A 127,255-nucleotide genomic window follows, 5' to 3' on the forward strand; every position below is an offset into this window, starting at 1 on the left:
AAAGGACACGTAAGCATGCAACTTTGATGAGGGCCTCAAACAACAGTTTTCAAAGCTACAACGCATCCTAAGGCATGAATTTTAACCTTTGAATCTCTTTCACGTTGCCTTTTTAGATGTCTAACCAGCTCTCCGTTTTGAAGCAGGGCCTCTTATACACTGTTTTTATATTTAGCAGCTTATAAATTATAGATTGAAAGAATATTTTCACATCTTTTGCTCAATGGATGGGATTTTGCCTCCAGACAAAGATGAGCTAGCCGTTTCCTCATGTCCATGGGCTATTTGCCCCGTGGCTGCAGCTTGATATTTATGACCTTCATAACCTGCAGCAGCTCAGCTGGAGCCAAATCAAAGGAAAACCGCAGCCAGTCATTAGCAGCAGGCAGCTACAGCTTTGGTGCTTTGTCGGTCCTTTGTGTTCATTGCCTCGGTGCTCAGCAAGAAAACCAAAGTGCACTGTTTATTTGAAATCCACTGACATTTCTGACAGTATTTTTGAACAATATTATAGTCAATTTCCACAGAATCCCAATTTAAAACTTGCAGTTTATTGGTTTGGAAGGCAAACTGTAATGATTCATGTTTCTGCGATAAAAATAAGTTAATTAAACAGTTACCCACAGGACTGGTTATTTAACTCAAGGAAAAACCACTCTGATGAACCCAATGAACAGCTTTCATTTTCCAGTGGTAGACTTTATATAACACAGAGAGGGAACACCCAGTCACAGCCTGAAAAACAGCCTTGATTTGTTACATTGTTGAATTTCATTGCTGGGTGGATCTTCTTCAAAACTGCCTGTGTTTCTATTTGTCTCTCAGATAGTTTCTGCATTAGTGAAAAAAAACTATTTGTCAAGGCTCATGTGGATTTGTGGAACTCCCTTTCGTGCCTCCGTTTCTGTTGATGAAGCTGCTCATGAAACCTGTTGGAATAGTGCCCGTTGATCCTTGCTCTTCAATTTCAAGACATATTTTTCTACTTTCTCAGTGTCATGGCATGTTTCCTGGCAGAATAAGAAGATAAAGCACGTTCCCCTAAGAAGCTGTTCTCTAGTGTTTGCTCGGAGCAGCCTTTAGGAAGCCAAATGCTTTTAAACATATATATATATATTTTTTTATTATTTGGCTTTTATGGATAGCAATGTGTACAACATTATTCACTTTTATCGCAGTGCTGAGCACATGCAATAATCCAAATTACAGTTTCCTGTCCTGTTCAAATATAGCTGTTTCTTTCTCCTCACTTTTCTCTCATGTGATGAGCAGACCAGTGTAGCAGAGTCCATTATTAGCTGCTATACATGCTGGCTTTCTGCCAGGCCTCTCTGGTAAGCCACTCAAAGAGGCCAGCAGCAGCCAAAGCCTCAAGCGTTCCCATGCCAAACAAAGATATGTCAGTAAAGTCAATATTAGCCTTTTATGCTGCCAACCAGCAGCAGGAAAAAAATGAATAAAAGAAGGGGAAAAAATGTCTGAAAGGATATCTAGAGGCTGAATGAAAACACAGGGATTGTGGAAACGTCAGTGAAGTGCTCTTAAAGGTCTGTGTGCCTACAGGAGGTCCTGACCCATCACGCTCCTGCTCTCACTTCCGTCCGTTCCCTGTGTGAGGTTAATTGGACAGTGGGACAACACTCTGTCAGGATGTGTATGTGTGTGTGTGTGAGTCCATAGAGCCATTCACATAGCCCTCTTCTTTTCTAATGGAACGTAAAGCAATTTCCCCTGATAATGGTGCTTGGCTGTTACAATCCAAGCTGAAGACTCAGAAATCCATGTTGTTACACTGACAAGGATCATTGTTGATGAAGTGTATCTGGAGACTTATTATCATACATTTCGTGTAATTACTTTGGACTTTCCCTCTCAGCTGAATGTACAGAGAGAGACAGCGGTAGGGTTTCATTACGTTTACTTACTTGCTCTATGAAACATTAAGACCTAAGGATTTGAGAAAGGATCTGTCTGTTCTTTGCCCTGTGTGACTGTTAAATATGATCTTTCATACAAAAGAGGTATTGATCTCAATGAGATTAACTGACTAAAGATAGGATTAATAAACTGTGGTGAATCTGGAGAGAAAGGCTTGAATGTTTTACTTTGCAACCTGGCATTAAGTGTCAGTGACTGAAAGGGATGAGCATTAGGTACATCAGAAAGATCCTGACATTAAGTGAAATTATCAGTGTTAGATGAGTCATAAGTAAAAAGTACACTAATATTAGAAGAGATAAATATATTATCACCTACTTAAGTTGGTGACTTTGAGAGGCTTATTGGATTTTACCTTTAGTTTTCTGGCTTCTGCATATGGATACGTTTATTTTTGCTTATGTACAGTACTGTGGAAAAGCCTTTGAACCAACTCTTCTTTATAACCAGATGCTCTTGCCATTTTTTTAAAAAGTGGTCTTGAGCAATAGGTGTCCAACACTGGCTGCAACACTCATTTTCAGTCCAGTGTTTGTACCTTTAGGATTTAAAGGAATGTTTTCACTAACCTATGAATCATGCAAGAAAAAAAAACAGGCACCTAATTCAAAGGATGAACCAGTGTTGTCTACACATAACAGACAACTTTAAATTAAATCTTTGTTACAAACAGTCTTTCATAAAAGCATATAATTTGTTCTCATTTCTTTAGTTGAATCTATGAAAAATGCCAAAGATAACACATTGCTATAAAATAGCATTTTTCCACCAACAAGGTGATTTCCAAAGAGCTGTTAGCTGTACTTGGCATATATACATATGATGTATCCTTCAACAATTTTAAGAAACTGGACAAGTAAAGTAAAAAAAAGACCCAAGAAGTCAGGTCTAAAAAAAAGTAACTACAGTAGATAGTTACTTTGTGAAAGCCATGACTTTCAGAAAAAGAAAAAAAAATCCAGCAAAAACCTGAAACAGGACCTGAAAGATGTATCTGGCCCTTCAACTGACCCATCTCCAGTGGCTGTCAAGATGCTGTCTTAAAAAAGAGAAGGAAGGAAAAAAGGCTGAGGTATGCCAAACTACACAAGAACTGAACTGAAAATCAGTGGCAACAGGTCTTACCGAGAGATCAATTCAAATGTGAAATTTTCTGTTCAAATCATTGTCACTATGTTTGGAGGAGGAGCAGGAGACCGGTGCCACAACGAGCGTCTACAGCCATCTGTAAAACATGATGGAAATTGTCAAAATTAATGGAATTTGGAACCAAGAAAAGTATCATCAGATTTTGATCCACCATGATATACCATCTGGAAAGACTCTGATTGGCAACAGCTTAATTTACAGCATTACAGACACACTGCCAGGGTAGTAAAAGCACATCTGGGTAGAAAAAGCACACAATGAAACATTATCAGTCATGGATCGGCCTCCCTAGAGCCCGGATCGAAATGTTCTCAAAACAGCTTGAACAGCAGCCAACATCCAAAGATGAGTTTTGGAATGTCCATCAAGAAGGCTGGAGAACTTTCCCCAAAGACTACGGAGAGAATTCACAAGAAAGCTTGCCTAAGAGTTGGCAGTGGAGACAGTGGTTATAGTTGGTTATATTAGTCATAGTTTTTATAGTTTTATGTTGAGGTAATTATACTGATTTCTAGGCCCAGTTCAAACCACTTCAGATCCACACTATGTTTTAATGTGTTATATTTTTTTAATGTATAAATTGTTCCCAAATATTACAAAATAAAATCTTGAAGTCTTAAAATTTACTCCGCTTCCTTTTTGGTTTAAAAACTTTTTTATATTTTTTGCTCTTTTTTCCACCACTAAAGTAGTAAAATTCACAAATGATTGTTTTAGGCAGTTTGACATAGTTCACTTACTGCTCTCCTCCCTGGAGAGCCATCCTAGTCAAAATCCTGTCAGGAGAGCATTTGACCTGAACGACAGGAAGAGAAAATGTCACAGACAGTTAGCGTCTGCGTCCACGTAAGATGTGAACAAGTGGTTGAACTTGTACACACACACATAACTGCATATATATATATATATTCACTCTTTTTTCTTACCTTTCCCTGTGCTGCAGTTGAAATCCCTAAATTGCTCCTCGCTGAGAAAAAAGGATTTGGGCGAATTTGTCTAAACTGCTTGGCTCTTTAGCACGCTCCACAGTGGGTCCAGCAGCTGTTCAAGGCACCAGATGGGGTCAGAATCCATCCTCCCACTTAAATCATGCGATAGTGATGGTTCTCAAATATTTTTCGCAATAAGCTTATTTTGTCCAAAGGAAATGGACGCTCAGTGCCAAAGAGTTTTCTCCACAGCTGAGTCATGCTTAGCAGCTGATGTTCCTTTTAACATTTAATCTGTTTTCAACAGAGGAGAAAATAGTCACAATTCACAGTTTAGGCAGAATATGGATACAAAAACAAGTTGCTTTATGAAGAACTGGAGGACAAGTTGGCACACTAAATTCAGGACCGTGTACCTTTTTAGAAGAAGAAAGGAATGCTCATATAGTATAGGACTGATCTTGGAAAGCATTTTTATTAGAAGTGGATTTACAGTTTTCATAAACCAAACCCCTGCACTCTGCAGGCACACACTGAGGGAAAATATTAAACTTGGCAGTGTTTTGTTGCATCCAGACTTCAAATATGAAAGATTAAATCAGGTGGATTACATTTTTTTATGAAGTCAGGGGGTGATCTTTGCTTAGATTAACCTCTCTGTGGGCTACTGATATTAAATCACCAAAAAAATTCTTTATAAATGTGTTTTCATTCTCCTATAACCCCATGCTATTATTTTTAAAAAAATATGCTCCCACTTCTGGTCTTTTGAAGTGACAAGTCCAGCATGAAGCACTAAATTACGACTCATGGAAGATTGCATTTCTCCCTAGAGGGGGTTTTCACAGGCAATTACTGTTTTATGCTTGCCACTAGTGCTAGGAAGTGTGCTGTGGTCAGGGCACACATGCCAAGGTCATGTCAAAGAATACAAACCATGACGTATGCCGGGTGATGCTGTTTAAATAAAATCCTGTGCACACCCCTCATTTCTGTTTTTCTTTTTTTTTTCCCAAGGAGCCAGACTTTTTGGTCATTTTTAAAGTGGTCTTGAGCTTCTAATATTGGCTGCTTTTTCACTATTTTCAGTCCGGTCTTTGTACCTGACCATTTTCAAATGAATGTTTTTGTTTGTTAAGCCACTTAACACTGACCTATGAATCATTCAAGCATAAAAAGGCACCAAACTCAAGGGAACCAGTGTTATGTCTACAATAACAGACTTATTATTAGCAAAGAGCCAATTTTAAATTGTATCTTTAGGCACTTTGTTACAATAGCCTGTTGCACAAACACATAATTTGAAGGCCAAAGACATAGTTTAAAATGGTCTCAGTGGAAGGGTGGCTGTCAAGAAGTCAGTCTTACTGAAAGGAAAAAGGGAGAAAAGGCTGAGGTATGCCAAAATGCACAACAACTGGACTGAGAATCTGTGGCAACAGGTCTTATGTAGTGATTAATCCTTTTGTTTGAATCTTTGTTATTATATAACAGGATGTGAGAAGACATGTATGACAGTGAGTGTCTACAGCCGTCTGCAAAATCACTGCTGTGATTTTCAGCCATTCATTTTGGGGCTCTTGTCAAAATGGATGAAATTTTGAATGCAGAAGAATACCATCAGCATTTCCACCACTTAATACCAACTGGAAATCATCTGATTAGTAACAGTTTTGCTTTTCAGCATTACAACGATCCCAAACACACTGCACTGATGCAATAAGAGCATACCTGGACAGAAAAACACACAATGGAACACCGCCAGCCATGGATAGGCGTCCCCAGAGCACAGACTTCAAAATTACTGAAGCAGTGTGAGATCATCTTGACAGAAAATAGAACAAAAGATCCAAAAAGTTGATTTATCACTTGGATGGGTGATGAAATGCTATGTCCAGATGAACAGAATGAACTTTTTGGGATTTCCTTACCTGGTTGACTCAGAATACATCAAGACAAGAGCTTTGAAAGGAGAACTATTCCTGGAGACAGCTTAAAGAAATGAGAAGACTTCGAGGGTGGGGTGCCCTCTGCCTCTCGGCCTGGGGCTCGGTCACTCTGGCACAGCTGGCTGCCGGCGGAGCTCACGGGCACGTCACTGCAACCCCCCCTGGCTTCTGCTCAGCGGCTGCTGAGCGACCCCTCATCTGGGACTCTCCTCAGCTCTTTCTGGGATAGTGGTGCAGCTGCCCCTCTGTTGGTCTTCCTTGGTCTCTTGTGTTCTGGGGGCCTCTGGATGTCTGGAGTTTTGATCTCCTCCATACCTGCTTCATGCCCTGGAGGACGGGGCTGTGGCCCCCCCACACCCTCTAGCAGATCATTACATGAAGGAACCTTTTAAAAACAAGCGCGTCCATGCTCACAGGTGTACACACGGGTGCTCACACACACAAACTACACCCTTTTTGGCTCCTACCTCAAAGCACACTGTGCACTGTCGATATTACGTGCTGCACAATAATGTTTAATATTTAGTATTTACTGTTATATTCCCATATATCATCGTGATGTTGTTTATTGTATTCCTCTCTTTTTCTTCTGCTTGTTTTCTTTTTTCTTTCTCAACAGGTGATCCAGGTGATTGATATATGTATTTTTTTGTCTGCTTATTTACAGTAGTTGGTTTTTGTTTTTTTGCCCTTTATCCCTGTCCCTCTTCTCCACTGTTTTTTCCCCCTCTTCCTTTCTCCCTTTTCTTTTCCTCATCCATAATTCTGATGGCAAAAGAACCAAACGGGACAGGCAAATAAAAAAAAAAAGAAATGAGAAGAAACCTGCCTAAGAGAGCTCAGGCTGTGTTGCAGAATGAAGTTGGTCTTACCAAATATTGACTTTGAAGCTTGTTAGAATTACTCAAGCTGTTTTTGTCTGATATACTGTTTTTCTAATGTACCTTTGCCCACATGTCACATATAGCATCCTTGTAACGTGTCTAAACTTAAGATACATACACAAAAGAAGGAAACAAAGTTGATCAGGAGCATTAACCTAGCCGAGGGAGGTAGCGCCCACCCCACCCTTCCCTTTCCACTTATGGACCCCGACCACGATGACATAAAGCCAAGGAAGGGAGAGGCTAAAAAGATATGTTCCACACTGTCCTTCTGACCATCACAAAAAGGGTAATTCCTGTTTGTTTGTTCAGGCTTTTAGAGTTCAACTCCTAGCGAGAAGAAGGAGGAAGGTTACAATCAAGATGATACATAAAAGGTTTGGAGTTGCACCAAGTTCTTAATAATCAACAACAGAACAGGAAAAACGATAAAACACTGAGCAGCATGGTCACCATTTGTGTTCCTGGTTTTAATTGTGGAGGGTTAAGGGTCACAAACCCAGCTTATGCGTAAACATGCATATGTGCTGCTGAATGTGCATGTGCATACGATATCTGGAAGAGTACTTAAAACACAAACAGAGGGACTTTTTTTTCTTTTATGAACACACCATCCCTCCTGCAGATGATTAATTGTTATAGGATAGGCTGTCTCTATTATGTTGTGTTACCAGTATGATGGCATTAGCTGAGGTTGCCTCTGATTTGCTACTGTATATAATTAATTCTGGTACATGATTTACCTCAGAAGACTGTTAAGCTCTTTAAACACGTTCAGACATGCTCGGGAACACACACTGCTGGGTGCCAGTTAATTAGCAACCTCAACACCAGAGTCCTAATCTGCAGGGACGTATCGTTATTACTGCTGCCAATGAAGCCGCATGCCAACTTACTGAAAAAGTGTTGACACCTTGAATGCCGATGTGAGGCAAGTTTACTGGGAAAAACAAAGAACATTAATTCCTGTAACTGTCCAACCATGAAATTTCTTAAAATGGCAACTATAAATATGACGGACACACACTGACTCACTAGACCAGGGAATGGAATTGATTAGTCTTCAGCTTTTATCCACATCAGCTCCTAATTGTCCTGATGTGCTGCTGAAAAGACATTTTTTAACAGTCCTCACAGGCAAGTGAGATGCAGGAACGCATATAACAAGGGAACTTTCATCCACTAGCTCGTTGAGATCACTCACCATGAAGAAGTAGAAAATATAGAGGAGGCCACAGACGGGCATTTGAGGATTTTCAGTCATCCAAATAGACTGAAATAAATTGTGCTTTGAAGTGTGTGGAGAGGTCCACCCTCTCACTTTAGTGTTAAGTAGGTAAGATGAGATGGCGTGGTATTATAAGCAAACAAACATGGCTCATGGCTTCATTCATGCTTTGTAGATGACTACAATGTATCTTAAAAACTTGACAATATGACAACATGAACATTGTATGTGTTGGGAAAATAATATTATTTCTCAAAATACTTATTGAGAAATTGCATTATATGTAGTGCATAATCACTGATATGCATGTGATAATATGTGACATTATGCGGCTGATACAAAGCTGATTTTTCAATTTTTTTTGTTTTGTTTTTAAGAATACGTCAAGAATGAACAAGTACAGCTTGAAAACATCCGACAAATGACTGCAAGTCACATTCCTCAGCAGTCCCTCCTCCTCTTAACCATAAAAAGGTGTGTGTCCCCAGTAAACAGAGGCTTATGGTTGGCTGAAAGTATGTGCATGGTGTTAAAGCTGTTTAAAAGTAAGAATGCTTTTCTTTCATTTTGTGTTTTGGTCAGCTGCAGGAAAAAGAATGACTGCCTCTTCAACCTAAAACACAAATTCATCAACTGGGCTTGCCGGCAGTGGTTTGACCTTGAGTGTGACCCAAGTAGAAAGAGACTTTTCAAGCACTCCTAAATTTAAATTTTTTCTAAATCACTTAACGAGCTGCAGTGAATCACCTCTCTCATCAGAACGGCTCGAGAGAGTGAGACACTTTGCACAGAGAAAAACTGTGAAGGACTGTTGTATGAGCCGACCAATAAAACGCCTCTTTCAACAACTGCACCAGCCTATTATATGGTTTTCAAACCTCAAAGCTTCATTTTTGTGATGCCTTCTTCAGTTTCTTGAGGCCCCCAGCTTCTCTGCGGCACAAACGTATCCTGCCTGAGCCCTTCTTAGAATCTGTGTGTATCATGACCGCATGTCAATCAGGATAAGCCATGCCTCTAGTATTTCCATTACTGCAGTGGTAATGCAAAAACTTGGCCAGAACTCCTAAATGTCAAATTCTGTTGAGCCTATCTGGGTATAACAGCGCAACTCTTGTGGCTTCCAGAGTGCTGCAGAGAGGCTCAGCTCAGCTTTCTGCTCGTTATAAATCACAGCAGCTTATTCAGTCATCTGGAAAAATATTCAAACTATTTTAGGGGACTGCATCCAGAACGGTGAAAGCGACAAACAAATCACACAATAGGGAGCTAAAAGTTAACTGAGATGAATTATAACTCATTTAAGCTTCTATACCAACTTGTGCCAACTAACCATGAATGGGGGCATACCAAATGTGATGTAACATGTAAACACGTGTGTCAGGTTTTTAGGAGACATACATGTATTTGGGTTTTTTTTGTTTTTTGTTTTTTGTTTTTTTGGGGGGGGGGGGGGGGGGGGGGAATTGTTTCATTTACTTGGAAGCCAGCCTTTTTCAGTAATACTCAATCAAACTTTTCTTCACAGACAGACTTATATTAATGCCTTCAAACTAGCGATTGAGTCACGCTAACATATATTTATGACAGAGAGAGGTCATAAGAATAAACTTGTTAAATCTAAGAGAGATTCAACCATAAAGCAATGGTCAATTGCAGAGAAAAAGACAGGAGCAGAAAGCATGCTAAACAATTAGAATTCAGAAAGGTTACAAACAACTTAACAATTTCAGGCCTTTTTACACTATTTACTGCATCCAATTACTTTTTACAGCAGCATCCAATTACTTAAAGCGACTGAGGCAGCTGCAGATCGGGAGGTAGAGTAGGCCGTCTACTAATTGGAAGGCCGTTGGTTTGATCCTTGGCTCCCCTAGTCTGCGTGTTTAAGTATCCTTAGGCGAGATACTGAACCTCGAGTTGCCACCAATGCATCTATGCGAGTCTGTGTGAATGTTAGGCAAAGCACTTAGGCATAGAAAAAGTGTTTGTATTGCATATGTGTGAGGAATGAGTGAATGAGGCTTGCAGTCAGAAAGCAATTTGAGTGTGCAAATCGAGTAGAACAGAGTAGAACAGTGCAGCCCATTTACTATTTTGTGTTTGCATAATTATCTGTTGTGATGTCTCAGGAAATGGATTTGCCTTGTTCTAAAACTATACCAAACCCCCCCCCCAAAAAAAAAAAAAAAAAAGATTTGCTAGAAATTGTTGCACCTACTTATTACATTGTGGGGGAAATAACTATTATAGTTTTGTTTTGTTTTTCAACCATTTTTTTCTTCTTCTTTTTTTAAGAGGCTTTGTGATCTTTCTTTTTCCCGATCAGCCTTCTGCTGTTCAGATAAAAACCACTAATAGATGTAGGAGCTCGTTGCTATGAGCTCTGCGCCATCTAGTGTCCAAATGCACACATTGTCTTATCCTGAAGGCGGAAGTGTGACAACAAAACGTGAGAGAAAGTTATCAAACTACCCACTGACACTTAGAGCAAAACAGGAAAGTTTTTGAAAAAAGTTAAGATGTTAAAAAATACGTCTTTATTCATTCATAATTTTAGTACTTTATTAAAATTGGATAGTTGCCTTTAGCTTGTTTAAGCATAAAAATGCAATAATACATACTTTGAAGATATATATCGACGGGAAGAATATCACAAATGAAAAGACATATGTCTTAAAGACAGTCACACGTTTATCTAACTTCTTCTTAGCATAAAACACAGACTTGCATGATGTCCTAAATATCTTCGAAGCTTGTCTATGCTGCCTAGCTACATATTTCTCCACGACACGACGCCAGACGTTTCGCTCTCCGTTCTTGGATTTTATTTTGAAAGTCATCAGCGGAAGTTGAGCTTTACGGTACGGCGAGCTTGTCCTGTTAGGTGTCAGGCTGCACGCAGAGAAATACAGCATTAGCAGCATGGCTTACAGTGCGAAGATCGGTCCGTCCATCCTTAGCAGCGACCTGTCCTGTTTGGGCAGCGAGTGTGTGAGGATGATGGAGTGTGGGGCGGATTACCTGCATCTGGACGTCATGGATGGGTCAGTTGGTTAGCATATAGTTTACCTGTTGTGCTAGCTGCTAGCAAGCCAATTTCAAGCTCAGTACTTGAGAGCCAAAGTTGGCTAACATCAACAACCTAGCTTGTCAAAAGTTAAGCCGGGCAGGCGATATTTTTGTAACTGGTTTAAATGGAAGGCTAAAACCTTTTGGGTGCTAAACTATTACAAGACTGTCTTTAAAGTGTTATTGCCTTATACTTCTCCGTGGTAGTTTTGACATTTTTAGCTTTCTCCACACTTACGCAAGACGTCAGTGTAAGCTTTTTATGCAAGATGAAGAGCACAACAGTTGCAATCTAAAAGTTTCTCTTTGTTTCCTCTTTAAGGCACTTTGTACCCAACATCACGTTTGGCCATCCCATGGTGGAGTGTTTGAGGAAGTCAGTAGGCCAAGACCCGTTCTTTGGTGAGACTTAATGATAAAACAATCACTGTTATTGTATTGTTGTGCCGCACAGTATTGGGACAGTGTGAATGTTGCAGATATGCACATGATGGTGTCTCGGCCTGAGCAATGGGTCAAGCCTATGGCCGCAGCAGGAGCCAATCAGTACACCTTCCACTTAGAGGCCACCACCAACCCTGGAAACCTCATTAAAGAGATTAGAGAGAGTGGCATGAAGGTGAGGAAAAGACCCCAAAAGAAGAGACAGACTTGCTTTACTTATTCACTGCCTTGACGATAAAGACATCTGCATAATTATAGTGTAATTGTATAATTGTAGTGATAGGGAATTATAAAACCCCGGCATTTGTTATAAACATGTGAGTGTTAAAGTGACCCTCGCTCACTTGTATTACAGGTGGGTTTGGCTATTAAGCCTGGTACTACTGTTGAAGAGCTGGCTCCCTGGGCTAACCAGATCGACATGGCTCTGGTAATGACTGTTGAACCTGGTTTTGGGGGACAAAAGTTTATGGAAGACATGATGCCCAAGGTAAGGACTAAGCAAAGATGGAAGAATGACCTTTCTGAAAAAAAAAAAGAGTATTACACATAACCACAACAGAACAAATTGGATTTATCATACTTACTGAATTTACAATTTAGCACAGTGCAGTTTCTATACTCTTCATTAGCATATGAGGTGTGAGGTCATTGTTTGTCTTATTTGAGAAGTTTAAGAAAGGAAATTAAAGGAATATGCATTAAAAAATCAATGTGCGTTTCTCTGTACACTACACCTAAAATTATCCAAATAAAAATGCATAGTAAATGGTCATAGCATTAAAGACTGCACAGGAGACTGTATAATCATGGTAAAAAGAAAGCATGCACTCATAGTGCTTCCACATGAATTAAGAGGGTACGTAGCAGCCAGGAGCGGCTAATTAAACACACTTCATTAACTGACCATCAGTAAGTGTGAAATGATAAAACAATCAAAAAGTAAAAGTGGACGTTTTGTTAATTTGTTGGTCTGGAGGATTCAGGTGTGTGTTAATTCTCTAGGAGGAAGGATAACAGCATGATCTTACAGAAACGATTATTGCTATCCATCAATCTGGGAAGGGTTATAAGGTCATTTCCAAACAATTTGAAGTCTGTTATTCTACAGGGAGAAAGTTTGCTCATAGAAGGCAAACATTGAAGGCACTTGTCAATTTTCCATTAGTTGATGTCCCAGCAGATTTATCCCAAGGTTATTGGGTGCAATCCTCAAAGAAATTGCAAAAATCCCAAAAGCTACATCTCAGACTCTACAGGCCTCTGTGAGAAAGTTCATGACAGTAAAATTAGAAGATTGAACAAGAATGGGTTGTTTGAACGGGTTGCCAGGAGAAAGCCTCTTCTCTCTAGAGAGAACATGACAGCCCAGCTCATCTTTGCAAAGTTGCATCTGAGCAAACCACAAGACTTCTGGACCAGTGTCCTTTTGACAGATGAGACGAATGTGGAGATGTCTGGCCAAAGTGCACAGAGCCACATTTGGTGAAAGCCAAACGCATATCAGCACAAACAGCTCATACTGACTATCAGCACTGTGACAGAGGGGTGATAATTTGGACTTGTTTTGCAGCCACTGAGTCGACTATTAACTCCTCTGTATATCAAAGTATTCTAGTCAAATGTGACGGCATCTATCTGACAGTTACAGCTTGGCCCAAACTGGGTCATGTAACAGGACAATAATCCGAAACACAATAGCAAATCTGCAACAGAATGGCTGAAAAAAGAAAATAATCAAGGTGTTGCAATGGCCTAGTCAAAGTCCAGACTTCATACTGATTGAAATGCTGCAGTGGGCTCTTTAAAAGAGCTGCACATAAATTACCCACAAACCTCAAGAAATTGAAGCAACATTGTAAAGAAAAATGGGCCAAAAGTCCTTCAACACTGTAAGAGACGATAAAATCATGCAGTCAACTTCAAGTTATTGCTGCTAGAGGTGCTTCTAAAAACTACTGAATCATTGTCACACGCTGCTTCTAAATTTTGGCTTTGTTTTTTATTAAATGAATAATGACACAGTATAATATGCAGTGTAATATTGCTCACCTGAGCTTGTATTAAAATAATTATAAGCAAGGATCAGATCTTTTTTTTTTTTTAATGTCCTGGTATGTAAACACTTAGAACTGCTAGTGTATTTTACCATGACTATTCTTTGTAGCCAGCCTGCTGTGGGCAATGCTGGTTTTCCACAAGCATAGCCCACAGCAGGCTGATACAAAATATTGCATTGCACACTTAGAAAAAAGCAGTGCAATGGGTTCAGGTATATGTGAAGTATGTGGTGTATGAGTGCTGCCGGGCCTTTGTAGTGACCACGTACAGATGCTTTTCAGATGAATCTGTGTGTTCCATTTTGAGGAGGACCTCTTGTGTGGGTGAAAATTTGGTGTAAAAAGCAAAACACTGATCCAAGGCACACTCTGTATGATTTGTGCAGACTGTTGGTTGTTGACAGTTCTGAAAAGATTATTCAGTCATTATTGAAGCAGATATTTACCACAATATAGTGGTTTTGTTTGGCCTGCAGTCTTGTTGAAGGGGGGTGCATGTGATTAAACCGGCATTATTGTGTGCCTTTGCTCTCCTACTAATCTGTGAAAATTGTATTTGGCACATTTTGAGTTCTTTTCTGTGTATGTGTGACCCAGGTAAGCTGGCTGCGGAGTCAGTTCCCATCATTAGATATTGAAGTAGACGGAGGGGTCGGTCCTGACTCTATTCACAAGTGTGCAGAGGTAAACGACGCATACACGACAGGCTAATCAAATAACCGTCTAAAATCAAAATGTATATGCTTTTAGGTTTTCTTACATTTTGTTTGCTCCCATTTGCTCTAGGCAGGGGCTAACATGATTGTGTCAGGCAGTGCTGTGATTGGCAGTGATGACCCTCGTTCTGTCATCGCCCTCCTGCGCACCGTGGTGGCCGAAGCAATCCAGAAACGCTCGCTGGACCGCTGAGATGTTCTATTTATGGTCCTCACAGCGACACTCTACCTACCTGTCCCAGCAACACCACCACAGCAGCCAGCAGAAAGGAATCAATATGGACATTTCTGGATTAGAGGTTGAGGGTCCAAGTCTGAACAGGGGGCTTCAGTGGAGGGTGTGTGTTGACAGCCAAATCCAAATCACTTTGATGGAGTGAACTTGCGTCGTGCCTCCTAAAACTTGAACTTCATCCTTTTTGCCACAGTCTCCTGAATAGTTAACTCAAAACGAGTCTCACCTCAGCATAGGAACATCTATTTCAGGACTGGAGCCAATGCTACTCTGAGAAACTCTGTAAACATTCCTGAGTATTGTTTTGATTTACACTGTGTTCTCCCTATGAATCACAGAAATAAAATGGCCCAGATATCATGGTTCATACATCACAAAATCCAATTTTGACTCGTTCATTGTTGTTGAAATCACAAGCTATTTACTGTTATACTGAGTAGAAGTATTGTACACCATTCAATCAAACCATGAAATTTGATTTTGCAGATTAAAAAAGTTAAAAGTGAAAGGAAGTGTGTGTGTTCTTTGCAGTTTGACCATAAATGTGTATTATACATTATGTACTTATATCATTGGGTACACTGCTTAACAACACAAATGCCTAGTTAGCCAATTACATTGTATTAACTCAAGCATTTAGGCATAAAGAACTAGAATCGGTGAAGAAGAGTGATTTAAGTGACTTTGAACACGGTGTGGTGGCTGGTGTTAGAGTGGCTGGTCTGATTTTTTTTTTTTTTTTTTTTTTTTCCCAGAAACTGCCGATCTACTGGAATTTTCCCACACAACCAACTCTAGGGTTTTCAGGGTCCAAAAATATCCAGTGAGCAGCAGTTATCTGGGTGTGTTTGTGTCAGAGGTTGGAGGAGAATGAATGGCTAGACTCATTCAGATTAGAAGTCTACATTTAACAGCACACTACAACCAAAGTAGTTTTTCAATGCACAACACGTCCGGCCTCAAAGTAGACAAACTATAACAATAGAAAGCCGTACTGGGTGGTGGTGCCTCAATGAGACAGAACTGTAAGGTGCTCCTTAAACATTAATCTTGCAGCAATAATCTTGAATTCAAACCCCATTTTACATTAGTGGAGCTGATGAACAGCAGGTGAACATATTTCAGTTCTCGGGAATGAGTATCACAGAGAACCTGTCACTGCCGGCACACACCTGCCTGGATAAGGACGCTGAGGAGTGACTGTACTTCTTAAGAAAACTGAATTTTCATGTCAAGTTCTTGTTAACTTTTACTCAGGAGCAGTGGAGAGCAACTTAACTAGAAGCATCACAAAATGCTTTGATTTTCACCAGCATCCATCTGTTGAGCCTCACTGTTAACAGTGAGGTATCTGCATACAGCTCAAAGGATACTAAAAAAAAAATTACCCACCACAGCCTGTTTACCCTGCTGCCATCTGGCAAAACGAGGAGGGATCCAATGCTGTACCACCAGACTCCGGAGCAGTTTGTTTCCTCGGGCAATTTAGTTATTATTCTTTGTTAGTGCAATACATTTACAAAATTTGAATTTGTCATAAAACCTTGTGTTATATGTCGACAATTAAATCTTACATTTCACTGCAGCAGCCTGCTCGATCTCTTCTACTATTGATATTAAGTCTGTTTTTATTAATCCTCACTCAGGTTTTCAGTGTTAGACTTCTGCTTGTCACTGGGTATATTTTCCACAGCTCTTTTAACTCACGTGGAAGGAGATTAATGGCTCCTTCACAGAGAAAATCTAGAGTACATGATCCAAGCTGCGTGACTGGCTTCCACTGATTTTTTTTCCCCCCTCTCCCATTTGTACACAAGATGGCGAGTTTGGACAAAAACCTTTTTGATTAAATAGTCAGGGGTATATTTATTCATTTGTAAACACGAACAAATATTTTACAAGCCTCCAGATTAAAAACTCTGCGCTGTAATCTATGGTGTGTTCAGGCTTACTAGTGTGAACAGCAACGCTACAAATTCAGCAGATAATTGGACACAGAGTGATTGCTGTGAATAAGAGGAGCCGTCTGTCTCTCTGCATATTGACAACACTGCTTTAACCTTTGACTGCTTTTCAAAGACTTTTATTGCTCTGTCAGTTTCAATCATTACACTGAAAAAAGGGGGCTGTTATTTTTCAATTGATTACTGTCTCGCAGTGGTGCCAGTGTCTGATTTGTTTGAACAAGGAGAAATGCAAGTTTACGAGCAGGATGTGTTTCCAGGAATCGATACGTAGCATTGTATTTGTTGAATCACCAGAACCAGAACCTTGTTTTTCCCGCACACCCAGAAAGACCAGAGATATATCTGTGGTTTCTCTCATCTCTTTATCTGCTGAAAGAATCCCTCCTTGTCAATGAGAATCACCCATGACATACTTCAAACTGCAAGCAGCTCACTCTTAATAATGCAGCATATATCTTGGAGGCAATTCACAGAGCTGCTGAAATATTGATGCCTAAAAATCTGTATTTTTATTTTAAAATCACAGATAACGGCAGATAATGTCATCATCTTTGCTTACAGGGTCGATGCACACGTGTATATAGAGGTTTGCATACTGTGCGAGTGTGTTACAGTTGAGTTTGTGTATTATATGTGTGTTTGCGCATTATTGGGTGAATCTACTGTGACCGATTTCTGTTCTAATAGAGGATGACAGCCGTTTTGTATGCCTGTGTTGCTGCCACTTGGAAATGAGAGACAATTCAATGTGAGTGAGTCGGCAGCACCTACACATGCTCCACACTACTTAAGCCATGTCGTAGTGTCATTATTAGTTAATTGACAGTTGCTGTTTCACTCTCCACACTATCTACATGCCATTTGTTGATTTGTTACAAAGTTTTAAAAGCAGAGAGCGAGAAATGTCGGCAGCAGCAGTGGGAACAAGGACAGAACCGGTTCGCGGGGGTTAGAGGATGCTCAAAGAGGGACATATGCACACACCTCACATACTGGCCCTTAACTTATAGATCAAAGTCAGCCATGACAACAACATCCAGAGGTACTGTTATTTGTGGTTAAAGGCCATAATAGATGTGGGAATGACTGGAGCACAGAAAAGAATGGTCCCAGATCAATCAGCCCTTGGCTTGTCCTAGTCACATGTAAAGTACCTATGCCTTTCACAGCATGCTACTGGCCTTGTGCAAAATAAAACAATGGACACACACACCACACACTGGGAATGGCTGAGAGCAGGTGTTGAAAGTCCACAAAACGATTTTACACTAAAAAAATGATTCAGACAGCCGTCATGCGGAGTGTGACAAAGTGGGTGAGAAGACCATTTGTCTACATTCTTAGTTAACATTCTTGTTTTGATTTAACCATATTTCACATGTAATCTGCAATAGGCAAACATCTACTATCCCGGGTTTGTTTATGTTCTGCACTTTTACAGATTATATAATATAACATCTTGGTTTAAATCAATTCATGCAAGTTTGTTAAGTTAACATGTTATTTATTTCAACTGTTAATTTGTATTGTTTGAACTTACCTTTACCTACCTGTCTTCCAGAAGCAAAAGGAGGAAGTGTAGTTCTACTTCCTGCTTTATACCTTCTGGGTTCATCTGAGGTCACAGGAAGAGACCAAGGGCAGGAGGGGAAGAATTCTTATAATTTAATAAAGTTGATTTTAAAGGGTTTATAAAGAAATAGATTTAATGTTGTGATATGTATTGATTACACCAGAGTTTATGTTGCCAGTCAAGAGGAGTAGTAGAGGATGAATATAATCATGTTCATCTCACCTACCTACTGAATGGAATAGTCCAGAGGAGAAAGTGTTTGATTAAGGGGACTATTTAAGCAGACGAACTCAGGTGTTTCAGAAGAAGGGTTCAGGTCAGTGTAGCTGTGTGCAGTTTGACCTTAATTTCCGTTGATTTAAGTTCAGTTATGTTTATTTGAATTGAGTTAATTATAGAGTTGAGTTTCTTATTTGTTTCTTTGTAAATATTCTTGGGCCACAGAATGGTGAATAAATCACTTGCTACACTGGACAGCATCAGTCTCCTGCACTTCTTTGACCGCTTAAGTCGAGTCCTACCACACGGAGCTTTTGATCTTCAGAGAGCTGAATGTCTCAATGCCTGGCAGAGGTGTTTGCAGACTTCAACAGAGTACCACAGGGTGTACAACCAAACAGTGAAGGTGGTCAGATCAGCAAACAGCATGTCCCTCCAGAACCTGTCTCGATAGACTGCAGTTCACACATTACCACAACAGGGTTTTGCTTTAACACCTGGTTTGAGTACGAGTATCTACATCTACATCTGGAAATTTTACCCCAGGGTCTCAGACATTCTGATACCGGTATCTCTTACCATATGCATGATCACGAGAGATGAAAAACAAGATAGGAAAGCCTACTACATGCTGTCAAATACTCAACTGGCTCATCCAAAGATGCCGTTTGAAGTAGCTAGCTTGTCACAGGGGAATATGTTTTTTATGTTTCTGTATTTTCCTCTCCTACTCTTCTCTCTGCTGCCATTTATTTTGTTCCATCTATTCCCCGCAGCACCATCTTTGCCTCTTCACTCTTTCCTCCTTTTCTGGGATTATTGTATAGCAGAATTATATCTTTCTGCTCCTCCAGTCTTCTTCAGCACTAAAGGCACATTAGTGAACTCGCTTTGCCCGCTCCTGCTCATTCATAATTACTTGGCATCCCACAGGAGAACAAGATGCACATCACTGATTAGCTTGCTGTTTACCAACTTTACTTATGCATAAAGGGCTCATCTGATTGAATGTGCATCATTATATTAACAATTAAAAACATCTTGCCTAAGATAAATTTACAAAAGATCTTTTTTGCTTCAGCTCTCAGCAAGGTGGGCTACTTTGTAGAATATACTGTTAATGTATAATGGATAGTAATGGAGGTATGGGTTGCCCTCGTTGCCTCTCAGCTCCTGCTATAGGGCCTACTGATGTGTGAAATAATGCATTTTCTGGAAGGTGACAATTAGCTTGCATATAGCTCTTTTTTTTTTTTATAACTATATGTAAGGCCTATGGTCTTAGCTGCCTGGTCTCAGGGTACTACTAGATAGACTGCCATGAAATATTATAATTAGACCCTAGAGAACAAACCCTAGAGACCTAAATGACAATTTCACAGATTTTTGCACTTCCCTGATGTTAACATTAGTGGGGACTGGTGAAAACTGGAGAGGAGGAAAACAAACTTATGCTATTTTACACTAGCTGGGAACTTACTCTATTTCTGCATTTTAACATTCAACAAAAGATTAAGTTAGATTAAGTCTTTTAGATTTCATTACAACTGTTATTTATTGAGTTCTTGATGGGAATGCTTGATGTGTTGCCATCTGTATATGTAGCGTCTGAGTCTGCAATGCATTTTTCCAAATGTCCAGTAGGAGGCGAGTCTTGTGCTTGGTTGGCTAAATTGATCTATAACCTCAGAAAACATTTTAATAATAACTTCTTCTTCTTTTTTTAGCTTGTGAAATATAACATATTGCTCAGTTCTACATTAAATGACCCCATTAGCTTGCATTGTCCTTCTCTTATTCAGTCAGTCTACCTCTTACTCATCACATTCAGTTTAAAAATGGCGGTGTATGTCCATCTTTTTATATGCACTGTCCAAAAGGGTCACATGAAAATTTTGGGCTGTTTTCTAAAGCCCCTCCATAACAGTCTCAGCTGTGACAGTAGAAGCCAGCAAATGATGACATAGCACACAGTACATTATGCCAAAAATGCATCAGCTCTGCTACAACAAGCTAACTGCTCAGTTGGTTAATGCAAGTTGCAAGCTAACACTAAAAAAAGAAAAAAAAAGAAGAAGAGAGGAATAAAAATGAAAAAGGAAATGACTCCACTGAAATTTCTAATTTGCAAGCAAAATTTGTTTGCAAGTCAGAAATCATGACCCTATAATTCTAAATGTATTTTGCTTCTATGTCTCTACAAACATTCATTGCACTCACAGAGTGTAGTACAGAAAATCAGTAACATACTGTCATATCAATAATGTATTGTGGCTGTTGATTGGTTAGGGAGGATGTTTTCTGGTGGTGCACTGTTGTGCATGTCTTGGCATGCATTAAATTAATGCAGGATCTCCCTTCAGAAGGACAACACAAGCTCCTTCTTGCATACTTGCAGTATATGCAGAAAAGTGCTGAGACACCTACACATTACATCTACAGGAGCTGCTTGGCTATGGAAATCCATGCCATGAAGCTCTAGGGCACAATTTCTGTGCTGATATTAATGCCTGGAGGTCTGGAGTTCTGCAGTTATTGAGTAAGCGGAGTGTTGGCGACTTTTATAGACTATGCCCCTCAGCATGATGTCAGCTTTATCTGCCACATCCTGACTGGATTGCTGTGGTTCCTGAACACTTTCACTTTGCAATAAAACCACTTAACAGTTGATTGCGAGATATCTAGGAAAATATATAGACCTTATTGCAATGATGCCATTTTACTACAACTACAGCCACTGAACTTACATGAGATCTTTAGAGCTACACATTCTTTCACAACTGTTGTAAAGCCGAACTGCCTGGCCTGGTTTATTATATACCCCCATGGCAACAGGACTAAAAACATCAACGATTAAGAGGTGTGGTCCAGTACCTTTGTATATTCAATGTACACACACTCATGCACACAATGCAGGCTGTCGTTTCCCCTCCTGCCTTCCTTGCAGGGGTTAAAACAAACATTTTAATCAAAATTGCAATGGATTATGTCTAAAGAGCAGGAAAAATCTATAAATTATACTGAAATTTGGGTAATAGTTTATTTCAAGCAATTACTCTTTCATGTTTTGATCTCCTTCATGCCTCTAGAAAACAGACGAGGAGAAATCTCCTCTGCCTCTATTTAGCAGCCTCCTCTGGCTGACACAGTTTTTATTTTAAACGAAATGATTTTAAAGCTGATCAAATTTGTGCAATACATGCTCCCGCCAACCTCAGCGCACTTGATTTAGGCGCTTTTCATGGTGTAAATGCGACACTAAATGTGTATATAGCAAAGCTTCACCTTTATTTTTGTTGTATGTTACCACCGCTGTACTTCCAGCATCATAAAATGGGTAGCATTAGTCTTTTTAAAAACTCTCTGAGCGCTACCTTCACCCCTGCTCTTCCCGCTCACTAAAGCTTCGTTCTAAAATACATCTAGCAAACAAACCTTCTCATAGTCAAAAGTCCTGTGTGCTTTGAAAAGCTCAAGAGATTAAGTGGACTTTCTTCATTTTTTTTTCTTCACAAAAACCAAATATTTTGCAAGGCAATTAGATCCATCAAGCTTTAAAAGCTCATCTTAATTAGGTCTGCATCTGAATCTCCCGGCTTCCTCTGAGAATTGAGAGACTAAATGCTGGGGTCCCAAGCGAATGTTGCAGCAACCTTAGCACCAGTTTACTTCATCTTAGCCGAACCAGTGGAAGTACACTCATTTTGTGTGTATCAGTTATGAATAAGATGAGAATATTTCAGTGTGTGTTTGAATGTTTTATATCTATAATGAATGATGTGGGGCCATCAGGGTTTTTGTTGTTGGTTTGTCAGTAGAGGTGTCTTCTGGAGTACATAATTTGCCTGTAAGTGTCCATGATAATCTCTTGACCTTTACCCCCCCCAACGGACAACCTTTACAAACACGTTTTGAATGGAGCTATTGATTCTTTTCTCAAGCAGCTTTTATACAGATCACAGATTAAAGACTGCTGCTGAGGCATCAATAGCAAATTACAGTGCAATTTTCAAGAGTACAGGTGGCACAACTGTTTTCTACTTTTACCGCCTCTTGTCCATCATCCACGCTAATGTCTCGAGAAGTAAATGTGCAGATTAACATTTCATGCCCGTTCTTTCTGATTCAGCCTTACATCACCGAGTGAGTCATACTACACAAAGCAATGTGGTATCATACAACAGTGAGTGCAACAAGCTGTACACAGTCCTCATCTACCAATCACCCTTTACAGGGTGTTAATTTTGTAGCTCTGCCTCCCCAATGTCTCTTCTCTAAGAACCAAACAACCTGTCTGTAGCAGATACTAAGCTCCGTGATTAAGCTAACATGTTTTTGCACACAGGCGAATATTCCCTGCAGAAATTCACACATGATCTGTATCCATCTTCAAACATTTTTATCCCCGTCCTTGTTTGTTATGCATCCAAGCTCACCATAGTGCAAGCAGAAGAGAAAATGTCCTTTCTTTGCATTTTCTCCAGCACTTTCTCTCTTCTATTGGTAATAAATCATAATATATTTGCCCGACTACTGCCCTGCTGCTCTGGATCGTTAAGTACTGTCTGCCCAAGTGTGCCCTTAGGTGTCTAGATTCTCTGCAAGAACTATGGATTTGTGATTATTGGTAACTTGTATGCAAAACACATCTTTCCTCATAGAGGGAATGCTTGAGAAAGTGGAGACAGACAGCACAGAAATCTTTAAGGAACTGGGACAGGGAAATAGTGCTCAAAGGGGGACAATTGGTGTTTTGCATCCTGTGAGGTTGCGACACAGTTTGCCAGAAAAAAAACACACACACAAAAAAACACCCAACAACCAACAATGTGTTAACAGTGTGTGCTAGCTATCTACATCAACAGATCTTTAACGGTGGCCTCCCTTTCAGGCAAGTTGAGAATCTGCATGAATAACAAAACCAGATGAAAACCAAACCACAATTTCTTTCCCTCACCCTTTCTTTTTCTGTGGCCATGCTTTATGGAGATAATTTCAGAATTTGTTCTTGGCATCACTGGGTATTCCTTTGCATTATAACAGGTAAATATGAATTTGGGAGAAAAACAAATGGCATAGACTGACTGAAGACAGTTTACTGCTGCAGTGTTTGATGGAGTGATGGTAAAAGATTGAGAAATTCCACCTGTGTTGGAGTTATGTAACTGCAGAAGTGTTTGTTTTTTTTTTAAGTTGCTGGTTAATTTGCGTGAGGATCTCCAAGATCCACCTTACAGTTATGATACAAGTTTTGTAATTTTTTTCTCCATACACCACCGCAACATGTTTTTACTATAAATGTGATTGGAGTGCCAAGTTTCAGCTTTAATTCAAGAGGTTTAACAAAAGTATTCAATCCTTTTGAAGCCTAGAACCCATGGACATCACCCAATGCCATGTTTGGTCCTTTGTTTGATCTAGCAAAGATGCTTTGCTAGATCTTTACTGCATCCACTTTTGGATAGCTGCTCATCTTTCTGCCTTTAGTTCTGTCTTCAGTAACTGAAAGTCATCCTCTGATGGGTTTAGATCAGGTGACTGATTTGGCCATTGAAGAACATCACATAAACTCTTGGGTTGTTATGCAGCATGCTTTAGGTCATTATCCCTTTAGACTGTGAAGCACTTTTTAAATCAGCTTTGCAGCTGAATATGAGCAAAGAGCTGTAAACTTCAGAGTTAATCCCATCACTTTCACTGGTATTGGCAGTCATACATGCCCAGGCCATCACATTGCTTCCACCATGTTTGAGATAATGTGGATTCAGACTATGAGCAGTTTGTCTCCTCCACCCTTTTCTCTTCTCATCATTCTGGTACAAGTTAATCTTTTAGTCAGTGGTTTGCACATTGTTGTAAAATCTGTATTTCCATTCAGCAAAGCATCTCTTGACTGTAGATTTTGACAACAGTGTTAGATTTGTTTTTTTCCTCATCCTCCACTTATATTTACATCTTGTTGGACCTCATACCTTGTATATATTATAATTTAAAAACGATTGTCAATTGTTCACTTTCTTTTGAGCATCTGACAATCGAGGACTTTGTATAAAACTGGCTGTTAATGCTGTGCGTTTGATAAATCAATTGATATAAAGCTGAAAGTCTGCACTTCAATCACATTAATTGAATGTTTGGTTAAAATTCACTGTAATGGTATACAGAGGTGAACCTACAAAAAAAAAAAAAGGGTCCAAAAACATATCGATCTACATACATACTTTAACATGATGATTAAATTCCTTTTATGCACAAACTCAAATGAATAAATAAACATTCATAAAATGAACACAGAACATACAGAATACAGTAACTGTTGCCCAGCAAAGGACAAAAATCTTACACTAACTGAACAAAAACCATGCCTCCTATAGTGCTAGTATCATTTAAAGAAAATGTAGATGTTTTGCAAGGGTGTAGAAAGCAGCTCAGCAAGTCGTGACTGTTGTGAAAAGAACTGATAGATATATCGGTTTAATGACGCATCTCCAAACTCTGCAAAATGTATATGGTTGGAAGCAAAACAGGAAGAGGCAATCAATGTATTTTTATTGCAATAAACTGACAATAGCTAAGTGTCTCTTCAATGGTCACAATGGTAACTATTCGATAGAATAACATAAGGAAAAATAAATTAACCATGGTCATATAAAAATACATCAGTGAAAATAAAGCATCACTGGTTCAACTGAACACATCAACACACACTGTTTTACACCTAAATCCGGAACCAGCACACAGCCAGAACATGCAGCCCTCAAAACACAGCTACAAGACTGTCAGAATGTGTGGAGAGATCTTGGGAGGTATGGGTGATATTATTACCACAGAAACACTAGAGACTGAGTGTACAGCGCTATTGACGGTAGTGAGCAATGTGACATGAAAAACCACAACCGCATCCTCCACTTCCTGGCTAAAGTCTAGAAAGATACAATTAATGTTGCATGAATTAAGTCTCAGATTGTGGGATTTACACATTAAAGCCGAAGCAGCTGTTCTGTGGGCACCATTTACCCATCCAGCATCCCTGGAAATGTCTGAGATTCATAAAAGGCAATCACTCAACCAACAAATGAGTTCATGTAGACTTTTTGTTTTTTTCCTTCCCAGCTTTCGATTTAGCGCTGACGATAGCGCAAGCCCATAAGAAGTGGAAACCATTTTTGTCAAACCACACCAGTTATTTATGTCACTGACTTCCTTCCTGTTGTGAGGTTTTTTTTTTTTAAATCTTGTCAAGAGATGTAGTTGTAAACAAACACAAAAATAATAAGGCAATATTTTGACCACCGAGGTCTTTGTTAGGCAAGCGCATGTGAGAGAACACTTAGAAAATTAGGACCATTGAGAAATCATAATGCAAAAAAGGGGAAGTCATTTGCTATGTATACAAAACAGGCCAGTTTTATGCATGTAGAATTTGCTTAGTTTCAAAAATCAAAATGTTGCCTCATTATATTGCTGGCCTTTGAGCTGGTACTACTTGTCTCGTTTCCACTGTGTGGCACTTTTTTCTCCCCCGAGCACCTTGCACCTGACCCGGGATAGGATATGATCCGCAAAAATGTGTTTATCCAATCATGTTGGCATATGCATAATAACAGATGGATGGCTAGTTGATGCTCCAGGTTCTGTTATGACACTGATCAGGTTAGTTGTAGCTGTATTTGCTGCACATGCATCACATTTCTAACTCCCAGCCTCACTCAGATTAAAATGGTATTGTCTACTTGAAAAGGATCATTTGGAGAAAATAAAAAAAAACTAGGAAGCTGTGTAGCTCGTGTCACAGTATAGGAAACATACTTGTAGCTTCTTTTTTGTTGTTTTTTTTCTTGACATAAATATGTTTAATGAAATGCTGCATAAAAGCAAAGCATTAAAAAGACGAATAGGAGCAATAAATATCAAACACAGTCTCCACAACACCCATTCTTGAAATGATCTATTTCACAGGCTCAAAGGGCATGTAGAATTGGCAGTCAGATATCGTAAATGATGACTGGGGCCGGGGCTTCGTATTCACTCTTGGGTCAGGAAGTTTGGGGTGGGGCGGGGGCGGGGGAGGGGCTGGGCTGGGCTCTGTCACACGAACACAATTCACAGAGTTCGAAGTTTACAAAACATCAAATTTCCTCCTGCAATATTGTCATGCAATATACACGTTGACACGACTGAGACGACAATAATGTCACGTTTCTCAAGAGTTCTCATGTCCAGTCTGGCAGTGAATGGGGGTTAGGCCCACATTGGATAGAGGATTTCACACCTCCCCTGGCACTCCAGAGAAGGCAACAGAGGTTTTCAACCCTTCTCCCTTGCGTCAGGGGAGCTGAAGCGGATGCCTTCAGCCAGAATCCTTGATTAGAAGACATGTTAAACAGTTCCGCTGTCTTTGACCAAACATCCTACCTAAGGTGTTACATCACACTTCACTAAATAAATGCGACTCAAGCAAAAAAAAAAAAAAAAAATTGAATAAGCATTTACGTGAATCTATTTTTGTGACTTGCCTGGTCAACTATTGTATATTTAAAGCCACAGTAAATTTCATTATAGTTATAGATATACAGTGTTTTGACACTGACCGAACTTGACAACCTGGTATGAAATGCGCAGGACAAATCTAGCATTTCTACTTCTACCACATTGTCAACACACAGGCTATTGACATATGTGCTTGGTGCAGTTGCCTGGCAACACAAGCAGAAGCAGTTTTTTTCTTTTTTGAAATTCAAAGCAAAAAAGAAAATCTTACAAAGCTATGCAAAACAGTATAAAACAATAAATAGAAAAAAAACAACAACCTTAGAATAATCACAAAAGTCAAACATTTGTCATCATAAACTGGTCTTCTGATGTGCAGATAATGTGTTTAGTGGTTTATGATACATCTACACATTTTTAATCTTCAGTGTGGCGCTATACAAATCCCTTAAAAAAAATATGCATCTGATATCTTTTAAAGATGTAGGACTTCGTGGTCGTACGGGGGAATTCAAAGAAATGTGCAAGAATTCAATTTCAATCAAGAATGTGGAAATTCAACCAGGACAACTCAACTGATTCAACATAAGTAAATTTTTTTCTTTTGTTTTTGCCAACAAGTCCCATAAATCCACAGCAGGAGGTAAGAAGACGTATTTACAATCTGCCTTTGAAACCCCCCCCCCCCACCCTCTTTAAAATTTCAAAGAGTAGCTGTTGAGGAAATAAGGAGGACTTGGCACTGAGAAAAAATCACTTGTGTTAAAGTACATATATCCTCAGCAGGAGGGAGCTGTTCATTTATTTTCCATAATTTCCCCATCTCCCACTCTTTCGCTTGCAGTTTCTTTTCTGGGAGAAGAAGAGTGGGACAGTCTCCCACTAAGGCCAGAGTGTCTGGCAGTGTTTAAGTGGCACACCAGGACCTGTTTCTGTCTGCCAAGCTAAACTCATTGTGAAGGCAGGTGGGCCAACACACATACACACATCCTCACTTAGGACACAGACTTGTGTGTCCTAGCCTTTGTCTCTATGCAGCCTGGCAACCAAGTCGGCAGCTACGAAGTCAGTGGGCGCAAAGCATCACTATGGCAACCAGCATAGTGGGCAAGGCTGTAGCTGCTCCTGGATCAGTGCTGAGACTTTTTTTTTGGCATACTCTTAATGCCAGAGTTGATTATAGAGTTCCTTCTCTTAAATGTTCTTCCTAAATTGGCCCGTGATCTCATGTGCACAGTTTTTTTCCCTCCCCGCACTCTTTTGAAAAATAGACGAATATTCAGAGTAATAAAGATGCAACTAAGAAATTAAGATTCACAAAAAAAAGACAAAACAAAAAGAAAATGAGAGAGCCTCATGATACTTCCTTTCCCATACTTTGCACGTGCACAGTTAATTGTGCTTACACACTAGACACAACCTCATCCACACACACACACACTTTTTTAACATAAAACAGACAGCCACCAGGGTGTGAATTTTCAAACTGATCAACTGATTGACTAATTCAACACAGCAGTGAACGACAGTAAGGTCTGAAGGTGGAGTCCAGATCTGCTCCCTGGCATAGTGTAGGCTAAATCCACGATTTAAGCGAGGCAGTCGGGCAGGACCCTTGCTTAGTCGACCGAGCCGGGGTGCAGGCTGAGAGCTGGCGGGTCCAGGCAGGTGGGAGAGTAACTGAGGTGAGGTTCTTTAATCCACAGTAAGGGAGCACCGTTCTTGCCTTCTTGGCTCTTGCTGTTGTTGCGGCTCTTGTAGCGGACTAGCAGCAGGGCGATGAGGAGGATGCCAAAAATGGGGAAGGGATAAAAAAAGACAAAGTAGAAGAGGGAGCTATTGGAGCACACCACTGACTGGACAGTGGACACTGTTGGCAGAAAATAAACACGTTAGTTGTTTTATTCTTTCAAAAGTTTCTCATTTATGTGTCAAAATATCACCATTTACTGATATATATACATACATATTATATTTCTTTCTTCCACCTGAGAAGCTGCTGTATCAGCATATGTAAGCTGCTATGATGTCACATGAATGAATATGTGGTTATGTGAGAATAAGTGGGGGGGAAAAGAAATTGAAAACTACACCTCTCAGAATTTGTGTAAAACAATAATTAACAGGATTTCTGGCTTTTAAAAATAGTTTTACCAAGTTTTGGCAAAAACAGAAGGAACTTAGATTTTTCCTAGATAAGCTCAGTGCCTTTTTGATCAGCGTGTATATATCTGGAAGTAAGGAAAATGATGTGGCCCTCTGTAATGGAGAAAAACAAAATGACCTTAATGACTGTAAATAGAGAACATTCAGAGTTTTTCTCTTTTCTGTCTGTAGTCATAAACTTTTAGAAGTTCACCTGGCGTCACTGCAGCACATTTGAATAGGCTAGAATTTACTGAATAAAAGATGTATATAACCAGATTGTACTCGTTAGAAATGAGATTACGCAAGCATTTTTACACAATGAAACCAGGGGAACCAACGAACAGGACAATGTGAGTCAGACTTCAGAGGGTTAATAATAAACATAGCTGAGTACTGATAAATACAGAGTGCAGGTCTCTTACAGCTTGCACTTTTTGCACTTCTAAATCATCTTCTCTTATTTATTGAGCCTTGTAATTTGATTTATTTTACTGCTTTAAATACCAGCACAGCTTTTGACACTGTAAATGACTCAGCTTCAGTGCTAAACAGTAAGCGGCCATGTCTGGCTCTCATTTTTACTTGTTAATTGCAACTGAGGAAGCCAGATCCCACAAGATAGAAATTACGAGAAAAAAAAAGTAACTAAGAGCTGCATAACTTGCTTATTATTAGTTTCCGTTTGCCTGCACCAAAACACATATTAGGAGATATTAGGACTGCACAGTGTGACAATACATACGATAAGCCTAGATTTCCAAATAAGCAGTAGCTAATTGGTAATAAATTACCAGTATGCTGTTAGAAGGCAGCCATTGATAAAAGTATAGCTTTATGCAATCTTCAGTGTCACGACAGATCAAAAGATTCTGTCTTTTACGAGCTTACCTTGTTGTAATACATTGACAATAGTGTACCCAGAATTGTTGGTGGCCAGGCGGTACCATACGTTGCGGGGGTTGAGCAGCCACTCTTCAACGTGGCAGTAGTATCGGCCCCCGTCTGTTGGCCGGGCCCCTTGAATGGTCAGGCTGTACTGATCAGAGGCCATCCTCTCAAACTGCAAGCGAGAATTTGGCCCGGGTTCCTCTATGGGGCTGCAGTTTCCATTTCCAAAAACGGCATCATGTCCAATGGAGAACACGCACTCCCGGTCTCCTTCTTCTTCCCCTGGCTGATCCTCATTGTTGTCGTTTTTAGGGCGCTCTACATACCAGGACACGGAGAAGCGGGAGTTTCGGGATGACTGTGAGGGAATGCTGCAGCCTAGTCGGATTGGACCGGACTCTTCCACAGTCATGTTTGACTCCAGTTCTTCAACCTGCAAGCGAACCTCTGCAGGGGTCCGGAAAATAAACAGAAATTGAAGACCCTGAAGCTCTCCAAGAAATTTCTAATAATTTCAGCTTAGTTCAAGTTCAAATACAAAACAAACAAATCAGTTAATTAGTAGGTTACCATGCTGCTATTCTGAAGATCTTCAGAATAGCAGCATATTAATATTATATTATTATTTCCCCATACAAAAAACGCTTCTGTGATGATGATTTTCTTTTTTCTTTGCTGTCAGTTTGGCATTCGGTAGCTGTATTTCAGTGTTTTACTGATAAAATCATGAAGAGATGTTCTTTTTAAATGAATCAAAATAAATGCCAGTCATTGCTCTAATTTGAACAAGTCCAAAGAAATTAATACTACAAAACAGCAAATGATTCTGAAAATGGGACACTAAACTTCCCAAATGCACAAACAAAAAGGAAAAAATAAATAAATCTCAGAGCGCTGCCCAGAGCTATCACTAGTCTTTCAGCTTCCCAGCAGGGTTGGATCCTACCCCAAGGCTACTGTGTCTGGTGTGCGGTTATACTACAGTCCTTCAGGGGTGATACTATGACCCAGTTCCACTGCAGTTTTAAAAAAAATGACAGTACAGACTTGGCATGCCTGGACTCATCTCACACACAGTTTGGAACGGTCTCCTTGTTAAAGTATAATGAGAAGCAGAAAGCACAGCAGGAAAGCAGGGGGAAAAAAAGGAGAGTTCTGGCACACGTCTCCCCTCATCTTTTTTCTCGGCAGGCAGATTTTTGGATGACTTCCTGGGTGAATGTTTTAACACCTTAATGAACGTCTACGAAGTTTATACCGCATTTTATATTTAGCTTATGAAGATGTTTACATGTCCATAAAAGTTGAAATCTATAGGGTCATGAATAATAAAAGTTACAGTCCATGTTGCATGATGAGTTTCCACATATATTGTGTTAACTCTCTGAAGCATGAAAGGGACGAGTTAGTCTCCCCAAAACAAGCCTTGTATACGATGCGCATATTTCAAAATATTTTCATTTGCGTGAGTAGCTGAGTGCTTCAGCTATGCACTGGTAGACCAGATTCAACTTAAAAACATAGTACTGTAAGCACTTCTTACTCTACGGGCTAATCACCAGGTGTTTTCATCCTCACATTCTAGTTGGACAGATGCCTGATCAATGATATAAATTCTGCATTGTAAACAGCACACCTGGCAGATGAATACTGCTCCCCAAGTGCCTGAAAAGTCACCTTCAGCAGGACTGTTCAGTTATTATTGGCATTTATGGGGTTAGACAAAGAATCTCTTTGTATATGAAGAGTAGGAGGGTTTAGGTAAATGAGAAAAGGGAGAGGAAGTTAGTCAAGTTAGGGAGAGGAAAAAGATACAAGTGGGAGAGTTCCTAAAATAACTGTAATGAGGTGGGATGTCAGAGTGTAGGTGGCAGTTGGAACATCATAGCTTTAAGCTCAAGTTTTTGAATTCTGGACAAGAGGATTAGGGTTTTCCATCAGCTGGCATGACTTCAATCCATCTTTTTCCACCTGAGCTCTGGCTGGGGCAGGTGTAAGGTCATTGGAGTGAGACATAGCATGTCATAGAGGGAGGAAAGCAAGTTGGAGGAAGGATTGAGTTAACAATGGTTAAGTGGTTTAAAGGATCACAAAATGTAGGGCTTAAGTGGCAGCTGCTACCTCTCTGCAGTGGGAATAAACATGGATTTGGTTAAAGGGAAAAGCACTGCTTGCTCACCTGGTTTTCTGACCAGAACCTGCGTGAACCCCGAGGAATCCCGGGAGAGTCGATACCAGACTCCATCTGGGTCACTCAGCCACTCCTCCACCAAGCAGTAGTACGTGCCAGAATCGCTGCTTTCAGCCCTGTTCAGCGTCAGCACATACAGACGGGGTGACAACCTCTCAGCCTGCACACGCCGTCTCAGTCTCTCCTCATCTGCGTAGGCGCCATATTCGAAGGCCCCGGAACGTTCGATCCTCAGCAGCAGCTCGTCAGCCTCCGACCCGGTCGCTCGTCTCACGTACCACATCACGGTATGCTGGGAGTCCTGGTTGGTCTGGGAGGTGATGGAGCAATTGATCCTGACACGGCTGTCTTCCAGGTACACCTGAGACTGGTTGTTCTTTTGCACTCTCAGCTTACTCTCTGCAAGGAATGAAGGGAGATGGGGGGAAAAGGGAGAAAAGGAAAAGGAGCAGACAGTCATTTCTATGGGTATAGGAAAATGTGAGCGCTGGTGACAGGTACACAATGCAATTTCTGTTTTGTGACAGACGACATGTTGCTAGGTTTATTTCTGGTGGCACCAGGGGAGGAAAAGATAGTGATGTGTGGGTGGGTGCAGCGGTTGATGAAGAAAGAGAGAAAGAAGGGAACAGGAAGGAGAGGGAAATGTCAAGAAAACCAAAGCTGCAGGGATGGGAGGTCTGCTGGTATCAAAGTAAAAATGTATGATAAGATGCAGAACAGGAGAAGAGACAAGGGTGAATGGTAGTGGGGTGGATTGCAAAGTAGGGCTACGTTATTAAGTAAGATATAAGACAAAAGCAGTTGGGGGGGGGGGGGGGGGGGGGGGGGGCGTCTTGTCAGTCTGCCAGAAAGTAAACGAAGTAGGAATCCATTTATAAAGTCAAGCAAGGAGGGAAGAGAGCAGATAGGAGAGGAAGGAGACGACAGCGAGGTGTGACTGGGATGTCAGGAAGGAACTGAGGCTGCCCTGAGTGCTGTGACAGGATTGGTTACAGTGACATTGGTTGTGCGATAGGATTAGTTGCAGGTACATCAGGTGTGACCGCAACCAGAGTCCCACTGTCAAATGCCTGGGGGGAGAGGGATTAGTTGAGCAAAGTATGTAGAAAACCACAAAAATGCATGTAGACATAAACATCCTTGTGTTGTCATACATTCTATGACAACACAAGGACAGAAATTGTGTGTTTTCATACATCTTATGTCCACCTGCACCTCATAATTCTCCGTTCCTGTCGTGAAAAGCACATTTTTTCATGATGTAAGAGCTTCTGTAATTTACATGAGACGTGAAAATACTTGTTATAATGCAGTGAAGATCTGTCTTCAACAATCATAACAACAGGGGTACTTACAAGCAATCAAATATTCATACATTAAGCCAAACAGGTCTGCATAGTTTTGCATTTATAGTTTATTTTTTAGCGGTTTTTCCCAGTGGAATTGGCACACCACCTCTATAACTAGTTTTAACCATCTTGCCTGCACAACAACAATTTGACTGGTAGAACTCGTGTGCAGGGAAACAGATTCCATACATGTGAGCAGCTATAGACATGCATCTTGAGGAAATGCCATCTTTCTTCACACCAGAATGAGTGTAAAACACATTTTGAGGTATCAGCTAGCATTATCTAAAGGACATGGGTGATTTCTGGATGGATTAAAACAGCAGTTTTAAAAAACTGCCTGTTGTAATGCATCTATAGATGCAGTTTTTATTGTAATTAATAACATAAAGATTAAACAGACACAAAAAACCCCCAAAATTGATACTTAGATATCATATACTTGAGATCACAAATAGCACCATAGATCTCAAACCTACAGTTTTGGCAATGCTGCAATGCATCTGTTCCACTGAACATCAAAAACTGTCGAGTACCTAAAGCTGGCATAAAATGCTGGATGACAGCCATATTCTTTTTCCACTTGTCCTCCATCCGACCATTTCCGAACCGTTTTTATATTTTGAGATGGAAGCACAGTTCGACATTTCCCCCCAAAGTTAAAAGAAAGATTTTATTGAAAAATTTATTTTCAAAGGAAAATTTGGGTATTGATGCTTTGAGAGTCAGGCATATCTGTAAAAAAAACCCCAAAACTGTAAATAAAAACAGATATGATGTGCAATATGCAGTGCATTTGTATTAATTCGATGTTAATGAGTTGTCATGTACATTTTGTTTCCTGTTTGATAACTTGAACTATATCTGACCTCCTTTTAAAGCTTCCCAATTCCTTTTTATGTTTCTCCTTTGTAAAACAACCTTCTGTATCCCCAAATTCATGCACCCTTCTAGCTCACGCTAGGCTTTGCTATGACTGACTGAATGATTGACTGCCTAGGGTCATAGCCATCTGCCTAGAGAGGCTCATCCTTATCCACAGATTGGCACGCATGCTAAAATGAGAGCCGTTTGTAATATTTCAAAGCTGCCGCGTACATTCAGTATGCGTGTGTTTAGCTGCATTCAAAAGACGCCTGTCTACAAGACATTGTGAGACCACCATGTTGCGTAAGAGTAAAGCTAGCACCTTAAATTAGTCATCATCATTGCCCCTTTACCTCTGTACCCACTAGACTTGGGAGGAAGCCCGACAATGTCCCTATCCGGAATTGCGGTAGAGCCCTGTGGAATCCTGGCAATCCTTTTTTCTTTTTCTTTTTTTTTCAGGAGAATTACTTCCGAACCTCCTGAAGTGGAACCATGCAGGATTGGATTGGCACAGGACAAAGCGATTCTCTGCCATTTCCATTCTGAAGTTTGAATCGGCAGCCAGGAGAAAAACTGGGGGCTGAAAGCCTTTTTTCGTACATCAGTGTTTACAGATATGCCGTTTAAAAATCTAAAATAGGCTAATTATTTGAGAGCTATTAAGTAGCATCATGAGCTATTACAAGTTATTATTGCTCAGTCAAGCATACACTGAAGGGACAAAAAAAAACAAAAAGAAAAAGAAGTAGAAGAAAAAGAAAATCTGAGAACAATGAGCACAGAAGCAGAAAGAAAAATTAAAGGAAAGAAAATGCATCTTTTCATATGCCAAAACATCTTAAAAGTCTCCGCTCCCTGCAGAATCCTCATGCTGTGAAAGCGACTTCACAGATCAGCCTGTCAAATCCTGACACGTGTCCATTCCCACAGAGAGCGAAGTTCCTTCTGTCAGCTACACTATAGCCATTCCTACCAAGAGTGCATGTGCTGACGCAAGCAGCAGACGAGCTAAAAATTCAGGATGATGTGCGTACAGTGTGCAGTGCTTTTTTATGTGCAGCACTGATGGGGGAAGATTCATTATGTTGTGGGAAGAAAACCAGCACAGGGAGACAGTTCAAGCGTTGATTGTTAACAAGGATGCTTATCATCTATGTGCATTCCCTAAACAGCAAGAGTAGTTCTGCATTCTTGTGTGTCAGCAAGGCTGTCGATACCTTTTTTAACTGTCATCACACGTTTTTGGCTACAGCGTTTCTTTAATAAGCCTCAAGGGTTCATCCACGAAGTAAGACAAATCCGTAATTGGAAACACTTGTTCTCACTGCTCCGCATTAGTTCACGTGCCAGTCAAGTTGTTAGTCGGGTGTGAACAGCAACGCACGGAATTCTTTATGTAGTAACACTTGAATTCTCTTCTTTAAACTCACGGAATAAACATAACAATTTTTCATTTAACCTTGAGCATTAACGTTGACAGCATCTTGCACTGTTCACCTGCCGTTTCCAGGGCAACGCTTTCTTCATGATCAACAAGGGTGGCCAGGATATATTTAAGAATGTCAGTGAGCTCATCCTCAAATAAAAAAACAAAAACAAAAAACACACAACTCAGTTAAACCTTACATCAGCATCCAGGACTGAATAACGTTTAATCAAAAAGTCTGATTTTTGCTCCACAGAAAGCCTGAAATGAATTTTACTTGATGAAATGGAGATGTAATGAGAGACAGAGCACGGCTCAGTCCACAATTGTCTCGGCTCTACTGGAAATACTGTGTTTCAGCAGTTTGCTGGGCATGTACAGTCATTACAGTACACACAAATCCACACAGTGGAGTCACACTAATTGGCTCACTGAACCCTCATCTCATCCCTTCTCCATGTGTGTGGATATTGTCTGGTTTAATAGCTACAGGAAAGTGCAGAGTTGAGACAAAACTGTCTTTATTCCATTTAGTCATCAGTGGAGGCAAGTACATAAAGGCTACAAACAACAGCCCAGTTTTGATGCAAAAAAAAAAAAAAAAAGGGGGGGGGGGATAGCAAAGTGCACTGCAAATCCCAAAAGCAGCACTGCACAATTGTTGTTTATGAAGCATAGCAGATGAAAACAAGTTTGAGTCCAGGGGGAGGAGAAGTGTACAGCTAAGGATGCTACTGTGGCACATCAGAGCATACCAACCACAGCTCACACAAGCACACGCTCATAACAAAATTTTAGGATAACTTCAAAGGATCTACAAAACTGCCCGGCCGAGCGCTCAGAAGAGGAGAATACAGCTAGAGATGGTAAATCAAAGAAAAAAAGTTATCCTTTTTTCTTTGTCAAGGGAGAAAATTGCAGTTCATTTTCCTTTTTTTTTTCTTCTTGCGTGTGTGTTTTGTGCCGTCGCCGCTTTAGGTGAAGTCTTTTAATACATTGAGTTTCAGGTTAAAAAAAAATCTGATTCAACCCTCTCGTCGTGTGCCTTCATCACAGTCTTTGTATTGATCAGTCATAACCTCTTTGCCCTACAGTCATTTATGCCAGTCTCTCTAATCACCTGATGCTTGCATGAATATTCAACAGACTAACCTGTAGATACATTAATTTTAATGAGGCATACAGTAAATGAAGTGTGAACGCCAGAGGTGCTGCTGGGTCTCTGCCTAAGACTTTGGCTTCTTTTTTTTTTAAAAATAGTCTAATGATTACTTAATGACCACTGAGCTGACAAGCTTTCTACTAGGCCACAATATAATGCCTCCACTTTAAAGGGAGAAAAAGTGGGCAAGAGACAGGGAGAAAGAGGCACACACAAGAGGAATGAATAAAAGCAAAAAAAAAAAAAAAAAAAAAAAAAAGGCGAACATAGAGAGGGATGAGATTTTTTTCTTAAAGAAGACAGGATGAGAGAAAAATGGAAAAGTTAAGGGATAAATCATCAGCTGAACAGATATTCACAAGACAAGTGAAAGTGAGGGTGCAGAGGGAGGAAGAGAGCCTGGAAAAGATGAGAGAGATGTAAAAGACAGAAAGTGAGAACATGCTCCTGGGGGGATTTTGAAAAGCAGCAGGCAGCCTCTTCAGCTCCACTCCAGAGGACTTATAGTCTTAATGGCTGCCTGCTCCGCCTTTAGCATTAGCCTTAGCACAGCCTGGGGCTTATCCACAGCCAGGACACCAAGCATGTCAGGACTGAAGGCTTTAGACACACCCCAATCCTCTGCAGGACAGCACGCTTTGGCCTGATGCTACTTGCCAACCCCTGCCACTTTACACACAACATACAATGCTACAGATGCCAGCTTGTCTGGACCTCTGTGAGCGGGGGCATAGATAAGAGTGTCAGAAACAACGAGGGAGAGGCTTCACCCGACTGACAATTGGCTTCTCTTCTGAACTAGGAGGCTAATGTCTATGCTAACGACCATGATGTATCTATGATCCCATTGTGTCAAAGGGATAGCACCACTTCTCAATTCTACTCCACAACTCCCCTTGAATAATTTCATTAAGACTGGGCCTATTATAGGGATATCTGCACATAAGGACAGCCTTGAACACATCCGCATACAGGGCAAACCCATGCAATATATATTCATAGCTAGTTGTAAAACACAATGTCAAACCAAATTCATTTCCTATTTCCTGCCAGCCTGTCTGAAAGACTGACTGTTGTAAGCAGGCTGGAGAGCAGGAACAGGATGCACAAGAGGTGTGCATCCTCTTGGGGTCAGGGCAACGTTCGGGACATTAATGACCCAGAAAAACTTTGCACAAAGGGGAGAGCACAAGATGTATCAGACTGAGCCATGTGTCTTCATGCTTGCCTGTGTGTGTGTTTGAAAGGGGTCTGCCGATGAGCATAAAACACATTATGCACATTAAACCACAGAACAGTGGCCATTCTGTTAGTGCAGGATGGAGGAGGGCGAGAGCGGGTGTGTATTCAGGAGGCAGCACTGCAGGGCCGTTTTCTGCTCGCTCCTACTATTAGCTGCTGATTTACATGGGGAGCAGCAGCACTGTATCTAGCTCTGAGTTACGACTTCAATTACAGCAGCAGCAGGACACACACACACACACACATACACACACGGGTGCTTATGAGAGATGGAGAGACACAACACAGAGAATCTCATCGTGTCGGCAGATAGGGCCGAACAAGGAAACGAGCCGGAGATTGGATTGGGTTTGACAGAAAAATGTGCCGTTGTGAGTGCACGAGAGAGAACGTGAGGATTCGCTCGCGTGAAAAAGAAGAAGACGCGATCGGAGGGAACCTGACCTTGAATGTCTGAAACAGACGTGATTAATCAAAAAACCTTTTTGGGAAATTATTTTCCGTTTCACCACACCCCTCAAAGTCTCTTAATTTATCACACATCACGACCTTGCGCATTTATGCGCGTGTGTGCAGACAAACGGCCCATGACTGCACGTTGAACATTTGCATATGCAAAGAACACATTTGATGAGGCAGGTGATGTGTTTCAGAAATGGATGCAGCAGCCCCGTACACAGAGCTCTGCCTCAGGTGAGCTTGTGGCAATCCCAAACTACATCCATCGCAGGCCAACAAAAAAAAAAAAAAGGGAAAAAAGAAAGGGGCACAAAAAAGATTTAGAACCCTGTCACCAGCAATGACACTGTGGTAAAGCCTCTATTGTGCAAAAAACAAGCAGAGCTTCCATATCCTTATTATACAGGAGATACTAACAATGATGAAGAAGCTATCTGAAGAATTATGAGGAGGAGGGAAGAAGGGAATTATAAAATACTGAAAATCACAAGACTGAGGCAGAAGCTGGGGGCGTTTGCAGGAAAACATGCAGCTAAGTGAGAGTAAAGGGGAAAGAGGACATTAGATACTTATGGGAAGAGTGAGAACACAATATAGAAAGAAAAGGAAGACATGAGGGTGACAGGCCAGGCCCTAAGACAGACAGCTCCCATCTATTCCCTGATACGCAGCAATCTCCAGTCACTGCAGTGAAGGCAGCATTATCAATAAAAGCCTGGGAGGCAACTACTTCAGTGGCATGAAAGGAGGGCGCACGCGGCATCTCCAACTGCTGGCCCACAAGGCGGGACATGACGGTATGAGGAATATATTCTCTAACTCAAAGCGCAACCACAAGGGAGCAAAACAAGAGAGGAGGCTAGGAACAAGCAAAAATAAAAAAGGAATCCATTCCTGCACTGCGATGTTTGATCATGTGAGCGAAAGGTAGCCAGGGAAACGCATGTGTGGGAGATTAGATGAGGAGAAACTCTAAGTGGGACACCCCACCCCATCATCACCATCATCATTCTAACTCAGCCAATAACCAGGCGGCCTTAATATCCCGCTCCTCATACCAGACACGCACGCACGCGCGCGCACAGAAGTGCACACGCACACACTACAGTGATGAGAAAAATGTATTGATCTCCCCAAATTATCATTAATCTAAATTCTCGTTCCATTAGGGAAGATTCAGCATAATTAGTTTTGTGTTTTCTGCGTACGAGTGTGTGTGTGTGTGTGTAGTCTGCGTTATGAGTAGATGATATTAGATTGTGTTAGAGAGACTGAGGCTTCCCCGGTGATCTGCCATGCTGAACATGTGTTTGCCATTATTGCGTTTCAGAAAGATACAAAGAGAAAACTCAATCAGGTGAAATCTAATATCACTACCACTGTACGTGAAGCTGTATAGCCACGGCGTGTTTATGTTATTTCCGTTTGTTGGCGACTATACTCTGCTGTGGGATCTAATACGGAATCATGTTCCATCATAAGATAATTACACTTTTGGTCAGGGAGACAACCCCCCTCCAAATGTGTGTACACACGCACACATAGACACTGTGCTCTTGTATAGGATGATGATGGTTGTGCTCCTATGTGAGCGATGGTTTTCTCCATGTAGGCTATGGTGGATAATTCAAGCCAAACTGCTGCACAGAGTTGCCTCTCACAATGAACATAATAACTGTATGCGTGTGCAGATATGGTGGTGAACTTGTCTGATATGACTCATGGGACAGGCATCGTACTGTTAATGAAATCTGGAAAATGTAGGCTTGGACTGGGCTACAGACACCCCACTAGTTTGACGGTGTATAACGCTGACCAGCCTACTCCTCAGAGGGTTTGGTCCGGCTTTCATCGACTTCCAACATTTTTATTTTCTTCTGTTGATCAAGGGCAAACAAGTTTTAAGTCCCTGCTTTTGAAGTTCAGCGATATTTTAATGAAGAGCGCCATTTCACATATACAAACCTCCCTATGCTTGGCACACATGTACCTTTCTTCTGAATTAAACATAGCGGTATAACAGACCATCAGAAAGCTGAGAGAAACTGTTTTTCTGTTGGGTGATTCTTTATACATTGGTAAGACACTAAAAAAAAAATATATATATATATATAAATATGTTATTATTATTATTATTATTATTATTTGAATGTAGTGGTACATCAAAGTAGGTCAAAGGTCAAAGTAGCCACATTTCAAGGTTTCTTAACAGTACATTTTTAACAAGCTGGTCAACCTGTCAGATATTAACATGAAAGCTTGCAGAAGCTGACCATAAGGTGTGCGGCATGCCCATATGCAGTATGTATGTACGCTGCCAAAGCAGCTCATACATATTGAAAAAGTACCTCTGGAAGCATGGTTTAAAGTCTCTCAATTATGTATCTGGTCAGATGCTGTGTTTGCTCACACCTCATTACACACACTCTCCTTTAACCCACTTCTGTGGGAGAGGAACAGTAAATGCCAGCCGCTCATTTAGCCAGGAGTGGTTAACATTTAGGGAAACAGTGAGGAAAAACAGATGGTGAGGAGAGGCGTGAGGCAGAAAGAGACGTCCTACATTTTGACAAATGAATCATCGGCCTAAATGCAGGTCACAACCAAAAAAAGAAATGTAGAAGAAGAAGAAGATAGAAAACCCCATAAGAGGCAGTGGACACGAACACGGCATGACCATGACTGAAATAAGCTTTGGCAACCAATGAGATAAAGGAAATCAGTCGCTCGCCCTCCCCTGTGTGACAGTGCCCTCATGCACAGAATGACTGCATCGTTACGGTTACTGATTGGATTGAAGTCGATAACTGATCACATCGTCATGGTAACTAATGGTATTACCAAGCTAACCGATCACTTTGTCTTAGAGACAGACACTGCTGGAAAAGAGAGTGGAAGGAGGAGACCCCTGATTGCTATGAAATGTCTGTCTCTGTGTGTTTGTGTCCTTTTACATTTTTCTGGTTATGGATAAACAAAGTAAACTGCGCACGGGCAGGAGGTAAATGAGCATTCAGGATGATAAGTTGATTTCCAAATACTTTTTGAAGGGGCCGGAGATGCAGCGCGGTCTGCATGAGCGGTTAAGGTCAGAGCAGAATCAGTCACGCAAGTAAAGCACCGTCTCTGCACTGTAGTGCTTCTATAGGTTTGTTTAATACATGTTTGCATTATGTATTGCTCCATTCTAGATAATAAAACTGAACTCTTATTGCTCGTATTTCTTTCTTACATGTTTTAGTCCCATCTGCACTCATCTGGAGGTGCATGTGTGGGTTACACTGAGGACCGCAGCGGGAGAGACATTAAGTCTGAGTTGAGTTTGAGAGCAGGAAGAGAGGTGATGTTCAGCTGGGTCATCTTGACCTTGGATCAAGTACGAAAGCTGAGTCAGTGTATTGTACTGACTGACAAGAAGATGTACTGATGAAAATATGATTTTGCTGAAATTCTACTGGGCGTGGGACACTTGGTCAAAACGACCAAATTGACATTCACCATAAGATGCTTTGCTAAAGAAAGTTTCATCTGTTGCAGTATGACTTTCTGCAACAGCATCTGAATTAACAGCACCACGGAATGAAAGACTATTCATACTATACGTGCAACGACATTCATCTGGCCGACTTGAAAAGTGCTGTTGATCATCACAAAGTGCCTCTGAACTCAATACAGCATCTCACTTATCCCCACCTGAACAGGTGCCTGCAGGCACGCATTGTTCACGGTCACATGTAGAACCTGCTGATATTATTTTAACACTTGAAAGCCTACTTGTCATCCCACCCACACATCTCGCTGACATTCTTCCTGCTAAATCCAACAAATCGGATCCCCTGTTGTACAGCAGGTACAACAACGCTTAGTTGGACTGCTTTAAATCCTACGAAAATAGTGGGTTATTTTATCAGCAGGATGAGCTTTTTTCCAGGGGTAAATTCACCTGAATAAATGAAGTATCGTACTGTTAAGGTACATCAGACTGGGCTAAATTGGGCCAAAGCGGGTTTGTGCTTCTTTGTGGGGATTTTTTGTTTGCATTCGGCCACTAATTGGGCTGTGTCTGAATGGGTTCTGTGCGTGCATGTGAGTGTGCCTGTGAAGCACAGAAGGCCAATGAGGGCGGAATAGACAGTTTAATGCCTCCGCTGAGGAAAAGGGTTCAAGGACAGATCGCTCACTCCCTTTATCACACTTTCTCTCTCGCTCCGTCTCTGTCCTTTGCTACTTTCTCTCCTCCCTCCTTCACTCAGTTTTCTCTTCCTGTGGGATATTTAGCAATCCATTCACTGCGCTCCATTAGGAGGCTCCACCCTGCCCTGCATACTCAGTCACACACACTCACACACACACACACACACACACACACACACACACACACACACACACACCCCCACAGAAACGCCAATTAGTGGCTAAACCACAGACTAAGAGCAATTAGAGCAGGTAGAAATCCTCTAAGCTCTGGTGCCTTCACCCTATTTGAAAGTGTATAAGTCTGTGTGTGACTGTATGTTTGAATCTGTGTTTATCCCCGTTTGTGTGCTGGTCTGTGTCCACTCCAATTAGATGTGTGTCAACCTGGCAACACAGTCTTGCAGCTTTACCTGGCTGTAGGACACTGATGCCAAGTGGGTTGGAAGTGCGATTGGCCACTCTGCTCCAGCTGTTGTCGTAGTTCCTCCTCCACAGGACTGCAGTGCAACGATATTTGCCCGCCTCACGGCGCCCGGCCCGGGTCACAGACAGCCAGAAATTGGTGTGGGAGTGGGAGCGGTCCACGGTGGTGCGGGTGCCCAATCCCAGCAGTTGCTCCCCCCACTGCAGCGTGCCTTCGCGCGTGAAAGTCACCAGTTCTTTGAACTCTCCTTCAGCCTCGCCATCGATTTCTGTTCCAGCTGGCTTAAAGTGCCAGGTGACGGAAGTGGGGACGCGTGGGTTATGGCGGGGCTTGACCAGGCACAGGAGATCAAAGGAGTCTCCGAAGGTTATGGATGGTGTGCGCGATGAGGCCGACACCGAGAAGGAGGACTCTAGATGATGGAAGAAGAGGGGAAAGAAAGTTAGGCTGGCACACAGTCAAATGGGCTTTTTATCTGACTAATGATAAATCTTTACATAATAAAGTTTAAAAAGTAATCACATTCTGGAAAGAGTTTTTGTTTCAGCATAGGTACCAGGAGGAAGAAAGTCCACTGCTGAATAAGACCATACTTATCTAAGAGTTCACAGGTAAAGCATTTCTCAGTCTCCAAGTATTCTCCAGCATCATTACAGGTGTCAAAAGACAGCTGTGTGTGCGCGTGAGTGTGAATTTGTAAGCTTGACTGTGAGAGAGCGCCTCAAAATTAACGGTGATGCAACAAAGAAAACCCAGGGGGGAGATTTCCTCTAAGCGCCGATGTTCGATCTACGCTCAACTGCTTGCCAAGTCTAAACTATCCTCATTAAGCTAAAAACAATCTCCCAACTCCTTATATTACTGCCAACAGACACCTACACTGGAAAACAAGAGTGATCAGAGAGGGAGAGAGAAAAGAGATGGGCTGGGTGAAACAAATAAACAATAATAATAATAAAAAAAAAACAATCCCTTTTCTCTCTGGCCCTGCTGCACCTATTTCAGGGCACTCATTGAATGTGACTGATTGCACTTGAAAATGAGAAAGATGGTCATACACAGATACAACACCAACAACAACAAAAAAAAGCGTGAGGTGGAATGAAAACATGTTGATGAAGTCTGACTTTTGCCAGATCGGATAATTCGTTTCCTTGAGACTTTGCGCATTCTCCATTATGTTCTTGTCGACAGCATCGTTGCTTTCTCTCCGTCCCTCACCCTCTCCTGTCCTCTGACAGTCATCATCCTCAGCGTCCTTCAGGATGTAATCAATGGCTTTCTGTCCAGACTTGGCTACAGCTGGGACAGCCGCCTGGGGCCATAATTCTCTAACAGACAATAACTCTCCCCTCTCACTCCATCTCTCATCGCCTGGCAACCCTCTTCCATTTTCCCCTCACAGTCTGTCTGCCTCAGTGACAGAAAAGAGGATTTCACGCTGATCCATTTTTTTCCCCATACAACTCTCTTTTTGTGTGTGAATAAACATTGTGTTTCTTTCCATTACCGTACAAAGTGTGCTTGATTGTTTGGAACACCGTGTGTGTGAATATGTACCCTCCACTGTCATTTGTCTGCTTATGTGTGCCACCTGAAACACCATAAGGGCCCCTAATGCCAGTCAACTAAATAAGTCCCAGAGGACATCCACTTGCTATTCTCAGTAGGTCTTGTCAGGAAGCAAAGGGAATTGTGAATAAGGATGATATAGAATACGGTATGGGCACAGTGGCCGCATGAAATTTCACCCACCACACTGTCAGTCACTGCTTTTACAAGCAGTAATCAATCCTGTGTTTGGCCTTTTAAGCTCAGGAACAGAAGTGTAAGATTTTCTTTTTCTTTTTAAATCAAATGCTCCATTCACATGGTAGGTTTAGGTCCAATAAACATGCTTTTGGAAGCTAAAGTGAGGAAAAACACAGGCCAAAACAAATCAGACATAACACATGTATTGACCGTCATGCTATCATGCCTATTTAGAAAGCCAAGCATGGAGGAGAAGAGGGTTGTCGAGAAGTGCAACTGAAGAAAGATGAACATCTTTGGACTTCCTTTTTTCGGATTTGCATAATATGTCCCTTGTTCCTCAAACAAATGTTTCTGTTGTTGCCCAAACTTAAGAAATGGCCACTTAAAAACTAGAGATGGCACGATACCACTTTTTTATGTCCGATACCGATACCGATATCATAAATTTGGATATCTGCCGATACCGATATGAATCCGATATAGTGTTTTTTAATCAACAAAACTGTTTTTTAAAATATCTTGCTGCATTTTGCAAGTCTGCAAGTTCATACTCAAGTTTAAAACAACAACTACACTAAAGCTATTCTGTTATACCTGTATACAAAAAAAATATTTCATAGTTCAGCAATACTGATCAATCTAATAAACTTAGACCTACACCATCCTCCCTATTCTGGTATTTTAAAGAGTACTTAGCGTAAATATTAAGCAACCTAACTAATAGGGTTCCAACTCCCAGCAACAACAAAAATAAATAAATAAAAAATAGGGAACCACCCCTCACGCTCCACCTCATGATGCTTAATCGACGTAATCAACCTTAATTTGATGCAGTGTGGAAAAAAAATGCACAGAAATCAATTCTTTTTCAAGAAATATTAAATAGATTCAACATCTTTCTTCAACAAAATTGCAGACTGCACAGATGGTACCTTCCCAAAGTAAAAAGTACTATAGCTTACTAGGGTATATATATTAGACTTAATAGTCACTATATACAGTAATTGACTTCTATTCATTTTACATCAAATTAAAACTTTGGGTGTCAGATAATTATTTATTAAAAGCTCGACATTTTAAATGAGAATAAGAAAGAAAAGTATGTCTTTGTGCCCCCTTTTCCCAGTTAATGCCCTATCGGCCCCCCTGGCTAAACTTTGCTAGATCCGCCCCTGCACAGTTACCAGCGTCAGCTACGTAGAAAAAGATCCTGGTGTAGAAAGTAATATTAAATGAATTCTAACAACAGCTTATCAAGCTTAAACGTTCTGCTGTTGTTCAGCCGCTGGTTTCCTCTTTCTGGTGCAAAGTGGACCAAAAACAAACAAGAGACACGGACTCGCGACAGAAAAGCCGATCAGCTGATCATTTAAGCAGTTTCACGATTGAAGTAGCAGCCGGAGAGCGAGAGGCAGTCGCTCGTTAAGCTTAACGTGGGAATGCTTTACAAACATTCAGAGATGGACTTACACACTTGCTTTACTTCTCTCGGGGATAACTTTGTCGGAGATGAAATGCCAGGTTGCTAGCGAAGCTCCAAATGCTATCCAGACCACCGACAGGTCCCGCATGCCACAGCCGCTCTATCACGTGACGCATACTGCTCCGACTGCTAACGTTCTGAGGTGAGTTACGGCGTGTTGCAAGTTTTGTGAGGTGCTTTCGTGATATTTAATGGATCGGATTACATTTTTTATTTTTCTCCGATATCCGATCCAGTAATTTAGGTCAGTATCGGACCGATACCGATACGTAATATCGGATCGGTCCATCTCTATTAAAAACTGACATCTCCTCTCTGCAGCACCACTGTCTGCTGCTGTAGGGAGCTAATCCGTTAGTTGTGTGTCTATGTGTGTGTGCATGCTGCACCCGGTGCTCCTGCCCTGCCAGCGCCTCACTGCTCTGCTCCAGTGGCTTCCTCCGCCTGTACTGAGGATGTTCAGCTTAAGTCAGCAATGACAGAGGAGACCCACAGACTGTGAAACACATTTCCACTGCATTTCCATTCTAATAATTCTGGCTAATCCAAGTGTGTGTGTGCGCACGTGTGGGTCTATCATGGGTGTCATGGAAGCACTGCTCTTGACATGAGGCAGGTGGTGTGAGAGTGTGTGTCATAATAGCTCTAGCCCCTAAGCAGTACATGAATAAAACATGCTTTATTCTACCATGTGGACTCCATGTTTTTCCTGAGCCATTTGTCAGTCTTTAGCAAATCACAAAACCCATGTGTGTCCCTTTGATTCTGTGTACAGACATGCTGGAATTGTCAGGGCATTTACATGCCTCACTGACTTGTAGATATTAGAATACAGATCAGATTAGGATGACATTGCTCACCGACAGTTGTGACATTGACCATCTTGGTGTCGGATCTTTCTTCACTCTTCTCCCAGTTTAGCTCAGATTCAGAGCCGGTGTGAAGCCACTCAGTGGCTGAGCAGCGGTACAGGCCCCTGTCCCCAGGTAAGGCGTTGTGTATGGAAAGAGAGAATGTGTCAGCTCGCACCTTCTCCACGCGTATCTCCCCATAACTGGCACGCTCTCTGTAGCTGGGGCTATGCCATATTGTGCCGTCCCGATCAATGGAAGCCACTTCCTTGGTCAGTGAAGCTGTTTTGCTGTCTGTCCACTGCCAGACAACAGACACGGGGCCCGTGGTAGCGTGGACTGTGCAGGTCAGCTGGATCACGTCACCCTCTAGGACCACTGAGGAGTTACTGGACAAGAACACTGTGATGTTGCTCTCTGAGTGGGAAGAGAAAATACAGAGATAGACAGTGAGTTGGTTGTGATGCAGAGAGAAAGCTGACTGAGAAAATATCCACACGCCCATTTACATAAATAATAATACTAATAAGCTGGAGGGGGAGGCTGGGGAGAAGAAGTCTGCGCTTCTCTGCTTGGGCTGCTGCCCCTGTGACCTGCCCCCAATAAGCAAAATATAATGGATGCGATGGATGGATTACTAAATTCAGAACTCTGCAAAAGTCTATCCAGCATGGCTCGCAGTGTTTTTCAATAAGTTCATGTCTTAACAGACTTAAAATGTGACATCTTCAGGTCTCTAACTGTGGTTTTTTAAACTGTGGGCTGTCACAGGGCCATTCTGACGAAAGAGCTGCACTTCTGTCACATCAGACCAGAGAAAAGTTTTCTTCAGCCTTTTCATCAGAGTCTGTTTGTCAGGTCAAATTCCAAGTGGGCTCTAATACATCGAGTCACAACAGTTTATCTGCCTACTTAATGTTGTGTAGCTCCCCCACTGTGTTGCTAAAGGTGCTTCATATTGAGGCCATTAATGTTAAGGCTCAAAGTTTGTTCATCTTATTACAAAGCAGAATGTCATTAACTTCACTGATCAGTGGTACTATTGTTGTGGCTGATCAGCATCCTTTAACTCATGAGTGGCCTTTGAACAACAAGGACTGTCAAGGTCAGTCATAGAGGGGCTACATCCAAATCATGGTAAATATTTTATTGAAGAAAACAGACTTAAAGTGATTTTTTTTATTATAATTATTTCTATTATGGTGAATTATTCATACAGAAATACAAACTCTAACTCTCCTACAATAGCTTAGAATTAAGAAGACTTATGTCTAACAAACAAACGAGAAAAGGAGAAAAAAAAATGAAAGAATGTATCAGTAGAATTTATTTTTGATGTATTTTTCTCAATATGCACTTTTTTTCTGAGTCATTTCCAGTAAAAATGTTTTCTTGCAGACTATTAAAACTGTTTTGTCCATGATGGAAATCTAAAATTATTCTGATTTCATTAACACCAACAAACGAAACAACATTTTAATGATCAATCTGTTGAAAGATAAAAAAAAAGAAAAAAAGAAGCATATATATTTAACCACACTTTGCTGTGATGCAAAACAGCTTAAGCCAGATGCCTGGTCATTGTTTTTCTCTTCAAACTGCAAGTTTAGTGTTTGGTTCAGGTTCGGTGCTGTGAATATTTTCAGGACGGATTGAACGTGTGCACAAGTAACGAGACTCCTGTTTGGTGTTCGTCTTTATCACAGAGGAAAGTTGCCAAATGCAGTTAAGTGCTGCCAAACATGCAGAGCATTGGAGCAGCTTGTGTGAGTGTGTGTGTGTGTGCTTATAGGTGCTCTTTCACAGTCAACTGCAAATGGATTGCTGAGAAGTTCAAACTTGATTTTCTGGGCTTCAAAGTCAGAAAACTCGCTCTGAGAGCGCAGTTGTGTTTGCTCAGTTTTTCAACAAAAAGTGCAACGGGCAATGCAGCGCTACAGATCTGCTCCATCATCGATTGACAGCAAGTGACTCGGGTTTCCTTCTAACATCTGTGTTTCCCACAGGGCCAGATTGGCTTTAAAAGCTCTTGCATGTTTCATCATCACATGGCCCTACCCCTGAAGCTGCCCCTACCACAGTGAACTGGTATTTCGCACCAAAATTCAAACTCACAGAGCCATTTTTCATCCACGAGCTCTTTGGCATCTTTCCCTTTGCTTTCCATAAACTCAACTTGAAACATCTTTCCAGCACTTTCCCTTCATTTAACCATGACGCTTCTGTGTGATAGGGCATGCCTTCATGTACACACATCATCTCTTAAACCGTTGGTTCATGTAATGATAAATGTTGGTGTTACCGGGCTAATTCCACGTTCCACTTTCAGGGTTTTACCACACAACACTTACTGGTGTATAAGGCAGTTATAAACTGTGACTTCACCAGTGCGTCTTCTCCCACACAGCTGTCCACTAAGCCACTCTTTTCACCACATATCGCAGGCGGTCCATCTGTTGTCATTCCTTTGGCGCTCCCCCAAAGCAGCTTCATTTAAGTTACGCACTTCGATTACTTCTTCAAATATGTCTTTTCCCTTAGTTGTGCCATTGCATTGATTTAATTCCCAACAGTTCCCCTGGAGTCAGCTCGACGCGTGAAGCTCGAGAGCTGGGCAGTATCAACCATGTCACAGGAAGGGAATTTGCAGCGAAGTCTTCTCCTTTTTCCATCAGCTGTTTTTGCAGATTGGTGGCAACCTCACAAAGACAATCGGTAACAGTATTCCGAGTACTTAAAATGCTTACTTTTTGTCTGGGATTGCACACTTTAAATATGCACCACTTTAAAAATTCCTCCTCACTTTGTCACCAGGCTGATTTGGCCATTGCTTCTGCCACAATAAAACTGGCTTTAACAACAGCCTCTCTTTGAAATGTTGCTTCTGTGAACACAGTCTGCCATGACACCAAACTTCTTTTCATCTCTTCTGCCTTCTGAAGATTCTGCTGTTTGTCCTGGCGTTTTGTTTCATAGTGTCATCTTGTGCTATATTCTTCAATTATGGTCACATCGGCTCCGCACACAAGACAAAGAGGTTTACCCTTTCATGTTAGCGATCAGTTACTCTGCCTCCCACTTCTCTTGAAAGCCGCCGGGCCCTTTTGATCTTTTTTTTGTTTTGTTTTGTTTTGTTTTTAATTTCGACTGGAAAAGACTGGTTGATCATGAGGCTAACAAGTATATCAAATCAAGACGTGTGAGGGGTAGCTGGCACTAGTTTCAATTGACACGCTAATGCGCCAGCCATTCCAGTGCAATCAAACCAACTTGGTGTATACATACTTCTGTTTTGTAAAGCACTTTGTGAGTTTTATTCTTGAAAAGTGCTATATAGTAAACCTTACTTACTTACATACCAACTGATAAGATTTTTAAGACTGATACCAAAACCAAGACTTATATTTGTAGATTTAAAAAACGGATTTCCCCAATATTTTTATTTTTATTTTTAGACTTTTAAATGCACAGAAAGCTTTTTGAAAGAGAAAATGATCAGAGCTGTGAAACCAAACTTAAAAAATTGTGTGTAAATGATCAGTCTTCATTCTGGAAAAATTAATATAAATAAATAAATGTAAATAAAATTAAATAGTTTTACTTCACATTTGTGCAAGGATTGAACCACACATTTGTGAGTCTTCATAAATTACTGTACACATTTGTAAATCGTTACACTTATGGATCATAGCATATGCATTTTTAGGCATATTTCTCTCCATAGATTTTACTCCCATGCCAGAATTTTACTGCAATCTCTACACTTGTGTAAAGTAGAGGTTTTTCAAAACATTTTCATCTTTTTTCCACTAGTGCAGCGCTGGGTCCAAACCTGGAACCAGTTCCATACTGAAAAAAACAGACTGGGGCTGGTCATTGTTTTTAGTGGGAACGTAGCCTGTGGTTTCTGTCTGCTATATTTTTCCTTGTATGAAAATTACTGTATAATTTATGTTTAGTTCCCAATCCTGATAAAATATTGGCTGCTTATAAAACACAGATCAATGCTATGACTGCACCAGCACAGTCACCGTGCTCATAGAAAACTAGATGATGGAAAATAATGACGTGTAAGTGTCGATTAGGGCAAAATGTCCACGATATCAATTAAAGATGAAATACACAAAAAGCCCCCCAAAAAGAAAACAAGAGAAAAAAAAAAAAGGAAAAGTGATCGGATCTAGATACTATATTTGATACGGATTTTAGGACACAGGAACTCATCCAAAAGCGTAACTCCTTCTCAAACTGAATCCAAGAGATAGCTAGAATAACTCTGTCTGTGTCAAACAATTCAGAGAGCAGAGGTGGCCATGGGCAATAAATCAAATTGCTGAGCTTTTCCCTGGAGTGCAACACTGTAAAAGTGCTGTGTGCGTCTGTTTGCATGCTTATGAGTGTGTATGGAAGCATGTGTCAGGGTAAGATAGTGCAGTTTTGTAACTGGCCCCAGGCACATCAGAGTGACAGCCACAGTAGACACACTGATAAGTTTTGTGTGTGTGTGTGGGTTGAGATTCTCTTCCTGAACCTTGTGAAGCTTGTTCACCAAGTCCTTAATACGCACAGGAAAGAAGGTTCAGATCACAGGGCTCAGTGGCACTTCAGAGGAGAAGGATAAAAGTCTTTACTGACTCTTCTGCTCTGTTTTTCTGCTTTATCTAGACTCCTATCACTTCAGCATCCATCAAACATCACGGAGCTCTGGTTGACCCATAAGCTCTCCTCCCCTCTGCGGAGCTAGTGCTGCTGTCTCGTGGGGGGTGCGGCTTAAGAATTCTCACATTTTTTTTTCCTTCCCTTAGGCCAAGCTCTGCTGCCTCCCTCTCAGCTCACCGGCCCTCCTAATAAGCATGAGTCCTCTGTGAATATGAAATGAATTCAATTCTTATTTCTATCAGATTCACATTAAAAAAGGGAAAATGCTTCATCCTTTACTTTTGTCTTTCATTTGAACAGCTCATAGTTTTCTTACACAGCTAAGAATAGACTGTAACATGTAGATATATCTGCCTGCCTACCCTTAAAAATCTCTTGGTCTAGTCAACGTTCCTTTCCCTGTTATTTAATTTTTTCAATTTTTACCCACCGGCTCCTTCTCCTTTGTGCTGAACAGAATGCATTTTTCTCTCCAATCCCAAAGAGCCCCAACTCTCTTTCCCTACCTTATCACCTGTCCCTTCCATCTTTATGATAGAGATTCAGTCTGGCAAGTGAGCTCTCCCTCCCTCTCTCAGTGCAAAGGTAAACTCCATCCATCAACATTCATTTGTCATGAGTGTTTACCCCTGTTTTTCCTTCGCTGTAACCTCTGCCTGCCGCTAAATCATCAACTATAAACCCCTGTCGCAACCCATTAACAGCTTCCCCCCCCAATTCCACAAATTAAAGTGATGAAGCACATCTTCAAACTTTGTGTCTGTGCCTGAATGTAAGAGAAAGGAGGCATAAGGAAAGTCTGCATACGACACACACGCTCCCCGAACACTACTGCTGTGTTTCATGAAAGTTCTCCACCAATAACCATGCCCATTATCTTGTGTAAACCCTATAAACATCCTTTATATGGCATTAGGGCCTTTTGTTGGAAAAACAAACCTTCCATACAGAGATATTCCCAAGAGACTGCTGCAGGCTCTGGGCCATTGTTTTGGGGTGATTTAACAGGGGCTGCAGAACGGTCAGAATAAGGTAGCATCGGCTGCTTGAGCAGAGATACTACTTTGTGGCCATTATGTTTTATTATGCTGGTATCAGTTGGCTGGCTCCATGCACTGTTCTAGTCCTCAGAGGCATGGTAGCACAGAGAGACAAGGGAAGGCAGCATCAGACACAGATGCTATGAGTGTGTAGAAGAAAAAACACCAGAAGTGATTTGGGAACAAGGTTTTAAAGGTTTAACTGTATATTTGTATCAATCAGCTGCAAGGCTGACATCACCCCATTGGCTAGCCCTGCTTAACCCAGCTGAGGAGGTTTGCCCCAGCAGAACACATTAATTTAGCCTAGGGAGCCACCCTGGAGAGCTAGATGCCATTCTCTGCTTCTTTTCTTTCTCCACACTTTCATTTCATGGCTGTTAGCTCAGCCTCCTTCACTCAGGACTCTTCTGCTCTCCATTATCCTACTATAGTGTTACCCACCCTCCCCATCTCCCCCACTAAGCCAAGGAAATGGGAAGGACCATAATGCTGCATTACCAATCCTTAGCAATCCACTCAAACAGAAAATAAATCAGGAATAAGAGTAGCATTATCCCATTCCCTCTTACTCACAGCTAACAATAGAACCTCTGCAGCTATCCGTTATAGCCACCCTTAGAAGGACAGGACACGGGGGTGGGGTGGCAGAGAAACGCAGCAGAGGATCACAGCACGATATTACATGTGGACTAAGTGAAGATAAAACAGCCATTATCAAAATGTCATCATTCTTAGTGAACTTGACAACTAAGGACAGGACGGCCACACAACTGGCTTCAGTGAACAGATTATTACTCACTCAGTGCCTGGACTGTGATCTGGACATTGCGGGATCTCTTGCTGCGGTCGATGAAGTCACCCGTGGGCGTCTTCTCCCGCTCTGTTACGCGGCAGATATACTTGCCGGCATCTTCAGGGCGCAAGTGCTGCAGCTTGAGCAGGTGCACGTTGACGCTCTCTTTGCGCACAGTCATTTGACCGGCGGCCTCCCGGGCGACATAATCGGGGCCCAGATTAGGCACGGCACTGGGGCCCACCACGGCCACCGGTGAGCTGCTGAAGACCCACGACACAGAGAAGAAACGCTCGGGGACATTCTGCGCCTCAATGGTGCAGCGAAGCTCCAGCGGCTCACCGGCCGTGAAGGACCGTCGCTCCGTGCTCACCTGGATGCTGAAATCCCGGTCTGAAAGAAAGGAAAACAAATGAAAACAACAAGGTTAAAGGCTAATAAATGCACGGAGATTTCAATTAAAGCTGCTCGAAACCGAAGCGCACAGTGCTGCTTCATTTTCTTGGTAAGCTGAACATGCATTACCCAAGAGAAAGGGGTTAAGAAGACTGAGCAGTGGGTGGTAGAGGTGGGGTTTGATGTATTCAGGAAAGCCATGGGGCAATAACATGGCATCAGCTCGTGCAGAGAAAAAGAATATAAATTAGAGATGGTTGAGGTCACTCGGTGGGATAGTGGCATAACAGACAGGCCTGCTCTCTCCTCTCTAGTTTTCACCTCTGCAATTAGGAAAAAAAACCCACTTCTAATTAAAATTCTCGTTAGCTGTTTGAAACAGTCAGGCACGCTTTTGCTTTCCTGCATGATCTAAAACCACAGAGCAGAATAAACACTGGTAGGGCCCCCTACCTGGCCAAATCATGCTTGTTGTCTCTGCATGTGCAATTGCATTTGTGTCTGTTTGTTATATTAATGTTCAGATCCTGAGTTCTGTACGTATCGGAGACAGCTGCAAAACATCTCAGTGAGTTGGTAGCCCCAAGCAGTAATTACAAAGACTTTAAAGTGAATCGTGTGGAAAAGGTCAAAGCCTGCCCCTAGTATGGAGCTAGTTACGCAGAGATAATTATGATGAGAGGTAAGAGAATATTGTTGACACATACAAAACATAAATGTGTATAAATCTGCCTTCTGCCATGTGTTGCTGGCAACAAATTCCAAATATATTATTAAATACATATTAGGAAACTCTAAGCATTCATTACTGGGATTATTTTTTTTAATTTAATACAGTATAGATCTGGTAGAAGATCATCTTAAAGAGCCAACACATATTCATGTTGGGGTGTAATTTAAAAAAAAAGAAAAAAAAAAAAGAAGTAAATGCTAAGCACAAGCAGCCAAAGTGAGGAGGAGAGGAGGAAGGAAAAAAACCTGCAGTGATGAGCAATGTTTGCAGAAAAATAAGAGGGTATGTGAAAGAAGGGAACAAGGGAGGAGATGAGTGGAAAGACCAAAAAAGATAGGTATGGTGGGAAAAAAAAAGGGGGGGGGGAGTGAAAGGTACATTAAGATTCTGTCTGTTGCTCATCTCTCTGATGCCGGCAGTGGGTGATTAGCTAGTGATGGGGCTGTCTTGAGATCCACTCCATCTTTTATAATAGGAGTCTAATGGAGAAGCTGCTCCCTCTCCTTTCTAAATTTCCCTGGCTCTCTGTCAAATATGCACTTGGACAGGTGGAACGTCACATACACCAGTTCAGCCTTAAGGCGTGCAAGTGGCTCCTTCGTCATGCAATAAGCACGTGGAAAGAAAACCAAAATGAATTTACGCATTACACTGAAGTTTGAGCAGTTACATTCATAGCTCGCACAACGCAACTGCTTTATTCTCTTTGTCACGCAACAACCCTGCATCCATTATATATTATAGGGAAGACAGAGAGTAACAAAGGATGTTTAGAGATGAGCTCTTTGTGCCCTTTGTCTCCTCACTAAAGTAGCAGGAGCTCATCTGACAAACCTGCTTTACATCGGAGTTCTCACTCTCCTTCTCATCCACGCACGACTATCTGGGGCACCATCAAGTCGCATTGGTCCAGAGCGGATCTGATGCTTAATGGAGAAAAGCAAAATGACTCCTCTTTGAAGTGATTTACTGGCATGAGACATTCGCCACTGCGTGCTTTCTTGGTAACTGAGCTAATGTCAAAGCAGTTTATCACCCATCTCTTTGGCCCTTTCTTGGAAGCATACAAAGGGATACTTTATGTATGTGGAACGCAGGACAATGAATGTGATGGGCTCGAGTCGGGTGAGAAGCTATAAGGACATGTAATGAGATATTAAGCTGCCTTTTTTTCTCATCTTTTTGGTCTAGAGGTTGGCTGCCTATTAAATAATTATCATATGAGCCCACTCAACACATTCTTTGTTTCCACACACTTGCACATCACGCAAACCTTGTTATTGCTACCCCCGCAGTACCTCCCTAAGATGGAAACTCCCATAATGCTTTCCGCTTTCCATAGGTCTCTTCCTTTACATTTGGCAGAAGCATTAAAAGAAAGCTGTCTCTCTCATAGCAATGCATTCTAGCCCAATCAACACCGGACAAACTGTTGGCAGGAAGTGGCTGAAAAACACATTCTGCCTTCTGAACCATGGGCCACATGTTGCTGGGGAAGCTGCTTATGTGGAAGCCATAGGTCTCCTGTGTCAAACACCCACGCTATTTGGAGCTGGTTACATTTTTCTTGGATGTGCTTGTAATGTTGCCCATCAAACAGACACAAATACAAAAGTAGGGAATCTGCGGAGGTTTAGTTAAGCCCTTTTTAGAAAGCTAATGAGCTTAGCCGGAGATACTGATCAGCAATCAGTGAAACCCGGCCCACATGCATGAGTGTGTGCCACTCAAGAGGACAGAGGGGACTGACACTAACCAATATCTATACCCTGCCCACCACCCCTCCTTTTCTTTCCCACAGAATACGATCCCTTTGGCCTATCTCTGAGGCGCAGAGAGAAAGGGAATTAGGGTTCACAAGGTTAGTGGTTCAAACCCCAGTTCCTCATGTCGGTGTTTCTAAAGCCTCTGTTCCACTAGTACCAACTCTGCCAGGCTCACCTCTGTTTTAGGGTGTTCCATTGGATGATAGTACCTGGTAACAGGTACCTTTTTTAATATCCACTTGGCTGGGGTTCCAAACGACCTGTGTCGAGCCCACCAACGTTGCGGTGGTACTCACTTGTAATGGAAAATGACTGAAACAGAGTAGAGTTGAGCCGAGTAGAAGCTAATGGAGAAGAAGTATAACGGTCTTGTTGGACGGCAGCTTTATCCACTGATAAATGGTTCAGTGAGAGAGCTGAATGATAGTTGCACTGTGTATGCAAAGGTAATTTTTTTTTTTTTAAAGCAGTCCATTTACAATTCACTCACCAGTGGGCTGAATACGGAGCTGAGTCTTGTCGCTCTGCTTGCGGGTCATAGCAAACCAGCTTCCATCTGGGTCCTGAATCCACTCAGCAGCCTGGCAGTAGAGCAGCCCCTGGTCGACTGGCTGCAGCTTGTGAATGGTCAGCCTGTAGGCTGTAGCGCCAGTTTTATCCAGCCTGAGGTCCCCCGCTGCCATTCTCTGCCGATACGGCCCCCCAGAGCGCAAAACGAAGTCTCTTGACAATGTGACTAACTCCTGAGGTGGGGCGGTTGGGTCCTCTGGGGACCTTAAGTACCAGCCTACTGACAAGTGAGTGTGCTGCACTGTGGTCCGAGACACCTCGCAGGTAAGCTGTAGCGTGTCGCCTTCCACTTTGGACAAAGTCTGGGCCGGAGCTGTTACTGTCAAAGAGTCAGCAATAACTGAAAAACAAATAGAAGAACAGGGGCAATTATTACTTAGCGTGTATAATGGTAATTATTCTGTAATTACTCAGTTTTAGAATAGCATCATCTGCTTCCTTAAATAATATATGAACCCTTTACCTCTGTGAAAAAAAAAAGACCTTAAAGAATAGAAAGCTGATTAAAAAGGAAAACCAAATACACCCAAAAAAGCATTTTGGGGGGTTTTCAGCTATTATACATGTGATAAAGTCCATTCCACTGTTAGCTATTAATTTTATGCACTGTGAGAAAAGGTGTAAATGCAGCCTTGCTTTTTTCCCTGAGGTGACTGCCCTCCATTTCCTCTTCCATATATGACTTTCACATGTTACTGTGTGGTGATGGTATTTTCTCCATCTCACACAGACAGAATCCTCCAGAGACCCCTCTGGCACTTCTTTCAGACCGATTATATCCCATATGGCTGGCTACAGAAAACATAATAAAATGTAATCTTACAGTGTCTCACTAAACTTTTGGAACATTTGGATCACGCATAGTAAATATACAAAACAGCAAGACCGAAATTTACTGTAATAAATTCAGCCCAACCCCTTCTATCTACAATACAACTGAGAATAAAAAGGATGGGATCCAAGCCAGATGGTTGAGAACAGAAGAGATCAGAGAGAGGGGGGGTGCAAGGAAGCAGAAGATACATCAAAATGTGATAATTTCAGAAAGGAAGATGGAGTGACTCTACACACTGACAGAAATAAACATGTATAGCCTTTAAAAGGGAACCTGAAATAGCTAAAGAGGTATTTTTAGATAGGTACCAGAGCAAAACTTTATGTATGTGTGTCAGGAAGACTGAAATAGAGACAGCATTAGATCTGAGCTTCCAAAACTAAATCCATTACAGACGAGCAAAAACACCAAAAGGCAATAAGGTCAGTCATAGGGGGTGGGGGCGGATCATGCTAGAAATAAAGGTTACTGGACAAAATTTAATTGGGTAAATAATTCACACAGAGGATTCTGCGCTTTGCCATGCAGGGACTGTGACCACTTCTTAAAAGCCAGAAAATTGAAGTGCATTGTGTTTGGCTATTCACGCTCCTAAGGGAATGTCACTGTGAAGATTACAATTCAGCATGTTTGAGTCTGCCTCTGCGCAGTAACTTGCTGCGTCTAAGTGTAGATGCGTGGGAAAGAAAAGCTTTACTCTTGCATTATTTTGAATGTATGCAAGTAGAGGCCACTGTGGTGATGTCTGTCATTTGCTTTTAAAAAAGAAAGAGATATCAGAGGGACAAAAGTGCATAGAACCAAAGAGGATTTTGAGAGAGACTCAATATATGGTTATCCAGAGTTTAACAAAGCACTCAAAGAAAAAGAAAACAATGAGATAGTAATGGCACAAAAATACGGAAAGTAATCAGGTGGGCCACAATCTGATAAGACACTGCCTCCTGAAAATGGATTAAGTAAAGATGTATAAAATGTCCAGACGAGAATAAACAGTTTCTGCATTTTTGTGTCTTACAAAAACACAGACAAGGTCTGATTCAAGGTAATTTGGAAGTTCACTAGAGGTCATATTGAGTGCTCGAAAAACCACCTAGCAGCAAGGGATGCAAATGGGAGCCTTGGGCAGGAATAAAGCTATCCTGCTGATGTATTTGTTTGTTTCTTGCAATAATACAATAACTGACATGGGAATCTTACTGAGCCTGGATTAGTGTTTATATTCAAATACTTTATTTGTAACAGTTTCAGAAACAGAGCAATTAGTGGTAATGATGGTAACTGCTGGGAAATAATTGTTAAATATTATCAGTTATGAACTTCCGCAGAATCACTCTGGTGTGATCTTATGGGACTCTTCTAAAATTTGTGTTGTTTGAATGATGGATTCTCAAAGATGAAATTAAAATATAAATTAGTAGCTGATTATACATTTTGGAGTTGGTTAGTTAATTTGGACATCAGTTTCATAATCCAGTGCAAGTTACTCCTGTAATATTAATAATATCTAATAATATTAATAATATATAATATCTCTTCTTTGCTCTGTGGTGTTTTCAATACACAAAAGTTCTGCACTTCAAACACTGGTTGTAGCAAAGTCCTCTCACTCTGACACTCCTGTCAACAATGAGTGAACAGCAACCTCACACACAACACACCTACGCTACAACCTGGCATTGCCATAGCAACTCTCCCACATGGTGCTGAGGGCCTGTGAGAACAGTCATTAGTTACTATAACAACCGCACCCACCAACACAATCCTGAAATCGACTTGCATTCTTTCTGTAGACACACTAATGGACGGTGAAAGCAGTTAGCTGCTTCCTCCTGTCGGATGGCCCGTTTATTGTGGGCATATTTAATATTTTTGACCTCATCTCAAGGCATCTGAGCCAATCGGAGCCCTACACCAGATATGTCGGGAGGACAGAACAAATCAGATAACACCAGCCAATCTCAGCCTTTCCAGCAGTCGGGCTGAAGTTGTACACCGGGATCATCCAATAGTACCACTGACCTCAATCTGCAAAGGATTAGGAACAGCGTGAGATGGCATTCTCTGGCATACATGCAAAAAACAAAACAAAAATAAATAAATAGAAAAACGTGCATGCACACATACTTCTGAGGACTTATTTTACCTGTTCGGTCCTTAACTGCAAACATTACAAGAGCCTTTAGAAATGAATCTAAGGACATTCTGTGTTTTTTTCTTGAAGATCACACAGCTCAGAAGCAGAATTTGTGGTAGCCGAAGCCCAGCGCTTGGGCAAATAACTCGTTTTATTGAAGAAAAATATTGACTTCTTTTCACTTCAGAAGTTAAAGGCCTCAGTTGTTGTCTGAGCTGTTATAACATCAATACCCACACTTTTGGACCAGGCAAAGTATTTTCATCACAATGAACACAGGCACTGCAGTTCATTTAAGGGTGTCTAGTTTAGTTTTGTGATATTGTCTTTATTTTATTGATTTTTTTAAATGTTTTGCCAACAATAAAATAGTACAGTCTCAGCTTTTGGGATAAATAACAGTATTTCTTAAAAAATGAAATAAAATACACATTAATATACATATACATACAAATACACACTACTATATCACCAGAAATTATTCAAATGTTTCCTTAAAAAAGAAAGAAAAGACTTAATAATAACAAAAATTACCATGTCACATTGTCCATGATAATACCAGCATGATGTTTTGTGTGATAAAGAAAAAAAAAAGAACGCGTTTTCTTCATGATATCAACAATATCAATGTTCCCTTGCGTGCACAGCACCAACAAAAATCCAGCCATGTCTGAGAATGAACTTCAACAACCTCCAGCAAAGCACAAAACTTTGAACAAACTTTCATACAAACAGGAAAACTGTTCCTGAATGTGGAAACAGCAAACTGAAAGCAAAAATACACTGCCGAATACAACTAGGCTATGAAGGCACCCAAGCAAAAGATACTAGCAGCAGGTGATGTGCGACCCTGAAATTAAACAAATGACGAGTATTTCTGGAGCACTCGATAGTTATGGATGGATGGAAATTGCAGATGTGGTTGCATTGCACAAAAAGCCACGTTAGAAAACACTTTTTAATTTCAAATTTATTATGTGACAATATTGTACAGCGACCTGCTACCGGCACCTTGTGGCAATAGTTTCACACTTCGAAATAGGCAGTGTGTTGTCAATGGCAGTAAAATGCACATAATTTTCTTTGCACTTACACAAGCCTATGCCGGTAAACTGCAATCACCAATAAAACAAGCTTTTTCCCCCTGTATCTCTACAAATATCACTATTACAAGTTTCCCTGAACTGCTGTGGTATAATTTTGATTATGTTGTCCACCCCTATCATTTATATACTCCAGTACTTGATCGGGGATTTTCTACCATAAATTGCTTGGTAAATGGACTGGTTCTTATATAGCACTTTTAAACTCAATGTACTTTACACAACATTCATGCAAGCACTTTTTCTGTGTCTAAGTGTTTTCTAGCTTTCTATCTAACATTGACACACACATTCAAACCCAATGTATTGGGAGCAACTCGGGGTTCAGCATCTCGCCCAAGGATACTTTAGCATGCAGACTGGAGCAGCCAGCCTACTAACCTACCGATTAGTGGAACCTGTTCTACCTCCTGAACCACATCCACCAATTTTGGCATCAAAGGAGAGTGGCACCGTTGAGGTTTCCCAGGCTGCTTTGCAGCCTTCAACTCTTCTGCAGTGTTAGGTGTTGGCAGCGCTCCATAGATTCACATGGGGTCAGGCAAGTGGGCTACCCCAATCAAGCACAGTAATAGTAAAAGTAATAACATGGTCAGCAAAAGATTTGGTAGCAGTTCTGGCACTGTGGGGAAGTGCTAGGTCCTGCTGGAAAAAGGAAATTGCTATCTCCATGAAGTTTGTCAGGAGATGGAAGTATGATGTGCTCTAAAATTTCCAGGTAGATGGTGCATTGACTTTGGACCAACATCTGCAGGTGACCTCAAATCATTACAGATTGTGGAGAGACTTCACACTGAACTTCAAACAGACAGTATACTGTGCCTCTCCCTGCTTTCACCAGACTTTGGGACCTAGATTTGTAAAAGAAATGCTAAATTTACTTTCATCTAAGAGGACTTTGACCACTGAGCAACAGTCCAGTTCTATTTCTCCTTAGCCTGGATAAGATGCTTCTGATGTTATCTCTAGTTCAGGAGTGGCTTGATATAGAAATGTGACTCATGAGCTGCTGTGTTTCAAATAGGATTAATACAAACCAGAGGTGTGGACTCGAGTCACATGACTTGGACTCGAGTCAGACTCGAGTCATTAATTTTATGACTTTAGACTTGACTTGAAAAAATGTTGTAAGACTTGTGACTTGACTTGGACTTTTACACCAATGACTTGGGACTTGAATTGGACTTGAACCGGTTTACTTGAAAAGACTTGATATTTTACCCCAAATATAAAATTTAACATGCATATTATATAGAGATTGAAAATGTGACATCATTCACGGGTAGAACCGCAAAGGATTCTGGGAACTCGTGGCAAGCGGTACTAGCGCACGCAGGCTTTCAATTAAAATCAGTTATACAGCGATAAAAAGAAACACAAAAATGTCAAGAAGCTGTTGTATTATTAACTGCAATAGCCGGTCGCATGACAGCCACGAGAAGCTGACGGGTAAAGAGATCGGTTGTTATCGGATTACGTCGTTGAAGAGAAATTGTTCGAGCCGTGTTTCCGAAGTAACAAAGAGGTGATGGATGGACTGGATTGCAGCCATTCAAAGACCAAATATAACGTCCCAGAACCCTCCAGCTCACATGTTAGTCTGCTCCAAGCATTTACACGAAGGTCAGTGTTTTTTAGTAGTTAATGCGTCATTTTTCTTAACATAATTGGTGATATAGGTTACAAGCAAGTCTGGCGCTGAACAGAAATTGTCGCGCTATGCTCCTTTATTTATTGTGCATAAATAGTAAATTATCCTGACACAATATTGCGTTTCGCTTCTGTTATTATGGTACATTGACAAAAACATATACTTTTATTCACAGTTTAAAACAGGTTTTTTGTATCACTAATTGCCCAGTACAATTACAGCATACAGTATTATTGTCACTGCTACATTTCTGTGATGCTACCAGAAATTATTTCCACTACTAATTAATTACCGTTGAGCTCAAAGGTCCTATTAATAAACTGTTAACGAATGTGTATTTATGATGACGATTTGTGAGACTGGTAAACTTATGATACGTACGATGGTCTTTCGTTCTACACGGTGCATTTCAAGGTCCTGTACCCATCCGTCGGTAAACTGTACCTGGGCTTGTTGCAGTGACCTGAAGTTACTAAACTTCATGAGTGTATGCACTCACTCCAAGAACCGTATGATTATAAATATGCATATAAATATGCTAAGATGAGATAGCTGACTTCATCTAACTAGCAAATGTTGTCCAGGCTACGTTGGTGATACAGTTTTTTTTAATGTGTATGATATTTTTGTCATGCGATTTTAACATGCAGCTTATCTCAGAACTGTCGGTGAAAATTATTCTTGGAGCTAGGTTTAATTGAGCTGCATTTTAAAGAGGTGCAATTTCACAATTTGTGTATATTTTCTAAGTTCACTATTTTGTCATGTGTTGAGAAAAACACAGATTTTAAAATTACATGGTCTAATATTTACATTTAGCATAACTGCAACATTATTTTTTCTTTTTTTTTTTTAAAGACTCGAAAGGACTTGAAATTCAAAGTTTCAGACTTGTGACTTGACTCGGACTTTTACACCAGTGACTTGAGACTCGACTCTGACTTGCCTGACATTACTTGAGACTTGACTTGAGACTTGCAAAACAATGACTTGGTCCCACCTCTGATACAAACACATGTAACACTCACATACTAAAATTTGAAATTTAAATGTTTATAAATATTATAAATAAGAAAATATCTTTTCAGATATTCATAAACTTTAAGAATTTCTCTTTTAACCCCGGTAAAACTACCAGAGATACAAGGCTGACATTGATGAGAGTGACTCATTTCAATTCATTATTAACATCAAAACATCAAAAATCACATTCAGTCATTTCTCAGCTGCAAAACACTCTGCATGTGTTCCCTGCAAATCAGCCTTTATTATCATAGGATGAATAAACATTTCAGTGGTTTGTGAAGGATTTCAGATACCCCCCACCCTCTGCAAAACATTGACAGAGACTGGATTTCCAAAAAATGCATTTTTCACCAGTGAATCAGGTAATCTTACATTTTGAGATGAAGGTTTTCATGTGTGGATGGTTTGCATTTCTTATCCTTTTTCTTTTTTGACTGGCAGCGAAGCTGTCAATCCTCGATAAATCTTTAAAACTACGCTCTTCCTGCTTTACCTCATCTGCAATTTTTACTTTCATCTCCCTCCATTCCAGATCTTTTCCTACTCTTTCAGCTCTCTGATGTGAGTGACGGTTGTCATCCCCCAAGCTAGCCTTTTAAGTCCAGTCACATAGAGATAGAAGTGGGGGGTGACATGGGGACACACCACCATGGGGAAAAGGATTTCACAAAGATGACACATGGAAAAATAGATGATAATTTATTAAGCCTGATCTTTACATTTTAGGATGGGTTTGGAAGTAACAGGACCAGAAAAGATATCTCACCGAAAGAAAGCACCAACGGCAAATCAAACAGCAGTGTTGTGCATTTGTTGTTGTTGTTCTTTTTCCCTATATATTAGAGTTGTTGTGGATTGCAAAGATCCAACCATTCAGCACTCCATGCTGGAAGATACAGAAAAATCTTCAGTCCTCACAAAAGCAGGCCTGCTTTCTATTCAGCAAATAAAATAACTCCTGCAAACACGCACAAAGATATCATTTTTAAATCATGGGTGCCAGTGTGCGACATCTTCAGCTTTTCTTTGAGGCATTGTACAGAGTCATAAACGTTACAGAAACATGTTTGCATGATAAAATCTGGGTGGGAAAGTGAAGCGGTAGTACTTGTCCCACCCACATCATCATCATCAGTGTTGTGCTCCTAATCCCAATGCCTTAAGTGTAGCTGGAAGATCAAACTGTGGTTCTAATGAACAGTTTCCGTTCAGGATTGAATTACTGGCTAGTAATAAGGCCTGACTCACTGTTGTCATTACAGATTGCAAATAGTTGAGAAGACCAGCTGGTCACCCAGAGGTTGAGGGTTTTGGTTACAAGGTTATTGCCCAGGTCACCCGCTGCGCGGCAACCTGTCTCAGTCCGACTGACTGACTACAATCAGCCTAAAACAGATAATTGCCATCTAATTTATGAATGCAGACACACTGCCAACATGTTGCAATCAGTCGAGTCAGTCTGTGCCAATGAGCGCAACTGGTCTGCTCAATCCAATAACGAAACACCCAAATGTCAGTTATTAAGGTTTGTGGCAGGCAATTTACTGTAAATTGAACTAAATGTAACACCAAACAGCATGTCTTATTTTGCGGCCAATGCGTGTGTGATAGTTGCTGCTAAAAGTGTGTATTTACTTGGAATGAGAGGGGGAGATATTATCAGAAAGAGTGCGTAACTGGCACAGTTGGATAGCTCAAAGCTGTGAGTTGTGCCCCGTCATTCTTTACTCAGTGCTCACCTCTGAGCATTTAGAGCTGAACTGCACGTTCTGCTCCACAGGAATATTGGTGTTTTATTGAAACATATCAGAACTGAGCTGAACTCCACAGAGCATTGACGAGAGACAGGAAGAGAATCCCAATGCAAGACAGAAACAAGAATACATCCTGTTTTCTTCTTTAAAGATAGTCAAGCGAGTTCCAGTGTTTTAGGCTCTTAGTCATATTTCTACACAGAGATCAGCACACAGTGAAAACATCTCACTCTCTCTCGCGCGCTGTCTGTCTTTTACTTCCTTCGATAGGCGCTTTTACATAACATGTGTCTGTCAAAATGCATTTATTAGCTGGATTGTGTTAGTGCGATTAGATTAGTCTCGGCACAATGTTCCCAGCATCACACTTTCCTTTTCAGACACTGAGTCAAATGCAGCAATACAAATATTTCAACATGCCGGAATCAAATCTCCTATCTTACTGATATTTGACCAATTTTGCCTTTACCATCTGTGTTTAATTTGAAATAATATCTAAATGCAACACACAATGTGTTGTCAGTTTAAAGAATTAATAAGTATAACACTAAAGTAGATTTCTAAGAAAACAGTTTGATTTTTTTATGCTTTCCTGCAGCACAGCACATTATTTTTTTGTTTATTTTGTAAACAAACAAAACATGTTTTACAGCATCATGGACCACACGTTCCTGCTTTAAATGATGGTGAGATTAGGGTTGACCTTCTAACTCAAGAGTGTGGCTGTTCCTTTTTATCAGCCTATCGCAGTAGCTGCAGCATGCTGCCAAGCCAACAGTTTATTCTTTTGTTAGTGCAAAACTGGCCCAATCTCGGAGTTGTGCCCTATGTGTGGATTTTGTGCAGTCCGCCGGTGTGAGTTCCCACAGACTCCACTATAAATCTGATGTAACTAGCAACAGACGGCAACAGATTTGCAATTCATCACAGTACATTATCACAAACAGATTGCATGCAATTACCAACTTGACCCCATTCATTTGAAAACTGGTTGTAGACCGACTCCGTCTTATTGCTCTTCTGTTGCCATCTTATTGCCCCAAAGACGGTTTGAAGACGGCAACTGACTACACGTGGTCTGATATCTGCTCGTCACCTTTGAATTAACCTTTTCAAAAGTAGGGAGATTGTAAGGTGATTGCACACAGTCGCAATCATTTTGGTTGTGCTGTGGACACAAATCATCATTTTCCCTAGCATGACTACAGCTAAGCTGAAACTAATTATATAAACACACACCAAAATATATAAATAAATAAATAAATAAATAAATGAAACAAACAAACCCCAAAAGCAAACAAAGTGTGATCATACATACCTTTGGCACTATATTGTATGTCAATCACAAGTGTACTGCAAGACGTAGCACTAGAGATATTTAGACACAGCTGAAATGGTTACCACTTATCAGTGGTTAAAAGCTTTAAGAGAGAGAGTGAGTGTGTGAGTGGATGTGTGTGCGTGCATGTGTTGCTGCAAAGCAAATGGCCATTTGGCAAAGCCAGTAGGGTAATTATTGTTAATTACTCTCTGAAACTAAGAGTACTGCTGAGAGGAAAACAAAGCAAGTGGGCGAGCCGCCGCTCCACTTCATGCAAGTCCAACCTCCTTGCTGAACAGACGTCACTTGCTGACCCAGTATGCCTGCTTGTGTTGCAGGCATACCGGGTCAGGAAGTTGGAAAAAGAGATTTAAATACAGAAGCTGTGCCTACACCTGTCTTTCGTATTCCTATTACCCAACATCCTGCCCATTCACATCCTCCACTCCTTTGTTATTTTCTGTGGAGCTGTCGATGAGTCAGAATGAGGGATGAAGAGGTTCAACTAAGAAAATGGGAGAGAGTAGATAAGAGAGTAAAGTGGGAGGAAAAAGAAAGACAGCAAGATGAAGACAAAGAAGAAAATCGAGCAAAAAAGCAAAGACAAACAAAGGGACAATGCTCTTTTGCTTGATACAGCCAACCACATGGATCAGCATCAATGCTTTGTTATTTCACAGCAAGAAGTAAAAAAATAAGCAAACAAAAAACAGGATAAATAAATTATTGTGTTTGTAGCCTATATTTAAGTAGTATCAATGCACCATTCAAGTGCACCAAAAACAAAACAAAATTTAAAACAAACAAACAAACAAACAAACAAAAACACATCGAGTGCACTCTCTCGGGAGTCTAGAAAAAATAATCAAGGAAGTTCATGAAACACTGCACAACTAGCAAACTCTGGTGAACTCAGGCCTACATATAGTCCCCAAGAGCCTGCACTGATAGTAAGGACACGATACAGAACAAAACAAGGAAGCAAGGGCAGAGAACGGATCAGGACTGGAAGGGAAAAAGAGACACACAAGAGCCCTTTTTATCCAAGAGGAGGGGGAGCATGTGGAAAAAAGAAAGAAGAAGAAGACAGGAGTCAAAGCCTGTCATTTTGGGATCTGGGTCCACAGCAGGGGGCACATCCATAATACAACATAAGCTTCTGATCAGATGAGAGCTGTACCTAATTGAATCTTAGATATGGAGCAAGCTCCTTCCACCCATTCTGTTTTCTGTTTTTGCATATTCATATGTTATACAACACAGGCCTACAACATCTTGTCCAAGGAAACTATTATGTTTCTGTGCTATACTTTTTTTGTTCCATGAATTTTTTAAAGAACATTGTTTTACTAGTTTTTGTTCCATGTAAAATATTAATTTAATAGTTTTCTGGAAATATATTTCCTGTTCTGTTACTAGCATGGTTTGTTTTTGGTTTTCAGGTCATGTGGTGGCAACAGCTTAGAAAACCATCCAGTAGCAAAAGGTGTGTTGGCAAATTTAAGGGAAAAACTGAACGAACAAGGGCTTTGCAAACTTTCCTAACCCAACAAAATTCCTTTATAAAAAAGTCATTCTAAAAAAATATCTGTTTTAAAGTCTTTCAGAACTCCTTTGCATCATCAGCATCAACATAAATTCAGGCATACGGATTAATGAGACTGGATTCCATATGTAAGGGTTAGAATTAGGGATTAGGGATGTGCTCAAGCTGTTACTACCCTGTCTTGAAGATGGAAGCGCAATGACTAGCTGCTTGATCTTTTCCACAATTGTCTCCTATTAAAAAAAGTGATACTTTTCTGCTAAATCAATAATTGTTTTTTAAAAAAAGAAAAAAGTAATTTGGGTCATCTATTAAGTGTTCTGCTGGTGATTTTGGAAATCATTTCTACCTTAATAAGATTTAAAGATTTGTGTCCTGTGACAGCTGTGACTGACAGGCTCATCTGCAGCTCACACAGGCTTCTCAACTAAATTTTGGGAGTTTCGGTTTAAGGAAACAGAAACGTGCAGTACTGACTGTTTACGTCACCCTAATGCAACTTATTATCTGTCATGATTGCGGCTGTGTGCAGGCTGGATGAGGACCCAATCACAAAGTCACGGAGGCAGGAATGAACTCAAAATTCACAGCTTTATTGCTGGAGAGCAAAACCATACAAACTAAACTGGGAAACTATAACGTAATACACAGAGAAACACACAGCCATGAATGAAGGAGAACGCGACACAGAACTGAGGGAGATGCGGACATAAATACACAGAGGGTTAACGAGGGAAGTGGGAGCACACGGGGAGACAGCTGACACAGATAATCATAATGAGACAGGGCAGGAGTGAACACAACATGACGCATACTGACGAGAGACTGTCAAAGTAAAACAGGAAGTACACAGAGGTTCAGACAGGAGGAGAGAGAGCACGGACATAACGGGCTGGGGAAAACATGGGGAAACGAGGGCTCACAAATACACACAGGGGTACACAGGGGGTAATCAAATAAGAAACATCTTAACTAGGGATGGGTACCGGGATACCGGCAGTGCAAAGGAGGTAAGTCCTCAAATCTGATGAAACACCTGGCGACATATAGCATTTTGTTAAAAGCCGAGAAATGCGTCGTATTTGATAGCTTGCTGCGAGACCTCACATCGTGCATATCTACTGCGGGTGTGGTGCCTGTTATCTGACCCGGAGTTAGCAACATCCGCAAAAAACCCGAGGAGGCGAGTCCTGGCCCCTAGCCCTGCCAGTGTAGCAGAAATGATGACGGATGATGATGGCAGCAACAGCTGTTCTTCTCTGGGCGAGTAGCTTAATGTTGTTCATGTGTAATTTACGTTGAGTAGGCTAACTGCGTTATTACATTAATGCATGTAAGGTGAACTAGCAAACACAGTTGTAGTTACATGCGGCTTTCTTCTTGTTTGATGGCAGGTACTCCCTTCATCCTGGCCAAAAAAGCTAAAATGACCAAAGAAAAAGTGGAAAACAGCTAAACATGAGAGGTTTTTGGACAAAGTTTGTTTTTTCCATTGATTAAGCGCTGCTTCCAGCCAAGAGTGATGCCATAAATCCCCTATAGCTGCAGAAAAGGCTAACATTGTTATCTTTTTTACAAAAAAAACAAAAACAGCTGAACATGAGAGGTTTTTGGACCAATTTTTTGTTCTCCATTCTTTAAGCACCGGTTTGAGCACCAGTTTGAGCACAGTTTAAGCACCGGCACCGTTTCAAAAGTACCAGTTTGGTACTGGTATCGGATAAAACCTAAACAATACCCATCCCTAACCTTAACATAACAACCTAGAAACCAAGGCATAAATGAAGAACAAAACCCAAAACACACGAAAACTAAGAATGCTGGGCCAACATGGCCCAGGATCATGACATTATCAGTAAACAGCAGAGAGAGCACCTAGAGGGTGTCCATATTGTTGCTGGGGACTTTAATAAGGTAGGTTTGAAATCTGTTAAGTGTCCTACCAGGGAGACAGGACACTGGACCATGTGTAGAGCAACATCAAGCAGGCCTACACAGTAACAACCCTCCCCCATCTAGGACAATCTGACCGTCTCTCTTTGCTCCTCATCCTTGACTACATCCCCCTTAGGAAACAAACTCCTCCAAGCACCCAGGTCATTAAAACACAGCCTGATGATGCAGGAAGACCTACATGAGGATGTACAGTGTTCAACACTATAATCCCAGACATTATCACCACCAAACTGGACCACATTCAGACCCCCCCATATTTAGCTGCTCCTGGATCAGACTTCCTAACCAACTGGCCTCAGGCTACGTCCACACTAGCCCGGATAGATTTGAAAACGCGTCCACACTAGCGTTTTTAGTCGTTTTCACAGAGTTGTGCGTTCACATTGAAACAACCGAAAACGCTTACATTCCATTCCTGCGCATGCACAAAAGCGAGTGAGAATTAAAGAATTTGAAGAAAAGCTATCTGGAGCATGTATAGACTGATATTAATCTTTTTTTAGGGCTGTCAAAATTGAGAGCAATCAAAACAACTGCTGTATAATGCACTCCGCTATCTATGTTTAATTGGTCACATGACTGCATCACATGACTAAAATGCGTCATCGTTTTAGAAAGTCTGCGTTTTTCAGCGTCCACACTGCGACGGGACAGCTCAGTTTCGAAATATGCGTTTTCGAGAGCGTTTTCAATACGCTGCGTTCGTTTTTCCTTGAGGAAAACGCCTTCTCAGTGTGGACAGGAGGCCAAAGCGGAGAGAAAACGATGCGTTCTCTAACAAAAACGCATTAGTGTGGACGTAGCCTCAATCAGTCCGACTTGGCCCCCGCCGTCACACAGCACCGGATCCCAGCAGGGTTGCCTTCTCAGCCCTCTACTTTACACCCTGTACACATATGACTGTACACCAACCCACCCAACAAACGTCATCATCAAGCACGCCAATGACACCACCGTGGTTGGGCTCATCAGGCTCAGAAAATAACCTGAAGCGGAACATCCTTAAAACAAAAGAACTCATAACGGACTTTAGGAGACACAGACGGGTCTACTCTTCTCTCTTTATATATGGAGAACAAGTGGAATCTGTCTTCACCTTCAGGTTCCTGGGCACCCACATCTCCAGTGATCTCACTAACGCCCTGGTAAAGAAGGCCCAGCGGTAGCCACACATCCTGAGGAAGTTGCTGCTTGCCTTCTACAGCTCCTCAGTGGAGAGCGTACTGTCCTACTGCCTGTGTGCAGCTTTCCTGTTCTCAGGAAGTCTGAACACCACATTTGTAAATCAAATAGTTGATAAACCTAAAGTCAGAGACATGTAAATGTTTTTTTTAATAAAATGAACGTGTGTGTGTGTGTGTGTGTGTGTGTGTGTGTGTGTGTGTGTGTGTGTGTGTGTGTGTGTGTGTGTGTGTGTGTGTGTGTGTGTGTGTATGTGTATATATATATGTTTTCCAATACAATATAATATATAAAGTATAATTTCAATGAAACAGAAAACATGATGTTTTTCATAGTGTTTACAACCACATAAGTGTATCAACATCATCTCTGGGCTCATATTGTAAGCACGCACAGAATTTCTGAATCATCAAAGTGCTGTTTAAAAAGAAATGTATCAAACTTCTGTTAACTATCATTATATCCTCTGCAGATGAACGCATTGCATGTTCTGAGCTGAGTGTGCAGAAATAATATAATTCATATATTGTAATGAATACATTAACCATTGTTTATTATCACAGCTGACAAATTGCAGCCCTGTAGTGTAAAAAAACTCATTTAGAAAAATTATTAAAGCAGACAACAAATTAGTGCCTGATTTGAAAAGCAAATTATCGACTATGAGTGGAATATCTCACACTATCTTGACCAATCAAAGAGGCCTCTGCACTGCGCTATTATATCACACCAAATCCAATCTTCTAAAAATGTGAAGAGAGATGAAATAGAAATCAGGGGGGTGAGCTGAGAGGGGTAAGAGGATATGAGAGATCTTACAGATGCTGTTATGAGATTTTCAGTGAGGAGTCGGTGCTCTACCGCTATTGGAACATCACTCTGGGTGGGTGTTTGAGCGTCAATGTGTGCCATACGCTGTAACACAAAGGTCACGGTGACCGAAAGGAAAAAGGCCTCTTCGTTTAATAAAGGGGTCTCTCAAGCATTCCTTTGTCTCTCTCTCCGCCATGCATGTCTGGGCTCTGTCCCATTTTTCTCCTCACTCAAGTTTCATTCTAGCCACACACCAACACCTTCACTATAAACCCTTACTCCCTTATGCCCTCTCCACCACACGATCTGGTGAGTTTCCTTTGTTAGACAAGTTGCTTGTCAGCACCTAATTATCACTTATTTTCCTTCTTTTTTTAGTTGACTTTCTCCTCCAGCTCATCTTTTTTTTTTTCAAAACAGGAAGGCATCTCGATCCCACTTTAATCTATTCTTTTTTTTTTTTTACATCACATAATTATCAATTCTTTTTTTAAATTCTTGTGTATTCTAAACTAGTTAATGAGTGGCATCCTGTCCATATGACACTGTGCAAAAAGAAATCAGACATGGAGAAACAGAGCGAATCCCCTGCCTTTTTCCTTTCAGCTCATTATACCTAAAGGTGGAAGGGACAGGCACATCAAAGATGGGCGGTCTCTCACACTCTCTCTCACTCTCCACTTTCTCTCTCTCTTACAAACTCACCTAAACACACCGAACGTCAAGCCTGAGGGAACAGCTGCTCTCTGACACACATAGATGGGGATAAGTGACTGAGGTATTTCCCTCTGTGTGCCCAAACATTTCCTCCAGAGCTGTGACTTAGCGGTGATGGGTCACTGAATCATGCACAGCGCTAACGGACATGATGCTTATCAACATTAAAATTTAGAAAAAAATAATATCAAAATCGAGTACTTCATACCATGAGTTGCTTTCCAAAAGCATGAATCTCCTGCCATCTGTGCAACAACCACAGGGGTTCTGATAGAATTTGCAGTACAAACGTCCACGGTCGCTTGTGAGTTGTAGTCTTCCCTTCTTGTAATAACCCTCTACCTACACCTCTGCCCCACCTGCTGCCTCCACATTGCTCCTCGAGTTGAGCTTCCATTACATGACTAATAGAGGTGTCAGGACATACACACCTTGAAAAAGTTAAGAGCAGCAATTCAGTGTATGAATGTTAACAGAGACAAATCAGGAGGAGGGTTATGCAACAGCTATGGCTAAAATGGAACAAATGTTATCTGCTTTTGTTAAAATAGATCACTTTTTAACTATGAGCCTCTTGCAATATTGTTGGTTAAACAGCATGTGTGTACATAAAAGTTGAGAAATAGCATTTGAGAAATAGCAGTGATACACTAATTAGCTTTGTGCGAATGATGCTCATACTAGTTATCAATGTGAAGGCGTGTGTGGTAAATCAGAAGTTTTATCTTGATCTTAAAGTCCAAATTCACACTGCAGTTGAAGACGGCAGCAGTGAATGTAAACAGTTGTCCAATAAAACTGCCGAACTCGTAATGTGTAATACCACTGCTGTGGTGTGTGTCTAAATAAGGGCAGAAATAAGAAGGTTCTATTTGTGAATGTGCTGCAGAAAAGTTTAGTGCCTGTGAGGGCTGGAAGACTCCAGTTTACTACTACGACTACTAAAACAGCATCCCTCCCAGCTCCAATTTCTAAAGTAACAGGAACCACAGACAGTAGAAGAAAAACATCATCCACTGGTTTCTGAAGTCCCACTCTGAAACCTCTGTCAGTGCAGTACACAGAAAAACCAGATGTGAGGTGGAGGAGCGGGTTTCGCTGTAAAACTGCTTGCTCGTAGGTTTTTATCAGTTAAATTGTTGGCCAATATGCGCATGAATATTATAACAGATAAGGCACCTTTTTAAGGCAGTATGCCCAGAATAAAAAAATCTGTTATCAATTTTCATTGCTATAACCTAAGAATGAGTAAACAGAATCAGAATCAGAAAACAGGCCAATAAACTCAGCAGGAAATTGTTTACAGAGGTCAAGTCAGGAAGCTGTTTTCCCATAGACATCGGAAGTCTTTTTGCAGCCACAGCTATTTCCACCCGAAGGCTTTCAGATAGACTGCAGGTTTAAGACACTTACAGACTGGTTTTTTTGGGGTTTTTTTTGACTGGCTGGAAGCTGCATCCATGTTTTACGCTGTCTAAGAAAGGAACACAGCACTGGTAGTCTGGTGAAAGCTGCGGTATTTAAAAGATTTCTCAAAGATTTTCAACTGAGCTGGAAATATAACCACAATATAAAGTATGAATAACAATATAAATAATAATCAGAATTATGGAGTTAAACTTACAATCCAGCAATGATCAAGTGATTATGCCTGGGGTAAAAAGATTTTTTTTTTAAAAATGTCTTCAATTTGATCTTTTTAATGAACTGAAACTGTGGCCTTAAAAAAATCCAAGCACCCCAACCCAACAGTGAACCCTCTTTCAAAGACACTTAGATCTTTTCCTCAGAACCAAGAAGGCATGCTCGGGATTATTATACGTGCCGCAGAGCATGAATTAATGTTAACTGCTTAATTGTACCATGTGGGCTCCTGTGTGGAATCATCTGTGTTCATTGTCTTTCTCTGCTCATTTATTTAATTTCTTTCTTCAGTTTTGTCTGGTATAAATTCACCGGTGTATCTCGCTAGTTTGCTTTTATGAGCTTTATGTGAATTTGTTCACTTTCTTGAGCTGTACAGCACGGGTATAGAGGGAGTGGAATAACAAAAGAAGAAAGTGGGAGAAGAAAAGAAAGACGGGCAGTGAGTGAAAGAGTGGGCTTTGTTATTGTGGCGGGAGAACGGTGACGTAGAGTTAAAAGGCTGAATTTTGCGATAAGAAAGGGATCCACGGTGTTTCAAATATGAAACGGTGTTTACACAAAGGCAGAAGAGGGGGATTTAAGACTAACTAAGATGCACAGGAACACGCACGGGCACACGAGCGCATACATACGCACAAAATATGACACTACCTCTTACTGAGGACCAGCCAGGAAATGAGCCTGAGTGAGTGAGTGAGTATGGAAGATGGAGAGTAAGCAAGAGATTAAAAGGCAAAGCGTGAGAGGAGGGGTAGTCTGAAGAGAGGTGGGAGTATGAAAGACAAATCTTCCTAAGAGCGTTTGAGAAGAGCTGTGTGCAAAGCTATCGTTGACTGAAATCCTTTAGAGCATCAAAGATTTACTCATCATGCCTAAACACATGAAATATTCCTTCTACCCCACCCTTCCCGATTCGGTATCAACCTCCTCTTCCCCCCCCCTGCTTTCTCCATGTTTCTCTTCTTCATCAGCTAAAGACCAACTTTATATGTCTTTCCATCTGTCATACGCTTCCTTTAATATCTTCCATCTGGCCATGTATTCAAATAACATGAATTACAGCAAACACTCTGCACCCAGAAAACGAGAAATATAAACAGACACCACCCCAGTGAGGGTTTGTTAGTTTTTATCCGTTGCTACTGTCCTGAAGGTTGTTAGCACATGTGCAGGCTTTTGCTCTGACGGCCAATAACATCCCAGAGTTAAGCGCACTTCTACACACAAACACAGATGCTGCCACGCAATACTCTGTCTACCTACAGGCACACATGAGTGCACCCGGGCAAAGGAATACAACATGCGCAATTATTCACGCACCTTTTCCTCTTGCATACTACAAGCGGCTTTCATCAAGCATATTATGATTGCAATATTACTGGAGGTGGACGTATTAAAACTAATAGGCTCCATCCCTGTCCTGCACTAGCTGCATTTTCTACTCCTGCCTTACAGGAGCTCCCACCATTTTCCTTCATCGTCACTCCAGCCCCAGATGGTAAAGCACTGTGACCAATTAAAGACTTCCCTGAGGATAGAACCAGTTATAGCCCCAGCCATCTGACCATTTCTGTTTTCTAGTGTGTGTATGTGCATGTATAAGCCTTGCAAGAGATATCAGTGCTTTTTAATCAGACTACAAAGCCTTGTTTTTTGGCCAGTTCCATACTCCCTCTCGCTTAAAAAGCATATACTGGCATACAAGTCCAGGAATAGTCATCTAGAGCCTTTGCTTGGCTCCTCCTTCGTGGCTCCTGTATCACCACATTGAATCAAGCTAGAGACAGAGTCAGGGTCTATTAGTGGTGAAAAGTCTTAGCAACTGTACACGTGCTCTGTTACCATTTCAGAAATGGTATCACTGAAGGAGATGGGTGACAAAGGGAGGTGGGCAGTGCTCAATCACTAGGCAACCATCCAGCAGGGCAGCAGATGAGGGAGCAACTGTCTGTATGAGCTGCCAGCACTGAGGGAAATTAGGCATGTGCCAGCCCTGCTCCTCTCACTCTCTCTCACCCACATGCAACACACCCACACGCTCACACCCACTTCTTTCCGCACACATCCCAAGGTGGCCACCCAGGCACCGGGGCACAGGTGGCAGCATATGTTTGTCGTCTGCTCTGAGGTCAACTGAGAGGAAGAAACCGACTGCCCCTGTCTGCTCATGTGTGAAGCGTCAGTCCGTACTTACAAAAGCTTTTAGATACTTGCAAGTGTGTGTGTGTGTGTGTGTACACATTGTTAGAATCTGTACAGCAGATTTAAGATAGTGTTTTGTCCCCGAGTTGGAATTTGAAGGCAATGAGCTTGCTTGCCTCGGTGCTGCTTCACTAAATTGAGTTAAGCCTCCCGGGCTTCTCTACTTTCATTTTTCACTTCTACACCAGCACTTAAAAAAATAGCCCGTGGCATTCATCCTACACTCAAATCCACTACATCAGATATTTTAACTAAATCTCTGTTTCCCATTGCAAATAACGAGGCCGTGATTAGTATGCTAATGAGGTGGGTGTGATGCTAATCTTTAAACCGGTATCCATTTAGTCTCCATCTCCTTTAACCGTCCTTTGCATATGCCTGTCAATAAGGACAGCTAAGAGTATACAGAACTATAAACAACAAGGTTACCCATGAAAACTTAAAGTAGTGCAACATCCCTGTCAACTTGCTCTGTGCAGATAACATTGTTAGAGCCTTTTGATTAAGTTGATACTTAACATAATCTACAGCTTCTTATCCTGCGTGGTCTTTCTTCCACATGCTTGATGCTATGTATGAGCCATCAGCATGGAGGCCCAGTCCCGTGAAGTGTAGCTTCTGTGCTTGCTACTACAGCCAGTTGTGCTGCACAAATGGTAAGATCGTTGCCAAAGATTAGTTGGCAGAGCACGAAAAATTTATATGGGTGGAGTAAAGAGTAACTCAACAATGCAACTATTCTGCCATTGCACACACAGGACACGTTATGTCTTTTACAGTTGTGCAAGTGTCATGCCCTGCCACATGGCAGGCCGTAAATGCCAGTATTTGTGTATGCTCTTGTACATAAAATAATGTGTAAATACATTTGGATGGTGGTGTGCATCCATATTAAAAGGGGTTACTGAAGTGAGAAAGTCCCTCCCCCCCTTTTTTTTTTTTTTTTTTTTTTTTTTTTAAATGAGGCTTCCAACCAACCGCCAACTTTAAACAATGGAGCAGAAGCATCCTGGAACGCACTCAGAACCGTGTGACTGCTCGAGGATATTACACTAGAAGTTCCACTCTTTACCAACACATTTTAACAACGTGAATACAACCACTCATTAGCAAATTCATTCACATCCATATTTATGATGAATTCATATTCAAACGGTGGCTGTGCTCCGTTAATCTCGCAGAGGAGGCAGCAGGCCCCTGAGGGTTAGCGCTTAGCTAAGCTAATCAAATCAACCAGAGGAACGGTGGAGTATCTTGAGCCCATTACATAAACATTAATACACACAAATGCATGTGCATCCACGTGCACATGCATTTGTGTGCATACAAACATGCATTTTATAGTTTTCTAATTTGTTGACACACGAAATCCTTTCTCATCTGCCAAACTCAGTGGTGTAGGGCAATGAGCTAAATGCAGAGCACCACTGACATCGTTAATATTTTTGTAAGTGTTACAGTCAAAATCTGCAAGGCAGTGAATGTCTCAAAATGTGTCTGTAGGCAATGATGGTTTTCAGCTTTGTAACAGCAATAGCTGGCCCATCTTGCACCTTAGTAGTTTTCACAGGTACAGCAAGTCCCTTACAAGATCCAGGACCTGATTTGGTCCAAATCTTACTCACTGTAATAGGGTAGAGTGGTGTGAACTGAGCCCAGCTATCATAATGTTCCCAATATAAAATTGCTGTTTTAAACTGTGTACAGAAAACATGATTGTATTTTTTAAACAACTATTCTCTTCTTATTCGTTTGTTTAACACTATTTTGAGTCAGGGTCGTTATCCTGTTTACTTAGACCGTACCAATTTTAGATCCCTTCTTTAAAAATAATGTTATGGAAGTCAGGTTCCAGTGTTTGATCCGCTTGCATTTGAGTCTAAAATGTTGGAACTGTTAGTATCGGCAACCTCATTAGTTTGGTCTTCTGTGACTTTGGCAATGTACACAATTAATTTGTCCGATATCCAAACTGCTTTCTAACTGAACGCGTCTATTCAGTGTTTCAAAGTCACTCGAGTGTCAGACAGTTGGCAGGACCTAAGAGGCATCTTAGAGCGGTACCTAGTGTCAGAAAGACATATGTGATCTTGACTGTTTTGGGAAAGGTCTGAAGATAAATTTAAAATGTAGTTGCTTAACTGCCAGTTTTAAAGAGCCATAGATTGGTAGGAAAATATAATTTCGGAATCATTTTTATCTACCCACTACACAGTTTGCACATGTACATACAATAAAGTCCGACTTGTCCTACATGACTACAGAGAATCAAGGTATCCTATGCAGCACTATTATACTCAGTGCTACATGTTCTATTCAGTGGTTGTATTGTCTAACACGATGATCCACCGGGTTGTTAAAGCCCTCTTCACTGATGTTCAGTGTGCTCCAATGGGAGCACTACAGCACCATCCCTCTCAGACTCAATTATGGGTGCGACATCTGTCCTGACTGACAGCTCACTACATTGTGTGACTGTGGCTGTGTTTGCGTTTCCAGTGTGCATGCATAAATGTGTCTGCGTATGGTGGGTAAGAGCGGCAGTAATGTTATCGAGCAGGAAACCCCGTCCGCTAAAGTGGATGAGATGTGCAAGAAATTGCAAGCCAGCCACAGTGATAAAATCTCTTTCCATCTGGAGTCCTGCCTGGTCGGCAGCTTAGAGCCAGTTTGTGCATGCATACGCACACATACACACGTTTCTCTGTTTCTGAACACACTTAGTCATAATGCATTGCCTAGCTCCTTTCCTTTTAACTTTTTAGCCAAATCTTTGACAACCTTTGCACTAGCCTGAAAACCAAATTTAACCCGCCAAAAAAAGCCATTTGAAGGTCACAAAAGGAATGCCTTCACTGTGTTGGTTGACTCACACAAAGACCAGAAGATCTGTGTAAGTGCAAGAGGCGTGCACAAATGGAAGGAAAGGAAATCTAATTATAAAAAGAAACAGAAGGCTGTTAAGGCAAATCTGAGGGGAAGGAAAGAAATTTAGGTGTCACTGCAAGGAGAGACAAAAGAGATAAAAAGCTCCAGTCACATTCAGGCCTGTGCTCCCGATCAATACCAAGAGACACAGAGATACAGCTTCCCCTGTCTATTCATCTGCTCTTTCTCTCCCCTACTCGCCCCTTTCCCCCAAACAGGCAAACATTTTACTCTTTTTTATTTTCGACACAGGGCTTCATCTTCCCTTCTTCCCTTAAAAAAAGAAAAGAAAAAGAAATTCCTCCCTTCATATTTTTCATCCTATTTTTCCTCATCAGCCTTTATTCAATCACAGATTTCCTCCACAATCTTGCGCTTCAATCACCCTTACAGCTTTCTCCTGTGATAAAGCTCAGTGAACAGCTGTATTGACAAAACCATATACCTGCATGACAAACATGGGCTGGGGGGGCTGAAGTCTGGAGTAGGAATTGACTCTGTAGATTGATGGAGTGAGCGGGATTCAGATGGGGAGACAGCATAGAGAACAGGAAAACAGGGGAGGGGGGGTGTCTTTGTACGAAAGATAGTGAGATGACATTTTCTTGTTCTGTCTATCCCATTAAGTGAAGCAGAGGAGTGCAGCTTGGCAGCATTGAATCCTCTGCGAACAGAAAGGCAGGGGAAATGCACAAATCAGACACGTGCACAGTGCTGAGATCAGCAGAGGCATGATCCCGCCACTCTCATTGGGAACGTATGTTTTTAGCAGTGCACAGTCTCAGCAATGCTTCGAAAAATCCACACTCCTCTTTTCCCCTTTCCCTACACATTATGACCTTTGTTGGGCATCACTTCACTACATAAGCACATTTTTTTTTATTACTGGGTCAACAAAGGGGAAGAAGTGCTCCCCTTCAGACCCTATAAGCACTGCAATGGACAGAACATGTTTTTTTGCAGATTGGTTTAATCTGCAAACCAATAATTGCATAAATTCATTATCTGGACTGTGCCTGGATCACTGCTCACTAACTATTAGTTCTAATAGAATGGTACTTGTCATTGGGAAACATCAGGAAGCAAAGTTAATCATATTTAAAGAGGAATTGTAAAGGACATTAAAGGGACAAATGGTTATAGCTGGAAACGTAGGTCAAAACATCTCCAAAGAGCAGGTCAGAAGAAGAGCTACAACATCACAAACTGCTAAAAGCAAAATGTGGCTGTGAGAGAAAAAGATTGCAAAGCATGCAGAAGACTGCAGACTGCTGGAAGTGACAGTTAATGAGCGCAAGACTGATCAGAGTACCCGTGGTGACCCCGTCCACTCCTAGAATGTGCACAATGGCAGACATGCATCTGAAGGAGACCATCTGCTGCTACTGCCTTGGTATTTGATATCACAGGGCGCCTTCAGAAGTGTCTTGAAGTCCATACTGTGACAGATCAGCTGTTTATTGTGGCTGGTCGGTGTACGGGGAATTATGATTAATAGAAACAGGCTAACAGACTTGTAATGATAACAGACATTCACCTGTGCTTTGCACCACGCTAAATAGCCTCGAAGGAAACTCAACAATGTAGGAAAAACATCAAAACACACACCGGTATCTTTAAGCTGGGAAAATAAAAAATGAGCCTGCAACATATGCACAAAGATAGAAAAGGAAATACAAGTGTTCAGCATCCTATGGACTCACTTACACAGATGCAATGTTGGCAGTCTTTTTTTTAAATATTTGTTCAGTCATGGTTTAACTTATAAAGTGATTCATTTTGCTTTCAAATACTGGTTATTTGTTTTTTAATAATGTTCATTTTTATGCCTGAGAACAGAATATGAGCTGGGTAAGAGAATACACAGCAGAAAAAAATAAGGAAATTAAATAAATGAAATATGAGCCATAAAAATAACCAAAATAAAAACTCTGGAAAAATTGGGTATTTTGCTGTGGTTTGTTATGAATTTGTTTTTGGGTTTTTTTGCCCAACGGTATTTGAATAATGGGAATCTCCAAGGTCTCAGCTCTAGTCTTTTACTTTTTCCTCTTTCCTTCTCAATTTGTGCTGGCTAATTGCATTTAGGAGTTGCATGGCGGTTGGTAACTGCATTAACCTCGGGAGTCACATCAGGCAGAGACTATTTAAAAACGCACCCCTATAGCACCAGTTGTATTGTGGGTAATGCCTCTAGGAGGCGTAACCAATCACATCGGAGTGAGACGAAGAGCTCATCATTTATTGGTCACACACTCTTTTCAGCATCGCTCCACTACCTATTTCCAATACTGCCTCCTTCTGTCCCTATTCCCCTCTTTTCCAATTTCCTTATGTCTGCCTTTTTTTTCTTATTTTATTTTATTTTTCTTTAACAAAAAAAAACAAAAAAAACAACACACCATATATTGAAACTTTTACTTCCTCAAAACTGCTTGCTGCCAAATGTATTTTTTTCTGATGTCACACATCTCAAGATGGACATGTTCTTCTTTTCGCTCATTTAGAGAAGGCGAATAACAGAAAGCCATTTGTTCATGAACTTACCATGGCTTTGATTACCCATCTTTTTTACTCTGTTACTACAGTCCTGGCTTCTGCCAAACATGGAGGCTAGAATCTGTATATGTGCCAGCACAATGACTCCTGTGTGTTCTATGGCAGTGAGGGTATATGGAGAGCAGCATGTCTCAGCGAGGGCTTGTTGTTCTGCTAGTTGTTGGACAAGCTCGCACACAGGCTGGTGCGTAGGATAAGGACAACCGTGACGGCCATGTCAGGCTGTTGTCCTTTTCTTCTGCAATCTGATGTGTAGGAGGAAGTCAAACAGGCACAAGCACACACACATAGAAAGAAAGAAAAATCACACACAAGAGCATACACCCAAGTAAAACAGACTGAGCTTAGTCAGCCTCCAACTTAAGAGAACGGAGGTGTACAAAGGGAAATGCCAGGTGATCTTTGACTTTAAAAAGCTTCACATCACTCAGGTTAAATGCATGCCTTATGTAATATTTGACAATGACAGTGGAGCATGCATAAACAACAACAACAACAACAACAATTATTACAGTAAAAGCACATGATTAAAAAACAGGAAAAAGGGAAAAATGGTTATGCATTTATGCGACATATACCCTCTATTGTGATGACCATAGCAAATTGTGGTTCACTCAACCCAGTTTGCTAATCTAGTAAAGCGGTGTGAATCATAATTATTGCTCTGTCAAACAGTCATGTGGAGCTTTACATCTGCTGCTGTCCAGACTTCCCATCAGAGCCGCCCACTGAAAGCTGAAGGTTTAAAGCAGCAGGCGAGCATTCAACATATAACAACGTGAGCAGCGCTTCTGTTTAACTGATGAGAGAAACTAAATCGTTTACCTCATCACAGATGTGGGAGAACCTGCAGCAACTGTGAAGTGCATGCAGACAGCTGTGATTAGGCTTCTGTAATAAACCCTTAAGTGTTTAGATGTACTTAAGTTTAACACTCAGGCTAAGACAGACTAAGGTAAAAACAGAGAAGCATGGTAGATTGTTTTTGTTTTTTTAAAGGAGTTAAAATCATAAGCAACATGCTTGAATAGAAAGACAGATGATGTTTCAACCATGACTCTAGTAAATTCATATTGGTGACACAAAAGAGCAAATACTCGAATCATAATAGGAAACTACTAAATTTGATTTCACTAACAGAATTCTAAAACATCCCACACACATTTTCAACCCTGCAACAAAAAAAAAAATCGACAATTTTAACACAGTTGGGTAGCTGCGATGAGTGTACCACCAATTCATTAAATAACCAAATGTAAAACAAGATCACAATCCACTTCTGCTTGTGTGTTTAACAAAGGCAAGAAAATATTTTTAGGGTGTTTTCACACTTTAACCTCTTGGTTTCGTATCCTTTCACACTAAGACAAATCCAAGTGAACAAATGTCCCACAGAAGTACACTCGGTCTGCTTACTGGCCTGAAGTGTCTCAGAAATAAGCAACAAAAGTAAATACAGGAAGACTGTTTTTGATTAGTGGATAAACAGAAAATCTACATTTATTTTATGCTACAGTTTGTGTACATCTATAGAACTTTTCCAACAGTCAGAATGCTTTATGTTCAAGGATGCAGCAGTTACTTCAAATATGTAATGTACGCCCGAGCTGGGTTAGATCGAGATGATGTAATCTGATGAATCTGACTTCTAAATAACAAAGGTGTGAAAGAACATTGTGCTGTCAAAGTCAAGCTGCTTTCCCAATCCAAATGCACAGAGGAAAATAATAAAATGTCAAATCTAACCTTTTCTCCTACATACTAAGGATCTTCCCGTGGTTTGGAGCCATTCCATAATTTAGTGGATATAATCCAGAATGTGTGCAGTGGTGGCTAATTATCATTTGCACAGGTGAAATATTGGTATTTTGGGACCAAGCAGAGAAACCTTTTCAGCTGATTAATGGCTTTACCTTCATGGAGGATAAAAAAAAAAGTCAAACTTTCTATCTACCCCCTCCCTAAAAAAAAGAAACAACCCCTTTCAGATAAAAAGAGAAGCAGGTATCCCATTTCAGGTAGTCAATAACACACAGTTGTTGTATCCATCTGATAGACAATACAGGATGTTAAACAAAAGGTCACAGTATCGTGCTGAATAATGTGCAGGTTCATGGCTGAAACTACTTCCCTTTAGGCAGCAAGTGTTAAGTTCCACATTAAAACCCTTCCCTGCTCTTTGTACAGAAAGATGACAGTGGATGAAACATATCACCTTGAGTAAGACTTAATACAGTAGTACTCAGGGCACAGATTACTGTGCAGCCTTCTTCCCCTACAATTAACCCAGCCACCCCACTGCCAGACACTCACACAGACATATCCCTTCTGTCTCCCTTTCTATCTCACTTCCTACATGCCTATATGTCTTTCATAATACTCCCTGCTTACGATCATCCTTTGACACTACCCTTGAAACACAATTCCTCAAAGGCACCATCAGCAAAGGTTTTTTTAAATACATCAGAGGGAGATCAAATTAGAGAAAGGGGTTGATGATTAATAGAAACAGACACGTGACAGTATGAAAGCCAGACGAATGTGCTATAGAAGAGAAATAGGAGGGTGAGAGGAGGGAGAACAAGGTATTGTTTGCTCACAGTGGTCCAGGGAGGCAAACAGCTGCCAGGGGAATACACAGGGACTCAAAAGCACAGTAGAGGAAAGGGGAAGAAATGGAGACCCTGCTGCGTACCCCTGACCCTAGAAACTGGGTTAAGAGGTTAGAGACACAGAAAGAGGCTCAGATAACAGTCCCTCAACACCTCCGCTCACATACTCTGTCTAGCTCTCTCTCACACACTGATCTATAAATACTATGTGCTATCAGCACTGCTGTTTCACAGTGCCCTGCAACTGAGCCCTGCCCCACATTCAGATCATACTGCTCATGCTAGAAAATACAAACCACTGAAGTCCTAATAATAACTTATTTGGTGAAAAAGAAAGCTAAACTAACCATTGATCTTCTAGGCAAACAATGTCTTTGCAATGGTGACTCAAAAAGTATGCAAATATTTGCATTTCTCAGCTCGCAGTGATACTGTGCTTTCATCCCATCGGAATCTGCTTTGACCTTAAAAGGAAGGTCAGTCGTGAGAGAAATAAAGGCATGAAGTTATGGGGGGAATGGAGTGACAGCTGTGTCTTCAGTACTGCCTTTTGGGTAGATGTGTGTATGACTCCGGAAAATAAGGAGCGGGAGAGGGGAAACTACTGACTGCTACAGTCTCACATTCTGCCAGTACACTGAAAGAGCCCACGGCAATAGATAAATGGGTGGTGTGGGAATACCTGTGTGGATGCGTCTTGGTTTTCCCCCCGTTCAAAACAGGTGGGAAATACATGACAATGTAGTGGAGGGGAAAGTCTTTCAATGCATGTTTCAGTGTGCGCAGGTGCTTTTTTTTTTACAATTATAATTATCCTAACAGTCACTGATCAAACTGTTATATCATTACGCCAAAATGGATGTTTTTTTGTTGCTTTTTTTTTTTTAGCTAATTTGATTTAATAAATTAAAGTTTTCAAATTTCTGCTAGCAGAAAGCAGTAGAATATACAGTAATGTGAAAAAGTCTTAAGCCACTCCACATGTCTTTATATTTGGGTCCCAAGATATAACACTTTCTTGTATTTTTTTAGTGCTCTCGAGCAAAAGTTCTCCAGCCTTTTCACCAATTTTCCATCCAGTTCTTGTACCCGATCTTTTTCACAGGAATGATTTTTTTTTGTTTGTTAAGCCACTAAAAACTGACCTATGAATCATTCAAGCATTAAAAAGGCACCTAACACAAAGGAGGAAATCATCCATCATGTTCATCGATGGGCTAGCCTCCCTAGAGCACTACATTACTGAAGCAGTTCGAGATCATCTTGACAGGAAATGGAAACAGAAGGCAGCCAAAGAAGAGCTTTGAATGTCTCAAGAATGCCTTGAGAACTATTGTTGAAGATTATTTAAAGAAATTAGAAGAAAGGCTGTGTTGAAGAATAAAGTTCATACCAAATGCTGACTTTCAAGATGTTATGTGTACATGTTTCAAATCGCTGCACGTAGTTCCCATCCTAGCAAAATATTAAGAAATGAGGGGTGACTCGAGACTTCTGCACAGTACTGTATATCTGTGAAGTGGCACATAAACTGCACTGCTGCAAAGGTTAGATTAGTGCTAATGAACCTCTGTTTGAAAGGTGCAAAGCAAACCTCCTCTCCCTAAGCTGAATGCTAATTCAGTATAAAATCTTCCAATTATGTTTCTGTATGCGTATCACAGATGTCACATTAGCTGCATGCTCATGCTCAGCTACACACAGTTTTAGTACCTGTGGTACCGAGATGTGGTTTGAGTGCGTGTGTGTGTGTGCATAAGCTTGTTTCTGTGTGTACACGTGTGCTCTTAGAGACTCACCAGTGAGGTTGGTGCGTGCACTGTAGGATCCCAGGTACCGCCCGTCTGTATTGGGTGTGTAACACTCAAACAGACCTTGGTCCTTGGCCTGTACTTTGGTGATGTGCAGCACAGCTGAGTCACTACTCAGCTTCTCCACAAAGATCTCCCCACTAGTCACCCTCTGGGAATATACGGCATAGGCATAGTTTTTCGTAGCTGTGCTCACAATGCGAATCTCCCGGTCTGGTACTGAAGGGAGGTACATGGACCATTCGAAGTTCTGCTCCGTCCCCTCTTTGTAGCCCGTCACGTTGCACCAGATGGTCACGTGTGAGCCTTCAGTCCGTACGAGCGGCCCACTCTGCACCGTTACCACTCGCTGAGCCACAGCGACACCGGCTAGAGATGGAGAGGTAGTGGGAGCAAGGGAGGAGTGGACAGGGTGAAGGCAGGGAGAGAGGAAAGAGAGAGCATAGGTTACAAAACTGCACTTTAAATATTTAGCATTAACAGAGTTTATGCCCCCCACATCTCCCAGGAATACAGAAACAGTGTGACATGTGCAACTAAGCATTCACGGGTGTGCTTACCAAGGTCGAGGTGTGCACACAGACTCACCTGAACGAGTTCTGAACACCAGTAACCACTTAGAAAAACGAAAAAGAAAAATCACAGTAGCTCACAGCTATAATCTAATCACGCTCACGGCAATCACACACACTCGCATGTTAACCCTTCCCCACAAGGACACCACCGCAGCTGTACTACACTGTGGTGAGAAGCAGCCATCTGGGAGTCAGGACGGAGGTCAGCATGAGCTGGTAAAATGCGTGTCAAGCTGTACAGACTACAGCTGGGGTTGAAATTTAGATTTATCCGGTACCAACATTGTTGGCTATTCTACTAGCCTGTCATTTGCTAAGAAGGTAGCTTTAAAACATCTCCCTCCTGGCTACACACTGCTCTCATTATAAACAAAAATAATTAGTGAACTAAACCATCACAGGGGACTGCAACAAACTGCGAGCAAACCAAGCCCTTGTCAAGACCGATTATTATCACTCTTTGTAGCCTATATTTAGGCGTTCAGCATATGTGAAGTTTGCCTTAACTCCTTATACACACACACACACACACACACACACACCAAACACACACACAGAGAACATTCGCCATTCAGGGAACAACTACAAACATCCCTCTCATTGGGGCCAGAGACAACAGAGCATTTACACATACCCCCAAATCCAGACAAAGTGACAAGTACGCTGTTTCCTGTCTGCACAAGCAACTGGGGATTGCAGCTGTGTTTTCGTGTGTGGGTGCGTGTGTGTGTGTGTGCATGTAAGAAAGAAAGTCTGTAAGAGGCTGTGTCTGTAGGCACAATGCTCAGCATTAATAATTCACTAGAACAGCTTTTTAACTTTAACATCCTCACTCTTACCATAGTAACTTTCTCTCACACTTGCACTACACCCGTCCTTTCATTCACTGTGAGCGCAGGTCCATTAACACCCATGTTTGCCTGTCCAAGGTCAATCTTGTAGAAAAACAAAGGCCCTTTTGCAAATCGTGCTCGCAGAGTCCGCAAAACGTAGATGAACGGGAGGAAAAGTTACGATGATTTTGCTGTAGGAGAATACTTCCAATAGAGTCGGAGCAAGCATCGTTATCTAGATGAGGGGCTCGTGTGTCGTTTTGTTTTCCTTGCTTCCTGAGATTCCTGAACACCTTCCACAAATGAACAAGTTTTACAAATCTATTATTGTGAGTCCCTCACCTTAGTACTCTATGAAATCAGTTAGACTGAAGTGAAAACTGATTAAAATAATCATTCCTCAAGGCAAGGATTTCAAAATTGTACGCCCTCATAATTATGAAAGCAGCCACTGTAGATAGGTTGACCTTTTCTTCAAAGAGAAATGAAAAACAAAACGCAAAAAAACTCAAGTTAAATTGTTCAAACAGCACAATTATGTTGTGATATTATTGTGTTACTATAGAAACAAGATAAAAGTTCGGAATCTCATTGTAGCTTCCAGTAAGGTCACCAAGCCTTGCTACGTTCCTGTGCGAATATTATAGAAATACTATACAAGACTTGAAATGACAAAGTAGTGTTCCAATTCCACTCTTAATAATGCTGCACTCGTAAGCAGTGTGTGTGGGGGTCATAAGCATATTGACATTTCGAATGCGGTCTTGAGTCATTTTTCATAACGCATCGACAATGCTTTATTTACACATTCAATCAATAACACACAACCCATTTAGGAAAGTCATATTTTGTTTGAACATGGAAATGGAAAGGAATTCAAAAAAAACAAAAAGTCACTAAGCAAAATATTTATCCCCAGATTTCTGTGGAGCCCCCCTGGGGGTCATGTGGTAGAGGAAAAATAATTAGAAGAGGATCCACAGAAATGGATTAATAAACCGCGCACACCAGTCAGAGAGGGAATTCAACATGTTTTCATTTATTATTTATTATATTTTCGTTAATAAACTTGCATACTTGTTTATCCAATTTGTATGCAATCTGTGCCGTCAGCTTTTTTCTGCTTATCTGCCAGCTTTGCACATCTTTTTGGACCTGCACATACTGCTGTACCACACTGCAATGAATCATAACCTGTTAAAAATTTGGCAACTGACTTTTACTTGATATAAAAAAATGTTTCTACAGAGAGAAAGCATTAAGCACTCAAGACAGAACGTCTACAATGAAATGTGCTGGCAAAATCTATCTGACCACAGCATGGAATGTAGTATGTAAGAGCAGGAGCCATCAGTAATGACTCAGACCTTGGTTCCCCCAGTGTTTCTTTGCTGTGATGTCAGTGTGCTAATCTGGCGGCACCCAGTCTACCCAAATCCAAGTCTGTACTGCTGCATTAGTGCTCCTCACGCTGCAGCTTCTCACCTAGAACTGCTGGAAACATATTACTCATACATCCAGAAAAAGAAGGAGGAAAAAAACCCCAAAAAAAACAAACCATACGACTCATACTGTGTTGGTGCACTAAGAGCTTTCCTTCACTTGTCTCCTGTCATCCTCATGAAACAAGCTTCTCCTCATTTCTGATTACTCTCACTCCCTTCCTCCATGTTTCACCAATCATCAACCCTCCCCTTCGTCCTGCCCCTGCAGTCTCTCTTTCTCTGGATATTCCTGTCTCTTTTCTGTGCCTCACGCTTCTCTGCATCTTTTCAAGCAGGATTTAAGCAGCTCTGTGAAACTTCAAAGTGTCCATCGCTCTGCAGGCTGTTTAGAAAGGATGACAATGACAAACCAAACCCTGCAGACCTTCAACTGATCGCTCTATTCCACCACCCTTCCACAGTAATCCTGAGCCCCCCCCCCCCCCCCCCCCCCCCCCCATCTCCCAACTTTTTCACCTCTGGCTGCGCTGCCTTGATCTCCAAGTGTCCATATTTGTTCAACAAGGCCTCAGATATTCTATTATTAACGCTCGTCTCCATCTCTGCATACCGCAGATGTCCTGCTTTGCTACCTTTTTCCTTCTCTGGTATTCCTTTCCTGTATCTCATACCTCATCATAGCTGGCCCATTGCTTCCCACACAACTTTGGTGCAAGCAAAAACATGTGTCCCACATCAGGTGATGAAGAATGACCACAAGCAAGCTGACCTTCCTGTTGATCGGTTGGAGGATATAGCAAATGGGAGCAAATGATTGCAAATGCGCGCACACACACACACACACACACACACACACACACACACACACACACACACACACACACACACACACACAGAGAGAGAGAGAGGGAGAGAGAGAGAGAGAAAGCTGCAAAGAGGATTAAGCTAAGAAGAAGGGGGGTTAAACACTAATCCAATCATTCGTGGCCAGTGTCTTATTCTCAGCGGAAACAGCAGTGAGGCCACTCGCATTCATTCATACCTACACCTCACATCATCACTCTTCTATGACACATGATAATTATACACCTTGAAAGGTGTATAATAAAAAACACTGTAGGGCGTAAGTAATATAGAGGGCATTTTCACAGCGGTGCAAACACATGCTAATGTAGAGAACAGAGCTGTCCATCAATGACTCTCACTTTGCTTCAGTTTTTAATTACATACCCACACGTGTAAATACAGATTATATTCTATACATGCACACAGGGACGCCCATAAAAAGTTTAAGCAACCTAACGAGGATCAGCCTAACGTAGTTCCTTCATCCCAACCGCAGTCAGGCTGTACAATACCCACACAGTATAAATACTGTTTAAAAATGATGTATATTATTATCACTTCCACTGTACTTTACGTATATATCAAAAAGAAAAATCTTGGTGTATTTTACTGTATATAGTAACCATCTGCATCTTTAATTCACCTGTTCTTCCCTTTTGCTGCTGTAACAAGTGAATTTCCCCAGTGTGGGACTGAATAAAGTATGTCTCTGTTTATGATATAAAGGTGAGGCGTCAGCCTTGCTTTACTAATATAATATATGAGGTTAAATTACTGTGAATTCATAACACTTGACTGCTCTAATACAAAAAAAATAGATTAGACTCCTTGTAAATGCATTTATTCAATTGCCTTATTCGGAGTGAATAGATACTATCAGATTTTCTCAGCGAGAATAAAAGCTCTGGCTGTTTCACATCAGAGGTTTTTATATTTCTGTGTTTGTTTTGTTAAGAGTTTTACTTCTCTCACTTGAAGCAGGTTGTTTCTAAAGTGGAAGAAGGTGGTCACAACTCCAAACATCCATCCATCCATTTTCTTAACCTGTTATCCAATTCTATGTCGCATAGGGGCTGGAGCCTATTTCAGCTGTACACCCTGGATAGGTCGCTACTTGATTACAGGGCTAACACGTAGAGACAGACAATCATTCACGCTCACATTCGTACCTATAGCCACTTTAGAATCACCAGTTAAAATAACCTACTGAGAGCCCACACAGGCACAGAGAGAACATGTGAACTCCACTCTACCACAACCCTACTGTATAGCTCCAATCATTTCTTGATGCAGACGGAAGACTTTTTTGTTGTTCTTCAGTAGCGATAGAAGTCAAGGCGTGACAATATATGTCCACAATAATGATGACATCACATTACACTGATTCTGTGATACTGTATTCACTGCAAGAAAATCATCTCTATAACTGAAGGAGTAAAAAGCAGCCTCAAAAAGGCAAAAAATTATTTTTTTACCCTCTGCACCATTGCATCAATGACTTTATGTATTATTATTATTTAATTTTAATAACGTGTCAGTTGAACCTCTCAGTTCCCTGATTAGCTTCTCCCCCCACTGACTGCTGTTTCCCCTCTGTGAGTTCCTTGTTTTTCTTCACAGCTGCCACTTTTTCAAGTTGGTTTACTTGTGTTTACTTCACCTTCAATCATTTGGTAAACTCCACCACAAGAAATCATGAAATATTGACTAATAAGGTTGCAACTTAGCATGAATTATTAATATTACAGGGAGATACGCAATGCATAAAACTAAATAAGTTCTGTGACTATTTTAGTTTAGCGCACAGTGGTTTGAATCTTAAACTGGGATTATAGCCAGTGTTTGAGATACTGCCAGCCCTTAAACTTCACCTCAATGCTTTTTGGCAAAAACTATTTAGGAAAGTTGAACAGGGGACCGTCTAATGATTCAGCGAAACACGACTTAAACATATGAACATGCTACATATAAAAAAAAGTGCTCTACATCAGTGTCCAGTTTGCCCAAGGGAGGTTCAAAATGATCCAGAGTAAGGCAGCAATAAGAAGAGCAAAGGATTACACGGGGAGCAGAGGGAAAAAAAGAGCGGAAGGGGAAGAACGGTTGCCTCCAGGTTGCAGAACATTACAAAATGCACAAAGCTTTTGAATATATATTTTACACCTTGGGGTTTGGACCCCCTTTTGCCTCAGGAGCTGATGATGTAAATCTTCTGTTCCACAATATCCCAAAGGCGCTCAATTAGATTGAGATCTGGTGACTGTGGAGGCCATTTGAGTACAGTGAACTCATTGTCATGTTGAAGAAAGCAGTTTTAGATGGTTTGAGCTTTGTGACATGATGCAATATCCTGATGGGCGTAGCAATCAGAGGATGGGTACACTCTGGAGCTACACTTTCATGTTTTTAATGCCTAATTCTGATCCAACCATCTGAACGCTGTAGCAGAAATCGAGACTAATCTGACCAGGCAACATTTTTCCAATCTTCTAATGGCCAATTTTGGTGAGTCTAGCCTTAGTTTCCTGTTCTTAGCTGATAGGTGAAGCGTCTGGTGTAGTCTTCTGCTGTGGCAGTCTGTCTGTTTCAAGGTTAATCACTTTTTGTATTCAAAGATTCTCTTCTGCATACATTGGTTTTAACAAGTGGTTATTTGAGTTGCCGTTGCCTTCATATCAGCAGTCTGGCCATTTTGCTTTGGCATCAACAAGGTATTTTCACCCAGAGAACTGCTGCTCACTTGAGATTTTCTCATTTTCAGACCATTCTCTGTAAGCCCTAGAGATGGTGGTACAGGAAAATCCCACTAGATCAGCAATTTCAGACTCAAACAAGCCCATCTGATCCTAACAACCATGCCATTCAAGGTTGCTTAAACCACCTTTCTTTCCAGTTCTGGTGCTCAGATTGAACTTCATCAGGTCATCTTACCGTTGTGCACATGTTTAAACGCATGGCCTAAATGCTGCCATGCAATTGGCTACTTAAATATCTGTATTAACCTGCAGTTGAACAGGTGTACCTAACAAAGTGGCCAGTGAGTGTGTAGGCATGCTGCTAAATAATGTGCTGCCATTTGTGTTACAGAAAGAAATAAAGTCCAAAGAGCGATGACGAATATTTTCCTGTCCACTCTTCCCTGCACTCATTAACCATACTCCAAAATCACTCTGTATATTTCTCCCTCTAGGCCCCTGAAAGCATTTGACCCTGTTAACATCATTACCAGAGACAGCAAGAGTGCCAAAGACACAGAGAGATTCCAAGATGAGGCAAAACAGAAGGAAAGAAGATCAATGAAGAGCAGTGTTGGTCAAGTTACTTGAAAAAAGTAATCAGTAACTAATTACTGATTACTCCCCCAAAAAAGTAATCCCGTTACTTTACTGATTACTTATTTTCAAAAGTAATTAATTACTTAGTTACTTAGTTACTTAGTTACTTTTTAAAAACACGATTTACAACCTGAAGAGGTGATAAAGTGATAGATCTTTCAGCCCAATTCTACTTTTTCTACATAATCCATCATACAAAATGTAATCAAATGGAAAAGTCTCTTTTTTTAACTTGTTTTATCAGTTTTAATCTTTTAACTTTATGCATCAAGCAAAACATTTAATTATATGCAACATTCTCTGACTTGAATAAATTAGTTTAACATTTAAACCTATTTTCTACACATTCCAGCACATAAAATAAAATATTTTTTGTGTTTTCACTCACTCTTTCAAACAGATGCAAGTAAAACACAGCAGAAAATAAATAAAGTCAAAGACTCAGCGGTCCTTTTGCTCTATTTTCACCTGTAAAGCAGGAGCAGGGTAGGCGGAGGGTTACCCTGGTGCAGGTGTGCTGCGGTCAGTTGAAGAATCCGCGCGAGTGTCTCTGTGAGTTTCCCATCACGTCTAGCTACTCGGTGCTTGCTCGGAAGTTTAGGGGTTTTTTTCGCTGTAAAAAGAAGTTTTCTTCCCACGCACGATGGACGCTAATGTTTTTGTCACTTTTTATGGAATCAAACTCAAAGTAAGGTCAGTACTTCCACACTTTAAACGCTGCACGCTCATACTCTCTCCCGCACTCGATATATTATCCATTGTTGATCTGCACACAGCTGCTGTCACCAACGTCGCACTTGCTTACGTCACTGTCATGAGACATTCTCGCAAAAAAAAAATCACGGTTTTAGTAACGCAGTAACGCAGCGTTCCTACGGGAAAGTAACGGTAATCTAATTACTGATTTTGCAATAGTAATCCCTTACTTTACTCGTTACTTGAAAAAAGTAATCAGATTACAGTAACGCGTTACAAGTAACGCGTTACTGCCCATCTCTGATGAAGAGAGATTTTTTTTTAATGCAAGAGGGGCACATTAGCAGTCAGTAAGGGTATGATCACAATACAAATTCTAGCTTCTTTCTCAAAACTGTCCAACAAAATAAACCTTTACATGCTAAATCATATCGTGCGCCGCAAAGAGCACGAATTGTATTTTTGTAATGCCTCTTACGTGAAAGTGTCTGTGCAAAAGAAATGTGATTTAACAGACTAAAATTCTTCACGTTGCCTCTGCAGAATAAATTTAACATTCGGCTTGTCAGGCTTTCCACATGGCACTATGTAATCATCCAAATGTAAACCCAGCAATAGATTGATGACAATACCCGACTTTATTTCCTATAGTTTTCTCATCGTATTGGAGAGACTCTAGACAGCATCGAATATTGCAATTCAGGCCTCGTCCTCTTACTCCTCTTGCCATCCGTGTCGTTCCTGCAGCGATAATCATGGCGTGTGTCAGATTGTAGAAGTCGCTGCAGCAGGGCTGTTTTTAAAAACCTCTGACCCTTGTTCCAGCTTCAGAATCTTTAATATTGACAGCCTCATTTATTAAGTGGGAGCATCTTATCTTTTGTACTTAAGTGAAAAACTAAATGTTTTCCCTCAAGGCACTGTCGAACAAACATCTGAGTGATAGGGAGAGATGGCTAAAAAAAAAAAGAAGAAAGAAAAAGCAAGTGTTACGTCTTCCACGAGAGGTCAGTTACATAGGCCGGCTGGTCAATCCAACTGCTGACGAACAGCTACAACAACTGCCCATTACACCCACACACTTCTAATCACAGCGACAACGACAGAGTACAGGATGTCCACGGGGTTGGTAGAACAGCAGTTCAACTGTATGTCACCATCTTGTCTTTGTATGTGTCAAGTAAAGAGACAGAGGTGATGTTAGTAGTACATCCCGAAGTCTATCTGGATTCAAAGACAATAGATCTTTTTTTTTTTTAAATGCCATTCAAGTCTCACTGCATTCAAATCAATCATGCTATAGTCTCCATTTCTGTAACTCCCATCCAATTCTCAAATCTCGGTGTAAACTAGGACTCCTGCTTTGAATCACACCTGGGTCATGCTGTCCTCGCGCCTCACTATGCTAACTAGTTCTAATTTATGGGCCTCCTGGGCTGTAGCAGTCATGACCTCACCTGCGCTGTTGCTCGTAACAGCTGGTGAGACCAGGATGGAAGCCGAGGGGGGTTCCTAATTCCTACTTCTGCGTCAATATGGTGCTGAATGCTCGAAGTGTGAGTGGCCACTACACTATAAATGGAACCAAGCATTAAGGATACGCCTGCTTAGCTGAAATGTAATTTTTCAGTGTGTGGGCTGATTCATGTTTTCTCCTCTCCATTTCCGGTGCTGGCATTATTCGTCAGTAGTGTCAACAGCGCAGAGCAGATCATAATCTATCCTTCTCGACAGAACAGCTGCCTCTTCATCCTCCCTCCTACACCCTCAGCTGCTTCGCCTTCTTGTTGGACCACGTCGGAAAAAGAGCTTTTAAGTTTTATTGTTTTATCCGAAGAGATCATACGGAACGGATAATCAACACACAGTCACTACTGTGACATACACAGCTAGAGCAGTAGCTTGACATATAAATTTAATTAAAACCTTAAACGTGTGCGTGAAGGTCATTCCTTAACAACGGCGCATAATGATTAAAAACAGAGCTGGCTAGTAATGCTTTGTCTTCCACGCTCCAGCCAAGGCTACAGCAAATTCAAAGGAACCTATTATGCAGGCATTTCCTAATTTCTGTCATAAACCTGTATAATAGTGGATGCTCATAAACTCTTTCCCCGCCAAAGCATTGTTTACCAGTGACTCCCGAATCGCTAATGAGTCAAGGTGTCTTTACTCTATGATTTATATCACAAAAAAAAAAAAAAAAAAAAAAAAAAAAAAAGAGCAGAAAGTTGGATTTTTAACACATCTCATGACATAATTGCTGTAACATGTAATTACTGGTGATGATGGTGTTTAATGTGGTCAAAGTATCAGTTACTCACACCAGCCTATGTACAAGCAATCCCTGTGACCCAAAAGCTTCAAACTTCCCTAAATGTTTGGTTCCCCTTATTTTTTCCTACTCTTGGCTCACAGATGATGACAGAGAGCGTCCTAATATGGTCATCTTGGTTCCAAGGGAAAGCCAATCAGAAGACCGTTAACTTGAAAAGGAGGGGGAAAGGGGCTGCAACAATATTAAAGATAATGCGAGCAGAGTCTAAGAATAAAAATATGCCGTTGGAAATTATATAAATATAACAGGTCCACATCAGGTGTTTGAAATGCTTTTCTGGAAATGTGCGACTCCTGAATTATGGAATCTGGGTTACTGAAAGGCAGGGTAAACACATACAGTGTAACAGATGGCTACAGTCACTGTAGACTGATGAACAGAACTTGAAGGAGGACCGTCTGTGCCACATTGAGGTGTCTACATTAATAGCTGAAAGTGACAATTTTTCCATGGCAAATACAGCCATAATTCCAACTACTGTTTGTCACTGTGAGGAAGACAAAGGCGTCTGGACAGAGGACAGAGGTAGTCTGTCTGGGCCAATCATTTCTACGTGCACACACGAACACACCTTCAGTGCACTTAGTGCTTCCATCTACACCCCACCCCAAATGCATTAACTCTATGTGGACACCTGCTACCACACTAACCTCCTCTTCCCCAACCCCCCAGTCATAACCAACCTGATTCCCTCCTCCCAACCCCCCACCTGCCACCCCACACACACACACACACACACACACACACACACACACACATCCCCCACCCGGTCTGAATGACAAAGCATTGCGGTCTCAGAGCTACGCCCAAACCAAGCTATTCCTCCAGAAATAAGACTAAAGGAAATATATAAATAATAATAAAGCTGTACACAATATGCAGTCGTGACTAACTCTTACAGAAGAGTCGAATGTTCACGTTAATTGTCGCAAAAGAAAATGTAGCTATAAAAGCCGCACAGCTATCTCTGGTCATTATCCATCTTGTACTTGTGTACAATTATGCCTGACAGCTGCGTCTACTTTATGTACACTGGTTAGGTTTGGGTTTTTTTGTATGACTGGCAACTTGCTATCAGTTCCCATGTTTGTGCATTAAGCCGCAGATTGGAAAGAAAACTAATTAACTATTAATTACTCTACTTCAAACAGACTTTTTCTGCCATTGTCAGTCATTTTGCCTCTCAGGCAATGAAAGACATGCGCTTGTAAATTCATGCATTTATGCATAAGCAATTAGACACACAAACACACACATACACACGCCAGCACATCTTTGGTTTTATGTGTAAAAGCGAGCGCCGTAACAGAACATAGCGGTAAAGTGAGTCAAGCGCTTTTTGCGAGGGGAATGTTGAAGGCAAAGAAACGTTAATATAGACATTTAATTATGCGCACGTGCTTCTTTAAACGCGGGCATAGAGATGAGTGTCTGTCAGACGATGAGGACGTGGGGGTGGGGGGAGTGGTCGCCATAGTTACAGCGCCTGGTGTGCATCCCACCCGCGTGGGATCTGCTTGGGTGGAGGATCAAGCAGGGAGCAGGGGAGTGTAGCAGCGTGGAAGGACAGCAACTCAGTACTGTGGGTACTTTATGTTTTAGTGCTTGTTTGTTTTAGTGCTTGTTTGTTTGTGTGTGTGTGTGTGTGTGTGTGTGTGTGTGTGTGTGTGTGTGTGTGTGTGTGTGTGTGTGTGTGTGTGTAGGAGTGAAGTGGAATCCTCTTGTCAACCAGCCATCATGACTCCTAACACAGAAAACGGGAGGAGTCGGCAAAACCCCCAGGGATTTGGGGTGGGGGTTTGTTGGTCTTATAACTAAGCAAGAATGGTGCATGTAAATACACCCACTAAATGCGATTGTTAAACTTAGCACCTTCCCCTGAAACTCCAAAGATAAATATCTGGTTTGGATCACACTTGACGGCAGTTTCTAATTAGTGCTCTTTGAAGAAGGGGTGGGCTGGGCACAGTATTGTTTAAAATGAGTGGGGGATGGAGGTCAGGGGCTATTCACTGGAGGAGGAGGAGAAGCAGGAGGAGAAGGAGGGGGAGGCATGCTGGAGTACCTTTTAAGCGTGTGAGTGAGGAGAAGCAGGGGCACGTATGCAAATCAGCTCCAAAGAACACCTAAACAGTTTACAAACTCAATGGCTAAAGGGATGTAGTTGGGATGTTATCGCAAAGCACGAGATTGGATCTGAGGCGTGAATAAGCGAACAGGCCCGGGAATGAGAATGTGGCAGAGTTATGATGTAAGGAAAGGCCTGACAGTTTACCAGAGATACCGCAGCAGAGTTAAGATCAGACACAAAGCAGACGCTGCCTCTTCTCTGTCTCCAGCTCCAGCCACTTTCCTCATTCGCCGTGGCAGGCAGGAAGTCTCCTACAAGAACTCTGGTTGTCTTCAGTCACTTATCTCCCCATGTTGGAGAGAGACAACTCCGATGTGGGTCATGGGGAGGTGGGGGTACATATAAGGAACTTTTGTTTTAAATGTATTGTGAGCACTAGAAGTTTGCTCAGTTTCCTGATGTTTTCTGGATGTTCCCTTAGAAGGAAACATGAGTTTAATTGCAGCTTTTCACCACTCAGACGATGCAGACAGGAGGGCGAATGACAACAGACAACACTGGTGTTGTAGGTCTGTGAAGGTTTTCAGTCATCCAGGTCATGGTGTTGTAGGAAAACTCTGGTCACAATTGGGTGCGAGCAAATGGGTAGTAGACTGGCGTCTACTACAGGGCAACAATTCCTTGGCCTGAGGACATGCATACCAGCCAGTATCTGACTTGCTTTTAGGTACACATGACACAGGAAGTTCCCAGAAGACAAAACATTTCCATACTGGCACAATCACAAAACACCACTCATGCAGCTCTATTGATCCATGCCTAACGAGACATCTCAGTCATAATGTTGACCGACGAATAGCTTCTGTTGTCATTATACATCCCAACTTTAATGAATATTTACTGGGAACTTATCACACAGTTTGTGGATGATAGCCAAGCTGTCAGTCTTGTTTCTGCTTTGGTAGTCCCCCCCCCTCTGTCGAGTCAACAATGTTATGATATGAAAAAACAATAGCACAAAAGGCATCCTGTCATGGGTATACACAAAGAGATGGGTCTGGTGTTTATGATGCAAACAAGCGTGCGTGCAACTACAGAATACAGCAGGCACAGAAAATAACAAGGGGAGCAAACAGCGCTGCAATCAGACAGCTGCACAAGCTCGTATTCCCCCTAACAGAGAGAAATTGGTCCTCTGACTCTGGCAACAACAGCAGGAAAAAAAATAATAATAATGAGGAACAAATCTTGGGACTCGCACCAAAAATTCCCATACCATAAACATAGATCAGCTATGCAAACAGCTAGCCGATGAGTTATTGCTTTCTGCCTCAGTGTCTAGACGGCACTGTCTCTTGTGTCAGCTGAGGCTTAAACACACATGAAATGCATTCCCCCGTGCTGTAACAGCTGACTCAAGGTGCTCAGCATGAGGACGCACTGGTTTGACCGCAAACAAGCTGTAATGCGCGTAATTTTCGGGTGGGGGGCTTTCAGCTGTTGTTCTTATTCGGGACAGAGGAGAGGCGGGGTGTGCATCAGGGAGTGGCACGACAAACTTTGAATCCCAACAAAATTTGAAATGCCTGAGTCAGCATCAGTGACATTAGCATGGTCCTTGAAAGCGTGGGAGTATAATGGATCACATTCAATGTGTATAATCTGTTTAATGAGAGAAGATTACATTTGCAAAAGATGTGTTGTGAAAATATACTTATATGATCAAGGATTACTTTCAAATGTGTCCATTTTTCATGAAAAGCATTGTTATTAATTGATGATGATGATTAATAATGTAACAATACTGCTTCTGTAAGGATAATTTGAATGAATCAAGAATAAAAGATGAATATCCAAGGACTTTTCTTTTTGCTCTTAATATAGATGGTTGAGATGGTTAAAAACAGAAAAAAAAAACATGAAACATTTTGTGGTTTTATCAATTTTTCTACTAAAAAGAAACTTTTTTTCCAGTAAATCAAGTATTCCTCTGACAACTTTTGTTTTTGACAATTTTATTTATTATTATTATTATATTAATGACGCAATGATGTAGCATCTTACTTCTCCTCAAAGGGAACCCATTATTATAGTAAAAAAGACCAAGATTTCAAATAATGAGTGTAATTCTTACAAGCTTGAAAGTCAACACAGGCACAATAACTGGACTGAAATTAGTGAAAACACAGCCAATGTCCAGAGAAAAACTTTGAAATTCCTTCAGAAAGTCTGGTGAACAATTGCTCAAGAACACCTTAAAAAATCTACACAAAAGTCTGGCTTCATGTCTCCATATAGAGAAATGACTGAGGTCTTGAGACTTTTGCACAGTAGTGTATCTGCTGTTCAAATCTTCTGTTTGCAAGAATAAAGTTGGCTTAAAAGGGAGGATGACTCTGAAGAGGTGTGATTTAAAATGACACAAAGATTCTGGAAAAGAAAGTAATGGGTCCCCTTGAAACCTGCATCATAACATCACTTATAACAGTTATGTGCAATTGTCTTGATGAGTCAATTTCATATGCAAGATTCCTAATTTCTTTCTCTGTTAATTATACAGTTTGTTCACATTAAGAAATGCAAACATTGTAATGAGCTTGTCTGGAATGAAAAATGAGATCAAAGTAGAACTACTTTCAAGCATTTGCGACAATTGTCACGGCACCATATGGACAATCAAATCTGCACTTGAATGGCTGCAAGTACCGCCCTTCTATTTCTGTTAAAAACACAGGGGGGGGGGGGGGGGGAAAGGAACACTACACATTAGATATGTCTAAACTGATAATGAGCTTATAAGTACCTTCATTTTCTTTGATTGGGCCGGTTTTAGAGGGCCAGCTTGATAAAGGGTCGGCTGATAAGCTCAAAGTTTGATGGTGCTACAACAAGTACTTAAAACTTTTCTCTTTTCGATCAATAGCACTGTAATGAGCCTGGATAACAGGCTATGGTTTCAGTTTCTCTACAGGCTTGAAACAAGTGATCAAAAAATAGCATCAAAATCCTCATAAGAGAAGAAGGGAGATGGCTCAAAGGAAAAAAGAAAACAGCCACCACACACACCACCACCATACCATCACTTTTGAAAGTTTTACTTCCTCCACTAAAACTTCATATTTCTGCTGACCTTTTTCCCCAAAGGATATCATTTCTGCTTTTTTTTTAATGTGTTTTCCTTACAATCCTAATACCAAAAGGAAGAGACTGTTGAGTGAATGAAGCTCCATTATTACACTCCAGTAAGGACAATTTACTGTAGTCAGACCTGAAAAGCTACTTGGCCGTGTTTAAAAATGAATGCAGACAATACATGATTAGCATGCCAATGTGTTAGGGGAAAAAAAAATTAAAAGGTGAAGAAAAAGATAGAAAAACACTAAAGTCACAAAACTGTGATGCTACAGCAGGGTTATACGTTTAATCTTTTGTAGCAAGCTACGTTCAAGTGCTCCCTCTTAAGGGCCCACCGCAGCCGCTAGACCAGCATATCTGAGCTATATAGCACACTTGATAGGCCAATGTGTAAACCACAAATGCTTAAACCATTATAGTATAGATCCACTTCTTCATAGTTTGTAAGGGATGAGCTAAAACATAAATCATTGGTATAGAGTTTGTAGTGCCTGATATGAGACCTGATTTTATCGATGTTACATAGCTATACTAGGTATACTACACGTTAAAAACCTGTATTACTCCCTTCCCATCCCCATAACTAACCGTCTCATGCAGGTTTATGCAAATTCATTCATAACGCGTTTAAGTGTCATGAGAACAAGGTAAAAACAGATCTTGTTATGCAAGTTGGAAGAGATATTCGACAAATACAGAGATACAAAATGTGAAACACACACACAGGCGTCAGGATTTTGCGCTAAACAGTGTGAAGCTGCTCTTAGACGAGCTCAACAGAACCAATGGCAGCTCATCAGAACCTGAGCATCCACTGGCCGCTCTTCTATCAACCCAGTAAACGGAAACCACTGAGGCATTTCGCAGTTAAACTTGACAGCCTCGCACATATCACACTTCCAGTTTAGTTACATAAACTGGAATATGTTGGATAGCAAGTTGGCTGCCCGGTTTCAAACACACTCACACAAACAGAAGAATGCCCGCACAAAGCACACACACTTTTACACCAAAAGCATGACATCTTTCTCGCTCGCTGAAGGAGAGAAGGAAGACATTCTGTTTGTAAAGCTAATAAATATTCGTTCCTTCAGGCGACTCCTTTTATAAGCTTTATATCATATACCCTGGTGCCACAAATAAACACACACACACACACAGACACACACACACGTACCTGGTTGCAAACTCAGCAGCATAAATAAGCCAATATAAGATTTGCCTGCCAAAAGAATGTGTAAGTGGCACCTCTGTCTTTAATAATGACTGATACAGCCTTCATCTATCACAGCTGTCAGCCATCTTTATTATGTTCTTCCTTATCACACACACACACACACACACACACACACACACACACACAAACAAACAAGCACTAAAACATAAAAAAAGTAAGTTCAAACATGTGCTTGCTGACACACTGCGAATGAATCACACAGCTGATCACACACCGCCAGACAAGTACCTCTAACCTACCACAGCTGCTTGTGTATGCAAGTAGATGACAGATAGACAAATGATATGAAAGTATGTGGCAGTGCATATGCTAGTCATGCATTATCAATATAGCAATACCAGTGCTGCTAATATGAAATATAAGCATATTTTTCCTTCAGACACGTTATTTAGTTATTTAGTTCATGGCTCTGATGGCTCTAAAATTGGAGGACAGGTATAGAATTTGAAATCATTGTGAACAGAAATGATTCAAGTAAAAAAATTAAAAAAGTTCCTGATGCCATCATGCTGATTTAAATTACCACTTCTATTTTGGAATAACTGAACTTGACTGCTTGCCAGTTGATTGCCACCCCAATATTTTTTTTCTGTCTTCTCGAGGGGGATTGGTTTATAATGTCAGCTAACAGTGAAAAATACCAATCACAAGTTACCAAAGCCTAAAGACATGTCATGCTTTTGTTTGACTAGCAGTCTAATCCCACAGACATCGTTTACAGAACAATCAGAATAGTCTGAAAAGACTCAAATTTAAAGAGCCAGAGCCAGAGAATTTGCACTTTTGTTAACACACTGGTTCCAGATAATTTACTCTGAGTCTATAATTTTTCAGTTGTGGTGATTTTCTGCCTTTGGTTTGGACTACGTCCCAGTTGTCAGGTTCACATTACTGATAATGTTGGCAATAATAGCATTAGTATCATGTTAAACACTGTTACTTCAACAAGAGCCACACAGACAGTTGTTACTGTCTCCCTCCTTGCACCCAAAAGCTTCTTCGCCACCTCAAAGGGCTTCCAAATTGAATCATGATTATGCAACATGAAAACCCCTCTCTTATCCCTTTTTACCACCGATATCTCATCTGTACTGTGACCGTGTGAAGGTCAGCGCATCTCACATTCGAATTGGGAAACCTGCACAGAGGTCTGATCCTAGTGAAAGTGACTCACGATGTGCTGAAAGGGGATGAGAAGCAAGGCACAGGCTGGTAAGCCAAGTGGGGGCCTCCAGCAGGCTGACTTCCACTCCCACTCCCGCACGCCCCCTCCTTTGTGCCCCCCCTCAGCAGTGCTGACAGGCCACCCAGTCCAGGAACAGAAAAGCCATCTGGTGTTTGTTTGGGACAGTTCACAGGCAGGATGAAATGTATATGTGTGTGTCAGCAGTGATGTCTGCATGAATGTTTGTATCAGTGTGTGTGTGGTGTGTGTGTCATCAATGTGTCTAAACTTGCATTTGCAGGAAGGTCTCATACAGTGACAAATGGGTTTTATGATGATGACTTACTGTAAAGCAGAGCAGGCACTGGGTGACATCAGAATCTATTATGCACAGATCCAGATGTGTCTATATTATGTGCATCTATAGGGGATGTATTGATACACGTGTGTGTGGCGACAGCAGCTGGTTGCCTATATGATCAATCCATTTAACACTGCAGGACTGTATAAGCTTAGTCTCTAACTAAAGACCAAATATCACATTAACCTAGTTCACCGCGTACACACACACACACACAGCTGTTCACGGGCATCTGTTATTATTGCAGCGATTTAACCGAAGTAGTCTACTTCCACCTGACTCAGAATGACTACTAGCCCAGTTCCCCTGCCTGTAAAGAGGTTTGATTGACATGTCTCATACAGGTGTGCCGTGACAGACAAACAGATTTTATCTCGGAAATCTGAGCACTGATAAAAATAAATAAATAAATAAATAAATAAAAATCAGATAACAAACGCAGTCTCGAAGCTTTTTTCACCTTCTTTTTTCAGATGACTTACCAAGCAGCGCGCAGACTAGAAAGAGCGCACCGGTTGCCATTGTATGTGTGTGTGTTGCTCCGCTGATCCACTTTTAATATCCCCTCCTTTTAGATGAGAAGCCGGTGGCGTCTGACAGTGTGATCAGCTGCTGGTCCTGAACCAGAAAATAAGGAGGTCTACAAAACCCCGGAGGCAAGAAGAAGAATAAAAAAGCTTCCTTGAGAGTCAAATCCACAGCTGGCGGCTTTCCAAATGTGCGACCCACCTCTCTACAACGTCCTTCTGTTTTAAATAAATAAATAAAAAGCCTCCGATGTCGTTTCCTCTCGCCTTTACCCTCACCTATCTGCTTTTATCGCTGACGATGAAGTGTGCGTATGCCCAGCGCCTAGGCGACCCAACCCACTCACTCGCAGCACCGGCTCACTACGCATCCGAGACTGCGGAGGCGATTCGCACTCGCAGCCTCCTCAGTAAAAACTAAAAGTCCGGCGTGACTCCTGCGTATCTGGATACACGAAGGGAGGCGGGGAGTGCTGACGGTTTTGGGAGTCAGACTGGAATAAGTCCCGGATAATTTTCCTTCCCCTCACTGATGGGAGCGCAGGATCACGAGCAAGCAGTCCAAGCAGGCTCTGTTTTTTTCCACGGCAAATCCCGTAGACCTTATAATCAATCTCTCCACTATCGCTCCGCAGAAAGCCCAATGGGCGGGCGCTCCAGATGAGGCAAGCAAGGCTTTATACTCTGTATAAAAAAAATCACACCAGATTGATCACAATACTCTAACCCAAAATAAGTGATTTGAAGTTGTTACTGCCAATTCAAGTGGGCATTGTGTGCTAATTTAAGACACTATGCGTCTAAATCTTGACAAGATTATTAAAAGATTTTACGAGCTCAAAAAAATGAAGCAGTTCATCCCCAGAAAGAAACGACCCAACCCGTTGCTTTTCCTCTCTGGAGGTTATTTCCTTGTTTTCTGCCTGACCAAGCACTTTGGCAGTTTGAAAACTTGAAAGCGTGTTGCCTTGCTCCACCCCTAAAACCACGCCCCGGCCGTGTGGGTCTGGGGTGCAGTGGGACAAGGACGCATTTGCATTTGTTTGTTGAAATTCTAGTTCAGGCCGTTGATAGATTGAATAGGTTAATCGGAGTGGAGGGCAATTAAGCCCCTTATGCTACTAGTTTTCCCAGCTTTTTATTTGCAGGGTAGAGTTCAACCACTTTTTTGAGGTAGACACGAATTGTTCGCGCAACATCTGTTTACTGCATAAACGCACGATGATTATCACTTGAAAAATAAAATATCAGGCTATTCTTTGATGGTGTTTGTTTATTTTGCGCCGATCACAAATGTCGCCTTCTCATGTATAATTTACAAAGCAGTCTGCGTGTTATAGACAGATTTTGTACCTCTCCTTCCCCCCCCTCACCCCACTTCTCCATACACCACCTGCGTTACACACAACTGGCAATCAACATAATGAGGTGCCGCTCTGTTTGGGAACTGCAGAAAAATATCTGAGAAAAAAACGCAGTTCACCTTTCATGGGTTGAAACTCCATCCCTCTTTGAATCAGATTATGAGAACATAAACCACGCATCGCTTTGACATAAGCACAGATTTATTGATTTTCGTGACGCTGCTCCATTATTAGCAGGATCTAAAATAGACAGGGTGAATGGGAGTTTGCTGGGAGACAGGCACAAGTGAAATAAAACTGCTCGGGTGAGAAGCTGTGAAGTGAGAGAGCTGCTCTCTGAAAAATTGAATTGAAAAGCCCAAAAAGCTCTAACTTAGTAAAACTCTAAGCTCCCTCCTGTGTAGCACATAAATAAATGAGTAGGCCTTTTGCATGTGCGTACAAAAAAAAATGCAATTGCAGTGGACCCATCTGTTATTTTCTTCATCAGCTGGGAATTGCAAGTTCCGAAACCGCCTGAATGTAACATAAAAAAATTTTTTTTGGAAAGCAGTAAAATGATTCTCTTCTTCTTTCGCCTTCGGATTTGAGCTCAAATGAAACTTAACGAACACGGTGTGGGCCCTGAACAACAGCCAGAGACAGAGAGATGTTTACAGAGCACACGTGCGTCAATAAACCGCAACATGACATCTAAAAGACAAGAGTTTAATGGGAAGAATACATCTGTTTGTCTCTCCCTCTGTGTGCCATGATATTAAGAGGGAAAAAAGATACATCTTTTAGACTGCTTATAGAGCAAACAAAGGCTTTAGCAGACGCTGCTGCCAAGAAAATGTAAGTGAGAATGGGATTAAACACCGCTATGAAGCATGTGGACTACTGCCTCAGCTTTTCCAAAGGTTTGTCCAGGTCTAGTGCTGCTGAGTTAATGCACATCCAAAAAGAGCAGGCTAGGTAGGGCATGTGTGTTACTCCTGATCTACATTTTTGCTCCACACTTAAAATTAGCTCAGTTCTCCGCAGAGCCCTTATTGCACAGCCAAGTGAGGCCACGTTTTTGTACAGGCAGCTAAAGCCAGAGTAGCATTGTTTGAGCCTAGCATTATGTCAGCGCTAAAGACAAGTTCACCTTTGGCCCAATTGCACCTGTTTTCACAACTGTCGAACACGTGCTTATAGAAGAATAAAAGCTTGAGGGGCATGTTGAGTATAGTGTGTGTTAGGGATCACAATAGGTCTCCATGGAAACAGAGAAGTCTGCATTATGTGTACTTCATAACAGGGCCCTTATAGATGATGCCTTGAGAGCCACAGCTTTCTCATTAGTATCTTTCAGTTGTTCCGCACTGTGTGACACTTGTACAGGCCCACTTATTATTACTTTTATTAATATGGACTTACTATTTCAGTACCCTGTGGCATTATCCATTGAGGTGGTGTCAGCAAGGTTACGTTGTATAGCTGAGAGGCACATTGTGGGGAACGAGGGAGTTTTGTTCACTTATTTCATCATACTCAGATTTTCATACAACGTCTCGAAAATATATGAATGATTTATTAGGTTTCTCTGAGCATTTTTTTCCTACTGCAACATATGAATGCGTCAGTATTGCACAGATGATAGTGTAAAAGAGGCAGTTCGCTCACACACGTGCACGCAAACATTTGGATCCTTTAAATGGAAATGCAGGCGCGCAGACGTTGTTGTCGCTTTAAATTACAGAAGAAAGCTGCTTTTTGAGATAATAAACTTGCATATGAAAAGAGGAGTCCCATTATAGCATGGAATCAGATGTGCACCCAGCCAACTTGCTGATGAATCCTGACTGTAATATGGGGTACACAGAGGATACACTGAATCTGGTTACCTAAATGATCTTTGACATAAATGGGAATGGGGGGGGGGGGGGGGGGGGGGGTGCTGATGGAGTCAGAAAGCATGTGCAGTAAACTTTTGAAACTACTTCTGCTTATAATTATTTTGAGAGGCTTCCCTAAGAGGAACGAGACAGAGACAATGAGCGAAGCAGGAGGGGAATGGGGAAATAATCCAGATGGGTTAAGATCGAGGGGAAGATAAACAGAGAAAGTGTTCTCTAGCATTTTGTATGCCAAAAAAAAAGAAAAAAAAGAATGTGTTTTGTAATATTTGGCTCCCAGGTTCAAGTGAGGAAAAAGGGGGATAAGCTCTCCAGTTTGGTCAAAACAGTTAGATTCAAGTGCCACTCTTCCATGTTGGATTTAATGTGGGTTGAGTCACTGCACTACTCAATTTCTCATGCCACACTTCACATTGGCTTGAAAGATTGCATGCTGCTTTGTCAGATAACCTCTTATTATACCACGCAGTGATTGGTGCAGTTAAAGATGTAATTTTACCTTTGTGTTATAAACCAAATGTAATGCATGACTTATTTATTTTTTTAAACCAAGCTAAGGTCTGCAAATATACAGCCTTATGCTCAAACTTAGTACTCATCAAATTTATTCTGTGTACATCCACAGACTCACTCACGGGGCTTTATTTTACATTGCATTAGCCTGCCAGGAGCACAAATCACTACATTTTCCAGCAGATTAATTATTCATCATAGGGGCTCTTAATGTAGAGTATTAATATGAAATGACTGTCAAGCTACCAAATTTTTGGGCCTTCTATCTCATTCTATCTCTGTCTCCTTTTCCATCCCTCAGCTTTCTTAGACTATTTCTCTCCCTTACTGCATTCTACTTGTGGGACTTTATGTCCTCGCTTCTTTACACTTGCTTTGATGCCATGATTGCTTGATAATATGTACTGGTGCTTATACGTGTGTTGGAATGAGTGATCAGTGAGATGCTTGGCTACAAGTTGAACAGCCACAAGGGGCAGTACCCTCCATGGAGAAGGAGGCTAGAGGCTAAGATCAAGGTAGCACAGAGGGAGGTTAGCCAACTATCGGAGTTGCAGAAAGGTGCGAAGAAGAAGGTGCCTAAGAAATACAGGAAGCTGTCCATACCTGAGGCCTTGGAAACTGCCAAGCAACGACTCACAGCCTTGGCCAGCCACTTAAAGAGGTACACCGGACAGATAGAAGGCAAGAGAACAAACCAGCTGTTCTCCACAGAACCAGCCAAGGTGTACTCTCAGTGGCAGGGGAACAATATAAGAACAGCACCACCAAGGCTGGAACAATACTGAAAAATACTGGAAGAGCATATGGGAGAAGGACGCAACCCATAACGGGTGGATCTGGGGGCAGACCACAGCAACCTCCCTGAACAGGGTCCAGTAACCATCACAGTGGCAGACATCCAAGAAAGGGTCTCCAGTATGAAGAGTTGGACAGCACCAGGCCTCGACATGGTTCATGCCTACTGGCTGAATACTGCAGCCAGTGAGGCTGACTGCACTCCACAAGCGTCTGGCAGAACAAATGGACCAGCTGCTAGTTGACGAGAGACCCCCAGAATGGTTAACTGAAGGCCGGCCAGTCCTGATCTTCAAGGACCCCCAGAAGGGACCGGTCCCCTCCAACTACTGACCAATAACCTGCCTCAGCACCACGTGGAAGCTCCTGTCAGGCATCATAGCGGCTAAGATGAACAGGCACATGGCTCAATAAATGAGTGGGGCACAGAAAGAGATGGGCAAGAATACCCGAGGTGCAAAACACCAGCTACTGGTAGACTGAACAATCAGCCGAGACTGCAAGACCAGACTGACCAACCCGTGCACTGCCTGGATTGATTAAAGAAGGCCTATGACTCAATGCCCCACAAATGGAATGGCTAGAACTATACACGATCAACAGGACCCTAAGAGCCTTCATCAGGAACTCAATGGGGATGTGGCGTAGCCAACTTCAAACCCATAGCACAAGTCACCATCAAGTGCGGGATCTACCAAGGAGATGCTCTGTCCCCACTGCTGTCCTGCATAGGCCTTTACCCCTTAACCTCAGTGTTATCATTGACAAGACTGGCTACGGATACCGACTACGTAATGGAACAGCTGTCAGCCACCTCCTGTACATGGATGACATCAAGCTGTATGCTAAGAGTGAACGAGATTCACACCACCAGGATATACAGCAATGACATCAGAATGTCGTTCAGACTGGAGAAGTGTAGTTGGATGGTAACAAAGAGAGGGAAGGTAGTCAGAACTGAGGGGATCGAACTACCAGAAGGCAACATTGCAGACATAGAGGACAGCTACTAGTACCTGGGCATCCCACAGGCAAATGGAAACCATGAAGAGGCCGCTAGGAAAGCTGCAACCACCAAGTTCCTGCAGAGGGTTAGGCAAGTCCTGAGGAGTCAGCTGAACGGTAGGAACATGATCCGGGCTATCAACACCTACACCCTGCCCGTGATCAGGAACACTGCTGGGATAATAGGCTGGCCAAAGGAGAAGATAGAAGCCATTGACATCAAGACAAGAAAGCTCCTGACCATGCATGGAGGGTTTCACCCCAAGTCCAGCACCCTGAGGCTGTACGCTAAGCCGGAACGCCATAACCAAGTGGCCAGCCTAGTATACAGGAACATCTGTGCCGAGTATAACCTGGAAGTCCAGAGGTCAAAATGGGAGATGCCCCCAAGGGTGATGGAGATTGACCGAGCTAAGATCCTGTGGGACTTCCAGATACAGATGGACAAAATGGTGGTGGCTAACCAACCAGACATAGTAGAATAAGACGGCCATAGTGATCGACGTAGTGGTTCCGAATGACAGCAACATCAGGAAGAAGGAACACGAGAAGCTAGAGAAATACCAAAGGCTCAGAAAAGAGCTCGAGAAGATGTGGAGGGTGAAGGTAATGGTGGTCCCATTGGTGATCGGAGCACTAGGTGCAGTGACTCCCAAGCTAGGTGAGTGGCTCCAGCAGATCCCAGGAACAACATCGGAGATCTCTGTCCAGAAGAGTGCAGTCTAAGGAAGCGCTAAGATACTGCGCAGGACCCTCAAGCTCCCAGGCCTCCTTCAACCTGAGCTTGAAGGATTGACCGCCTGCAGGGGCAGGCGGGGAATTTTATATACATATATATATATATATATATATATATATATATGAATCATGATTGTTCCTTTTGAATAAAATGAACAAATCCCTGGACACCACAGTAGATGCTTTCAGCCAGCCTGGTTAGACTAGTCTGTAGGTAAAATTACACAGTGTTACACCAGGTGTTCACATACACACATTGTCAGCAGCAGAACAAGTCAAATACAATTATGGTAGTTTCTGGCAGCAGTGTGGATAAAAAAAAAATCCTCCTGTGTCTCAGTGAAGGACAGCTGTGCACACTCGTTCTTCAATGCAGGCAGCAGAACTCTTTTTTTTTTTTTCTGGGATCTTCATTAAAAGTAATTGTAGTAGGCTTCATGCATTTGTGTTGCATTCATCTCTTCTCTTCTCTCTGTCTGTCTTTGTCTTTCTTTCTCTTCTTGATTATGTGGGTGTTGCCCAACATGCAAACACAGATGAATGTCATGCATTATTCATTGGTTCATGCCCGTCTCTCTCTTATACACACACACACACACACACACACACACACACACACACACACACACACACACACACACACACACACAAACTGACGCACACGCAGGCGAGATATTCTCAGGGAATAGCTCATGAAGGCAGGAGCATCAAGGTGAGCTCGGGAAATCATTCGACTTTCCGCCCCAAAACACCAACGACATTACACAACAACACACGCGTTTCATCATCATCCCTCGCAGGTACAGACTTTTCCTTTTTTCTTTTCTTTTCTTTTTTTTTTTTTTTGCTGTTGGGTAACAGCAACAAAGGCAGATGTTATCTATCAACTCCAGGCTACAAAACATTATTTGCTTGTCATGGTCACATTTACTGGAGCATTTGCTTTGCAGAGCAAGGTAACTCATTCACACCGCACAACCCATGTAAAACTGACATGACTCATGGCTGGAAGAGAAAGCATGTGGGCAATAAAGGCTTTTGGAGGCAGAGTTAATACAGCACCAGATTACTGAATCACATCATTATCCAAGCTGGTAACAAAGGAGCAGCACTCCATGCAGAATTTTATTAATTTTTATAGACACTGAGGATCATCCTGAGAGCTGCATTCACATGTATCATTTACCTTTACTCTATATTGTGTTTACTACCTACATTCAGTATAAACCAAGCAATAAATTGTATGTACACTGCAGGTTATTCTTCAGAGTTGTTGGAGAAGTAGCAGTCACATTTAGGATTTCTAATAATATCTGAATGTCTCACAATGAACAACTCATTCTAATATTAACATATTGGGCATTGAACGCATTTAACACTGTTTTACTTCTTATGAAAAGGTGCTAACACATGTTAAAACAATAATTATGGGATTAATATGTGCTTAACAGAGCAGCACTTCTACCTTCAGGGTATTAGTCTGCTGCTGGTCATCTAAACCATAATTGTTACTGTTGCATATTTTAACAGGTTTTTAGAGGCCTTTTTAACAGATGAAAAGAATAAAATAATTCTTAAAAATATCTAAGAAATAAAGATGCAGCACTCAGTGTTAACTGGCTGAACACTTTGGTATAGGTATGGGAATTGTGTGTAATTATCTCTATGGAACAATGGTGAGCATTAGAGTTATGTCGCCTACCCTTGACAGCAGTTCCACTGGTAAATTGGTCAAATTGGTTTCAAATAATCCAGAGTTAAATAAAGGGTCTGTGCATGAAAGTGGTTTAAGGGGTTAATTTGACAGCAGGAACATTAAGTACTAATTATGTCATAGCAAGCTGGCATATAATTGGTGAGTGTGAAATGGCAATTACTTCTGTCTCAAACAGCATGCTTTCAGGTCAGTATCTTTATTTTGCCACATGTTTAATACCTGTTTGTATTATAAGGGCGGTGCAAACAATTCTGGCAATCATTGCCTGTGATTTCTTTTTCCAGTCAGATTTTCACTCCATCAAAGTACTAAGAGACACAATGGCCAATGGCTGGGAATCAAACCCACTGCATTTAAAAGATCCCATGTAGCCACTGAGAAAAGCATATTAGCATATTTGCCACTGCCATGCTGTATGTTACGTGCAATAAGGGACAATATTTTGATGAGTGATTTAATTAATTTTTTAATTAGTTAAGCTTTATTTCTTTATTTTCTTTATAATGTGAGTTAGCGACAATATAATCTCGAGACATTTTTTTAATTCTATGTGAAAGGTAATATTAAAAAGGGAACTCCAACAATCCAAGTATGAGGTTTGGATCACTGGGCTTGTGGTGTGGAGGAAGAGGTTCCCCGGTAGAAACAGCCACCAAAGACCTATGTCCAATTAAAAACAGCAACCTGCATGTGATCAAGATAAACTGGTGGTAAGGGAGTAAATGTGTTGACTGACTGGTCAGCACAACAACTGAACCATGTTCGGTTTCTAGGTGATTGGATTGCATATGGTTGTGCTTTGGTCTATAAACACTGTTTTCTCTACTGTGTCCGTACCTTAATGCAACTGGTTGGGTGGTGGAGAGAAACAAAAGGCAGAGGAGCACAGAGAGACAACAAACAAGTTAAAATGCAAACTGTGTGAGAGAGAAAGCAAAACTGAATGGCATTCAGTAGTGGCATATAATAACTGAGGAGTGGAAAACAGGAGAAGTGTTCAGTGCTTCCTGGGAGGTCCACCTGCAGTCTAAGCCTATAGCAGCAAAATTAAAGGGCGCTTCAGGGCCACCTAATCCAGGACTAGCTATAAACCTTGTCAACAATGAACGTTTTAAGCCTGAGGTGGCTCAAGTTATCAAAACCAATGCTAGCAAGTGTTTTAGAGAGATGCGTGGCTCAGACACAGATACCCGCTAATTAGTGCTTAGTATAAATACTAGTGTTTCACTACTGAAGTAGACTTTGCAGATGGACTGTTGTTTCAGCATTTGATAATTGCATTAAAATGATCCAGCAACACAAATAAAACAAAATCATGCTTGCTATATCTTATAGCAGACTGTAAAAAAATACAAAATAATATATATATATCAGATTTTAGTCATGATTATCTCTGTTGTAAAGTTGGGCAGTTTACAATAAAATGGACTGAATAGGGATTTTTGTCAGCCTCAAGTGCACATTTGATGAAATCTGTTTTTTTGGGACTTCAGCGGTGGTTCTTTTTTCCAGCCCTGGAGGTTGCTCTTGATCAAACACTTCTCTCCTGAAATGAAAGAGGACTAAAGCCAGCAGGCAGTTAGCTTAGCTTAGCATAAACATTGAATAAGAAAAAGCCTGGCTCCATCCAAAAGGTAATAAAAACCAACCTACCAGCACGCTGAGCAGAGTAAGTAACAGATGATTTAATCCTCCAAACAAACAAGCCATAATGTGCTAGCTAATTAGTGAACTTTTTCTGAGCTGTTTCTCCCTGCTTCTGGTTGCAATATTAAGAAACGCAAACTGCTTGCTGCCTGTAGCTTGATGTTTAGCATGCAAAGATGAGAGCAGCATCAATCCATTATCTCTGCAAAAAAGCAAAATGAATACTGACTTAAATTGTCAAGCTATTAAGGTGACAGTGTGTTTATCACTGAGCTACTAGGTTGCATCAATTATCCACTCCCTCATACCAACGGACAATGAGTAAGTGACAACAAGACTACAAACGGAAGAGGTGACACACAACTTGAATCATAAGTTGACGTATCTATATACTCCACCCAGCCAGCCAACAGGCTGGAACCACCTGCCTTTAGCACTATGGCCATTCTTATGCCATTCTTGTACCATAGATAAGGCAAATAATATTCAGTCGTGATATTATTTAAGAAAGCCCAAAACAAAACTGTGCAGTAATTCAAACAGCACTAATTTATTAATCATTAACTTGTAAGTGAAACTCTTGAGATCCAAAAACTATTTTGCAAGAGTGCCCTGGGCCCAGATGGCAGCATTAACCTAGCAGGTTTTTCAGGGGGAAACTTAATAGTAACCAGATTTCAGTAATGCATTCACTTATCCGGGAAAGCCTCTGCCTGAGTTTCTTTGAACCTAAAACCACAAAAGTTACAAATTTTGCAAGGGCATGGCTGTGCCAGCCAGAAAACAATGTGACATCATCATCAGTGGTGAAATCTGACTTGGTAGACTGATGACAGTACCACGGTCTCACTGTAGTATCTATCTGTCCGTATATCTGTATATATATATATATATATATATTTTGGTTGAGTTCATCTGAATCTGTGAACTGATACTTAATCAAACCAGTCACACGGGAGTTGAGCATTTGCAGATAAGGATTTCTGAGTCGGCCATGTTTTCTTTTTTGGCAGAGGTAAAGCCCAGGGCTTCTTAAATGGTCAGCTCAGTTCGATCTTATCTGTGCTGCCTGCCAAGCAGAAGAAACATGAGCTGTCTGCCTACCTCAGGCTGAGTCATGCACTTCACTCTCTTAAACAAACACACTTGCATATTTATCTTCACGGACATTCACAGAGAGACTCATGGTGCGCAGACGTTTAGGGATACACGTACATCAGGTGTAAAAACCACAACACAACTTTGATGCAAGCATTATCTCATATTATCACTTGCATGCAAAAATGCCTTCCCGATCATGCCTTTGAGCCTGCTCCCCTTTTTCCTCGCTCCAGCATCGATTAGTCACGTTCACATGTGCTTTTCATGTCCCTCCACAGCCATAAACAGATTCACACAATGTTGTATTTTTGCTCCCGGTGAAATAGTGTTCTGCAGGGAGGAGGGAAAGGGTGCAAAAATATGAACATGTAACCATCTTGTGCAGACCCACAAACACTCATGCATGGCTACATACAGGCTCATACAAGAATGTGTTGACTGTGCTCAAAATCTGATCTTGCCCAAATACACCTCAAAACTCAAAGCCTTCTTACTGTAAGCACTAAGGGCAACGAGGGCCCTTAATCCAATGAAACATAACGTAAAACACTTTGCACGCCTTGACATTTTCTATTTGCAACTCGATTTGTTAGCCCTTTGCACTAAATGTGTTATTTCAAAGAAAATAATGACAGTTTATACTAGTTAAAGGTAATTATAGGTTAGGATTAAATGAGCAAATATGATTCTAGATCAGCATGAGCAAAACATGATATTAGTGTAAGCATATTAAATGTTCCAGGGGATGTTAGTTCAAGGACTTGCAAATGCTACAGGAAGTTCAGATGAGTAATTAATCAGATTGTCATTGAAAAAATTTGGCTTGGATTGCACAAGTGATAAGCATTAGTTGCAACAATCAATGGTGGATTAAGACTAAAATCCCCTTTCCCTTTCAGCTTTTGTCTGAGGTAATGACCGTAGATTTACTTAATCCCTGTGGCAACAACAAACTTACAAACAGGCTCTCAACCTTTGTAAAAACTGAAAAAATAAAATGTAAAAAAAATCAAGAACAGGGCATTGTTCAGCTCATGGCTCATACGTGCATGCTTTACTGTAAGCATACTGCACACACGAAGCAAAGAAAGTATCTGAATCCAGGACCCTCAGGACTCTGTATATCTCGTCTCTTCGACATTCTTCAAATGACTGAGTGTATGAGTATGAAAGAGGCAGAGAGAGAGGGAGGGAAGAGTGAGAGAATTAGTTTTCCTCCTTTTGAACCAGGCAGGGCTGTTAGCAAAAAGGTTTTAATTGATTTTGAAGTAGTAGCTGTTGGGAATGCCTCTCACCGTTTAAAACATGCTTGACACACAGAAATCAAAACAGCCTATTACCACATCAAAGGGGCGACCACCCTTGTGCCATTCGTGGAAAGTGAGCAGCCAATTTTGATGACACGGACCATTTAAAAATTGTAATTTCTAAACTTCCCTTTAGCTTCGTTAGGGTCATTTTATTAACTATGCTCATAATATCCAAAAGCCATTACCTTTTAGGGAGGGATTGCTGTTATGTTCAATATGGATATTATTGCAGAGTGTGGCTGGAAAATAAACAAATTCTTTCCCGACAGAATGATTGAATTTTGTTAGTAAAGTATTGGAGTCTTAAAAAACAAATCCTGGTAGGTGTTTATCGGAGTGATATGTTGCTCACTGTACAGGTTCAGTCGTGTGTTTTCTGCAGCTCTGATATCAGACTGTCTCCAGCACAGCGTGAGGCTGAGCTCTGGGATAAGGAAGCTGCTTACCAACAGAAATACCAATTACTGCACACTGCATCATGATGCCTAATGGGCCTGCTGTGGTGGAGAGATGCTCAGGATGAAAGGCTTCTAAGTTCTTTTACGGTGAAACCTGCATCCCAGCCCTCACCAAGTTGTTTAAAGACCACTGGCATTATGGTTTTGAACAACCTAATGTTCATGCTGGGTTGATTTATTTGTATATGTATATTTATGGCACATTGTCCAGCACGAATACAACCCTAATATACTACAGATGCTTCATTTAAACAACAGCATTTGCTGTTAGACAAGGATTTAAACTTGGATGAGCTTTGTCGGTTTAATACTTTCACCCAGAAAAGCGAGGCTAAGCATGACAAACATGCTATGGGGCCATATCTCCTGTTTGAGATTTGCCAGGCGTAAGCTGTTTATGTTAGCTGTGTCTGTGCAAGATTTCGCTATTTCCACTGTACACAGGTTATCAAATATATCCACAGCTTTAAAGCAAAGTAAAAATGTGATCATATCCATGCACTCTCCCTGCAGTCAACAACACAAATCATAAATTCAGGTGCCTGGGTTATCCCACATCTTTACCACATTTAGATTAATTTTCTTTGCTGTTGCAACTGTATGCTAAATTTAGATTTATTTGTTTGATTCTGCTGACATCGCTAGCCATTCCATTGGATATGCCTGTTTAAATTAATATTAATGTAAATATCTAATCAACCAATCACATGGCAGCAACTCAGAGCATTCAGACATGTAGACATGATCAAGACGACCTGCTGAAGTTCAAACTGAGCAAAAGCAACTTTGAATATGACATGGTTTTTGGTGCTAAACAGGCTAATCTGATTGCTTCAGAAGTTGCTGATCTACTGGGATTTGCCCACACGAACCTCTCTAGGGTTTACCAAGAATGGTCAGAAAAACAAAAAATATCCAGCAAGCGTTGGTTCTCTGGGTGAAAATGCATTTTTGATGGAGAATGATGGACAGACTGCTTTGAGCTAAAATGAAGGTTACAGTAGCTCAAATAACAACTCGTTAATTCTACAGTAGAAAAAAGCAGAAAAACCTCTCTGAACAAACAATATGTCTAACCTTGAAGCAGATGGGAAGACACTACCTGGTGTCTTTCCTCCCAGTAAAGAACTGGAAACCAAATTCACACGGGCTCAGTAAAATAGAACAACATAAAGTTGGGAAAATATTGCCTGGTCTGATGAGTCTCAGTGTCTCCTGTGACATTTAGACATTCATAGTGTTAGAATTTTGTATAAACAATATGAAAGCCGACAGAAGTGTACCAAAGAACTTTGTTGTTCACTTCATAGCTGTAGTAATGGTTTGAATCAGAATGTATGAATTGGCTGGTTTGGTTACTTTACTTCAAGTAAATTCAGAGTAGTTTACCCATTTTAAAAGCTCAGCTTCTTCTTGAAGTTGCTTATTTTTATTCCCTTGCATTCTCTTTTTACATTCCTCTCATGCCGTTGAGGTTGGGGGGTAAAATAAAAACCCTCTTAGGCAAGCTGTAAATAACTAACTAGTCTGCATATTCACCATATTAAAGTCCAATTAAGAGAAAAGAAAGGATGAGAACATTTATTCTTGTCTAAATTGTTCAGGACATGTGTCTAAGGAATCAAACTTTGTTTAGAAATTCACCCTGAATGAGAGAGTCGAAACTGCTGCTGAAATGCTCTCTGTGGGCTAAACTGTCAAGCTGCTACACTCTTGGCCACATCCCAATCAGTAATGTTTTCAATTAGCAGCAAAAAGAAAATCAACCACATTTACATCTCTAATTGCAGTTTGCTTACAGATGTAAAGCGATTCAAACTTTCCCTGCACTGCCAACCTTCCTCCCTGTGTGAATCAGGAAGGATTATAATGACAATAAAGAGAGAAAATATAGATCTATAGAATTTATAGATGAGATAATATAACATTCACATTTTTACCTAGCTGATAATGAAGGAATGTATTACAAACAAGTAATAAAGGTATCATGTGATCTTTTCTTAGCTCCATTAGGACTTTGAGTAATCCTGTTCCATATACTAGGAAATATGATATACCTACATGTGGACTTGGACCAGATCATGTCTCTGCCCCAAAGCTCTACTGTGCTGCTCTTTAAGACTTTTACAATGTTTGACAGGACTGCATGCTTCACTGTCACATCAACCCGCTGCTCAAAATGTCAGTGCAAGTGAAAGAGACAGTGACAGAAATATTAAAAGATATAATGGTTTATATTGCTCCATTTATTTGACCAGTAGTCCAGGGTATAAACAAAGGAATCTCAGGAATCATAGATGAGATAAATCTAAGATAAATGTCAGTTATAAATAACTGTTTCATTTACTTTATGATTTTTTTCTTCACATTTACCTTTAATATTCTCAAGGAGTGGGTTACCATAGTAGCCACTGGGTGATTTAAAATGGGGGATGGTAATCAGATTCTCCATCACAGAAGAGATGATCATGCATATACTGAATATCAAAGAACTATAGTGTTTACACTTAATAAGGAAAAACCCTATAAACACTGAGTAAATCTATGTGCATATGTATGAATGCACATGGCCGTACCTTTTATTGCCATGTGAATGTGACACTGCATACTTGAGTTCCATAAGTAAGTGCACATTTTGGATATTTGCATGCGGTTGCTGATGTATACAAATATGTGTTGTAAGATGCCAGCCCCTCCATGGAACAGCACTGTTTGTCAGCTAATTAGCAACATGAGTTAGTGCTACAGCAGTTGGGGGAGTGCCTCACATGCAGAGAAAGGCTGATGGGAGCTGATGGGCGCAGCAGAGCATCATTTCTGGTGACTTGGGAGGAGGGTGGGGGGGTAATGCTTCTAAACCACTGCTAATGAAGACATCAGCTTGTTGGCACAGCCATCTTAGTCACAGGCGAGGCAGCCGTCAAAACTGGCATTATGGCGTAAATAAATTGCTCAGACAGCGCAGAATCGTCAGACATTCAACATGCCAATGAGGAGAACAGAGACATTTGTGCCTCTGAGCACACAATTATCCCACTCCAGTAGGGGTGTTGGTGTCCTGATGGCAATGCACAGCTACTCAAATGTTCAAAACTAAAGTAAAGAAAAAAGTAAATACAATCAGATTGGCTCTGTTTGCTCGATGGATCCGTCTGATTTGAGCTTTGAGCCAATTTGTGTCATCTCAGTCTTTGCTGCATAATTTGGATACACAGGCAAATACAATAATCCACAAAGACTGGAATAGAGTGGCTCATAAGCAGCAAGGGCAACTGAAAGTTTCTATTATTTTTTTAAGTTTCAGGTGGCTGTCGTTGTGCTTATCTCTTTGAATTATTATGACAATTTAGAGAGTACAGGAAACAGTTCTTGCATCTCTTAAGTGTGAGTTTCAGTTTGATGTAGGTTCACATAATGGTGAAAAAATAATTATGTATTCCTGAAGGAAAAAACATAGGGTTTGAAATTATAAATAAGAAGGGCGTAAAGAAATATATTCGGTAAAAGGGAGCTATATTAAGTTGCATAGAGCAGCAGACAGGTTTCACACATAATTTGTGGTAGAAGATGGCAAACAGACACCACAGGTGCCAGATTTTCCTAGCAGCTAACACCTAAAACGGTGGTAGCAATCTCATTCTCATTCCTCTAAGAAAATTTGAAGCTGGAGCATGTAGTCAAAGTCAAACTGACCATGACATTTCTCGCCTTGCTACCTTTCAGGGAAACATTTTGGATGCGAGACCCTGTTGGACAGTGGTTATGAGGAAAGCCTGAGTGCCAGAGGGTGATGAGTGCCAGCTTGGAAGGCCGCTGCTGATAGGCTTCCCTGATAGCTGCATTTGTTGCCCCGCTCTGAGATACCAGCGAACGAATGTTTTGGAGGCAGCTGACATTTTTCTCGGCTCTCATCCCTTATAGCTAAGAGGCCTTTTCTCTGTAGCACTGCTGTCAGTATTGAAATCAGATAAACTGTAAACAGACAGTGTTGAACCAGCTTAGCCGCTTTCCCATTTTCTCACCACAGAGAGTTCTCATTTAATAACTTCAGTCAGAATCCAATTGTGTGCCATTATGTTGGCTTTTGCTAAATGTTTAGAATTTGCTAAGAGCCTTTTCTTTAAATTTCCCTGATCCTTTTACACTTTTTTAATCAGTCGAATTTATGCATCACGTGTTTGCAGCGGTCATCTCGAGGTGCTTTAGATTGGCTTCTATGTTCTAAAGATGTAAAGGTTCGTAGAGAACAGGACCCAAGTGTAGGAGGACGAGGAAGTGGTGAGCAAAATCCTAGATCTAAATTAGGCAGTCAGTAGGACAACTAGTTCCAGCAGGAAGCAGGCAAAGTGCATCGTCGAGACAAAAGGTCATACACCGGGAGAACTCCACTAAGAACACAAGGAAATAAAAATACACAAGAAAATCTGAACTGTGAAAAAAATAAAAGAAATATAAAGAAGAAATCTGGCCAAAAATCTCAATTAATCAGAATGATGAGTTTGCAGGTGACGGAGAGAATTGAGGGAGTATATATGTATGTATACTCAGACTCTATGCAGTATATAGTGCGTGGTTAAATGATCGATCATAGGTGAGACAAATTTAATGTGGTAACAAATCTGCTTGTGCATTCATTTTTTTTCTTCTGGCTTTCTAAGCCATGATCTTAAATGTAAAAAACCTTTGCCGTCGATGACATCTCATCTCATCAGTAAAGGCCTTCTGTCTCCTTATTTAATCAGACTTTTGTTAGTACACTGCCCAAAATATTAAGGGAACAGTCGAGCCTCACTAACCCAGTAAAACTTCAAATATATCACTCTCTTGCATACTTTTGGCCAAGCTATCAGAATCAAACTCCATGATGGTGGCACGAGCTCCCGACGTCCTTTCTGTGCTCTCAGTCCAGCACTGTGCAGCTTGATTGCCATTTGCCAGCGAACACCAGAACTGGCTGGCCTGCCACTGGCACCTTGTTCTTTTCACAGATGAGAGCAGGTTCACATTGAACACATGTGACAGATGTGGTAAACATCTGGAGATGCCATGGTATCGCTACATGAGTAGCCTGTTGGAGGACGTTTTTTGGCTTTCGCAGCGCTCCTCCTGTTCCTCTTCACACAAAGGAGCAGATACTGCCGCTGGATTGTCGACCTTGTCCAGCTCTCCTCGTGTAGTGGCATATGTCCTGGTGTGCCTGCTAAGACTGTGCTAGGATACACAGCAAACCCTCTTGAGACAACAGGTCTGGATGTGCCACCCCGGAGGAACTGGTCTACCTGTGCAACTTGTGTGACCTGCAGGTGCTATCTCATGTTCCCAGTTGCGACAAAAACAGCAGCAAAAAGAAAAACAAGAGAAAAATCAGCTAGGATAGGAAGAGAACAATGGTCTGTGGCTACCACCTGCAAAACCACTTCCTTTTTTAGGGGTTGTCTTGTTCTTGCTTCTACAGTAAACCTGTCGCCACTTTTATTTGCACCTAAGCAGCTGAAATGGATTCACAATGGTTTACGCTCCCTAATGGGAGAGACGAATATCTCTGAAATTTAACTGACTTTGTGTTCAGGATTGCGTGTCCCTTAATGTTTTTTTAAGCAGTGCATTTTCTAGCACGAATGCTGATAGTCACAATAACAACCAAGAGTAGCTGCAAGGCTCGCACCAGAGGGAAAGCCCCAGCAGTCCTATAAAGGCACAACGACAGGGCAAGCGTTATCATTTTATCAGCTCTGGAGGGTATGTAGCATATAATCCCCCAAAAAGCAAATCTATTTCTTGTTTGTCAGTGGGAAGGGAATGTCTGATTAAGTGAAGTGGTCTGTAGAGAATAGGCGAGATGGAATGATAAAGAACAAAAATGCTCTATCAAGAGTCAGTTAGGATTCATTGTTTTATTCATGCGCCAACAGCATGACAAAGGAAGCAATAACAAAAATAAATATATAAAAATTCTGCCAAGAAAAAAAAAAGCAAACTCAAGTTCATTTTGACACATGAATCAATGCTTCGTGGTGCAGTTATAATGAACTTTGAATTTGCTGGATGTGTTTTTTTTTTTTTTTCGTTCTTGTTTTTATATCTACTGTCAGGGGAGGCTCAGTTATTTCTAACATGATTAAAGGTTTTAGTGACAGCACATGCACATACATGTAGACAGGCAAACATGACAGACACACGCTGGTAAGTTATACTATAATAACAGGAGGCACACAGATAAAGCAGCTTTGGGGTATTCATTCATGCAGTTCCAGTATGTGAGAGTAAAGCTGAGAAATAAAAAAAAAAGAAAGAAAAAAAAGTGAGTTCTGGGTTTGTTGAGAGCTCCCTTGACAGGGAGCAGAACAGGCTATTACTTCATATTGCACCATTTAAGCTGTTTTTATTTTGGACTCTCCAGCTCCTTCTACCAGCCGGCACAGTCTCTGGGGATAATAATCAGGCCTCAACAAGAAAAAGCAGACAGCTCTTAACAGTTTAGAGAGTTGTATATAGTTTGTGTGCCCACATATCTGTGTGTTGAGCGGTGGGCCTGGATAAATGAGATAATACTCTGTGTGCTTGTGTGAAAAGACCTGTCAGTCACACTCCGTTAGCAAGTACTTTCCTAAATGCTGTATCAGAAGACAATGTGCAGCTTGAAGTGGCATTACATCCTTAGACTCTTAAGGGATTTTCACACATGAACTCCAGACCATGTCAGTAGAAAGAGGTAATTTTTCAGATGTCTATCCCTGTTTCTCATGTAGCTGACAGTGTGAGACACTCTGCTTCAGATGCATTCTCACCGTTTGGCTTAGGCGAGGGTGCTGCTAGGGTAAAGTATGCTGGAGGCTTGCAAAAAAAAAAAAGCACTCAGTCTGTATGAATACACAGAACTATTACCTTCACAATTTTTACAATGGAGCAGGGAGCTGACAGGTTAAAGACTGCTCAATGCCATTTCTAACGGAATCTTTTGCATTCACTCATGCATGTCCGTTGGGTAGGGTCTAAAAAAGTTCAGGGCTGAAGTGCATGTGTGAAAACAGCTATAGAGACTATACGTCTCTCTGCTTCATGCTCTTTTGCCACTTTGCAGACAATTTTCTTCTATTCTCTCATATACACAGACAGAAAACTTGCACACAAAGCTCGCAGCACCAAGAGACCTCAAATCAACAAGTGAAAGGAGAGAAAGTACTTGACAGTTTTCAAAGTCTTACATTTTCAGATTGGGTGCTACAATGACAAGCTGGCCAGCACTTCACTTCTATGGTGACGGGATGACTGCTGTGGATCTCTGTCATTCTGGGTGACAATAGCTCCCTCTGGTGCTGACGAATAAGACTGTGAGCGAAAGAGAAAGAGAGAGGGAGGGAAAAGTGTCTGCAAGTGAGAGAGAGAGAAAGCTTTTGGTTCAGACTGGGAACAGAAGGCAGCGCTGTCAGGCTGTGTCCTCTTCTTGTGAGAAAAGGGAATATCAAAGGCAAGACAGGAGTCATGAGGGAGTAGAGTGGAGTTGGGGGTATAAGCAAAGAGATTCAGCGAGATGAGGTGAAAGGAGGCAGTGCTTCAGAGAAGACTTTCAGTGTCGATGAGAGGCGTTATGTAATTTGTGCAGATGGCAGTTTGAGTGTCTCTCTCTCCTCCCTATGTTATATCCCTACCTCTGCCAGGACACATTATCCTCTCATTCAGGAGGGTGTTTTAGGTCTAACTTTGATCATTTGTTCTGTGTGTGTGTGTGTGTGTGTGTGTGTGTGTGTGTGTGTGTGTGTGTGTGTGTGTGTGTGTGTGTGTGTGTGTGTGTGTGTGTATGCGTATGTATACACTTACGGAAATACCACGTCATACACAACTACTTGGAGCCTGGTTAAGGTGAGGAAATCTAATGTCAACTCAAATTTGTGTTGTTTTAGCAGATAAAATACGAATATAATACTTCACTTTCTGACTGTTAGTGAAATAGAATGCAAGACACTTGTATTTAGCATTAATGTGAATGTTTTTTCTTGCAGGTTTGGGGTTTTGACCTGGAATCTTCATCTGTCAGATAGGCAGGCTAGTAAGGTCATTATTTCGAAACTGATGGTGGCACTAGAAGAAAAAATCCAATTTTGCATCCAGTTTTTGTCACTAGATTAAAAGTCAGGGGCTCAGCACAGCAATTAGTGTTCTGTGCACATCATGATTATGTGTTGCACATTTTATGACAACGTTGTGGAGATGTTTCGCCAGAGAAGAGGTCAAAGGATCAGCAAAGTAAAAGTGAAAATAAGAGTTTGGGGGATTTATTAGCATTTATTTTGCCACTGTGCCATTCACATGCATTGATAAACTACACAGGCACAGTACACAACTGGCTTTTCGTTGTTTATGTATGTAGGTAAGCACAGGGGTGTTGTTTTTGTAAGAGTAGTGCTCTTTTGATTTCTTTTCCCAAAAAGACGTATTTATCGCAGCACCAGACACCGTATGCCCGCTGCTGTTTTATCTCTATTACTGTCTGCTATAACTATCTATCACTGTTACTATTGCTATTATAATTTACATTTATGTGGGAAACCTTTCAAAGCAACTTTGGTCCTCTCCCTGTATTTAGTTGTAATAGAAAAATGGTTGCACGATTGTCATAAATCAAGTGCTTTCATGTCACACAAAGGCCAGAGCATCAATCTGATGTCAAATTAGATCTGGAACGAGACTGCAGCAATAACGATAACCAGCTCAATGTATTCAGCTACATGCAGGCAAAAAGTTCAAGTTCAGAAAAGAGAAGGATTGTACTGTTTTAGTAAATCCGGGCTTTTACTTTACACTGCATGCAGCAGCACTAATATGAAAGAAAAAAATGGATGGAATGACTGTTTAATATGCAAATGTTTGAGACTTTATTAAGGCAAAGAGCATGAAGAGGGAGCTCTAATGGCTGCCGCTCTGGATGTGATTTTGCCTCTGCTAGCCTTTGCTGCATAGTTACAAGCATTGATTTGCCTCCCAAATTCAGTGTTTCTTTGTTTGCACTGACAGGCATTGCCATGGAAACACAAGGGAGTGAAATTACAGTAAAGTTAAGAGGGAAGCTGTACCAAGGAGCCCAGTCCACCACTCTGT

General features: G+C 41.2%; 2 protein-coding genes across 2 annotated transcripts; one reads left to right on the forward strand and one right to left on the reverse strand.

Moving 5' to 3' along the window:
* The first annotated feature begins 10,910 nt into the window (after positions 1-10,910).
* rpe (ribulose-5-phosphate-3-epimerase) lies at positions 10,911-15,122 on the forward strand. Its single transcript, XM_086267412.1, has 6 exons — positions 10,911-11,124; positions 11,472-11,551; positions 11,629-11,768; positions 11,949-12,083; positions 14,251-14,337; positions 14,440-15,122. Exons 1-6 carry the CDS (start codon positions 11,003-11,005, stop codon positions 14,560-14,562), a joined length of 687 nt encoding a protein of 228 aa, XP_086123538.1. The 5' UTR covers positions 10,911-11,002; the 3' UTR covers positions 14,563-15,122.
* A 12,426-nt stretch (positions 15,123-27,548) lies between these two features.
* Positions 27,549-106,543, reverse strand: igsf3 (immunoglobulin superfamily, member 3). The gene is made up of 9 exons (XM_086266075.1): positions 105,581-106,543; positions 87,050-87,430; positions 57,182-57,601; positions 53,803-54,189; positions 47,311-47,718; positions 43,199-43,624; positions 32,069-32,479; positions 29,890-30,336; positions 27,549-28,723 (listed from the first exon to the last, which is right to left on the reverse strand). The coding sequence occupies exons 1-9, from the start codon at positions 105,618-105,620 to the stop codon at positions 28,473-28,475; spliced, it is 3,171 nt and encodes a 1,056-aa protein (XP_086122201.1). The 5' UTR covers positions 105,621-106,543; the 3' UTR covers positions 27,549-28,472.
* Positions 106,544-127,255: the final 20,712 nt, after the last annotated feature.

The sequence above is a fragment of the Aulonocara sp. 'chitande type north' Nkhata Bay genome, linkage group LG16, assembly GCF_057382095.1.
Source record: "Aulonocara sp. 'chitande type north' Nkhata Bay isolate Kocher_YH1m ecotype deep benthic linkage group LG16, A_spYH_male_GT1.1, whole genome shotgun sequence".
NCBI classification, from domain to species: Eukaryota; Metazoa; Chordata; class Actinopteri; order Cichliformes; family Cichlidae; genus Aulonocara; species Aulonocara sp. 'chitande type north' Nkhata Bay.

Bases quoted from the DNA above. Each gene is read 5' to 3' on its own strand.
- rpe (XM_086267412.1), top strand. From the start codon at position 11,003: ATGGCTTACAGTGCGAAGATCGGTCCGTCCATCCTTAGCAGCGACCTG. The intron at 11,552-11,628 runs GTGAGACTTAAT...TGAATGTTGCAG, and splicing joins AGGCCAAGACCCGTTCTTTG to ATATGCACATGATGGTGTCT. The intron at 12,084-14,250 runs GTAAGGACTAAG...TGTGTGACCCAG, and splicing joins TGGAAGACATGATGCCCAAG to GTAAGCTGGCTGCGGAGTCA.
- igsf3 (XM_086266075.1), bottom strand. From the start codon at position 105,620: ATGGCAACCGGTGCGCTCTTTCTAGTCTGCGCGCTGCTTG. The intron at 47,719-53,802 runs GTGAGTAATAAT...CTTCCCACTCAG, and splicing joins GATCACAGTCCAGGCACTGA to AGAGCAACATCACAGTGTTC. The intron at 32,480-43,198 runs GTAAAGCTGCAA...CATTCCTTGCAG, and splicing joins CATCAGTGTCCTACAGCCAG to AGAGTAAGCTGAGAGTGCAA.